General features: G+C 28.9%; 8 protein-coding genes and 2 long non-coding RNA genes across 19 annotated transcripts; 3 read left to right on the top strand and 7 right to left on the bottom strand.

Annotated features, from left to right (window-relative positions):
• The first annotated feature begins 2459 nt into the window (after positions 1-2459).
• On the top strand, positions 2460-20782 carry LOC145181564 (A disintegrin and metalloproteinase with thrombospondin motifs 6-like). Of its 7 annotated transcripts, none has more exons than XM_090100295.1 (31): positions 2460-3007; positions 3104-3143; positions 3270-3568; positions 5758-5980; positions 6110-6258; positions 6565-6651; positions 7265-7389; positions 7601-7644; positions 7769-7874; positions 8197-8331; positions 8414-8573; positions 8794-8889; positions 9034-9182; positions 9347-9410; positions 9519-9624; positions 10401-10528; positions 10778-10937; positions 12188-12388; positions 12680-12809; positions 12928-13132; positions 13289-13454; positions 14213-14351; positions 14705-14940; positions 16414-16588; positions 16819-17027; positions 17152-17259; positions 17342-17503; positions 17611-17811; positions 19001-19516; positions 19633-19785; positions 20034-20782. In XM_090100295.1, exons 1-31 carry the CDS (start codon positions 2975-2977, stop codon positions 20171-20173), a joined length of 4845 nt encoding a protein of 1614 aa, XP_089956421.1. In that variant the 5' UTR covers positions 2460-2974; the 3' UTR covers positions 20174-20782. The 7 variants fall into 7 exon arrangements, with proteins under 7 accessions (XP_089956421.1, XP_089956418.1, XP_089956422.1 ...); XM_090100292.1 differs by having other exon boundaries at positions 17611-18579; XM_090100296.1 differs by lacking the exon at positions 17611-17811.
• LOC149883405 (uncharacterized) lies at positions 15000-15924 on the bottom strand. Its single transcript, XM_090100299.1, has 2 exons — positions 15755-15924; positions 15000-15603 (listed from the first exon to the last, which is right to left on the bottom strand). The coding sequence occupies exons 1-2, from the start codon at positions 15801-15803 to the stop codon at positions 15269-15271; spliced, it is 384 nt and encodes a 127-aa protein (XP_089956425.1). The 5' UTR covers positions 15804-15924; the 3' UTR covers positions 15000-15268.
• Positions 20783-25430: 4648 nt separating the features above from the next.
• LOC145182122 (uncharacterized) lies at positions 25431-44259 on the top strand. Of its 2 annotated transcripts, XM_090099380.1 has the most exons (24): positions 25431-25510; positions 25737-25829; positions 29287-29517; positions 29949-30083; positions 30274-30402; positions 31030-31224; positions 32175-32408; positions 32626-32778; positions 32966-33139; positions 35413-35583; positions 35685-35865; positions 36029-36186; positions 36300-36581; positions 36773-37066; positions 38257-38556; positions 38663-38851; positions 38966-39079; positions 39159-39328; positions 40852-40934; positions 41545-41704; positions 41792-41858; positions 42048-42313; positions 42530-42683; positions 43866-44259. In XM_090099380.1, the coding sequence occupies exons 2-24, from the start codon at positions 25778-25780 to the stop codon at positions 44153-44155; spliced, it is 4182 nt and encodes a 1393-aa protein (XP_089955506.1). In that variant the 5' UTR covers positions 25431-25510; positions 25737-25777; the 3' UTR covers positions 44156-44259. The 2 variants fall into 2 exon arrangements, with proteins under 2 accessions (XP_089955506.1, XP_089955507.1); XM_090099381.1 differs by lacking the exons at positions 25431-25510; positions 25737-25829 and adding an exon at positions 28671-28766.
• On the bottom strand, positions 44153-54877 carry LOC145182124 (NADPH-dependent diflavin oxidoreductase 1-like). Of its 3 annotated transcripts, XM_090099384.1 has the most exons (17): positions 54593-54802; positions 53693-53786; positions 53028-53105; positions 52780-52877; positions 52278-52376; positions 50854-50955; positions 50447-50526; positions 49981-50101; positions 49220-49341; positions 48068-48240; positions 47459-47506; positions 47230-47337; positions 46929-47124; positions 45113-45172; positions 44825-44949; positions 44605-44699; positions 44153-44497 (listed from the first exon to the last, which is right to left on the bottom strand). In XM_090099384.1, the coding sequence occupies exons 3-17, from the start codon at positions 53031-53033 to the stop codon at positions 44353-44355; spliced, it is 1578 nt and encodes a 525-aa protein (XP_089955510.1). In that variant the 5' UTR covers positions 53034-53105; positions 53693-53786; positions 54593-54802; the 3' UTR covers positions 44153-44352. The 3 variants fall into 3 exon arrangements, 2 of the variants coding, with proteins under 2 accessions (XP_089955510.1, XP_089955509.1); XM_090099383.1 differs by lacking the exon at positions 53693-53786 and having other exon boundaries at positions 54593-54874; XR_016456100.1 differs by lacking the exons at positions 44153-44497; positions 44605-44699; positions 44825-44949; positions 45113-45172; positions 53693-53786 and adding an exon at positions 45961-46415 and having other exon boundaries at positions 46537-47124; positions 54593-54877.
• Positions 54878-56592: 1715 nt separating this feature from the next.
• Positions 56593-59255, bottom strand: LOC145181522 (large ribosomal subunit protein uL15-like). Its single transcript, XM_080056627.2, has 4 exons — positions 59139-59255; positions 58901-58964; positions 57033-57283; positions 56593-56735 (listed from the first exon to the last, which is right to left on the bottom strand). The coding sequence occupies exons 1-4, from the start codon at positions 59139-59141 to the stop codon at positions 56607-56609; spliced, it is 447 nt and encodes a 148-aa protein (XP_079912753.1). The 5' UTR covers positions 59142-59255; the 3' UTR covers positions 56593-56606.
• A 7678-nt stretch (positions 59256-66933) lies between these two features.
• LOC145181476 (uncharacterized) lies at positions 66934-68923 on the bottom strand. Its single transcript, XM_090100805.1, has 4 exons — positions 68749-68923; positions 68611-68638; positions 67868-68381; positions 66934-67618 (listed from the first exon to the last, which is right to left on the bottom strand). The coding sequence occupies exons 1-4, from the start codon at positions 68834-68836 to the stop codon at positions 67529-67531; spliced, it is 720 nt and encodes a 239-aa protein (XP_089956931.1). The 5' UTR covers positions 68837-68923; the 3' UTR covers positions 66934-67528.
• Positions 68924-71363: 2440 nt separating this feature from the next.
• LOC149883404 (uncharacterized) lies at positions 71364-73518 on the bottom strand. The gene is made up of 3 exons (XR_016456514.1): positions 73417-73518; positions 73144-73323; positions 71364-73010 (listed from the first exon to the last, which is right to left on the bottom strand). It is a non-coding gene; the product is annotated as an uncharacterized LOC149883404 (long non-coding RNA).
• Positions 73519-78103: 4585 nt separating this feature from the next.
• Positions 78104-79732, bottom strand: LOC149883403 (uncharacterized). Its single transcript, XR_016456502.1, has 3 exons — positions 79626-79732; positions 79315-79476; positions 78104-79191 (listed from the first exon to the last, which is right to left on the bottom strand). It is a non-coding gene; the product is annotated as an uncharacterized LOC149883403 (long non-coding RNA).
• A 3071-nt stretch (positions 79733-82803) lies between these two features.
• LOC149883402 (uncharacterized) lies at positions 82804-86020 on the top strand. Its single transcript, XM_090065681.1, has one exon. It carries the CDS (start codon positions 82963-82965, stop codon positions 85636-85638), a length of 2676 nt encoding a protein of 891 aa, XP_089921807.1. The 5' UTR covers positions 82804-82962; the 3' UTR covers positions 85639-86020.
• A 499-nt stretch (positions 86021-86519) lies between these two features.
• Positions 86520-107361, bottom strand: LOC145195262 (ATP-binding cassette sub-family A member 2-like). The gene is made up of 41 exons (XM_090099682.1): positions 107272-107361; positions 106569-106772; positions 105815-105908; positions 105601-105715; positions 105387-105517; positions 105090-105211; positions 104556-104885; positions 104046-104147; positions 103809-103871; positions 103311-103670; positions 102207-102973; positions 101472-101694; positions 100889-101227; positions 98220-98546; positions 97844-98085; positions 97421-97501; positions 95556-95752; positions 95233-95418; positions 94691-94920; positions 94418-94460; positions 94084-94276; positions 93082-93933; positions 92773-92878; positions 92473-92584; positions 91975-92035; positions 91718-91892; positions 91399-91514; positions 90535-90682; positions 90274-90397; positions 89926-90055; positions 89396-89516; positions 89100-89168; positions 88878-88984; positions 88640-88781; positions 88418-88552; positions 88212-88318; positions 87961-88053; positions 87738-87843; positions 87383-87523; positions 87030-87293; positions 86520-86946 (listed from the first exon to the last, which is right to left on the bottom strand). The coding sequence occupies exons 2-41, from the start codon at positions 106632-106634 to the stop codon at positions 86920-86922; spliced, it is 7347 nt and encodes a 2448-aa protein (XP_089955808.1). The 5' UTR covers positions 106635-106772; positions 107272-107361; the 3' UTR covers positions 86520-86919.
• Positions 107362-114687: the final 7326 nt, after the last annotated feature.

The following is a 114687-nucleotide window of genomic DNA, read 5'->3' as shown; positions in this document are numbered from 1 at the left end:
GAAATGATATACCCGTACGGTAAAAGATATTAGCAAGCTTTGTGTCGATATCATTTTTGAGCTCTTCATTAATTGGTGAATGTACACGCTGCGTCGGTGAATCAGACGTAGACGGAACTTGCTGAGAATCATTGATTAGATGTGACGATTCATAATTACGCTTTGAAAACAATCTTTTTTCCTCGACACTGGCGTTTGGACATGTTGATCTTTTATGCGCTGCAAGGCGTTCCTTCGACCATTGAGCAGTTTTATTGCATGCTAAACAAACCTCTGATTGATTGAAGCGCCAGAACGCTTCTCTCGATCAAGATTTGTCAAATAATTCGAAATTTTGATGTTTTCCATTTTAAATATTTTGAATGACGAAAATACACGAGTTCTTGATTCTAAATCACTTTAAGTTTTAGTAAGAAAAACTTACAAAAGCTTATATCGATTGATTATACGTAGCTCGAACCAAAAAAAAACAGGTAAGTAACGAAAAACTCGTAAAAAGTAGATAATTATGTAAAAATAATTTCAGACATTTGATTCAGATAATTTAAATTTTTCTTTTCCATTAAGGTGTCTGCGCAGACGTCGGCGCAGATATGCGCATATTTTCGTCTGCGCAGATCTGCGCAGACACTTTTTCCGAACCCAAGAATTAAGAGTGCAAATTGTATTCTTTAAACTACTTTGTAATGATGCTGGGCCCACGTGACACTCTTTAAAGTGAAGGGTCATACTTCACTGATAATGTTACAAGACAAGTCAAGAAAATTTTGCGCGTTCTGAAACCCAAAATAATGCAAGTTACTTTGATCCACTGGAGCTAAAATAGTAGAATTAGCTTTAAAAGAGGGGGAAAATCAGAAAACTAAATTTTTGATATAGAGCTATTCTATATAGAATATATGCGGTGATAATTTACAAATCATCTTCTACAAATTTTCCAAAAATTTTTTTCTTTTTTGGTTTTTAGTCAATGAACTCATTAAAAACATATACCAAAGATGTTTTGCATGTCAGCTCCTAGTGAGAAGAAAGTATTGCTAATGCTTTGAATCGTTTTTACGACATTGTAGATCAAAGCCAAGTTTCAATCTACTTGCTTATGAGAAAGATCGTTTAAAGAAGGATTGCTCCAACTAGGACTATTTTTATTAACTTGATTAATTTAAGAACACTTTAAATCAAAAAATGTAAAGTTTCTTAGACAAACTGTTTTAAAGATAAGAAGCGTCAATGTCAAAACTTTTGGTCAAATTCGTATGTCGTGGTTTACGAAAGGTCAGTTTTTAAGGTAACATTAAGTAATTTTAAGTCTATTTTTTCAAAAATATTTTCAAAAATTTTTTCTAAAACTTTGAAAAATTTAACTTGAAGTTCAAAGTTTTGACAATTTCTCCAAATATTTTGTTTAAAGCCACTAAATTTTAAATTTAAAGGAATTTAAAAAAATATTATATCGCCCATTTTTTGCTGATATCATCTCTAATCAAAATCTCAAACAATCTCATCCGCCTTCGTCCGCCTTTTTCCACCATATTGAATTTTATAATAAAGTACCTATGTCAATATACTATCCTGTATATGAAGCTATCTTCCAAGTCATTTCTCAATTTTAAAGCTGGCTGTCTCAAATCAGTTATCCACGTGATATTTTTTCTGACGTCTATAGCTTAAAACTTCTAATGATTAAAGGATCGCTTAGAAGGATTGCTTACAAGGATTTCACTATTTGTATTCAAACTGATGATACAAATCGAAGGGTCAAGTTCTACATGAGATTTTCGTTGTCGTTGAGCTTCGGGTACCTGAGTGATCATTTTACTCCCAAACAAAAACTTAAATAAAGATAATATTGTTACAAAAATTGATCCTCACGTTTAGTTTGTCAACTGCTTCATGATTTTATCTTATTATTGGTCCAAAATCTATAAAAATATAAGATGTCTATTGATTAGTTCACAAATTTTGCAAAACTTTGTTATACTCAGAAGTTTTTTTAAAACTCGATTCAAGCGAGTTGAGGTTCCTAATCCTTACAAATTAACTCTCAATCAAAAAGCAAGATTTTAACTCATTTACTTAATCATTTTTAGAAATGTTTGATGTATTGCGACGTGACAGATTGCATTTTAACTAGTCCATGAAATCAACATGATATGTTCACGTTTTAATTGATTTTCGATTCCAATAAGTTTATTTTAAAATGATAACACCTGAATTAAATGTAATTAATGTAAACATAAATATTTGCGCTAACTCTTAATAAAGCTAAAACGCTTCACTTCATAATCATTGGTTCGACACTCTTGAGCCTGCGTTTGCCCGCAGTTTCAACGAAAGTACTTACATTAAACGCAGCGGTTTCTATTCACCTTCCATTGTAATGAACAATCTCAAACATTTTAACTCGTTTGCTGCGGTTTTTCATTAATGCTTTAGGCATGGAAATGTTTTTATGCTCTATTGAAAATTTTATATAAATTCTGAAGTCTGTTTTTAAAATATTTTTAAAACTTGGATACCTCTGTTTTATTGATGAATAAAACCAGGACACGAGTTTTTAGATAATGATAATTAACCTGTATAATTAGTTAATTGATTGCAGAGCCCTGTTCGGTCAACCTGAGATGATTAGCTTAGCGTAGGCTAATGACTTGATTGCTTTTGGTTTATAAATAAATGAGAGTAAACAGCTATTAACCGCATTTGTATTAATAAATGAACACTTAAAAAAAATAAAGAAATAAAAGTACAGAATCGTTTTCGTTTCAGTACGTTTCTTATAGCGTGTTCCTACATTATTATCAAAGAGTTTCATCGCTTTACAGTTATTTTTGAAAAACTACTTCGAACGATAACGGCGTGGCTTTTAATGGCAGGCTACCGTAATCAAATCAGGCTTTGAATGAGGAACCTTGTTACTCGCCAAAAACTTTCAATCTACTAACGAAATTAAATATCGAAATATTCATGAACTATGCAACGATTGAAAATTAATCTACTGTGTCAAGTGAGGATTTGAAATTTAAAAGTAAAATAAAAAATCGTTACGCGCATGTTGTTTTTTTTAAAAAAAAAACCACATTAAACAATAACTTGTCTTTAGATTTTAGCAGCATATATTTTCGAGTGTTCAACCAATCAGAGTAAGTGCTATTTTTTGTGGGTTTTGAAATTAAAAATATTTCTGTTTAAGTATATATTTATTCATATCTGCACAAGATAAATATAAATGTATATGTTCTATGTACATTTATATATTATGTGCTTAGACTCTTTGGATGAAGTCGTTTATCCTAAAGTTTGGTACAAAGACTTTGAAAGAAGAACAAGAAGAAGTGCAGCGGACGAGGATAAATCAAAAGTGAATGTCCAGTTTAATGCTCTAGGAAGAAGTTTTCAAGCTCATCTACTGCTGAACAAAAGACTATTTTCCCCTAACTTTCACGTTGAAGTAGTGGGTGAGAATGGTCATTCAGAGAGTAGATACCAACCCGAAAACTGCTTTTACACTGGGAGATTAGACAAAGAAAACAACAGTTTGGTATCGCTAACAACTTGCAAAGGACTGGTAAAATAAATTATTGGAACTTTTTCTTTTTTAATTAGTTTGGTTTAAAAATGAAAAGTACGTGACCACGTAGTGGCATTTCAGGCACAGATCTAAGGGGTGGCCTTCATGGCAATGGCCACATAGTTTAAATTTAACCGCAGCCACTTTAGTTATGGGTTTTTTCGCTTAAGGAATATCCCTAAAAATCTAAATTTGTCTGCCATGGTTTACGGATTTTGGCAATAGAGATTCCTGCCATGGCCACAACAGTTCTTATTATACGTTACCGACGTTTTGTTCAATCAATGAATGCTGTGAAAAAAATATTAAAGTATCAATCTTTTATCGAAGTTTCAACCGTGAAAATAAAATTTGGCCACACAGTAACAAATTCCTGGATCCGCGACATTGCATACTATTTCTGCTGTCATAATAAATTGCTGATGAAAAAGAGCTTCACCATTAAAAATCATTCTTCGTTTGTGAAAAAAAACGCGCGCGATGCGCGGAAAAGTAGCGTTGTTTAGCGCAGCAGAAGTATGTTACCTGTTGTTACCTGATGATTTAAAAGGAAAACTAAATTTCTTTACAAATACTAAATTAATTATAAATACTAAATTAATTACAAATACTAAATTAATTATACCACCTTTTTCGTCAACCGCTGTCGTATAACTATTTTTCTGCGGTCGTATAATCGAAGCTTCGATTTCAAACTTATTAAAAATCGAAGCTTCAATTGCAAACTTATTAAAAAAACTATACATTTGATTTGACTCATTTAATACTAATTGCATTTTTCTACTTTTAAGTTTTATCATCTTTCAAAACTTGTTTGTTGAAAATATGTTTTTCTTTTTTTTTTTTTTTTTTTTTCTTTTAAGAACAAAAACATCAAATTTGGTTTAACATTGTAAAAATGAACTGGAATCACTTATTTTTATTAATACACAAAATTGCAGGTTCATTTAATTTTTTAATTCTATTGAATTATTCTCGTCTCTCTCCAATTATCGTAGTTATTTCGTTTGAAATTTTTCTAAAATGTTAAGAACCGCGCGATAAGTATCCGAAGTTCTTTAAAGGAGGTGGAATAATTTTAAAAGAAATATTGAATTCTTTTTTTATACAGTGTTACCTAGTATTAACAAAAATAGCAAGCAACTGAAGTGATATTTTAAAGAAAATCTCGCCTGGCTTCCATTCATGTTTCAGTGACCAGAATACATCCTTTTATTTTTTCTGAAGTTGCGTCCTTATATAAATAAAATGCGATTAAATTATTTCTAAATTTGGGTCCTTTTCTAAATTATTAAGTGTGATCAGTAAATCTGCTGCTGTGTTTCTCTTTATAATGTATAATTGTTCAAAATTTTTCTCTATATTTAATTAATCGGATGAATTCTCATTCACTTGTCAAGTTAAATTTCACTAAATAAATATTCGACGAAATTTTACAAATAAATATTTGACGAAAAACCTTTGAAAAATTGTGAAAAACTCTTACAGTTACATAATCACAAAATGTAAAAGTAAAGTGCACAACTTTGAAATAAACAAAAGTATAAATTAAGTTCCTACGATAGAAATTATGACCTAGTTTCATCTCTAAATTTTTAAATGAAATTGTTTTATCTTATAAAATATACATTTTAGATTTTTGATAACATAATCTGAAGACGTCCATTCTATCGATTCAGAAATTTATTTTAAATAGAACCTTTGATAAAAGCACAACAATGTTGCTTTTTAGATATATACCCTATTTTTACAAGCTAATTTCTTATAACTCGCTTTAGAAAAAAATTCCTCCCAAATCACGTTAAACTCTTTGGCGCCAAATCTAAATGCGAAACCAGATTTTGATTCTCAAAATGCAACTCAAAAATGAAAAAGTTAACCTCTGGCAAAAAATTTCCACCCTCAACTTTTGAGTTTAATTTAAATGTAAATTTATAGTTGAGTTTAACTTAAAAAAAAAAAGTACGTTTCTTGAAATTTTGAAAATATCTTTCAGTTTTAAAAAATAATTTACTAAAATAAAACAAAAGTATTCTAATGCATTATTCAAGCCAAGCCATACTCAAACATGACAGGCTCATAAAAAAAACCTTAACAGGTAAAAGACTAATTCACATTTAGATCACAAATACATTATGATAGTAGATATATTTTTATTACTACATGATAAAAAATGTTTTACTTAGAACGGAGTAATTCATACAAGCACAGGAAAGTTTACAATTGAACCGCTATTGTCGCATGAAGAAAGCAATTTATTTAACCAAGCTCACGTTGTGAAACGTTTGTCAGATGATCTTCATGATGAATCACATAAAAATGGGGATGAAGTTCTCAAAGATTTTTTTAAGTATTCTGAAAATGAGAAAGCTAATTCCACCAGATTCGACGGATTTTGTGGATTAGTAGGTATTATTTAAGCTCTAAAAACATTTAATAATGATAAAATAAAGTAAATTGTTTTACAATAAATGTATATTTTTTATTATAATAGTTGTGTAATTTTTACTATAATAGTTGTATACTTTTGCATTAAAGAGAAACCTCATGTGCGATGGGTTAGAAGTATTATGTCTGAAAAACTTGGTGAACAAACTATTGAAACAATGCTAACTGTGGATCAGAAGATGATGCAATATTATGGGCTTGATGCTGCCAGACAATATGCGCTCACACTGGCTAATATTGTAAGTTTATAAATATGTATAGTTAGCTGCTTAGGGGAGATTTCTTTGTTTCATTTCTAAGTCTCCTTTCTAATTACTTAAGTTAAAGTATGTTAAAAAAGACAACAATTTTTTCTAAATTACTGAAAAGGACACAGACTCTGCTAATTACTTAGGGTAATGGACCTCTATCTCTGGACACAGTATTAGTTGTGTCAATGTTATTGCAAATAACAATGTGCAAATGGTACATTAAAAAAACAACAACTATTTAGCAAAATAAAAAAGATTCTCAGAAGTGAGTTTATGTCCTTTTGCTTCTTTTAGGCACATGGTATTTTGAGAGATTCAACTATTGGACCAAACACAGTTAATTTAGTCATCATTAAACTACTCATTCTTACAGCTCCATTGGTATGATAGTTTTATCCTATATTTCATTTAGCAATATAAATTTTTGTTCTAGATTATAGACCTGGAAAGTACTTTCAGACAAATACCATGAAATATTTTTGAGTAATAGCACCTCTTGTAAGAGTAAAAGTTACTTGGTTCTACATTTTGGTGTGTGTATTATAAAGCAGGATTATAATTAATATTTGCATTGACTAAATTCCTTTTAGTTTTAATTTTATTGTTATAAAATAGTGAAACAAACTTTGTTCTAGATTTTTGTTAATTTTATTTTACTTTATATTTTCCTTCTGTTACTTCAAACTGTTGCTTCCAATCTAACACCATAACTGTTAATTTTTGGACATAGTGGTTACTATTTTTAAATACTTAATTTTCTAGAAAATTTTATTGCATTTAAAAAGTGATTTACCAATAGAAACTTATAACAGTTGTTAAAATTCTTATCTTTTATCACTGACAAGCTATATTGATGATCCTTGCTGAAAACCTGCCATGTTTTAGCTTTTTGTTCATTTTCTTAAGAACAGTAACTCATTTTGATGGATTTTATTTACAGTTGTTGAATTATAAGTATGATGGCTGTGCCTTTAATTTACTATTCATATCTAAGGATGACCTGAATATTAACCATCATGCTGCAAACACTCTGTTGTCTTTTGGCCGCTGGTCAGACAAAAGAAACTATGTAAATGCTGGTTACCCTGATCACTATGATTATGCTGTTCTTCTAACAAAGTATGTTTGCATAAGTTTATTTAAGTTCAGTTGTAAAAGGTACTTGTTTTGTTTTATTTATGCAATATTTGTCTGCAGTATTTATGAAAGACTTACAAAATATATATCATATGTATGAGATGATAAAAGTTGAATAGCTTTTCATAGCATTTAGCAAATATAACAAAGATAATCCTAAAAGATTTACAGAAGTTTAACTTTTACATTTAAGGCATGATATTTGTGTTGATATGAACCAACCATGCGAAACTAAAGGTAAAAACTTGTGTTAAAGTTTATTATTTAGCTCAGAAAATAAGTCAGTTTTTTTAAGATCAGTTCCCTTCTTTTTTAGCATAGTTTTTTTGAAAAGTGACTTAAGACTTTTAAAATCTTGTAGGTTTAACATTTGTTGGAGGCATGTGTGATCATACAAGGTCGGCAGCAGTCATTGAAGACAATGGTTTTGCTTCTGGATACACATTAGCGCATCAAACTGGCCATAGGTATTTATAGTTATGTATATAGTTTTCTATTCTTGTTATATATTTTAACTTCACTACAGTATCTTGCAAAAGTTATTTACTAAACAGCACAATGTTAAGTAATATTCTACCTTTCTGTATTAATATTTCCGGTCACAAAGAAATGTTGTTACATAATCACTAAAAATTTTTTGATAATTTGCTATTTTAATCTAATTTGTAGTCTTCCGCCAGAAAACACGAAAGTATAATAAATACTTTGTCATGTATGTAAGAGTTTCAAATAAAGTAAGTATGTAACATGCCTTCTTATCTCCACTAACTTTTGAGAAACTTTTTTCAGTCTTGGGATGGATCATGATGGCACAGGTAACACTTGTGATAGCAGTCATTATGTCATGTCTAAAGATGGTGGGCAAGGAGAAGATGCATTCCATTGGTCTCCTTGTAGTATTGACTACTTGCAGCAATTTCTCAGGTTATTTTAAAGCTATTTTTATTGTTCTGTATGTTAAACTTTTAATGTCTGTTATCTAGAGTGTGTTTTTGTTAATTTTTAGAAAGCCACAATCTCAATGCTTGGAAAATAATCCTCCCAGTTTCAAGTATGAAGATATTGAGATTTTTTCTAATCCTGGCACTGTTTATGATACTGATACTCAATGTCAATATGCTCTTGGTCCACAAGCAAAAGCTTGCACTACAGCAGAATTAGAGCAAGTAAATGAAAGTTTTGTTTTTAACCTTACTTTTTTCATAACAATTATCATCATCAAGACACACACACACACACACACACACACACACACACACACACACACACACACACACACACACACACACACACACACACACACACATGCATTTATGCATACATGCATACAAACATCCTCTTTTTTACCAAAGTAAATCTTTATAAAGTTAAAAGCTTCCTTTTAAGGTATGTCATGAGCTTTTATGCTACCATCCTAGTAATACATCATGCTTACAAATGAGCACTCCAGTATTAGATGGAACTGCTTGTGGTAGTAATCAGGTATTCAATTTGTTCTTAACTTAAAAGTTACAAGTTGTTTTAGAGTTACAAATATTTTAATTATGTTAATTACGTTATTATTATGTTAATTTTTCTCATCAGTACTTTTTTCTTTGGTTGTCTAAAATAATTAAATTTTTGCAGTGGTGCAAATCAGGTCAATGTGTGAATATTGGAATTGCATCTACTTTTATAGTAGATGGGGGCTGGACCCAATGGTCTGAATTTCAAGAGTGCTCAAGAAGTTGTGGGGGAGGGATTGCATACAGAGAGAGAAGATGTGAGGCACCAAGGTAAAAAGAAACTTAAAAAACACTTTTGATGTTGTAAATTGCTGTAAAAAACTTTTTATATTTTGTTAAAAGGTTTTTAATCTTTAAAAGTCTATAAATTTCTTTGAGGTAAAATTTTTTCAATACTTGTTTTTTTTTTTTTTGTTTTTTTGTTTTTTTTTTAGACCAATGAAAGGAGGAAAATACTGTGAAGGGGAAGCACGAATGTATGCAGTTTGTAACAAAGAAGTAAAGAAAATTATTTTAGCCATAATATTTGCTTAGTACACTTGATTTTTTAGCACATTAAAGTATTTTTCCTGTAAACATTTTTAATGAGCTTTGTTACAATTACAGCCATGTGCTAACGGCACTAACTATAGAAAGATTCAATGTGAAAACAAGGGTCAGACATATGTTGGCGATCAGAAGTACTCATGGACTTACAACAACATTATGCAAGGTACTTTTTTAGACTGCTAACTTTTTAGTTTTTTTAACAAGTGCAAATTCAATTCTGAAAAAAAATATTATACAAGCAAAAACTATTAAGAAATAACACTTGACCTTTTTAGCTGTTGTTTAAATTCATGGACCTTAATTTATATATACTGTCAACCAATCACAAAATCATTTTTAGTAAAGTGTATTAATGTCTTAAAGTTATTATTCAATATTTACTTTGAACCTGGTTAAGCTGCATTGGAATGTTAATAGATGCTCATGATGATGTTTTGCTCTAAAATGATTGTAGATGAAAGTTAAATTCACCATTCTAATAAAGATTTTATGTGTTGAACTGTGATTCCAAAAAGATTTTATTTGTTGAATGTGTTGAACTATTTCAGCTCAAGTCAATTAGTTTTTGTTATCATGTAAGAATTTATTTTTAGTAACCGTAGTAATGTTTTGTTTTTTTTTCTAAACTAAATTTTTAATTTTAAAAAAGTTAAATTTTGTTAACATAAAAATGATTTTTTGAGTTTTATTTTTAACCTTTTGTTAAGCATTGAGGGGTTTGCTTATTTGAATGTATTTAAAAAAACATCTTCTGATAAATTATTTGTAACAGTTAAAACAGGTTTATATTTTGGAAAAGTAATATTTAAGTTTTTTTTTTTAAAAATCCATGAATTTTAGGTTTAAATTCATTTTATTTTTTACCTCACTTTGGTATCCTTCTTTAGCTAAATTTTTTGTTATTTCTGTTGAGAAAACATAATAATGTGTTTTTTCTAGAATCCAGTTGTAATTTAAAATGTACATCAATTGATGGGGTGGTGAGCCAGGACTTTGGATTTGTTGTTGATGGTACTGAGTGTATTGCTTCAAATGTGTTTGGCAGATGTATACATGGAGAATGCAATGTAAGTTTCTATGCTTTCATACAAAATTTCAACAGCTCTTCCTTCAATGGCTTGTAAATTTGTAACAAGATTTAAAGTGGTTTGTTTTTAAACTCAAAATGTTTTTACTAACTGGCATATTAATATCATTTATTGAAATCTATATGGAGAATTATTAGCATCTTTACAAAAAACCTGTATATATAAGAGCTAAGTTAAATGCTAGTAAATATCAATCAATTATCTTTATGTTAAATATACTATCTTTAGGCTGTAGGTTGCGATATGTTGCTAGGTTCTACTAATATCATAGATCGTTGTGGTGTGTGTGGTGGTGATGGGAATCTATGCAAGGATATGATAAATCTCTCTGATAATCCTTTAGTTGTATCTAAAAGTATTCTAAACAAAGATATTTTGGAAGATGCAGGTAAAAGTTTAAAAACTCTTTTAATTAATTTTTTTAATGTTTTAACATTCAATCTATTTAGTGAGCTTTACTTAGAGTTTAATCTATTAATCACTATTATTATATTATATTTGTTAAATATTGAATTAAATCTTATTCTTAGTTTACTAGTATTATCAGGGTATATTGTCTGACATCTTGCATTTTTATAATTTTTTAGCCTTTTATTTGAGTGTCAATCTTCTACCCTAATACACCAAGTATATTTAGTGTTTTAAGCTTTTTCACTCAAAATTTTAACTAATCAGTTTCATTTCATGATTTATTACACTGCTTTAAAATCAGTGAAAGTTTATTTTAAATATTATTTTTCATCATTATCTTTTACAAAAACAAAGTAAAGGAAAAACAACTTTTTAAAATGTAAAACCTTTCTTGAGTCATCAAGTGCCATTCATCACATTATTCAGTGGTTTAAAGATAGGAATATCATTTATCTGTGGTCGGTGGTCAGGATGGTCACCAAATGCAAGTGAAAGTGTAGTTTGATGTTGATCAATGTACAAGAGTGGAAGCTTTCAAATGATGCTCACAGTTAGTCCATAAATTGTTTTTTAAAGGTACCAATCAAAAAACCAAGATTGGAAATTTAAATCCTTATTTTTCTGCAACTCTGTCAAGTTTTGGAGTTATTTGAGACAGCAAAGAGTAACATTTAGAGCAGCAAAAAAAAAAAAACATACATAGAGCACCTGCTGAAGAGAACATACCAAAAAAAATATTATAAATATTAAAAATTAAAAAAAAAAAATGGTTTATTTGGTAGACTTGTGCTATTATTCAACTTCATACAAGAATCAGGTTTCATTTGTGGTCCCAAGACCAAAACAGAAAGTTGTGATTAAGTCATGACTTGAGTTCCATCATGAACTTTTTTTGGCAAACAAATAACAAAGAACAGTCCACAGAAATTTTGCAGCAGTTAAAGATATCATCTACCAAGATATCCATAAATAATGATAAAAAAAAAAAAAAAGATGGCGTTACAAAAATAATGAGTAATTGCCATGCTTTGTCCTTTAGTTTTATTAGCAGTTTTTTCACTTTTACATGTTTAATTTTGTTTTTAAATGAATAAAAAGAATTAAATAAAACTTTTTTTATTTTATTAACTTTTTAAGGAGAAAAAAATAGATACAATAAAATATGGCTACTTTATCAATTTTATGAAAAGTAAATTCTAAAGTATTTTTTATAAAATAAATTTACAGGGAACAAAAACAGTTTAAATTTCCAACCTAAGTATTTACAACTGAAAGCAATCATGGATGAAATTGCAAAAAAGAAATGTGGTAATAACGAGGAATGTATCAAGAATCAGGTTATTTCAAGGAGAACTGTCATACAGTCACAAGAAAATACTTTTAAATGGGTTTCTAGGTCACTAGGCTGCAGTGTATCTTGTGGTACAGGTAAGTCGTTTTTGAAACTTTTGTTTTGTTTGTTGAATTGTTTAAAATTATTTTGATTGGTTAATTTGAAAAGGATTGAAACTTTTATCTTTAACCTTTTTCAAAATAACCAATCAAAACATTGTTTTCTAATCAAAACAAAGTTTTCACTTTAAATCTTTACTTAAAGTAAAGATTTAAAGTGAAAACTTTGAAAAAAAGAGTTTTTGCTTAAATTTCCTTTCAATATGATTATTTTTATGTATAATAACTGGTACAAACATTTCACTTGCATTTGGATTTCTAATGCAGGTACAGAAATATTCCAGCCAGAATGTCAAAGGTCTGATGATGGATCTGCTGTTTCAAATAATTTTTGTGACCAGGCTACTAAACCATCAATAGTTTTTAAAGCTTGTGGAAGTTCTGCTTGCCTCCCAAGGTTTTTTTTTTGTTTTTTCATCTTTCTGAATTAATTTATTTTAGATGTTATGCATCAAAATTTTTTGCAGAGTTTTCTTTTTTGGAAAAATTTTAAAATTGCAAATATGCATTCTTAGATGGTCTGAAGCTGCATGGAGTGACTGTACTAAGTCATGTGGAGGGGGGACAAAAGTTCGTACTGTTGACTGTTTGTTGAGAAAAGATAATGATGTTTATGTGCTACCAGCAACTGAGTGTAATAAAGCAGAGCGACCAAGACATCTTGAAACTTGTAATTTAATGCCATGCCCTCCTGAATGGTTTGCAGAGCCTTATGGTCCAGTAAGCAATCACTTTTGTTAATTCTGATGTTGATTTTTTTTTATTAAAAAATTATTTTAAAAATATAAAAGTTAAAATAGTCTTATAAAGTTGTAATACAGCCATTATTCATAACCATTATTTATAAGCTCTTTTAACAAATAAAATATTTAACAGTGCTCAACAGTATGTGGAAGAGGTTTACGAACCAGGAGCATAGTCTGTCGTTCTGCTAACAAACTTGAAAAAAAATGGATTGTTCATCCCAATGATGCTTGTTCAAACTTGACAGTTCCTGAAACAGAAATGATTTGCAATGCTCACAATCCATGTCCAGGGGATGGTAAATAAATTTGATCAGTTGAAAAAATATTTTACATTTTTTGAGCATAGCATTAGTTTAGCCTTTTTTTTAACTTTTTTTTGTATAATGTATCATATATAAGTAAAAATCAACAATTATTTCACATTCTACAAAATAAGATATAAAAAAAAAAATTGTATATTTTTTTATTCCTCTATAATTTATGATCACCATGTTGTTATCATTTCTGTTGATTTTTTCAACTCAAGAAAAAATCACAGAACACCATTCTGAGCTATTATGATAAATATATAAGAGATAGATAAGAGTGCACAATTTCATTTGAAGCATTTGATCCATTTTATTGCAAAGTTTGTTTTTGCTTTTTCTGTTGGACGCTTGATTATTATTATAAAGCTGAATGCCAGTCATTTTGTCAGCATTTCTGCAATATAAAATGTAATGAATTGTTAACAGCTCGCCAGTTCAAAACTGCATGATAACAATCAAATATTGTTGGCTAAGTTAATTATGTTTTTTTTATGTTGTACACAAGTGTTGACTAACACAAATTGTAATATTACATTTATAACATTATGATTTAGTATTATAATATCTTGTAATAACTATGTAATATAATATATTATAATATTACATAGTTATATGAAAGTGTTTGTATTGTGAATATAGCTGCCTAAAGTTTTTTTTCTTTAAATTTTTATCAAAAAAAAAAAATCTTTCTGTGTATAAGTTACATACAAGTAGTTGCAGTCTTTCAAGTATGAAATTTCTTTCAGGATCTTGTGGAGGTCGCTGGATAGAAAAAAGAGGTACTATTACAAGCCCTGGATTCCCTGGTTTGTATAGTAGTAACCAACAGTGTATGTATGAAATAAATGTTTCACCTGGAAAGATAATTGTTCTAAAGTTTCTGCTGTAAGTGTTCTTTAGATAAAAAAGTTTATGCATTTGTAATATTTAATATATTAATATATAAAAATATATATAACATATACAAAAGAATATATAATATTAGCAAATAATATAATATTGTATATTAACATGTAATGTACAGTAATATATGTAATATATATTATACACTAATATTTACAATATATTTTAACACTTATAATATATATTATATATATCTTTATGTTTTTTTTTTTTTCTTTTTTTATGATTAGAATTTAATTTAATTACAAATAAGTGTAAAATTACAGAATGAAAATTAAAAAGTAAGCGAGAATGCTCAGGAGACTTTTTTTTACAAGTTATTTTAAATTTTTTAGAATGGATATTGTGACCTCTTCATTGGTATGCAATAAAAATTTTCTAAGGATATTAGATGGTCGGTGTGAGGACCAAAGTAGGCCCTCTGTTGAATTTTGTGGCAAACAACTCCCTCCTGATTATATATCAACATCTGAAAATCTGTGTTTGAAATTTGTAAGTGACGTTGGAATGAGTGCACATGGGTTCATAGTTAACTACACTGAAGTGGACAATCACAGACCCCTTGTCACAGGTATTCACATTTTGAATGTGATATGTATTGTGATGTGGTCTGTTTTTTTTAATATTTTCCAAATATCTTCAAACAATTTCAATGTGTTCAATGTAAAATAATACAGAAATATAAAGTTATATTCTAATAAATTTACTATAAAGCATATATACGAAATAAAATGTATGCTCGCATAGCATTCTATTTTGAGAAACAAAAATGATCAACAAGTAAAAATTATCGATAGAAAAGATCTTCTGCATGGTGGAAATTCTTGGGAATAAAATTTATTTCGTAAATGTTAGAATGTGTTTGCAACCGTCACTCTCGAAACCAGCTGTCATGTAAATCATGACATTGCAAGAAATCTGAACAAACACGTTGTTATTACAAGCAATAACAATGAAAGGGATGACCTCGTTGCGTTAGATGGAGAACCGTCGTTGCATCTATCTGTGTCGCAACACTGTACAGAACATTTTGTCAAACCCGGGGAGCTGCATAGCGGCTTTTTTTCGCAGAAATCTTTTGAAAAGCAATCCCTTCTGTAATTTTCGAGCGATCCTTGTTTTGTGTACACGTAACCACACATTGTTTGATCGCCTTCGCACTGTACTTGAGTGTAATCGTTACAGTCATCCCATCTATTTTCGTCAACGCATTTCCAGCAACTGCTAGAACATCCTAAAAATGGCGAAGAGTAAAAAAAAATTCTTTGATCACTGAAAAACCTATTTTTTAAGAATTTTCTTTAGCTACTAAACAAAAGTAAATCATAAACTTGTATCAAGATATTAAAAATAAAAAATCTACAAGTATAAATATATAAATATACCAGCAAACTTCGCTGAAATCGTAAATATTGTAACAATAGCCAAATACATTTAAACGCTGCAAAAAAAATCGTTTAAAAATGAAGAAAAAAGTAAACACTATTTTAGAAGCGTTTTATTTGTTTTGTTGAGTCTACAAACCTACATATTCAAGTTTGTACATATATTTTAAATAAGTACTAATTCAACTTCAATGAAAGGAATGTATTTTAATTATTTATTACTCAAGAAAAGATTGGTTCTTTTAACTTATAAATTATAAAGTTTGTTCCTAAAATACCTAGCAATCATATTGAAAACAAATAATGAAATCTCTCCAATAAACGCTTCGGTTATTTATCAACGAACTACGTCTTTCCGAATATTAATAAAAATGGTAGACATTCATTACATAAATTTTTAGTTATATTTCCGTTGATTGGTCTCATAAACTTTTCGCCCGCCCCCCGCCCCGTTTTATATGTTAGCACTCAATTACTTTTTCATTCTATTACCACTACTTTGTTTAAAAAACTTGTTTAATGACGTAAAAAAGTTTAAAAAACTCGTTTGATGACGTAAAAAACGGCATTTAATAAAATCGCCCAAAATTCTGTTACCGTTAAGCATATTTGTAATGTTATCTGCACGAAATATAACCAGTAAATTTTCATTTTTTCAGACATCTGCGACATTAAAGACCAAGTCCTGACTGTGCCGTTAGGTGTACTGACTTCGCCAAATTATCCAAGAGAATATCCAACTAACGAAAACTGTCGCGTAACGTTTACGTCTCCAGATCAATCAAGTTATTTGCTAAAAATGTCTGTTTTTGACGTGGGCGTAAAAAGAAGAAGGTATTATACTGCTCATATATCTGTTCTTTACAGTTAGTTGTGTTTTAACATAAACTTTTTCAATTTAAAACGAGTTATCGTCATGTGATTTGAACTTTGTATCAACATAAAGTTTCCTATAGTCTTCAGAAATGTTTGCATCTTATCTTATTAATATCCACACTGTTGTGAAAAACAACAATCGACCTAAAAAAGATGATAAATTGGATTTTTGTTTTCTGAATTAATAGCGACTCAACGTGTAGAAATGATTACATTGAGCTCTTTTATGGTGAAAAGTCAGAGCAGGTTTGTGGTAAGACGTCTCAAACTATTCGCATTCCCTCCACAGAATTCACACTGAACTTTCATTCATCAGCGCGTAAATCTTTCGGCAAAGGTTTTGTGTTAACGTATGCTACTGAAAAATTCGCTTCGGAAAATGGGTTAGGTACTTCAGGTAATTTTTTTGATACTTTGTAGTTGTACTTATACATTATATTTTCTTTTCGATAATCGATCAAATGAAGTCAAAAAGGATTCATTTCTACATTGAATTTAAAGGTTTTTTAAAATTATTTCAGAACATTTCAAGGATTTTCCTGTTAAATTTCTGGAATTACAACAAAAGATTCCATCGGTGGATAACTTTAGTTTGTTTAAAATATCTTCACTTCCAACTTTTGTTCCAAGTGAGCATTTAAAAATTTATCTTACTTTTAAGGACAAAAAAACATAATTTTAAATGTCTGACGGTTTTATATTTTCTTAAAGATGTTGAGGTAAAGAAAAGTGTTAACCGCATGCACATCGAAGGCGAGCGTACCATTAAAGATGTTGAGGTAAAGAAAAATGTTAACCCCATGCACATCGAAGGCGAGCGTGCCATTAAAGACCCAAGTGAGCTCACTAAAGTGTTGCAAAGTCTCGCTACAAGTAAGTTCAAAAAAAAAAATTTAGTTTTTGTGTTTTAGTTTTTTATTTTGTTATTTTAATCTTCAACCCTTTAAGGTCTTCTTTTTAAAAATTAACTTATTATTTAGTCGGCTCGTCTAAATTTTCATATTCACATAATCAAAAACCAGCGAAACTGAACGATTGGTCTATGGTTGTCAAAAAATCTTCTATACCGCGACCTCCCGTAAGTGATAACGCAAGAATTTTGAACAGCGAAGATTTTTTAAGGTCTTCACCGATCATCACCTATCATTCACCCGTCATATCTTCACCTTTAAATAGCAAAGGTATTGACAGTGTCTCAAATGTTTTCTCTCCCCTGCCTTATGAAAATGACTTTAGTAACAGGATACCTTACATCTATAAACTGACAGATAGAAATAACGTACCAAACACATTGCCTTACATTTATTCACCGAGACGCAGTTTATTGGGATCAGTAAATACGTTTCCTATACCGACCATTCCTCCTCCTTATAATAACGGACCTTATTTGTCTAGCCAAGTTAATTTGGAGCAAAAGATATTTCCTGCAGCTAATTTTTTTTCTCAACCAACATTTCAAGCTAAAGGATTTTTACCGTATAATAAACAAAAATCTTACGACCCAAACGTGACCCCCTACTTCAACCAAGCAAACTACTACGCAAACCAGCCTTACTTCTTTAACAGGTTTTTTTCAAAACCTTCGATTTCGCTAAACAATTTTAAAAGTATTGTTCCCGTGATTTCTAATGACTATCGTCATCCTTCATCTTTCTCGAACTATGAGAATACAGTTGTTTCTAAAAGTTTTAAAGGGATCCCTCTTCACATCAGTAGTCGTAGTGCGCTTAGCGGTTTATCCAGCTTACAGACCTCTGTTCACAATAACGAAAACAATAGATTACATATGCCTCCGCTAGATCCAGGCAAAATTATCAATACAGCACGCAACTACAAACCGCAACTTGAAAGAAGTACGATACTGAAACCGGACAATCAACGACGCCCTAAATTTAGCTACACTACTGACTCTACGCTTAGTGACGATTTATCAATGTTTGGAGATAGAGGTACGCACTTTCTCTGACCAACGGTTTCTTTAAAATTGAGGTTTCAGTAAAATTAAAATGTTTAGAAAAAGGAGGATTCTCCACTCTCTGAAAATTCTCAAATTCTTGAATGTTTTCTGAAAGATCGATAAATGAATTTTATTTATCCTATTTTTTATTTATCCTATTTTTTTTTAATGCTTGATTTCATATCATTTGTAATTTACTCTGTCTTACTGTATTCTCTTGTTCCCTCCTTATTTTATCAATAAAAACTTCATTCTTTGTGATAAATGAAAAACTATTCAATAATATTTGATACGTTTTTCTTATTTCTTTTTTTACATATTATGTTTAAAAAGAACGCAGCGTTTATTTTTTTAATATTAATTTGATTAATGTTAATAATATATCAATTGTGTTTTTTTTTTTTTGCTTTTAGACTCAGCAGGTGTTGAAACCACTTACTTACCTATGTATGATGGAGAATTGGAGAAACGTACCTTGCATCCAACTGCCACTATCGGAGATAAACATATCAACAATAAACTTTGGACACCGGATAAATATAGCCAAAGAACGATACTTCCAGGTGGAGATATTCCGTTGTCTAAGCTTACACTAAGTGATGTGTTGAATATTGAAGCAAAAACCAACCGTCTCATTACTAAATTAGCGGCAAAAAATTCGATAACCCCCAACGATCTGAGTCTTTATAAAATTGTTAACAATAAAAATATTTTAGTGCGATTTCCATACAAAAGAGACGAATCGCAAAAGGTTGCCAATTTTGATCTGAGACGCATTAGTCTAATATCTCGCATCAACCAAAACAAAACAACTTTTAAAGTTACCGCTGCACCGGGTAAAAAAGCATTTGGAAAACAGTCAGCTAGCTATTCAGTGCAGGACATGTTAAACCAAACAAATGTTTCTCATAAAGACAAATCTCCTAATGGTACTTCTTTTTATACATTTTGTATATTTCAGTTTGTATTGGGTAAAGTTCGCTCTGTTAAACCTCTCCCTGTTATTCCTCTGTTAAAACTCAGTTATAACTGTAATTTGTTTTAGATGCAGGTATAATGAATAGCGTATTACATGAGCATGCACATGATTGGGAAAATTTGGGATATAAAGTACCTGCATCGAATTTACCAGTTGACTATAAAAGGCAGTATCAATCTCTTCCATTTCAATTTGAACCTTCAATTGGTATTTTTAATAGTAAGTGAACGGCTCTTTTTTTTTTTTTTAGTTTCTAGTTGTGAAAAATTTTTTCTTTTTTAGTTTTTTGTCGTGAAGAATTTTTTTTTTCTAAACAAACTTTTTGTTATCGCATTCTGAAAAAGCATTTTTTTTAAAAAAAATAATAGTAATAATAAAATGGTTTATCTTTCACTCTCAGTTTGACCAGTTTATGAATACAATGTAATACAATATTTTGAAATTCACCAATGAAATTAAAATTTCAGACAAATGCCCACCAAAAGAAACCATTTCCTGTCGAGCAGTTATATCTCATACATCGTGTAGCCATGACAATGAGTGCCTCGATCTAAGATTAGGATGCTGCCAAACTAGCTGTGTACAGCAGGAGTATATCTGCATTTAAAAGATATAAAATGACTAGCACCGAATTGTGTTGGTGGTTTGGAGTTTACTGCACTTGAAGTGCACTAAACGTGTTGCTTTACAATTCAATCGAGGTGTTGATAAATGCTAATTGAACTGAATTAGCTAAAAAACAGAAAATTCAATTTTGCTGACCAAAGCTATTTTAAAATTTTAATGGCTGGCCTCGTATTCGTCTAAATGGAACGACTAAAAATAGTTTATAAAATTTTTTGTAAATATGTAAAAAAAAGCATCTCAGTATTTCTAACTTTTAAAAATAAAAAACTTTTAACAATACAAAAGGTTTAAATTTTTTTTTTACAAAAAAAAAAATAATAAAGATAAAACTAAATTAATAAACTACTAGAAGAAAATTTAGACATTAAAGTTTAATATCTAGAAAATACGATTTAAACACGTGTTAATATTAAAATTGAGATTCAAATAAGTTAATATTTAAAAAAAATTGTAAATATAATAACAAAACTCATAACTTTTGTAATCTAACGTTTTTTTTCTTTTTCTTTTTTGTTTTTTTTATGATGTATTTGTAAATAAATGACACGAACGTCCCTTTGTAAAAGAAATAATAACAATATATACTATAGATACTTAGTTTTGTTTGTTCTTAAAGTAAAAATTTATTTGTAAATAATTCGATGATAAAAATTTTAATAGCATAAAGATATTTTTAACAAAAACCTTTTTTGTTTTTCAAATGAAAGGAGCCTCATGAAAAACTAATTTCGTGTTCTGGCGTCTTCTAATTTCAGCATATCAATTATGAAAATCGTTGTTTAAGATGTAGCCTGTAGGCTGCATCGTAATGAAATTGATGAAAAACGGATGAAATTTTCTAATTTAGAATCTAACTTACATAACTTTCCAGTGACAGAAAGGTGCGGGATTCAGTTTCTTTTTTCTTGGGGTGTTTATATGGGGGGGGGGGGGGGGGGTAAAGCGCTTAACGAAATATAACTCGTCAAACGCGTTAGATCTCGTTAAACATAACCGAAAGAAAAACGTTTTAGTTGTTTTTACATTTAAAGTGAGATCGCTTATTTTTGCCGAGATCTTCATGCGAAGTACTTGGGCGAGTAATTAAGCATCTACTTATCGTTTCATTTCCGTATCGTTATCATTCCGATTGGGAAAAAAAGTGTCATCGAAATGATAACGACAAAATATCGTTAAAAATTTTTTAACAGGTATTGTAGTTGGTTTAAATCTCGGTATATACCGGAACTCTCGTCATTCCGATAGCATTTTTTTTTCCAGTATCTTATCAGAATGATAGCGATGCGGAAAGGAAATAATACGCAGACGCTTATGAGTAACTTCATTCGTAAAAATTAGTAATAAAGAGGATAAATTTCATTTTTAGACAGTTACTGATAAATGAATTGGGAAGAATTCAAGACTTTAAAATCTGTGGTGGGTCAATGTGCAGCCCCCTCCACACCCAAAAAACTATAAAAAGGACATACTCTGCTTAAAATAACAACAAGTCATACAAATTGTGTTTTGCTTTATAATTAGAATAGTGAAACCATAATAATAATAATAATAATAATAATAATAATAATAATAATAATAATAATAATAATAATAATAATAATAATAATAATAATAATAATAATAATAATAGTAATAATAATAATAATAGTAGTAGTAATAATAATAATAATAATAATAATAATAATAATAATAATAATAATAATAATAATAATAATAATAATAATAATAAAATAACAAGATTACTTTGTAATAATTTTGATTTCTTTATTTCCAAGAACTCTGAATTTGTAAATTTGTAAATCTTTTGTTCAACATATTGGGGAGACTGCAATAAAAAAAATCTCTATTTTGATTGAACGTGAAAGTTTTTATAGAAGAGCAGTGTGTTATGGGATGGATTTTTCAAACATCGGCATCTTAATAATTATACGGCAACAAAATTGCCAACCCTTACCTGGCTGATACATGCATTATTTTAATTCACCAAGTAGTTCTTAGTTTCTGCTTGTAAAAACCCACACATTGACCAAAAACCTTTATTTGTTTTGTTGAATGAATAATTTTATTCGAAAATAAATATTTTTTAACCTGTTTAGTAAACCTTGTTTAAAGATAACAAAAGAAATGAATATTTGAAGAAATTCATCATCTACAAGTTATTGCTGGTCTCCCAGATATTTCGCGAGGTTAGTATTATTTTGTTCTATCTCCAATTTTAAAAGTTGGGAGAAAATGAGTTTTTAATTTTAGTAAGTAATAATTACCTTTAAAATACACTCTATTTTACAAATTTTTTTCTAAATAATTTGTTTAAACATAAATTGTTTAGAGATAAGTTATTATTTCTTTAAAAATTAAAGCTGAAATTTTAAATAATTTTCCCTCTAAGAAAAAAATCAAAAACTTTCTCCCAACGTTTACACTTGGAGAACAAAATAGTTCTAACCTCGCGATTTGTAAAATAAAAGAAGTAGTTCAGACTGAACTTGAGTCCAATATTTCTTCTATTCAAAATATTCTTTAATCCGGAATTTATGTTCCTTTGGCGGGTGGTATAATCAAAAAAATTGAAGTACAATAATTTGTTAACCTTTCAATTTGTCAGATGGAAAATTTTAAACCTTGGTTTCCGCAGTTTTTAACTTTTATCAATGCTCAAAGTGTGGTAAATCTGCAACGGAAACAAACCAGTTCTTTTTAATAGTTCAAAAACAAGCTCTGGAGGAAACCAGGTATTGTGTATCAACTTTGCATGTCTGAATGATTTTTATAGAATGCATACTCCACATCTATCAGGAACAAAAATTATGTGGTTGTTACACCGAACATTAACCTGAGTTTAAGAAAAGGTTGAGTTTAAGCCATTGACCAACTAAGAGTAGATGGAGCAGGTGTTTTTCGAAAACTTGTCTCAGCAAAATTAATGGAAGATGATCCAGATCTTATGAAAAGGCTTCTTGTTAACCTTACCACAATCTCATATGACAGTCGCTCTGTTGGGAAAATGAATTGCTCAATGTAGATTTGTTTCCATGGTATCCTATAGTCCCAGACACTTCATAAAATGTTGGTTCTAGGCCACAAAGTCCTTGAATGAGTTCAATTATGTTTTCTGAAGAGGCTCAAGAAGCTGCAAATAAAATCAGAAGTTTGCTTTGTGAGATTTTTACGAAGAAATTTAATCGAAAAAAAACAAACAACTAAGACCTTCATTTCATCAGCTGTTATGTACGTCTCACTCTTAATTCATAAAAAACAATGCTGTACGCATCATATAATTGGATCGGATAAAAGTAGAGCTATGAAATAACATTTTGAATGTTTCATTAGAATATATAATTATACACCGGATATGGCTTTTTCAATAAAATGTAAATGGAAAAAGCCGAGGGCAGTGGTGAGACACGCATAAATTTATTGCTAAGGAAAAAAAAGCCACTTTTTTTATTCAAAGTTTTCTTGCAGTAAAAATGCCACTTTCCTTTGTTTCAAAGTTTTCTTGATGTTTTATTACAATCTGTCTATAAAAGTCTTTTTCTTCATGAGGACCATTGTGTAGCACTAGTTTTAAAATAATAGCTCTCTTGATAATAAATAAATTTTTCAATGATGTGACGAGTTTTCTTTATTTTCAACAGCAAGTTTAAGTTTTGGTTTTTCTACCTACCGAAAAGTTGGTGGAAACAAGAAATTTTTTTGCAAAATAAAATTGTTCCTTTGAAGGTAGTGCATAAGTAAGTGGTCCAGAATTCTTATCGATGATGATGCAATAATAATTCTGTTTGAAATCTGCATTGAAAAAAAAATTTTTTCAACTACAAAATTTTTACTTTTTCGTTTATCTTGGAAGTATGTCTGCCTCGTTTTGAAGTATGACATCATTTCGAAAAAGAAAGTAATTTCCTTCCTATAACAGAAAGCTTTTTGTTGAAGCAAAAACTAAGTGAGGAATAAATAAATGAAGATTATATATATATATATATATATATATATATATATATATATATATATATATATATATATATATATATATATATATAAAGATAAAGAAGTGCATGCTAAATACTTTATTTAACGGAAGGGTTTCATGTTTTTTGTACAGCTTTTCGTTTATTGAAGGCAAAGAGAAGCTGATCAAAGTAATATATCAAAATACAAATTTTGCCCAGGATTGACAAATAATGATGCTAAAAGTATGCTGCAAAACATTCCATTCCATATATATATATATATATATATATATATATATATATATATATATATATATATATATATATATATATATATATATATATATATATATATATATATATATATATATATATATAGTCTATTGACAAGTAAAACTCACTGCAGCTAATTTGAGATAATCAAGTTTTAGTTAGTTTACTTTATTAAAAAATCCATTTATCGAGACATCAATGTGATATCTCTAGATAAAATACTACTATTTCGGATTGATTTACGCACTTAGTGACTTTTTCTTGCAATATGTTGTTAATATTTGGGCATCATAGTGTATAAAAGTCAGTTTCCCATAAAACTGTAATTAATGAGTTGTACTTGTCAACCGACGATATCAAAATCAAGAGTTTTTGTTGAATTTTTGAAATTTCTTTTTTTTAATAGAAATGTGGCTCTAAAAACAGCTATTTTTAAAATTTAAAAGTTATAGCCTTTACATAAAAGTTTAAAAAATTCTTCATTCCACATTTTACTGAAATTCCTAGAACACTTTTTTATCTTAAAGTTTCTTTTCTACACATCACTGGGAGTCAGCTAAGATGTTATGAAGACCGAAAATCTTTGTTGTTTAAACTAGCAAAAACGTTTTTTTCCTCCTTTAAACCAATACAAACGTTGTAATGTCTTTATTGGTTTTCCTTCAAACTCTGCGCTTACTTCATTTCAAATCACATATATTTTTAAAAATTTGAACAAATGAAAAACACCAGTTTCGTCAGAAACAAAATCGCTTCGGCGAAAAAAACTTCAACTGTTTCTCATTTTTTATCATGATATTGATCCATAGCTTTAGACTGATTGATAAGGATATCATTAAGAAGAACAATCTTTAACAATGTTCATATAAAAGTGTCAATGTAAATTTACGAAAATCAAAAAAATACATCGATCTTCCCATTTATAAATAAAAGATTTTTATAAAAGAGATAACCCATTTAATATACTAAATTATTTACGGTTACTGAGCAAACAAAGAGCGAATTAAACTTGCATAGTTTTTATTGATAGCAGCTATGAACATCCAAAAGATGCAGAGAAGGAACGTTATCGAATGATCTGCGAGAAGAAAAATGTATGTTGATATTTTTTGTTAAATTTTATGCCAAGCAACATAAAAACGGTTTTAAAGTTTAAAAATGCAGGAAGATTGATTTCTTCTGAAAATCCGCTTGGTTTATCCTCTTCTATTAATCTGCTTTATTAAATGGTCAAGCATATCCAAACACAACTTTAAAAAAAAATTAGTTACGAAAAAAACAAACTCGCTCAAACATAATTATGTAAATCTTGCTTTGTAGAAAGTTTGTGCAAAAGAAGGACGTTGTCAGGTCGTCAGGAAATGCGGAAGCAATTGATCCTGCTATATTATTTTCATCAGTACGTACAAACAGGTAAAATAAGCATAAAGTTTCGTGAGTTATCGTGAGGTAACAATCTGTTTTTTGTAGCATTTCAATTGGGCTTAATTTCAACCAATCAAATTGATTTGTCGATCTTTAAAAGTTTCGAGTAGTTCCATTATTTTTGTCAAAACTGGCTGCGTCATCAGCTAAAAACCCTTCCTTTTTTTTTTTTTTAAAGATGTTTAGCAACAGCATCCAGTACTTTTTGATTGGTTTATTGACCATGTTATTGTATTTAGGCGTCATCAAGAACAATTGAAGAGTCTTAATAACAAAGATTTTAAAAAGATAAACTAGGTTTTCTTGCCTCCATTAATTGTCAACTAATTATTAGATTTTCGTTTTTTTCTATTGCAACAACGTTAAGGGTTTGGTTGATGAAGGTGGTTGAAAAATCCATAATTTCTCTATTACTACTATTAGAGAGAAGAAATAAATAGAAAAAAGAAGAAATGAATAGCTACAAATTACAGCTCTCATATACCAAACTTATATACCATAAATTAATTTTTTTTTTTTTTTTTTGGATTTTTTCCGTCTTTATCATGCGAAAATAGTTAGACGAAAATGGTTCGGTTCTGAATACCCGCTGAGATATGACCCTAGATACACATTTTAGTTTATAAAATAATTGATGTAACACGCTTTCCATGCTGTATTCAAAATATCAAAAACATAAATTTAAATGATTTATTAGGTTTATATCTAGACATAATTTTGTTCGAGTTAAAATAAGACAAGTGTAGCTAAAAAATAAGATTAGTGTAGCTGTAAAATAAGATTAGTGTAGTTGAAAAAGGCTCACAGTACTTTAAACATTGTTAAAAGTGCAATTCATCACAATTATGATTACTACCTGCTGCATATAAACCGTTTTCTTAAAAGTGAATTCAAGAAATCATTGTGTAAATGATTTTTGCCTTTAATTATTTTTCCACCAAGATGAGAAAAAATTTCCTTTTTATTTTTAGCTGATTAACAGTAATAGTTAACAAAGTATGCGAATAATATCAGCAAAAGTCAACACAAAATTAAAGCAGCAGCGTATTGCACAGCAACTCATTACGCTGTTAGTGCCAAATGCATCATTTCACATGAATTATGAATTCGTCTAACCAAATGCAAGATTGCATATTATAAAAAGATTTCACAAAACTTGTGTAGTCAGGAAATGTGTCATGAACAATTATTCAGCTATCATTAGTTCTTCTGGATAATGATAATCTTCTCCTGATCTAAATTCTGTAAATCTGTGTTGCTGCTTTAAATTGATGAATTAGACAATGTGACAATCTAACAATGAAATTGACAGTCTAACTATATTTGATTTAATAAGAGGATTGTAAAATTAGAGTTTACAATATTTTTTTTACAAATACTTTTTGATGAAACTGAAATCTGCAACTTTTTCCAGATGTTTTAAAAAATTGTAAATAAATTTAGTTCAAAACCTGTACCTATCTAGTATGTTCTAATTTTTCCTTGTAGCCATTGTTATTACTTTTTTTAATGACTTCTAATTTCATTTAAATTTATTTATTAAAAAAATACACAGAATTATAATACTAAGGAATTAGTTAGCTATCATTTAACTAACAATTTTCATATTTTCACTGTGTAGTTACAAAAATTTAGTAAATCTCAAACTTTTATGTCAGCATATGTATTTACATATTTTAATCAAGTTGCTTAAGGAAAAAATTGTAGTTTTTTTTTTTTTATCTTGGAAGTACTTTTATCTTTTCCCACTCTAATGGACTTAACAATATGTAAAGAAAGTGTCTTTTATTTAGTTCTCCTGAAGCACTTTCTTTCATCATTTTCTCAATACAGTACTAGACTATTTAATCCTTGCAGATCACAGACAATGCAAAACAAACTTTGATAATTTATTATTAACACAATCTCCTTATGTAGTACTCATTAGGCCTTAAATGTTGAAACACTGACACATACACAAAGGTTTGTTTATTGCTTCAAAAATTTATTTATTGGTTTTGCTTTTTGTTTTAAAACTCTTGTATTGAAGTTTTTTATGCTTATTTCAAAGATATCATATTTTGATCAGAATAAAAGCATCTGCCAAAATTGAATTCAAAGTTTCCACTTTTTAAAGAAAGTTCCAAATTTTTTCATTAAAACAACAACAAAAAAGTTAAAAATACTACATTTTTCATTCCTTATCAAAACTAATTAAGGGAATTTTAATTTCGATTATATTTGTAATCATCTAAAACTTGAAAACTATTATTTAAAACTATTATTTGAAACTATTTCAAAAATTATGGTAAAAGTTTCTGTGGATTTCTTAGAGAAAAAAGGGGAAAAAAAATTAAAAAAAAACCTTGAGTTCTGTCAAGCATCGAAATTTAGTAGAAACTTGTAGTATATATACTAATGATAAAAGACCACACAATAATACTAACACTCAGTAACTTTCTCCTATAATTCTTATATGACAGCAAAAGTTAATATATATATATATATATATATATATATATATATATATATATATATATATATATATATTGTGCTGGTAAATTTCCTCTACTATCACAAGGAAGAAAAAGAAATTGTTAAACTCAGGTGTCAATATTGCCATATTATCCACTTTTATGTTCCTAGGAAAAACACTAGGATATCAACTATGCTAATCAAATATAGGATATCAACTATGCTAATCAAATATACTGCCAGAAAATAGCTGAAGTTGCATCATGTCTACAAATCATTAAAAAAAAGCTGTACAAAAAATTTCAAGTGATACAGCATGAAATTTAGTTGAGATTCAAATTTTGTTGATTAGAAAAGAATTTTTACTTTTAAAGAATTTGTTTTAATTAAAGGGAAGAAAAAATGGTTTACATTCAAATGATTTTACACCTACAGGCTGATATTGGGTCTCTGGATGTCCTCTGTCTACAAGTAATTATTTTAGCTCTTTAACAACTTTCATGTCCGCAGTTGACATTTGTTCAAATATTAGTTCCCTTAATTGTTTGCTCATTTGATTTCTAATTTCTTTTTCCATCAAAATGTACACATAAATTAATTCTCTATGCAATTCTCCATGAAGCTTCAGTCTATTCTCATCAGAATTCTTGAGAATATATTTATAGCCAGTATATCTATATATAGCCAATTGCGATGGTGAAGGAATAAAAACTCCTTTCACAGAAGGTTTAACAATTTTGGATATTACTTTGCTAGAAGTTTTAGATTTTGTCAAAGCAAGTTCTGTTACTAACCTATTTTTTGTAATTACAAAAACAGTAATTAGATGATTCGAAATCAGCACCAATTTATTTATCTATAAAAATGTGGAGCTAATTAAAAGTTAAAGAATTCATCAAAACAGTCTATACCTAATGTTTTTACTTGTGTATATTACCTACAAGATTAAATTTTTCTAACGGATATTTATTAAACATAAATTTTATTTCAGACACGCTGTTTTTCTTGAACAATGGTATTGCTCAGTGCATTCTTCCATCTCAAGGGATCCAAAGCAACCTCTTGTATGTATACCCTTTTTCTGAATTAGGAGATTGTTGTAAAAAAGCCTCTTTTGTGTCAATTGGAACAGGAATTTACATGGAAATATCCTCAAAGCTTTGTATTGATATTCCTAATACTATTAGTTCTTGGGATGGAATACAAGCCAAGTTAGGAGGAAGTAAGATTAAATCTATATTTTTAACTTAAGGTATATGAAATTAGTAGTAAGGATAGTGCTCATGATGATGATGATGATGATGATGATGATGATGATGATGATGATGATGATGATGATGATGATGATGATGATGATGATGATGATGATGATGATGATGATGATGATGATGATGATGATGATGATGATGATGATGATGATGATGATGATGATGATGATGATGATGATGATGGTGATAATGATGATGATGATGATGATGATGATGATGATGATGATGATGATGATGATGATGATGATGATGATGATGATGATGATGATGATCATCATCATCATCATCATCATCATCATCATCATCATCATCATCATCATCATCATCATCATTATCATCATCATCATCACTATCTTTCACTAGGGGAACTTATTTTTGTTTTCAGCTTGTTCTGGATCATTCTATATGACTGAAGGGCTTAAGATGAAAGTATATTCACAAGATTATTGTTTGTCTTACAATTCCAATTCTGAAGTGGTATTTAAAAGGTGTAAAGATGCATTTTCACCAATGGCATTTGGTGAGTAAATGAAACAATTTTCTTTTAATATTTTGGTCAAATCTTCACAATATTTTATAAAATTACTCTTTATTGCATATTCAGAATATATTTTTTACATTCAAAATCTAAAATCACATATTCTAATACCATAAATAAAAACATGATGATTTTTTTTTTTATTTGTAAAGAATTTAAGGAATATTTTTAGAAAAGTGCAATGTTGACCCTTTAAAAACTACAACAAATGCACCAACTACAACGCTGAGCAAAACTACTACTAAGGAAATAATAACCACTACCACAGCAACTCCAACAACATCAGCTTCAACTACCACAAGTAGGAGTTTAATAGTTAATTACACTTTAGCTTCATAGTTAGTTCCACTTTACATTCATAAATCAAAAAAATAAAAAAGCAAAAAAATAATGTATAACCCATTTTAGCAAAGCAATTAACACAACAACGTACAACATACTGCAATAACCAAACAATAACATACCATGTTGTTTATATTGTCTACAAAAAAACAAATGATAGATTACAAAAAACTTCCCAAAAAAACATCTCACAAACAAGATTTCTCATAAGGCTTCCACTTAACAACAATAATGTGTTAATTGCAAAATTATAATATATTTTAAGCTATAATATTACACTAATTGTAAAACTAGAAAGAACTAAACTAAGGTTAAAAGAAATAACTGAAATAAATGTAAGCAAAGTGTTACTGATTAAAATCAATACTAAAGTAAAATTCAAAGCAATCCAAAAAAAAAAACCATTTCTATCAGTTTTTTAAGAATTCACAAATTTCTTTTGAAACTTGGAGCAGCAAGGATTTTTAATACCTGCTTTTCTATAGTTCTGCATTTAAATGTCCTTGACAGCTCCAGGCTACAGATTTGCTCCACAATGTTTGAACTTGTATTGTTCTTAAGTAAAAAAAAATTTTTTTAATTGTAGCTGCTGTACCATGGAGCGAATGGAGTGAGTGTAGTGTTTTGTGTGGATTTGGAGTAAAAACAAGAACACGAATGATAACTGAAAATTGCTCAGAAAACTGTCATCTTAATGAAACTGCAGCATGTCATCCTGATTGTATAGGAACACAACTATCAAAGAATGGAGAATCATGTGATAAATATTGCACAAATATAGGTGATTTTTAAAAATCTTTAAGCAAGAAATTTCCTGAAAAATCCTTTTCCTGTTTATTACTTCAATGTTACTTTCATAACTGAAAATTACTTGTTTCCACTTTCCATAGCAACGTAGTTAGCAACTCTATTCTTACAACACCTTAACCTTGTGAGTTTTTATCTGGTGATCACCATTGGTTTTCTAAAGATTTCATAAGTTTACAATAATCTAATCTTTGGTTGGGTTTTACTTGAAGAAAAATAGAACTAATCTCACTCCATACTTTTATTTTTGACCTTCTGGATCCTGGACGATGTTGAATGCCACCTGCTATTTTAAATGTTTACAGAGTGTATCTGATATAATTCTTAGGGTTAATAATCTTGCTATACTCTGTTGCTGATCCTGGAGCAATCATCAAATCTTAATGAATCAAATATTAACTTCAAATGATTATTACCACTTATCTGCCACTTTGATACTTCTTTTATTGTTTTTTGACCCATTTCAATATTTCTTAACTTTCTAAATATATTCATTTTCAACTATTAATCATTGCTAATAAAATAGTTATGAATAGCAGTTGGTTTGAGTTTGATTATTTTCTACAGCAGCTTGTATAAAACTGTTCATGATGGCCAGTTTAGTCAAATTGATTTTTTTTCTTTTGCATATATGCAAGTATATGCGCATATATATATATATATATATATATATATATATATATATATATATATATATATATATATATATATATATATATATATATATGCAAGCATGGGAAATTAAAGGTGAAGATATTTTTTTCTTTAATTTATAATTAGGTTTTTGATAAATAAATTATTAGTATAATTGATAAGACCAAGTTTAGATTTGATTCCACAATACCAATAAACTTAAACTAAAACTATTTTTGTGGTATGCTTTTATTTCTTTAATGAGGATTTTTGATTGGTTAATAATAACAGGCTTCCTATGCAATCCAGTGATGGAAAGTCAAAACTGGTTTCAACTGTTCCAAGCTCTTAATATCACTTGTTCTAATAGCAATTTAAAAGAAAAACTATGGAGTAAAGAATGGCATCCCAGCTACATAGCTGAGAGTAAATCATGCATTGGTTACATAAACATGCCATCTTTTATAAACTGTTCTGCTGTAGCCCCTGCTGGAGAAAAACGAATTTGTGAATGTGATGAATCTTGTAAGTTTAATTAGTTCAATTTAACAATAAGAAGATTGGAAAAAAGTATTATTCTTTTTTAGAGATAAGTTTTTCTTAATACAAGAGAACTACTTTTTAATAATAAGATAAACACTGATAATTTAAAATGTTTTTTATTGGTTAACATCATGTGAAAGTAGTTTTTGAAAAATCTAACAGATAAGTAGTAATTAAGTAGTTTTAATATTTTATTCAGATGATATCGGATTTGGAGCATGGACTAGCTGGTCCAACTGCTCTAAATCTTGTGAAAGTGGGGTAAAAAATAGAACTCGATATTGTCTGTCTAAAGATCAGTGCTCAGGTCAAAGCTACCAAACAGAATTATGCAATACTTTTCCTTGCCCAAGTATGCTCTTTACATGCCATTTTCTTTTGTTTGGATAAATGAAGTGTTTTTATATAGATTAACATATTTTAGAAATATAATTGTCATTACATTTGGATTGATATAATTTTTTTTATGTTTTCTGTATTCTTGTTTCTATATTCTCTAATTATTTTTATTAATTTTTTTTTGAAATCCATAATATTAGTTAATGGAGGATACACTGAGTGGGGGAGCTGGACAACAAATTGCACAAAGGTTTGTGGAATGGGTGTCTTCACTAGATCTAGAACTTGTACTAACCCTGAACCTTTATATGGTGGTTTGCCATGTTATGGTTCAGCTGAAGACTTCATATTCTGCAATGTGCAAATGTGCCCAAGTAAGTTTTATGTGGCAATAAAATCTCAGAGAAACTTAAAATGTAAAACTTTTAAATGTTTTATTTACTTTTTGGGTTCAGTTCAGTTGTCATGTTGTAAAATTTAAAAAAAAAAAAAAAATGTAATAATTATGATATTTATAATAATTAGGATGCAAATGTTACCATAAAATCAGCATGCAATTCCAATTAATTAGGAGATGACCAAGATGTTAATTTCATGTAAAAAAAAAAAAAACTATTTGTTTGGTTCAACAGCTTAAATAATTATCTTACTTTTTAATATATGAATTATTTATCCGCTTAAATCATTAAACCCAGACTTTTAATAGTTACTTACAAATATAAAAAAAAAGGTGTTCAAAATAAATTATACCAATGCTAAAATGGATGAAAATGGAATGCTAAAAAAGGAGGAATTACAAAAGAAAAGTTAAAGAACTGCAGTTTTTTAAACTTGTTTTTGCTGTCATTGAAACTAAACTTAAAAAGTAGAAAATAAAAAAATTTATTTTAATAAAATAATATAGATAATATAGTAATTTTATCTATATTATTTTGATAAAATAAATATCCAAAATTTATTCTAATAAAATGATATAGATAATATAAGTATATTATCTATTTTATAACCATATATATATATATATATATATATATATATATATATATATATATATATATATATATATATATATATATATATATATATATATATATATATATATATATATATATATATATATATACACACACACACACACACGCACGCACAAAAATTTCATTAAGAAAAGCATTATAATATTAAAATTATTTTATTGGAGATATTTAACTTAAATTGAATTAAAAAAATAAGGGAAAGTCTAAGGATACATGCTGTAGAGAACATTCCTTATAGGCAAATTGCTGAGCTTTATGATGTGGCTAAATCAACAATTAGCGCACTTGTTAAGAGATATAGAGACCGTAAGACTTGAAAACAAGCATTGTTCAGGCAGGCCAAAGATAGCTACAGAACATCAAGACAGAATTTCAGTAAGACAACTAAAACTAAGTCCCCGTGAATGTGCTGTTTAATTAAATGGTATTTTGAGCAAGAATTATGGTTTTGAGTACAACAAAGTTACTACAAAACATCGCCTGCATCAGCTTATTTTGTTTAGTTGTCATCCTGCCAAGAAACCATGAATATTATAAAATAATCACCTAGAACAAATGAAATTTGCAAAAGGTTTTTTTGCATTGGACTTTAAAAGAATGATCAAAAGTCTTGTTCAGTGACAAAACAAAGTTTTGCATGTTTAGTAGTAATGATATCAAAAGCGTGAGACGTCCAAAAGGTGAAAGATTTACTCCTAAGTATCTATTGCCAGCAGTTGAACATGGTGGTGGCAATGTAATGGTTTGGGGATCTTTCACTTGTGATTCTATTGGTTCGCTTCATCACATCAAAGGCATGATGGATCAGAATGTGTATTTACATATAATCAAAATGTTATGCTGCCACATGGAAAAAACAAAATTGAAGGCTAAAAAACTGACCAATAAAAATGATTTATTCAAGATGCTTTGGATTGTTGGGCAAATATCCCAATAGATCTTCTTATCAACTTAGTTGACTCTATGCCTTGTGTTGTCAAGCAATATTAAAATCTAGAAGCTATCCAACAAAGTACTGATGTACTGTGATGAAAAAATGTGGAAGAATTAGAAATAACATCTCTTTTTTGAATTTTTTCATTTGCTTATAAACTTTTGCACAATTATGTTGTTAATAAAAGATTATTTCTTATGTTGTTAATAAAACATTTTCAATGAAAAGACAAAAAGTTATGATGAAAAAACTAAAAAAAAATAGCCTTTTATAAACTTTTGCATGCTACTGTGTTTATATATATATCATAAGATATTATATTATTCATATTTCTTTTTGAAAACTGATAAGGCTTCCGGTTTTATAAAGTATTTAATTAAGCAAATTTTATAGAAGTAAAAATGGTAGCTATAAACAAAGGAATAGTTCTAGCTGAACTTAAAGTCTTATAAAACACCTCACTTCTTTCCAAACAAACTCTTTAAAATGGAATTTGTCCAACATTTTTGGTAAATTTGTTTTTGTGGATGAATTTTCTTTACAATGTCTTCTGACTGTATTGCCAACATCTATTGCAGTCTAACCTGCAAACAGATTTATGATAACTTATTTTGTACTTTAAAAATCAGATGACTTTTTTTTATCTGTTGAATTAAGTTTAAGTTTCATCTTTTTCTAGTTGATGGCGGCTGGACAGAATGGACTGCATTTGATGATTGTAACAAACCATGCAATACAGGTTACCGAGTTCGTTATCGCTTTTGTGTAGAACCAAGACCCGATTATGGAGGTAAAGAATGTGAAGGAAATCCAACGGAGCAGATTGAATGCAATGTTTATGCATGCAGTGGTTTGTGTTTTGTCTCTGCTATATAAGTACTGTTAATTTTTTTTTTACTTACTTGTAATATTTTTTTTTATTGTTTTATATGTTATTTTTATTATTTTTAGATGTAATTGTATTGGTAAACCTGACCCTTCAAAATCAACCCTATAGTGAAGATTTAAAAGATCCAACTTCAAAGAAATTTACTGATTTGCAAACGCTATTGTTTCAAAGTTTACAGGAGCTCTACTCTTCTACACCCTACAAAGATTCAATACTTAGCGTTGTTCTTTTTCCTAATATTAGGTAAACTGGAAAGTTTAGATTTGAAAAATGCAGATTCTCTGAATGATTTAAAATAAGAATGATGAATAATAGTACTAATAGTAAGCAATAATAGCAATAAGATTAATAGTAATGATTAATATGAATAATAATGAAGTCAAAGCTGATGTTACTTTGATTTCAGAAAAGGATCTGAAAACAACACTCTGGATATGAGTATTGAGGTTAAATACAATGCAATTGATGAATTCCAGCTTCTAATACTTCAAGATGCCGTCAATTCAATGAAATCTATTTCCAAGATCAGTGTCTCACCTAAATATAATGCATCAGCTAATCATGGTAAATGAAAAATTTATTTGACAAAAGGTTTCAATACTGCAGTATTATATGTTTTTTTTGGCGCTTTACTATGCTATTAAACAATTTAAATTTAGTTGAATTGATTATTTTAGTACCTAATAAATACCCTTTAAATTTGGCGGCTTATAGTTTTTCTTACTCTACAATTAATGTCACATGGGATGCAATGTATTTTGAAGGAGGTTTTCTTAACTATTTGATCTTTTACAAAATTAAAAGTGAAAACAAGTATAATGTGAAGCCAGCCATTAGCACATGGAAAGAATTGATTGGCCTGCAGCCAGATACTTGGTACACAATACGCATTGCAATTGACACAAAAAATGGAAATGGTTTATTAAGTCCAATTGTAGAAGCAAAAACATTAGCAACAAGTACATATTAATTTTTTTACTGCTACTGGTTGATTGACGAGAAACTTGTTTTTCAAAAACATTTATAAAACTTGAGACAAATTACAAAAAGTTTCATTGGTTTATTTTTATGGCAGTTTTAATGCTCTTTTACATTCATTAATTCATACCTCTCATATAAATGCTTACTAACTCACAGTTTTCTTATTTAGAACCACTTATTGCTCCTCAGTTTCTTATCAACCAAGTAACTAGTGCATTTAGTATCTTTGTTTCTTGGTCAAGTGTCCCTTTAGCTTTATTTGGAGGCAACCCTGTTGGTTATAATATCAGGTTGAAGGGACTGCATGATGATAGTTTTACTGATTTTTATGTGGCATTTGAAATGCGGTACTTCAACTTAGTGAATTTGGAACCTTACCACTCATACATTATTGATGTATGTGCTATTAATTATGTTGGCCGTGGCCCTTGCTCAAGAGCATTGTTGACAACTGATATTGCAAGTAAGTACTGTCAGCAGTATTTTGATATTTTTTGATAGTAAAAATAACATAGTGAAGGAAAGCTGGCTAATGTAGAGTCCTTTGATTTTAAAAAGTTTGTTTGACAGATTATTTTAATTTTCCATATTTCTTAGAGATGCCTTGTAATTTTTTATTTAGTTTTATTTAGTGATTAATATTTAGTTTTAAATCAAGTTATAGATTTTTAAAATAATTATGTTTTAGTTCAGTTTTCCTAATCTTGATCTCCTAATATTATTCTAATCTGGATCTGGGTTCACATATGATATAAGTTTATGGTTTTAAAGAAGCATTGCATTTATTAATTTTGTTTGTTGTGCTATTTTTATTTTGGTCTCAATATCTTGATGTAAAAACTTAGAGGATTGTATAATATATAAATGTAGTGTGTAAAGGCTACCAACTTTAAATAAAAAGCAGAAAAAAAAAAGTGCATAAAAGATTGTAGGAACTTCTTATATAAATTGTTACAAATATTTTTCCGTAAAAGCTAGATAACTCACCCAACTAATTCCATAAATTTTTTCCTAGTTTCCTTGTTTGATTTAACCACACTCAAAACTTTACTGTTTTGGAACAACCATCAAGGTTAATTCCTGTATAAGGAAAATATTAGACTGCAGCTAAAAAATCATCCTGGTAGATGCAAAGTTGTTTGAAGAGTTATACTACAATGCTGCCAATGTTAACAACTGCAGGACAGCATCTTGTTAAACATTTTTAAGTAAATATGAACAGAATAAAAAATCATCATGATAAACTTGTTGCTTTGATGCTGCAATTGAAAATCTTTTTTAGTTTAGAAAATAAATACTTAAAATGGCTATTTAAAAATTATATGGATTTAAAGTTAAAAATAAAATAGAAAGCACAATGTATTAATATAAACATTTAAAACCTAAATAATAAATCTAGTAAATAATGTTATAATAAATTTAGATTAAATTTTATTTTAAATTTTTACCAAAACTTTGGAAAAACAAAAAAACTAAGTACAAAATCACAATAATTCATGTAGTACTAAAGTACAACATGAATTATTGTGACATTATCATTAGAAGACATTTTCTCTTTCTTATTTAGTAACATAATACTCCATTATATTACTGCAACCTTTTTTGGATTTAAACAATTAGATTTATATTTTTTTAAATTTTGATTTTTTAAAGCTCCCTCTCTTGCTCCATACATGATAATAAGTGATAAATGTTTGAATGGTGCTCAGATAAGTCTGGACTGGAGTGACATACCGGAAAAAAACATCTATGGAGAGCTTAAGGAATTCAAGTTATGTTACACAAAGGTTAAAACAGGAGACACTGATGTTATAGAAAAAGAAAAGTGTATAAATCTAGAACCCAATGTGCATGCTGTTAATTTAAATGCAGAGTATAGCTCTATGTACAAGATACAGATAGCTGCTGCAAATCAAAATGGTCTAGGGGTGTTCTCTCAGCCGTTATTTGCTAGTAAGTGGTTGATGTTTATTGTTAACAAGGATGTTTTGTAATTGTGTCCATGGTGTAACTTTTTATTAAAGAAAAGGAGGTTTTTAGTATGTTTTTCAATTTTTAGGAACTTGTCGATGCCCAGAAAAAGTCTATGCTAATTTTAATATCATGAAACCTTACATCTACCGAGACTCTGAAAATAATCTTGATGGAGCATTTCCTGCAATACTTGAGAGTATTATCAAAGGAGCTTGTGGTTTGTGCTGTGTGAATGGCAAAGTTACAGAAACTTCCCTAGATTGGATGACCAATGGTGCAAAAAAAATTACTTGATAATTTAAATATTTTATTTATGACTGTCATAAAGACTTGAAAACTATTTTTTAACTTAAGTTTTTAGATTATTAATAACTTTTTTTTACTTCAGGTAAGAAAGAACGTTCAGAAAAGAATTCAGCAGCTGAAGTTGCACGTGACATTGATCAAGTTACGTCCGTTAGTTTTCCTATACTTGCTGATAATTACATAGATAACATGTTTGGTAATTACATTTTTTGATTTTTTATGTGAAAAATCAAAATTTTTTCCTAAGAAAAAAAATAAAATTTTATATTTTATAGGAGGAAAGTTTGTGCCTTGTTTTAAACACCCTGGAAGTGTATTTATTGTTCGCAGAGATACTTATACTCAGCAGTTATTTGGTATGATTGGAAAACTTTTTAGTGTTTGGCCATTACTTCTAATTTTTACCTGCATGTTGATCCCCAGTGGCATGCTTCTCTGGTTTTTGGTAAGGTATTCATTAAAAGTAGATGATGACCATTAATTCTTCTGTAAAACCAAGTTTAGAATATTTATAGAATATTTATAAAATATTTACAGAATATTAATGACAATGTTATTAATATCTAAAATATTTATTTTAACTTAAAACTAAATGTTAACCATCATGCTTCTATTAATTAGGCAGGTTGATTTAATGTTTGGTTTTAAATATTTGTATGTTTAAATAATTATGTTTTTTATTTATTTATAACTTTATTTATTTATAAATATACTTCTACTTGATTACTACTTTTGAAAGAGTAATTTATGTAGATATGCTTAATTTTAATTACATTTTTTTTTTTTTTTTTTTTTCAAAACTAATTTTCGTAAATTTATTAGAGCTTAAATAATGAACGTTTTCTGTTGTGAAACTTCAGAGCGAAAAAGATATTAAGTTTTAATAATCAATTTTTACTTATTTTTACTTATTGACTCCTCTTTGTTAAATAATAGCATCACCCCCAATATTCATTCACTTTGTTTAGTTCATTTTATTTATTTATAAAGAACATTAAAATAACCAGTTTTGCTTTTATCTATTTTAATTCAATAAATATCACTTTGTAATGTTCCAGTTAAAAAAAATGAAAAAGACAGTTCTTCACTTAAAAATTTTTTTTAATTCTTCACAAATAATTTTAACTGAACTTTTTTTTTTATTGAGAATTTATTTTATATTAATTATTACTTAATTTATCATAAATTTTATTTATTATGTGTTTACTTTATTATATATCTAACTTACTATATACTTAATTTGTTAAATATTTAATTTATTTTATATTTAATTTATTGTATATTTAATTTATTTCATATTTAAGTTATTACATATTTAATTTATTCTATATTTTATTTATTACACATTTAATTTATTACATATTCAATTTATTGTATATTTAATTTATTACATTTAATTTATTATATATTTAGTTTTTTATATATTCAATTTATTATGTATTTAATTTATCATGTTAAAATCTGTTCAATAATTTACAAAATTTGCAAGATAACTTACAAAATTTAATTTCACAAAAAAATCTTTTCACAAATTCGAAAAATGTAATTTTATAAATATTATAGAAGGTAGCATCAGGTGCTGCGTGTTTTCAGTGAGCTTTGTCAGAACAATTATATTGGTTCACCCAATTAGCTTGTTTGTAGTTAGATTTGATTTGATTTGATTGGTTTTAAACAGTTAAACGGGATTTAAAATGAGATTTTTTAATGATTAACAGAAATGATGATCATAACAAAAAAAGTAAAGTAAGTTGAAAAAACTTTCAAAATTGATTAAAATGTTGTTTTTCAGTTGTTTTTTTTTCCTTTTTATTGATTTTGTTATCAAAATCTCTGGAAAAGGTTTTCAAATATCAATCTCAGCCAAAACAAGACACGCACCAAACTGACACGTTTTTTCGTATCTTTAACATTTGCTGTTATTATATTATTGATTTTCCATCGATTTTTTTTTCATACGATTTTAAGGATGGGAGGAAAAATTTACCAAGATGTTTCCAAGGTTCTTGCAATGGTGTATGGTTGGCATTTGTTACTTCGGCAACTTTAGGGTACGTCGTATTCTGCAGCACTGTAACTAGTTCAAAGAAATTTAACGAGTAAATGTGTAGTTTGGTGGGGTGTTAATTTAGGGGTATATGATATACAAAATTCAGGGGGTCTATGATGTAAAAATATTTTAATTTGACGTGTTTCTCATCATTTTAACAAGAAAAAGTTAAGTTTTTTAATGATTATTTAAATTTTGAATATTTTTCACATTTTTTCTCTAGTCCTTATTCACATTTTCTTAAAAAGTTACATGAAAAGAACTCTTTACTTAAGTCTATACCATATGAATCTAGTTTTTTAAATCTTCTTTTTAAATCTACAAATAAAGTTAGTAAAATAGATAATTCTCTATTTCTAACCAAATTTTAAAACTCTTTTAAAAACGTTTATAGTTTTTTATTCTAGAGAAATAAAAAAAAAAAAAAAAAAAAGGAAGACAGAGATCGAGGTGTATGTAAACAGAAAAATAGGCCATGATAAAATTGAATATATTTTAAAATACATATCTTTAGTCTAAGAGTGAATTCTTTAATTTAGCGAGTTCGTTCATTTTTTGTTTTTATTGCATCTAAAAAATTTGCTTCAAAAATTTTTGCTAATATTTTACAGGTATGGAGACTATACTGCGAGTACAGTAGCTGGGCGCATGATGATTATCTTCTGGTCGTTCTCGAGCCTTGTATGCACATCATTAATCGTCGGTGCAATATCAACTTTTTTAATGTCAACAAACGTAGCTATTGTGAGGACCTCGTTAAATGGTCTTAAAGTAAGTGGGCTGTTCATGAAGTATAAAACGAGGGGGGATCCCATTAGTCCTTTATAAAAATTTTGCTTTAAAAGTTTTTTCTTTTAGATATCTGTACTAGGAGCATCATACGAACAAAAACTTGGTCTGAAGAAAAATGCTGTAATACCAAAAGGTGAGCTTACTTTACCTTCTCTCGATATTAAAAGGGTTTTTAATGGTTGAGGGTCTCAAAAAATATGTTAGGCTCCTTTCTTGTATGGGACCTTTTCTTTTTAGGCACCTCTCTTGTATGTTAAGAAAACATGCTGTCTGATCTTTTTATGTTAAGAGAACATGTTTTTTTTTTGTTTTTTTTTCGTAGTTTACTCAACTGTGGAAGAAGTTTCGAGAGCTGTTGAAAATAGCGATGTGGACGGATTACTGATTGATTCCTCCACAGCTAGCTCGTTCAGTTCACTTTTCAACAAGAGCAACATGGTATATTCCCAAGTAATTAAAAATACCATGTATTACGGAATGGTGATTAGCGGTCCACTTAACAACGCAAATGACTTCTTTCTTAATTACGTCACTGAAAATCAGAAAGACATCTTATCTTTAGTTGCAAAATATGCGAAGATATTCGAGGTATGTTTGGTTTTCTTTTATGAAAATGAATTTTCTTCATCAATGCGAATACACTTCTTTCGGTTTTTTTGGAGAATTGGTACGTTTTTTTTAGGTAAATTGCTTATTCAGACTATAGACTTGTTTACATTCAGAATGCCCTTTATTTTTTATGTTTTATCTACTCTTTCCGATCTTAGCAAATAAATGAATTAATATTAATTTTTTTAATTTAAGGGAAAAGTTGAGAATATTAAAGCGTTCTCGATGTTTCAAGCAGACTCTCCAACGTTTGTGGATACTATATGGATTGGTTGTTCGATCCTCGGTGTTTTAATACTTTTAGGCACAATAGCCAATTTCACACTTTGCAAGGTTCTACATAAACCAGGTACGTTTCAAAATCAAATATTTTGACCAAATAGATAACCATCGAGATATTAAACAAAAATAGGATCTAATTGCCAGAAGCAGTGGGATAGCAAGTTGGAGCGTTTTTTTTTTTTTACTAAAATTAATGCACTGAAAAAAACGTGCTTCATTTGATTATAATTGGTTTAAATATCTTTTTATCGGTGAAATTAATTTTAAGATTTTTACTGAGATTAGAAATTATGTCAATTTAATTGGTGGAAAAAATTTAAAATAATTTTTTAAAGAGCTCTTAGCTGTTGTTAAATTGCCTTAAAGACGTTACCCCTCACTGTTTCCTCCTAAAAACAAATTCGAAACAAAAAATTTTCTATTTAACGATTGCTGAGCTGAGATTTTTACATAACTTGTAGTAGTTTTGCTGATCATTCGTTGACCACTTTCAAATCCCTTTCAAAAAATTGTTTATCTGATGTAAACCTCTGTATTACCTGCAATTTTACTTTCTTTAAAAAAAAAAAAAGCGAATAGATTCAAACAAAGGATCAATTAATTTCCTAGACCTTTTAGGTTGTTGCGGTAGCCAAAACCATGGCCTAGTTGGCTCATGCCTTAATCTTGTTCTAACAAGTATTGCATGTGATTTAATTACTTTTAGCGCTGAGGTCTTCAATTAGTAATGAAGTTAATGCGATAACTTTTCTCAAGTATGAAAAGGATTTTCTTATCACATGTGTATTTTATGACGTTAAATGCAAAGCAAATTTCTTAGCAAAATCAGGAATTTCGATTTAGGAATTACTACTACTATGTTTTGGTTGATTTAAAGCAGTTGGTAGCGCCGTTGGTGATTTCGGACTGTCACAAACAGGCTTTACACACAAACTCACACATTTACACACAAACTCACACATTTACACACAAACTCACACATTTACACACAAACTCACACATTTACACACAAACTCACACATTTACACACAAACTCACACATTTACACACAAACTCACACATTTACACACAAACTCACACATTTACACACATACTCACACATTTACACACAAACTCACACATTTACACACAAACTCACACATTTACACACAAACTCACACATTTACACACAAACTCGAACGTAAAGCTTTCTGCTAGATTGTCGCAATATTGTAGTGAGTTTATTGAAGTTAATTTTCATGTTTTATAGGCGTCTCTGGGGCGTATACATCAAAAGTCAAAGATCACGAAGAGCTGTTAGCAGTCTTAAGCGACTTCAAGGAACATTTCACTGAAGATATGGACGTGCTAGATAAAAAACACGCCTTCGAAAGGATCTTTTTTCCAATGCAAGGAAGTGAAAAATGGCAGAATAGTATTTCCTTGAGATACAAACGTGCAATGTTTCAGAGCACACATCATAAAACATTTTACGGACGGCACATTCGTCTCAAAGATGCAAAGCTTCTATATCTTAATCCAGAAAGTACATTTATCTAAAAATGTTGCCGGAAAAATCTTTACGAAAAGAAGGAAATTACATTGTGAAAAATTTTGCCCATAAAATTGATGTAATCAAAATGTTAATAAATTTTACTAAAGTATTTTTGATTTGTTTATTCCAATTTCAATAGGTTGCGTTATACGACAATTAACTTACGTAAAAATTGATTTGTTTAGTCAACTAAACCAATAGTCTATGACCATGTTTCACATTGGAACCTTCGCTTTGATTCTAGCATCTTAAAATAATTTTCCGCTTCGATGTTCGATAAATTTCCTTTGAGTTGGAAGATCGTTTTTAACGTATTTATGACGTCGTTTGGCATATTTTTTGAATTGCTGTAAATAAAGTAATAAATTAACTGATTATTATCTAATTTCCTGAATTTTTGGCGAAAATTTTGAGAAGAAAAAAGAGATACGTAAAAAAAAAGTTTTCAACTCACCCTGCAATATAAAAATAAGCTGTCTCTTTAGAAATAAGCCTCCATATTAGTTCTCCTTGTTCCATCATTTTATGTTGCACGTATATTTTCTCTGGCTAAATAAATTTAAATTGTAATTGCTATTAGTGATGACGACGACGACAACAACAACAAAAACGATATCATCATCATCATCGCCATCATATCGATCATTAAGATTAATATATAAAAAAAATCACACTTGGTCACGAGAGTAAGCAGTAAATATCTTCAGCCGAGAATTTCTACCCATTAAATGGTTCCATTCGTCGTTAAAATAATCATCGCCATGCTTATTACGGCAGCCGAAAAATAGAATTAGATCACCTGAAAAGAATACACCCATCAAAAATTTAAAAAAAGACAAAGAACGCAATGCCCTGCAAACGCACCAAACGCAACCATCGTTTAAAAACTTTTAAAGCGATTTAAAAAACAATTTAAACAAAATGGAAAAATCCTTAAAAATGATAACAAGTAAATAATATACTTGAAGCGTCTTTCAACATTTGCTCCTCTATGAATGAACGAAAAGGTGCAACTCCTGTTCCTAAGAAGAAATATGTAAAATAGAATTAAAGATTAGAATAAATTGCAGTGATATCGTAGTTTAAACCCGAGACATTACAAGACCTAAAAAAATTCGTCTTTTTTAAAAACGATACGATATGATACGAACAAAAAATAACGATGCTTTACAGTTACTTTTCCTCTTGTTTTAAAAGAAGTTTTTTACTTTTTCTTTAAAACAAGACTAAATAAGACTAAACAAGACTTTTTTCATACTTAGAATGAAACCAAACCATACGTAAGCAATACTTGTTAGAGGACAATGGGGGGGGGGGGGGGGAGTTGTATCAAAAGAGTTGGTAAGTGATTGTAAAACTTTGATTTTAACAAAGTGAAAAAAATTCAAATGGACCCCCTATTATATTTTAAATTATTTTTATTGAACTACGTAGCTCCACTTTAAAATAAAAAGAAGAAGATTAAAATAATTAAAATTAAGAACATAAAAAATGTTTTAAATCTTCCTAAAAACAACAACGCATCCATTGAAGTGTCATTTAGTGACATTTAATCGGATGACATCACTCACAACAATCCTTAAATATCATTTCTACCAAACTACTGTAAATTTACATTGATTTCGAGAAGAATTTTCAGGTTTCTGGAATAATTCACCACTGTTGTGAATTATTCCTCTCATCAATTATTTCCTCTTATCTTGGTTTATTTATCTTTATTTCTTTAACAAATCACTCCGAGACTCTTCTCGTTTTAGAGATTTATAAGACTTAATAATATAGTGGCATTTTGTTGCTGTACTTTTTGTGGTTTTCTTTTTTTTTGTGTCGTGAATTTGGTCGGTCCCTAAACATTATTAAAACAATTTTACAACAAGTTATTATTAATAGTAATACTTTTGTAATCCCTATAACGCAGTGAAACCTCATGTATAAAATGTGTGATATTCAGCCAGTTGTGCTTCTTTGACTGATTCACTTGTCTGTAAAAGTCCAAAAGGAGGCAAAAATATAAATAAAGGCAGAACATAATCAAAGCCAACAAAAAAAACAAATACAAACAGACAGCTATCAGCCCTTTTGTGTTTTCACAAGGAACCTTTTGGTATTATGGGTTACACACTGAATTCTTTTTGGTCCTTGCCCTGATTTCATACCTTTAAACTTTTCCAACAATAAGATGGATTATTTAATTTTTCATCTTGCATTGAAGTCTGAATCATTCTTTGCCATTTCACCATATATTCCACAAAAACACCTCAAATACTAAGTTAAAATTTACGTCAGTTCTCACTAAAAAAATAGCATACTATACTTTTAAACATCTGGCCGTAATTCTAAAAGATGGGCAGATTTTTACAATATCTGCTAACGTTGAAAGAAGAACTTTTAAATCTTAAGAAAGACACTTTACATTTTAATATTGTCTCTGACTTTATATGTGTAGATATGTGGCGGGTTATTTACAAAATATGACAACTTAATTTTTTTATCCTTATCTCATGAATGTCTTGAAGCATAAAAATATTTGCTTTTAGATTTAAAAGAATTTGCATTTTTACCATCTAACCTAAAAACATTGAAACCTCATGTTTGGAGCCTGTTTTGTGAAAAAAATCTGGGTAACTGTGCCATGGTTTCCACATCTTTTTAAAAAATTGTTTGGTTTTTTTGGTAATTTTTCCTCACTTTTTAAAATACTAGTTGGTTGTTTAGCAAGTCAACATTTTGAAAGAAAGGTAGAATATAAAAATAACGAACTTAATTTTAATTTAATACCTGGACCAACCATGATAACGGGACAATCGTGCTTTGGGAAAGTGATTGTACCAGGGGATATCCAAATATTAACTACTTGCTTGTTTTGAGGAATTAAAGATGCTAACCAATTAGAACACACACCTAGACGAGGTTTTTGCATTTTTGTTTTATATTTCACGACTGCCATTAGAATCTCAGCAGTTCCAGGTTTTGCCTGTAACAACAATCAAACACCAAATTTTTTCCTTTAAAAAAAAATTAAAAACTTAAAGAAGAAAAATATTTTAAAATGTGGGTTCAAGGAGGATACTACACTTACTTTAACTGAGGATGCAATAGAAAAAGCTCTAGGTTGCATAATAGGAAAAAGGTCTAACAAATATTCGATTCTAAGCATTGAACAAGCTACAGGAAAGTCCTGCAAAACCTAAAGCAAGAAATCAAAATTTTACAAATGGCATAAAATGAAATTATCTACTTGGAGCTATGTGATAGATTTTTGAAGCATTTCTTATTGAAAATTCGACACAGAAAAATATTACAAAAACCTCTATGTAATTTCTCTTTAGCCGATAGCAGTAGTCATAGAGATCCTCCTAAAACAAAGAGTTGTTGATTGGTTAAATGATTTTCAATCCAAAGAAGTCTTGCATTTGTTTTAAGTATGGAATCAATAGCCTGAACAATTTAATACTTATGCTCTGTTTATGCAATGACGAAGGGGAGGGGGGGTGGGGTGGGGGTGGGGTGGGGGTGGGGTTAAATTTGTGTACACTATTATTAAAGTTATAATATTTTTTACTCAGTAATAACAATGAAGGCAAGAAATAAAAGTAATAAATAAAAATAATAAATAAAAATAATAAAAATAATAAATAAAAATAATAAAAATAATAAATAAAAATAATAAATAAAAATAATAAAAATAATAAATAAAAATAATAAAAATAATAAATAAAAATAATAAAAATAATAAAAATAATAAGTAAAAATAATAAAAATAATAAGTAAAAATAATAAAAATAACAAAAATAATAAAAATAATAAATAAAAATAATTAAAAAAATAAATAAAAATAATAAAAACAGAGAATATATTTTAAAGAATTTTCAAAAATGACCACACTCTTTAATCAAAACATTAAAAAAATAAACAACCTGTCCTTCGGTCGAACAGAATTCTTTGAGTCTTTCCTTTTCCAATTCTGATGTTGTAAAAAAAGATAGCAATTGAAAAAAGTAACGCTTTGGAGTTGCTTGAATACACAGGTGGTTTAGGAACAAATCCATTAAACTACAACAGTGAGTAATCCCGTTGGGAAGTGCAGCACCTGATAAAATTACAAAAAGTTCAGATAAATAATTTAAAAAAAGTAAGTCAAAAGGAAAAATCACATTATTATACTGAAAAAAAAATGAATCAGCAATTTATTAAATAACCATTGTAATTATTAAATATTTGAATTCTTTTTTTAAAAAAAATATAATACTTAATATATAAAAATATAATTACTATAAAATATTAATATTATTGTAATTAAATATTATTATATATAATATAATATTATATAATAATAAAATATTGCAATTACTAAATATTGTAATTATTAAACAGCTATTGTGAAAAGAAAAGCTAAATATGAAAGTGAAGTGTTAGCACGGCTTGCAATTAGTCCCACAGGTAAGACTGTGGGACTAATTGCAAGCCGTGTTAACACTTCACTTTCATATTTATATCCAAGACTGGATCATTAATAAAGCAATCTGGTTATTCAGTGAGCAAAAATACAAAAAAAAAAGATTGAATTGAAAATGTTTTGACACTGTTCATATGTGAACATTATCCTGATAACAACTAAGTCTTTTGGCCTAACTTAGCTTCAGCTCATCATGCCGAAAACATGGTTGATTTGCTAGACAGTGAAAGTATCAATTATGTTCATAGGAAAGATAACCCTGCTAACTGTTCTGAGGTAAGACCTATTGAAAACTTTTTGTATTGCATAAAAGATTTAGTCTACAAGGGAAACAAGGAAGCAAAAAATATTTAAAAATTTATTTAGAAAAATCAAGTGCTTGAAAAAAGTCACTCCAGAGGTAGTACAACAGTTTGTAAGCTTGACTAAAAGAAAATTAAAAGCAGTTTGTCTTAAAGATTACCAGAAAAGAATCAATTAACAAAATTAAACGTACATTAATACAGCAAAATAAACTCTTAGCTAGACATTATTGTAACAAGAGATATATCCAAATCAACACCAAAACCCAAACTTTACGAATAAACATACTTGGTGAACACTTTATTTATACCTGAACTTCCTGGTGAAATTTTAACAAATGTTTCTGGTTTCCAAGACACTACTTCAAAGAAATGATGAACTACTTCATGAACATTGCAAGGTCTAATCATCAGGACATCGCCTGGTGTGTAGCTAAAAAATGGTTAAGAAATTTTAGATTAAATGCATCCATGTTGTAATTAATTTAAAATATAGCAATGTGAGCAATTACATATAGCAACAACTGCAAAACAAATTAACAGTTTACATGTTATAACTTGTACATGAGTAGGTGAGAGGAAAGGGGGGGGACTGTAGCTCCATATCAAGTTGTCACTTATACATGTTTTATACATTTACATGGATTTATGTAAGTACTAGGTTTTTACTTGAACTTTTATGTCGCAGTTTTACGTAAGTACAGATCACTCTGCCTAATATTATCAAATAGTTAAGCAGCTCTCTTTACTACAGTTTACTTTAAGCAGTTCTCTTACTTTCTTACTCTTGTAACTAGAACTTTTCCTTACAGTTGAGTTAGGTTTGATTATGCTTGGAACTATCATATTAATATTTCAATTGCAAAAGAATTTTATAGAACTTTAAATTAAAAAAAAAAAGATTTTAAAAAATCCAGATTTTACAGGAATTTTACAGGAATATCAAAAAGAACTTTACAACTTAAGATTCCATATTAAAATGTTAAACCTTACCAAAGAAATTTTAACCAAAAAATCATTTTTGTCTGTATTTATTAAATAAATTTTTTGGAAATTAAAAAATCATTATTACCATAAGTTTTTATCTTTCAAGTCAAAAGAAATTAGGCGAACATCTTGGAAGTGATCAGCTGTTGTTTTTCTTTCATTACAAAGTATATGTGTTTTTAAAGGGTTCCAGCGATCAACTGAAGCTATAATCAAAAGAAAGCTTTTCAAGAGAATAAAAACAATTTTAAAAAAATTAGTGTGAAAACAAATAAGTCATTGTAAATTATAAGTCATTGACTCCTTCATCAATAGAACCTAATTGCTTTAGAACTACTGACCTAAGATTAGTCTATCTCTTCCCTAGTTATTAGAGCTGTAACTGTAACTAGGTGCAACATCCCTGATAAATATTAAGCTTGCAGATGATGTTAGCTATTTTTCATAAATAACTACAACATTTTCTCTACATTACAGCTATTCTTTACATATATTCTTCAAATTTGAAAGTAATGAAAGGTACAATAGGACCATCAGAAAAAACAATCTACCTGAATTTTCTACCCTGCCACTATTGTCACATAAGTTACAGGCAGTACTAACCACTTCCACATTAAACTTTGGTGATGGTCTAAAGAAGACTTTCACAATATAAATTCGTTAAACTTTAAGAATTTTTACAATTTCATACAAGTGTATGTATGTATGTATGTATGTATGTATGTATGTATGTATGTATGTATGTATGTATGTATGTATGTATGTATGTATGTATGTATGTATGTATGTATGTATGTATGTATGTATGTATGTATGTATGTATGTATGTATGTATGTATGTATGTATGTATGTATGTATGTATGTATGTATGTGCATATATATGTATAAATTATTGTATATATACACATACATATTTGTGTGTGGGGATTATTTAAAGAATATTTAAATATTTCGTACAAACAATCATTTGAGATAATATCTTTGCCAACTTCTAATGGAAATAATTCCAATATTACATTCAACAAAGAATTTAGCCAAGGATCAATAACTGCATCTAAACTAAATGTAATCAAAGAATTATATTACAATAATAATTAAGAGTGTATTTTTAAGTTTAAGATAATTTTTGATAAAAATTGACAATTTTTAGAACATAACACTGCTAAGAAAATAGGTTTACTTTTAAGGGCCATATATTTATGTCTGCACAAAATTGATAAAATTTTAGCCTATCCTCAGATGTTTCAGAGATATTGATTGGGAGAAAAGGGGGAGGGGAATTACCTATGAAGATTTATGAACATATTGGGGGAGCAGGCATCATTGCTATTTAAATGCAAAAAAAAATTGAAATTTAAAATTCTGAAAAACATAAAAGCAGGAAAAAATGAAAATATTTACACTGCAAAAGATTCAATCTGAAAAAGAATTAATACTGTTAAGTATGGAACAAAAAAAAGTGATTTTTTTTGCTTTGTTAAGAAAATGTTAAGAAATATTCTTAAGAAAATCCTCAAGAAAAAAGAAGTATTAAGAATATACATAAGTAAAGAAAGTGACTTGTTGTTGGTAAGATAGGAGCAATAGTTTCCATACGAAAATAACACAAGAAATTACTAAAAAATTCAGTAGAAATTCTTAACGAAATGAAAATATGATTAATTCCATTGGAAATTCCATTCTTGTTTTTTTCGTTGTAAGTTGGTTTTCACTTTTTCTCATAAAATAAATTGTGATTTGAAATATCCTAAAAAAGGGGATGGGAAAAGTAACAAATATAAAGAGCCCTGCAAACTTTGATGAAATCATAGAATCTTCCAGCTCTTCATCACTTCTTACACAGTATTACTTTTTTAGATGTACCAAATGTGTCAAATCAAACTAATAAATACCTGCATCAAATCAAACCACTAAACCACTAAAAGTAAAATTAAAAAAAAGTAATATGATTTTTATTTTATTTCTGGTTCAAGTTGTAAGCATTGTAATAATATTTAGAGCGCACGTTGGAACAATAATACTTTTTTTTTTTTTTAATCACAAACAATAAGAAACAATTCCCTTAATTTCATGTAAAGGAAAAGTGATGTGGTAAGTTAATCTTAACTAAAGCTGAAAATTAGTTAATATTTATCTGTGTTTTACTGCATTGAGTCTCTTTGTAAAATACAATAATCAATATTAGGATTTAAATCTATTTTTTGTGCCTCCACTGTGCGATCTGGCAATCTGGAGGTAGGACCTCCACTCTACTCCTAAAAGCATCTGCAATTTGAGATAAAATTTTTAAAAATGAGATCAACTGAAATACTAATATAAGAATCCTTTTATCAACACTTAAGAATACCTCAAGATAACAACTATTGTGGATAAATTATTACCCTAATGAATGCTGATCATCTGCAAGCCCAATAGGTGTTAGGGATGTTGCACCTAGCTGCAGTAGCCTTCTGTAAAGTTTTTTTGCAATAAAATTGAACCTAATGTTAAAAGTTAATATCAATATTACTACTTCTTCTATTTATTATTATTATTATTATTATTATTATTATTATTATTATTATTATTATTATTATTATTATTATTATTATTATTATTATTATTATTATTATTATTATTATTATTATTATTATTATTACTATTATTATTATTATTATTATTATTATTATTATTATTATTATTATTATTATTATTATTATTATTATTATTATTATTATTATTATTATTATTATTATTATTATTATTATTATTATTATTATTATTATTATTAATAAGTTAATACAAACATCTTGTTACCTGTTAAATCAATTTACATATAATTCATTAAGAATTAATATAAATAAAAATTCTTTATCACTTTTAAAAAACTTGCTTTAAACTTACTTCAAGTATGATGAGTCACCAAGTCCCAAAACAGCTACATGTAATCCTTTCAATGAATCTTGAGGTAAATTTTTACGAAGTAAAAACATCCAAAATTTCTATCGAAACAAAAATGAGAAAAATTGCACACAAGAAAAAAGGTATTTTTTACAATTTATTCATAAACACATTCTTATGCATTACAAACTACGATATAAAATTTAACTGTTTTACTCATGTTTGTCAATTAACTGATAATCATACTTTACCTTCATATTGTCTGGAGGATCTCCATGACCAGTTGTAGATACAACAAATATAACAACTTTTTCTTCAATTAACTTGCTCTAAAATTGAAGAGAGGGAGTGCACTATGTACAGTGTTTGTTAAGTTAAGGTAATTAACATTTTAATCAAGCACAAGATTAGAATTAAAACCAAATTTTTGTCATCAGCTAAACATTAAATACTCTGAACTGAAAAATCTAAATCTCAACAAAGTGTAACTGTTCAAGAATAAAATTATAAAACCTGATTAATTTTAATTAGTAGAATGAAAATTAAAATGGATTACCAAGTAACAGTGCTTCTTTTTTAGTTAATTATTCAATTAAATGTAGATCAAGCCTTTTAAGTTCAAGAGGTTTCATGGTTGAACCACATATAAAACTGATTTCTTTACATTTAAATTGTATTACATTAACTTTTTTATTCTTTTAAGTAAACTTGACTTTTATATCCAATTATTTTATACTATTGCCTCATTCTATCTGGAAGTGAAAAATAATCAGAGTATGCTACATGTATACTTTTTTGCAATTTCTCTGGAATATGTATTCTCTTAATCCTGAATTCTCTAAGACCTGTATTTTCTGGAATACAACTAAAAAAATATTTGTGCAGTACCATAATATATAAACATAATAATGCCCACCTTAGATAAACTTTCTTTCCAGATTGATTGCCAAAATATGCAAAAAAGTACATTTTGTCTTATTTTCCCCTTAAATCCATAGATAAACAGCCATCTAAAATTAAGGGCAAGTGGAACTTTTAAAACATTTTTCAGATATTTCAGCCAAATTTTTTATTCATACTTTGACTTTTTTTTTAAAAGCAAATATCAGTACTTACAATTTCAAGCTTTTTATAAAAAATAGCTTTTAACTTAGTAAAAATTACTTAATAATAAGTTATATGATTATTCTTAACAAAGATAATTTATTATGGGGTTTCAAAGGTTTAGAGCAAAAATCTTAAAATGTAAAATATACAAATAATAAAAACACTTTTTATAAATAACATCCTATATTACATATAAGGAATATAAATGACCCAATTTTTATTATCACTATTTGTTAAAATGCAGATAAAATGTAAGTTTTCTTGAAAATCATTTTAACTATAAAATAATTTTCATAAATTGAATTTAAAATTTGAACAAGATTGTTTAATTTGTTACTTTATTATTATATTTATTCAAAACCAAATTTTTATATGGTAATTATGCTTAAAGAAGACTGTCCTCCCTAAAAGAAGAATAATTTAAAATGTTTTCCTATTAAATTATAATGAATAATAAGATTAGTCATCTAAATAAGATCACCATAAGTCATCTTATGACTTTTACCTAAAGAAATTATTATTGGTGATCATATTAAAGCACTCAATACATTTATGATTGTAATCAAAATATGAGAAAACACCATTTTAATTATATCTTATTTAAAAATTCATAAATATTTCCCCTAATTTCTTCATACAGTTATTTAGCGTTAAGAAAAACAACCTAGAAAACAAGTTACTTAAGAAGGGAAAATACAAAAAAACCTACAATGGGATAGTCGTCCAATGCTAACACAGGTGATAGAATATGCCTTCTTGATATTTCTCTACCTATTCTTTCAGCAATATCTTCAGCTGTACCTGTTTGAGATCCAAATAATACTGGGATGGATTCTCCTGATATTTTGTCACCATTTATTGTTAATTTATAACCGTTCGCCATTTTATGTTTTCACATGTGACTTTGATAAATAATTCCAAAAGGTCCTCATAAAAATATGTACCATCTACCCAAAATTTCATTGGGTTATACTTAATTTATTTTTAAAATGTTAACGATTTTCTTTATTGGACTGTGTTTTGGACAAGTTTTAGTAATAATTTAACTAAAAGACTGAGTGAATTTGGGTACTGCTTTTACAGAAATCCTATCCCCCTTCATTTATAGGAATGAAATTAAAAATGGAACTTAATTTTTAGAGGAATAGAAAAAAGAAATTAAGACGGAATTTGAAATTGTAGTGGAAAATCATGATGAAAATTAACTTAAAATAGACAGTAAGATATTTCTTTTAATGAAATTGAAAGTTGTAATTTAAAAGGAATAGAAACTAAAAACGAAACTTTCAATGGAATTAATCATATTTTCATTTCGTTAAGAATTTCCACAGAATTTTTTAGTAATTCCTTGTATTATTTCGGTGTGAAAACTTTTGCTCGTATCGAATGATATATATTAACTAGATGTCTAACATCACAAAAATTCTGTAAGAAAAAGTGAAGCAAGCGTTTAATGCCGGTAACCCCTTTATTTAGACTGACAATAATTCATTTTTGTTTTGCTTTTATTTACAATTGCGTCATTTCAGGCTGGCAAAAAATCTGCTTCACTGCGTAAGCGCATCTAGTTAATATATATCATTCCTCGTACCTTACCAACATGTTACTTTCTTTCCTTAGGTATATTCTTAATTCTTATGCATTAGCTTATTCTTATAACATTTCTTAAAATCAATCTTGATATTCTTACAATGACTTCAAACTTGTACTTAGAATTCAGCTACCATGTTATTGAGAAACTCGCACATTTATATTTCTTCTTAAAGTTGTCTTTTTACTGAGAAAATGATTTAGTAAATTTATCTGACCAAATTTAACACAGGAGGGAGGAATAAAAACAGATTTCAGACCGCCTAACAAATAAGTTTATATTTAAAAATGAACACAGGGATGATGATGCGCCCAACTTTTAATTTACGCTAAACAAAGCCAGAAGAGTTTTCATTCTTAGAAAGATCTTGGTACCTGTTTAAATCAGGCGAACTTGCCTTAATTTAATAGGGTCCAATCCAATTTCTTCTTGTGCCCTTACTTTAGAAAAAGTTTGAGTTTTGTAGATTTTGCTGTGGATCAAAAACAGGTATCAGAGGTAAATCCATGGATAAAGAATTTACCCTCGTTCTTTTTTTGAAAACTTCAGTATAAAAACAAACAAAAGAAAGGTAAAAACATAAAACGAGTATTTTCACATTACTTCATACAGAGTGATTCAGATCGATTACAAATGTTATAGATTTTGGAGATGTAGAAACTGAACGCATGTTCCCACCAATTGCATCCAGAGTGTAAAATCAGACTTGTCAGTGTAGCAGGTTTTGAGTTGAAATTTAAAGTATCAACTTTCTTTAGAAGTGGTGATCTTATTGAATTCTACACTCGGTAAATTGCTGACATCGGCATTACTGATTTCCATTCCTAATTAAACTGGTTAATATGCAATGGTAAGGGAATTAAAACTGGTTGAGAAAGGTGATATACTTGAAAAACCTGAAGTGATTAGCAGGTTTTGTGAATAATTTACCATTCATTGTAATCACGAGGGTTTTACACGATTCATTTAAATTAGTTTAATATAGGTACAAAATTAGTTAAAAAAAGAAAAAACGGGGAACTATTTGGAAATAATTTTCCCTATTTGGTTTAATTTTTCAAAGAGAAATCTGTCTATACCCGCAAATATTATACCAAGAACAAATGAAAAAACATGTATAGTTGATAAATTTTTATGCTGTAAGCACACATGTACCACCAACACTTTTTATCTTCTCTTCAGCCTTGCGACTGAAGAATTTAGCTTTAACAATCACAGGCTGTTTAGGAAGTATTCCTTTTCCAAGGACCTTGTAATAACCCTAGAACAAAAGAATTTATTTTAATAGCATTCTATCTAGAAATTATTTATATAAATAACTAATATCTGGACAAAATTTTTTACTGTGTAAACCAATTATCAAATTGATTATAATGATCAAGAATTTAGTAAATATATATATAAATCAGGTTAACACCTTGGTATTTACTTTGAAATAACTTAATTTATATAAAGAAAGCTGGCTTATACAGGGTAAAAGACTGAACTTTTGATCTCTGAAGCAGTATTAATTTAAGGAGAAAAAAGAAAAAAAGAAAAAAAAATTTGAGTTACTCACAGCTTGGACACAGTCAATAACAGGAACAGCACCATCCTTTTTTGCGGCATAGTTTACTCTAGTCTGTTCACTTACTAAAGTCCAGAGTTTATCTAAGTTCACTGCTGGTGAATGGAATTTATTTTGAGTTTTGTGGAAATATCGCATACCAACTTTACCAAAGAAACCAGGATGGTATTTATCCATCAAAATTCTGTGGTGATGCTGACCACCAGCCTTACCGCGACCACCAGGATGCTTTCTGTGTTTACCTAAATTAGTATGCAAAGTTAAAAAGACACAGTCATTATCAAACTTTTCAGAATTAGTTACAACTTTGATATAGTTGACAACTTTTATTTAAAATTTTAGTGTCAGTATTTATTTAAAACACCCTAACATGGTAATATGCCAGAAATATATATCCAAGCAATAACGAAGATAAGAACACTTGAAATATGTACCACAATAAAAAAAAATTCAAACCTTATAGCTTAGATACAGGTTTATTCTCTGAACAAATTTAGCTATACATTAGGGTTGTACATTGTACATGCCAATAACTAACTTTAACTATATCAACTATTTTATTTGTTTATTTTTATTGCCAAAAACAACATTTACCAAAAAACAATTAAACTGAGTTATTGAACAATTGAGGACATAAGTGGATGAAGGCGCTGTTGCAAAAATATAAAATTCCACTTTTTTACACAAATAAAAGTGTTAAGTAACGCTCTTTCACATGAACATAATGACACCGCACAAAAATGTACTAAAATACAATTTTTACAGTGGATGAAGGAGTTATGTTTTTATGTATAAATAAAAACATAACTCCTTCCAACTTACATCTGCGTTAAATCGTGTTATGGGTGAATTAATTATGTATTAATTCACCCATCACACGATTTAACACGGATGCAAGTGTTAAGGGACAGTTCCATATTGGTGTAACATAACACCTTCATCCACTTATGTCTTCAATTAGTTTTATAACTAAAAAAGATCTGCTTCTCTTTAAAACAAACTTCTTTTAGTTTTAAAAACTGTTATTATTCTGTAGAAATGTTTTAAGTAGTACTGAAAAATATCTTAAAAATAAGCAGTATTACCACTTATTCTTAAGTTCTTATCGAGATTTTAAAACTTGTTCTAAGCTTGTACTAACATTTAAAACATCTTTACAACTTTTACAGTAACAATTTGTGTAAGATATAAACAGCTACTGCCAAGTTAAGCTCAATTCTTATAAACATATCTCCACTAAGAATAGTCACCTGAGTATAGATTTGACATCAAATATATATTGATTACAAATTTTTTTTCATTTGAGGTCAATTCTAACCAAATAATATATTTATTTTTTATGATTCTTCAAGAAATTTGACTACAACAAAGCATTAATACTTTTAATAATAATCTATATTAATACTTTGATTTAAAAGTGGTAATAGCACATTATTTATCAAAATTGTGTTAATAATATTAGCAGATATTTGGCTGGAGTTCGTAAAGACTTTTGAAATTTATATTTTGATTTTCTCATGTTTAATTAGTGTATTTATACAATGTAAACTTTGTTAGGAAGAATTTTTAAAAAGAAATTTCTTAACAGTGATTTTACTAAAAACATAATATGCTATAGACCATTTTCAGAGTTAAAATATAAATTAGATGTTAAATGTACAAAGACAATATTTAAATCCATTATTATATAACTATAGTATATCAATCGTTTTTCAACCTAATGAGTTAAGCTAAATTTCGAAATTTATACGTCCTCAGAACAATGTGTCAACAATTTATTTCAGAGGATTGACAGATTTTAATTGCTCATCATAGGAGTAGGTAGTTAACAACCAAAAATAATGCTTAAAGCTGCGTACCGACTCGACCATGTCCAGCACTAACATGTCCTCTCTTCTTTCGGTTCTTCTTAAATCTGGTGGTCTAAAAAATTCAAATGCGCATAATTCAAAATCTAAACTAAAAACTACATGAATGGTTAATGCTTAAATAATATTCCAAGGAATACAACTATATTTCAAAATGAATTTCAGCTGCGATTCGCAGGATAATACGAGATTGCAAATGATGATTTCTTCATGGGTTTAGCACACTTACCATTTTTAAGAAATTAAAGGGTCGCTGCAGAGACTTCGGCGACTGATGAAAATATCGGTAAAGTTTACGGTACCGATTTGCCTTTGTTAGGTACGTAGCGTATTTAGTCACTGATCTCTATAATAACTGGATAGCGCAACTCCGAGCAAAACTTCTTATTTTTTGACGCCAAAATCGCCATATTGGAAAGCCCCAAAAATTTTAATCCCGTAAGCTTTAAGTTCTGTTTTTCGGCTTATCGCTTTATCGCTTTATCGCACATTTCAGATTTCATTGTTCTGGGGCTTTCCAATATGGCGATTTTGGCGTGAATTTTGATATTAGAGATGCGCTATCCAGTTATTATAGAGATCAGTGGTATTTAGTTCGTAGTGTAAAGTTCTCATCTAAATTCATTACTTTGCTTCAGCTTGTAATAGTTTCACGTTTTCTTGATTTAAGTAAATTAAAAAATCTATGAAATGTAAAAAATGTAAAAAATGTAAAAATGTATTGCTACAATTACTTTCTCTGCTTTCAGTTGAAGACCAAACATTTCCAAATTGACGATAGTTAATGATTTTTCGTTCTTTAGCGCATAAAAATTATGTGAAACTTTTCAAACTGACGTACACTAATGCTGAACAGTAGATATTTTTTCTGGCATTTGTAACACCATCTTTTGATGATGCAGCTTAAAACTTTAACCTAATTTTACGCTTTATACGCAACGCATATTTTAAACTTTTTCAAAACCAATGTCCAGAGTTGGTCTTTTTTAGGGATAACTTGTGGTTTCTAAGTTAGGTAGTGGTTTTGGATGAGGTTTTAATCTTAGATCAAGCGTGAAATGATCAGTAAGAACTCCTCCAAGTGCCATGGAACTTCAAATTGAACTGTTGCTCGTTTGACCATTGAAATCGAACTTTTTTTTTGCAGTTGCAGTTTTTCTTGTTGTTGCAGTTTTGGTTTTACATATTCTTCATTCTGTTTACATCTTCTTTCTGTTTCTATCTTCTTCTTTCTGTTTTCATAAAAGAATGTGCATAATCTGTATCCATACATTTGCGTGTCGTATTATTGCAAAAGGATTATCTGTCTTTGTTTTTGCCATTTCTCAAAATTTTGACCGAACTTTTTTAACTAAAAATAAATTTACATTATGTAAAAACTAAAATACATATAGATTAATGTTGCGAAGACTTGTTATAGATTTTTTTAAAAAATGCTACTTAAACAAGTTTAAATTGTTCAAAATTACTACTAATTTAAAAAATCCATAAACTTCTTCCTAGCCAGAATATTAATACCCTATTTATACTTTATTTTACCTCATTTATCTTCAGTATCACCAAGCTTTAGAGCGAACTTCACGGCTAAAAGAAAGGAACTTAATGTCTCAAAATTTCTGAATTACAAAAGTTTGGATTGGTGCTAGTCATTTGTAATGGTGGACTTTTTGAAGAGAAAAATACGAATAAATACTCAAGGAAGACGTTTCATTAAAACGTTTATATTTATGCCACAAAATTTGCACTTTTACACATTGAAAATAAATTTGCCATCCAATTCCTATTGCTCATTCAATTATTATATATTATTATTTTATTATATATTATATATTACTATATTGCTCATTCAATTATTTTGAAAGAGGCTTATGATAACTTAAAATATACTTTAGGCAAAGTTAAATCAATGATCATTGGTTTATCTGTACTGGTTTTAAAGTAGTCGCTATTCTTTGCGGTTTAAGCAGGCTATACAAATTTCGTTTGTTTAAAAGGGACAGTCGAGTTAAAGGAGAATATTACAGCAGAATAGAATGGCCGTAAAAAAAATTAATTACAAATTGGTGCTCTTAAAGTGTTAAGGTGAGCTTCCACTCATCCGTTTTAGCTACGGGAAAGGGATGGGAAAACTAATCACGTCAGCATGTGCAGTGAGTAATTTTCAAAGTTATATTATAAACTGCGCATGCTCACGTGATTAATTTTCCCATCCCTTTCCCTTTCCCGTAGCTAAAACGGATGAGTGGAAAACCATCTGTAACCGTGAGTCATTTGTGGCTAAGAAAACATCGTCATCACTTTATTTGAAATTAGCATTCATATAAAAATTTGTGAAAACCTTAGATCACAACTTGAAATAAAAATAACCTGGTTTTTTTGAAGTCTTTTAAAAAAAAAAAATTTTTTTTTATTTTTCAGTTTAAATAATTAGTCAGTGTTTCTGAAACTTTATGGTACAATCGCTATCTTTAAATAAATTTTATGTTAACCCCCTGCACATTGAAAAAATGTCATTTTTGTTTAACTTTGCGCGTCTGCTTTTGTCCAACCTCGCGCTCCAAGTTTTAAATAAGTTGATAAAAGTGAACACAATGCATTTCTTAATCAATATATATATATACAAATTACATGAACAAAACATGAAAAAACCGACTTCGCGTTGAGTATTACTAAACGTATTTGCTGGCTCTCTTAATTGCATCCGAGAAACAATAGATGCACAATATAAAAGATCTGTGTTATAGTGGCGTCTTTATGGTGCTTGCTGTAGTTAAGGGATTTGGTTTAAAGATAAGTTCAACCTTTCATAATTTGCTTAATAAAAAAAAAAGGTTGTAGATTTAAACGATCAAATAAAACTGCAATACTATATAAACTGTAATATTAGAAGTTCCAGCCCCAAATCTAAACAACACAGGTTTTGTATCGACATTTAGAAATAAATATGCCTGTTAACTACGCGTCACAAATTCGTGCGACGTTTATCAATAGGTAAGAAAATAATTGATTTGAAATTTTTTAAAGAATCTTCTTCTAAATTGAGGCGAGGTTGGATTACAAAGGGCCTTTTATATGTATATATATATATATATATATATATATATATATATATATATATATATATATATATATATATATATATATATATATATATATATATATATATATATTGTTAGAAACGTAATTTCAATGTCGAACAAACACAATAACCCCCGTATTTCGTAGAGAATTTTGTTTCCTCTAACCACCCCAAAAGACTCATCCAACTTTTATGAGGCGAAGTGAAAGAATAGCGATCAAACGTCTGGTAAGCCTGGATCATGCAGAAAATCTAAAATTATGTCTGTTCCTCTAAACTTTTCTCTTTTGCAGGAAAGTTTAGGGGAACTCTAGTTTATTTATTGATTTATTGTGTCTCTAACTATAAAAAGAACTAACTATTAACTTTAAAATATATTTAATTTTTAAACTTACAAACATATAATAAATTGTTTCAAAAAAAGCATATTTCAGAATATTAACAAAAAGTTATGCTAAAATTATGCAACACATGCAAGCTGTGAAAAAAAACAACAACATAGAACCTAAATCTCATCATTATACTTTTGACAATTCTTTGAAACTACGCCCTTTAACCAAGTTATTGGACAGTTCATACTCTAATACATTTATTCATTGAGTTATTAAGAGCTAAAAAAGATCCATCATCCTAACAGAAGACTCAGAATAGAAACAGAGTAGTAGCTTCATACAAAGCATTAGCTCTAATACTGTTTATATACAATGGGGTAGGCAGGATGTATAGACAGCCCAATTGTGATCTGTTAAATTCTTATCCTTAACATATATACTACTGGACTGAACTTAGTCTACATTCAGACTGACTCAGTACAAGCAATCAGTTGATGTGTTTGCAGTATGGTCTTTAAGGCCTAGTCGACGCTAATTAATTGTTTAAACAATCTTAGAGTATTCTGACTTGTCTATTATATTTGGAAAACAAACGGAGATAAATACCTTATGCGACCGTAAATTTCGTAAAAAATTCGTTTTTTAACAAAGTTAATGAAGAATGAAAACATGCAGTTGAACAAAAAACTTTATTTAGTAAGAAGTGTTAAGAATTACATTTACCAAATTTTTATTCAATATGTCCTCTCTCAGTATCACAACTATAAGTCAACTCCTGAATCTGAAACAGATAGTCTGAATATAATCTTTGGGCATCTTGTCTCACTCCTTCTTAATAGCAGCATTCAGGGATTTTAAACTGTTATGGGGATGTTGACGACCCCTTGACTCCACATACCCCAAGATTGAATAATCAAGAGGTGACAAATCTGGAGATGCAGCAGGCCATAACATTTTTGACCAGTGTTTTGGCAAGTTCTCCTGGAACCACCTCTGGGTCTTCTGAGATGTATGTGGAGGTGCTCCATCCTGCTAAAACACAACATTGTCATCTGAAAAATACTGGGCATCAATCAAGGGTTTGACATGGTTCTCCACAATTCGAATGTACTTATTGGTACCAACTTTCTGATCAGATTTTATGATAACCGGAAGAATTTTGAGGCCATCAGATGAAATGAGGCCAAACATCATGACTGAAGCCGCATGTTTGGCATTAAATGTATACTTTACGTGCTCTGGGACTGTCCGGACAGGTTAATGACTAACAAAACGATTGATTCTGCTGTTTGAGACAGAATCAATAGTAAACAATTTCTTATCAGAGAAGAGGATTGTCGTTTTTCTTTCTTTCAGGAGACTCAGAATTTTTTTTACCTTACAAATCTTATTCTTTTAACACTTGCAGAAATCTGGTGTTTCTTAATCCTGGCTCTTGACTTTGCCTTCAGATCTTTCCTGAACACATTTCTGATGGTGTGCTCACTGACTGATAGCTCTTTTCATTGACCGTGTTGGATTCCGAGAATTTCAATCTTAGACTGCGATGATCAAATGATGAGACCAAATTTACCTCTTCAAACCACTGCCAAACTTCCTCTGAACATGACCAATTTAAAAACGTTTAATCAAGTTTAAACAGTACTCAAAGGCTTTGCTTAGCATCTTAGCAATTTCTTTGGGCGTGGTGCCATTCATGGAAGATGTCAATGATGGGCTACTTTTACTACTTATCTTTTTATGCTTTTTTCATTTATTTTTATTTTCAAAGATTTTTGCGTCAACAATAACAAACTATGTGCTTAAAAATTACAACGGAACATTTACTTTGAATCACCAAGCTGATTAAGAAATTTGTGGTTGCATACGGTATCACAATAATTAGTTGAAAATGTGATTTATATCTGACATAAATTTATATTGAAAAAATATGATATATATATATATATATACATATATATATATATATATATATATATATATATATATATATATATATATATATATATATATATATAATGAATAAAACATGATTTGACTTTAATTCTTCGCAGATAGTGATTTATTGAGTCTCTGCTGCCCCAAAGATACAAAAAAACAAAGATGCTTGGTGAATCTCCAATCCAAAATAAAAACCAATCACCTTAAAGATTTAACACGCATCTTTCTTGTAGCAAACATAGATTATCTTTTGCAATAAAGTTTTAACTTTGCTGCAGTCTACTTGTTAGTGTACAGTTTATCAGACTGGTCTTGAAGGCGGTTGATTTCCATTGTGAAGTAGAACAGTTTTAATAGGCTAAAGTTTATCATGTGAATTCAATCCTATACACGATATCAGGATAGGCTAACTATTCATTGCTATTTATCTTCTTGTAACCCCAAACAACCGCTATGCAAAAGGAACACTCATTCAGATGGTTTGTTAGTTCTCTCCATATTTTGGCGAATAAAAATAGCATACTTTTCTTAGTGCCTCTTATCCATGCTCAAAATAGTCTTTTGCAACAGGCACAGATCACATGAGGAAGTTGGTAATACATTGTATCCCTTGAACCTGTAAATTTTGCTTAAGCAGGTCCAATTTACACCCATAAACGTAGCAGAAACAGTTCTCTAGTAATTTACAATATCTAGAAGTAAATATCACAGGTGGTTATAAAATATAACAAAAAGAAATAATAATTGTATCTATAATAAATTTTTTTAAAAAAAATAACAACACAAGAACAAATTAAAGTAACGTGAAATTAAACATCACCATGAAAACTGTCGAATCATGTAAAAAAACTTCGAAGAAGAATTCAATATTTTGATGACGTAATGAAAGTATTTATGTCAATGGTAAACACGAGGGAGTTGGAAAACAACCTACAGATTCTATTTCGAATGTAAACTACATGTAGCTTCTAAGTTTAGAAATCTAAGAGAATTATATTACTTAGGTCAAAAAACTTTGGCGTAAAGTTCACTTAGTAAAGAAATTTCATTCGCATTTTTGATAAAAGTTTTCATACGAAATACTTGGACAATCAACGTTTTAATCAACTCAGCTGTACAACGTCAAAACACAGTATCTGTATTTTTCATAACTTCATAATATGAAGTTTCAAGTGATAAGTATATATATATATATATATATATATATATATATATATATATATATATATATATATATATATAGTATGAAGTTAAGTTGGCGGCCCAACGTACTTTACAAAATCATTTTCATATCAAGTTATGAAAAATACAAATACTGTGTTTTGACGTTGTACAGCTGAACTGTTGTTTTCTGTATCGACTTTACAAAGCTCGAAAGCAGCTGTAAGCAACTATAAATTATAAAGAATAAAGGCTACTCAACAAAATATTGATGTTAGTTTTAAGCAACTAAAAGGCTATACAGTAATCGAGAATATATTTTCTTTTATCTTTTTTTTAATTCGTGACAAAATTTATTTGAACATTAGTTGATTGAAAAATGCTCGAATGAACAACGAGCGTGATGTTCGAAAAATAACGAGAATTAACGATATATCGTAAGTTAAGAATTGTATCAACAAGCATAAAAATTCTCTCGATTTTTTTTTAATCTTAATTCTGAAAAACTTGTTGACCGGTTTACGGTTTTCAAATCTACAATCGTACCAAGTTTTTTTTTCGGCGGATCAAAGTATTCACAATGAATTGAGAAAATTCAGTAACATTTTTATTTTTTACCGATGCTCATGCATTTATTAATGTTTCCAGTTGTTTTTAGAATTATCAGCCTATCGCTATCTGTCTTGTTATTTCCAAATCTTTTTCTTCGGAATGATAATAGAAATGATTTATTCAATTAAACTGTAATTGAGAGAAATACTTTGCATAGATTCCTTCGATTTAATATATATATATATATATATTTTTTTTTACACTAAATATCTAATCTTCTCTGTGACTAAGCAGTTGAAGCCAATTTCCTTTACTTTTCTGTTTGATCTGGTTTTAAAATAACATTAAAATTCTGCCATTGATTTATTGAAAAAAAAAAACGTCAATGGAGAATTTTGTGCAATATTCTAAAATGTTGAATAAAATATTCTAAAGTAAAATCTCATTTAATCTGATTTAGGAATTTTAATCTTGAACTGCGCATTAAAACTTGTCCATAAAAAATTAGATTGTCATTTTCGATAAATAAAGATAAAATTAGATTTTCTTAAAATAAAACGAAACTATTGCATAAATCTTTTTACTTAAGTTTATCTTCACCACCGCAATTTTTACATTTCCACTAAATATTCTTTCAACATTTTTCTTTGAGATTTTTCTTTGAGATTTTTCCCTAATAAATATTTTACGGCAAATGAATGAACAAAATGGCTGTCATGTAACTCTTTAAGATTTTCAAACTTACGTTCAATGGCAAACACAAACTATAGTGTAGGCAGACTCTATATCATCGGATGCAGATAAGATTTTATTGATTATCTGAGTCTCTGCTGTTCGTTGGAATACAGACCCAAAAGAACTCGTTTAATTATAAAACAGAACAAATCCCAACTAGATATGTATACAACTAATACATATCCATGATTTTGTCTTTTGGATCATAAAATGCTCAAAGAAAGTTTGCGAGTATTAAAAAATCTCTCGTATAACATAAAAGACTCCTCTCATAAATGTTATAAATATTTATTTACACTTTTTATTAGATTATACATCTGTCAGCTGATTCTTGAGATGATTGACACTTGATTCTTGAGATGATATTGATGACTTGTGTTTGATTACAAGAAAGAGTTTTTTAAAAAATTCGCAAATTTTCTTATAAAATCGTCAAAAAAGCACTCAAATATAATTTTACGTGCGAATAACTTGCCATCTTTCGAATTGCTACACGAACAAAAAGACGATGCTACCCTAAAGCTGTTGTTGAAATTCTGTTTTTAACTAACGGGCATTACGGGCTAACGCAAAATAAAATTCGTTAATTCATTTTTGTTGAAACTATTCGGTTTCAAATTAAGGCTCCAATTTTGAAAAATGTACGGGAACGAACCGTCAGAGATATTGCGTTGCTCTTCTATATATTTGGAAGTTCCCTTTCCATCTGACCCTTCAGTTCCAGCCCTGAATATCACACATCGATAAACAAGGTATGCAATTTTGAACGCTTTAACCAATTACTCGGGCGTTATTGTAAAATAACCGTTTCGATTATCGTTATTCCAAAATACCTTTACTGTTATCCTTCAACTTGCAGATTCGTAAATCGTCTTCCAGACGTTTTATTATTTCGATTAATTCTTCTTTCTAAAATGAAAAAAGAAAAAAAAAAAATTTTTTTTTTAAATTAAAAGTTTTGTTTCATTTTTAAAAAAATTTTTTTTACACATTAACTTTTTTTGTTTCTGATGATCGACAAAGGAAAATTTATTTTTATTTCTGTAAATTATTTTTATTTCTGTAATTTATTTTTATTTCTGTAATTATTTTTATTTCTGTAAATTATTTTTATTTCTGTAAATTATTTTTATTTCTGTAATTATTTTTAAAGAATACCGATTTCGATGAGAGAAATTCGTTTTGATCTGCGAGCGGCGCACTTTTGCTCAACTGACATTCAGATAAGCTGGGAGAAGTTGAAGTCTGTGGAGAATCTTCGCCATCAGATAAAATGTTACTTCTTATTTTCGAATTCTTTTTATTGGTTACGTAAACTTCGACGGTGTCGATAATTTTTCTGTTGGTAACGTGACATAAAATAGCATTGTAGCTAACGGCAGTGTCCATAGAGTAATTGTCAGTATTCGAAAAAACCTCTTCATCGCTGTTATAATCGCTTGTTGTATCGTCCTTGGCCAACTGAACGACAGAACTTTTTCGAGTTATGCATTTAGAATTAAAATGAGCTGACCTGTCAGTTTTTTTTTCTTTACCAGTTGGGCAACTGTCTAAAGAAGCGCTTCTTCCAATGCAATGGAGGCGTGCATTTAAGTGTCGATTATACTTGGGTAAAACATAAACTGAATTCTGAGAGGATTTGTCCGGTTTAGAATAAGTGGAAGAGAATTGCCTAAAAAAAACGATAACATGCGTCATATGCAAAGCCATATAGCTATTTTTCAAACAACAATTACTACTCGCGTATACTTGTGTGACCATGGGTAAAGAAGATATTTTTGTTTTTTCGAATTCTGAGAGATGGGAAAAGAAGCGTTGAACAAAATAAACGAAACAAAAACGAAATCCCGGTGTCTTTTGCGATACAAAATATAGACATAAAATGCTTTTAAAGAGATTACCTTGAATTATCTTGCAGCGACTCAATCACTAAAAGAAAAAAGAGAGAAAAACTTTTGATAAAAATCAAAGTCGTGAAAATTTTTTGGATAAAGGAAGTTAAAGAAGCGAATAAAAATTCATAACACAAGATCGTGTACCGTCACTTCGGAAACTCAATTCTTGAAACTTATACTGTACTTGGTTGACTTCGTCCCAGCAAATAGATTTTGGTGTTGCTTGAATCATATTTAAGTTCCCATAAAAAAATTTATTTTTATAATTGTTATGTTTTTTGCTAAATGGGAATTTAAAAAGTAAAAAATATATATACTATGTTATATATATATAATATATATACTATGTCGGTTAAAGGCAGAGGAAGTGGCAAACAGAGTGTCACACATTGGTTCACTGAGTCAGAAAAAACTTGATACAAAAAGAATTTAAGATATTTTCTCGAAATTTATATATTAAAAGTGTAAACTTTGAAATAAATGTTAAACCTTATAATTAAATGTTTGTTAACTGTGATTGTACTTTTAACATAGTTTTAGTATTTCAATCTTTTAAACAAAGAAAAAAGTTGAGATAAAAATTGAGATAAAAATTGAGATAAAAATTGAGATAAAAATTGAGACAAAAATTGAGATAAAAATTGAGATAAAAATTGAGATAAAAATTGAGACAAAAATTGAGATAAAAATTGAGATAAAAATTGAGATAAAAATTGAGATAAAAATTGAGATAAAAATTGAGATAAAAATTCCTAAATACCCGCAGCTACCAACTTCTTACACCACAAAATGTTTAAAGAGGAATGAAAATGAGACGATCCCAAATTTCCACAAAAACACAAGGCAAGCCCCACTCCCCCAATTTTTCAAATTTCTTTTAAGTAAAGTTTCTTCTGTTTGTCGTTTTTATTCAAATACAAAATTTTCTATTTTATTTTCACAAAAATGTTACAGCAGAAAAATTGACGAAAGACTTCATTAAAAACAACAAGAATGCAAAACAAGACAAAATGAATGAAATGCTTTTAAAACTGAAATTGAAATTAAACTAGAGATATTTAAGCAAAAAAATATTTTTACCCTCAAACCCCACCTAGCTATGTATAAACTTGTCAATTAATTTAAATTTACAAAACTCAACACACTAAAACGCTTTTAAAACGTCATATCTGAACTTTATAATAGGTTTGAACAACATTAGACGTCATACCGTTGTAAGACGTCATAATTCTTTTTAATGTCGTAGTGAACGAAATGAACTGATTTTATTGAAATGAAAATTTAGGTTCTCGCAATAATATACGCTACCAACTCGCTAACCTTTTTTTTTACAACGAAACAGTTGTGCAATTTAACTAAACAGCTAAAAGTATTTAGCTTTCAATATTTTTCTTCGTTCCGGTCACAAAAAACTCTTTTTGAAAGCATCGCAAAAAAAAAATTCAAAAATTATTTGGTAAATTATTTTATTAACTCTTTTATCATTAATGCAGGATTGTGAAAGACAAAATAAAAGATAAAAATGATTTTGTAAACGTTTTCATTCTTTTAAAGTTATTACCAACCCATGATGGTAATAACTTTAAAAGAATGAGAACGTTGACGTAGAGATTTCGTTGAAAGCTAAAAATTTTCAGAATCTTTTCATTTCATTTAATTCAAGAGAAACTTGCATGAATCCAGTTTCACTGAATTCACACAAGTTTAATTCCACTTAACTGGATACTTTATACTGAAGTTTCCAACAAAGCCATTCCAACGTCAAGAACAGCATTTGAAAAGTTGCTCACTCAGCGCAAAATATAAAAAAATTATCGCGATAATTATTTAAAACAATCAAGATGATCTTCACAAGAGCTCCACGTTGATCAAGATGATCTTCACAAGAGCTCCACGTTGATCAAGATGATCTTCACAAGAGCTCCACGTTAACTGAAACACCAAAGTGAGATTTCACAGATCGAAATATAATTTCAAGTGTATCTTGATCGAAATGAACCGAAATGCGAAATGAATTAATTAATGACGTATTTAATCATCCAATCAACGATGTTTAACGGAGACGCTTAAGGTGCAGTCTTCACTTTGCACTTAGAAAATTATACATTTTGTAGACAGATTATTTATCGGATGTGCATTTTGGCAAACAGGGCAAATAAATTTAAACAAAACTTCTAAACATACGAAATGTTGTGTTTATATATTCGAAATATGTTTTAAGCAGAGACATTTCAAACCCCACAGCTATGTCTTTTAGGTAAATAGATAATTCGATAAAAATAGCATTGTCCACTGCAGCAACGTGCGCATCGTCGCTTTAGCTGACGTGCGTATCGCTGCTGTTTGGTTGGTTTTAAGAACGACTCTCTGACGAGATGATATTGCAAAATAACGTCAAGGAACTAAATCATTACTTTCCTAAGTACGAAACACAAAATTTGTGGATTAAATTTTTTTTTCAAAGAGATTAGTAAGTTTGAAAACAACGAACAAAACAGCTGTATGTTCAAATCTCATCAAACATAAAATAACAAACATTCCAATACGTTGTTTTACGTTGTGCTTTAGTTCTCGAGTAATGGCGGAATCTTCAAAAAACAAATTACCCTAATTATGAGAAATACGAATGAATTTCATCAAGCAAGCAAAGCGATAAATTATAGAGAAAAAGTATTTAGCTTCGACACATGAAAATAGTGCGACGTTGACACAGGGCTATTCATACAGTGGCATGGGGTGGCAGCATACTTTAAAGAATGTTTTTTTTTTTGCGTTTTTTTTTTTTGCGTTTTTTGCAAACGAGTCATTATTTACATCACCCTTGGGTATTGTAGTGAAACCAGTTTAATAATGTATGCTTCAACACGTTATTGAAGTTGTCTCACCATTATACCCAAGTAGCTCTTGCTCTATTAAGACATCTTATTTTTATGGCTTAACCGTGTTTAACGGAAGCCGTTCAAGACGCAAACGTTTCTAAGCATGTTACCGAACTAAGTCGTTATCTTTCTTCGAATTAAAGAAGTCATAAAATAAAAATTTTACGCTGTTGGTATCGCTCTTATTAATGTAATGGGATGAACCAAAGCTGTTGTTAGAATCAGTTGTTTTTAAAAAAAATTTTTTTTTACCATTTTAACATTTGAAAGGTTTCGTCAAATCAGCATTTTTTTTTAGCGATCAGTTTAAAATTTTCCGTTTGCTAAACAAAATTATCTGAACGACGCAGAAGTAATAAAAGACGGTTGCAATTCTTTTGCAATGTTGCCGAAATTTCAATACGAACTTTTTTCTCAAATAAAACTCGTGCTGGTAAATAACCATGTTTTCCTATTTATAGCACGCCAATTTCACAAAAAAAAATTCTCTTCTCAAGTCCATGTCAAAAATTTGCATAAACTTAATTTACAAGTTTCGGTTTAACAGCTGATTTAATAGCAGGACCGCAAGATGTTTACGGTTTTTTTTACAATTTTTACTTTGAGAAAAAGTGAAAAAAATTAAAAATAATAAAATGAAACCAAGTAAGTTGTTTACAAAGATTACAAAAGTTTAAAACTTAAAGTCTAACTTATCAAGCTTATTGCCTGAATGATGTTAAGGTTTGTTTGCCCTGATTACCCTAGATGCACTTCCGACCGTTAATCTGTCTGCTTAAACCTCAAGGCAAATAAGTAAACCCATTATTGCGTAATTGTGTGCCGCTGCAACACAAATCTGCGCATTTTGTGAAAACCTTTGCCTGATGTTGTGCACATAATCTTTACATAAGTTTCTATTATTGTATCAAAGATGAGCCATTCGGAAAGATTACTCGCTGCTGTCGTCGTTTTTATGGTAACAAACACTTAAGAAAACTTTTTTAGAAAAGAGGAAACATTTCGAACGATTCTTCTTTATTTTTTTGAGATGATCCTTCAGACTTCAAACGAATATGAAATCAATCATTCGCTTCTATCTTTGTTCATAAATAAAATAATTTAACTTCACAGATACTTTAATTCTAACCTTCAAAATTTCGACTCAGACGAAAGTTTTGGAAACATTTTTCATTTTAAAGGATTAATGAAGATAAAAAAAAAATAATAATAAGACAGAGTTAAACCGAAAAAACTCCAAAATCATAGCAAATCAAAAAACTTGTAAATGTTCCAAGGATTACTTTTTTTCACAGCTTGATGGCCAACTTTTTTTCCTGTCGGCTAAACCTTTTCTTGTTTGTTAAAGCATCTCGTTTTCACAAACCTCGCTTTCACAAACTTCATTTGCTTGACCTCAGAGTGCTATTTCTTCAAATCAATGAGGTTCATACCAAATGCCGTCAATGAGGTTCATACCAAATGGTTAAATTACCGTTAAAGAAACCTCAGTTTTTACTACCTATGTTTAATCTCTTGCAAAGTTTTCTAAGATTATTTAATAAAAAATAATATTTATACCATTAATTATAATAATAATAATAATAATGATAAAGATAATAATAATTAAAAGCTGTAAACAGCTGCGAAAGTTTATAAGTAATAAAAGAACAAGACTTACGCTACTAATTCTCGCTGTCACGAACTCTTTTATTCGGAATCTACATTGTCCAGCATATATTTTGACTAAGCCTTAAGTTTGAGAAAGCTCCGGCTATTTACTTCAATAGTAAAAAATGAACACGGTTTTGATGCAGTATAAAATATTTCAAAATATTTCTATCCTGTGAAAATAACTTTTCTAAAGTAAAAAAGATTCTTAAAATATTCGCGAAGAAAAAACCTTTTATAAATTGGATTTCACTGCAAGAATTTAGCAAAATATCTTTTGTACCTCAGGGATGCTGATGTATTTAATTCTTTTTTTGAAGGATAAAGATTTTTTTTAAATATTTTTCTATTTTCCTACTCCAACGTATAATTTGATTAAAAGAATAAACCCCCTGATCTGAATTATTCATGGAGATACCTTTATATTTCTAAAGATTTAGCACGCATGCCGTGAAATATGCTCGCGTTTATTTACTATAATACAACAAATGGGATTTCCAATTATTTTTTGAGGTTGTTGTTTCTTGTGTTAAGTTGTCATGACAACTATTTCAGGATTAATTAAATTTCATCTTTTATATTTTTTATTTTTTTACATTTTTTTTGCATTTCCTTAGTTTGCCTTTATTATAAATCTTTAACCCGTATCACTATCTGAATTAACCAACCTTCAACTTGGAACTCAATCCGCTCGTAAAATTTCAGTCAGTAATTTTATCTAAATATATCGTCAACTATACATGCTATTTTTAAAATAAATCTTCTATTAATTTGAAGTTCTACAGATTCTACAGATCTGTGGTTCTGCAGATTGTAAAACGCAAAGACTCATTTTTTGATGTCATCGCTGAAAGGATTCACTTTCCAAAGTGTCTCACTCAAACATTTTGCAGTTGCTTAATAAGAAAAAATACAAACTAGCATTCAAATAAAAAGCCAAACCTGATTTTGATATTTTCTTGTCAGCAATAAAATTAAGATTAGATAAATAAATGGTAGCATTATGGAAAAAATATACTTGTAATAAAATATTCGCTTGCATCGAACTGCTCTTACACAATGCGCTTCGCTTCACTAAGTTAATTATTCACAAATATATGTGAGAGAATTCATTTCTCTTCCGATACAAATAATACGAAGCTTCTTTTTTCAAATAATTTTGACATCAATTATGCATGAATGTTAAAAATAAAAAATGGAGAGAAAAGGTGAAAAAAACACACACAAAAACAAAAAAAAAACAACTCGATTGTTCCCTTTAAGAGTTTGAAAGATTTTACCGTTTATAAGTAAAGTCTGCGAAAAAAGCACCTTATGTATTAGTACACCAAAAGTCAAAGTATAAGAAACTTGGTCAATCAAGTATAAGAAACTTGGTCAATCAAGTGTAAGAAGCCTATTTAACCAAAATGACTTCATATTTGATTTAAAGTTTTATTACTTCGTTAATAAAATAAAACAAAAAACAAAAAACGATGGAAGTCAAAAGGTTAATGAAAACCAGAGAAATGGAAAAGAAATTTTAATCTCCTCTCGCTTTCCCAGCTTTCCTTATTTTTAAGGTTTGCTATTAATACGCTAGCTTAACTTGTTTTTCTTTGAGAAAAAAACCGAATTCTTTCTATTCTATATTTAATACATGCAAAAACTCACATATAAAAAAAGGTCACTATTTCTATTGTGAACATTTATATTGTGTATCTATTGCGTTGTAATTTCTCACAGCTATGACATAAACGTATGAATTTCTTTGTATTTCTTGATTTTTTTCCGTCTAAAGCTTCTCACTAAAGTATTGTTTATTGCTTTTAGGATGTTTTGTTTTCAATCTCATGAACTTGATTATATATAACAAAATGATTTTTCTGTTGAACATAATTTAAGATTTGTTGTTGTTGTTCTTTTTTCATATTATGTTATATATTATACTTATTTTATATTATATTATATATTGCATTTTACCCAGATATAATCTGAAATGGCATTCACGTCATCAGCTGCCTTTCAAAACGTGTAGTAAATTGTTTACACAAGGTAACTAATAGCCCTTACCTTGTGTAAACAGTTTACTACACGTTTTAATTTCACTATTTTTGCAAAAAGCGTTCTGGCGGTGTTTTAGTTGTAGGAATTTCCAGTTGAAAGAAATTTTTGAAAAACTATTTTACAACTGGACTACATCAAATCGGTGATTTGATGCTGTGGTTAATTGAACTATGTCCTTAAAACAAGGCCATAACTCTGTACAGCTAAAATTACATTGAATAAAGCTAATTTTTAAAACTACTTCGACATTAAACAATTATCTGATACATTTCAAAGAAAAAAAGTGTGTAAAATGTTTTAGAAAAAGAATTTGTATTTGATAAAACATGAGCTGACAATCAAAGGTAACAGGTAAGCTTGCCAAATACTCCTATAAAAAAAAATATGGTGGTGCATTTAGCGAGCTATAAATAAGACTTCGTTTTCTAATTAAACGGATGTTTTAAGACACCAACAACCTCTAGGTAAAAAAAAAATCTCTTATGCAAATCAATTTTTTACGTTAGCTTGGCTTTAACAGACCTCATTCCCTGTGTTATTTCTCCAAAATATTAAAAAGAGAAATCTTATCTCGTCACATCATGACAGCTCACAAATAAAACGAGAATATGAAATCAATTATCACAGTGATATTTACAAACGCAACTTACGTAGACGTTTTTAAAGTTTGCCGTTGGTTCGTTAAAAAATCCACAAACACGTTTTCTCATTTAAGTTTACGGGTCAGTAGTTTAAAATGCGAATAATTTACAGCAATCTGTTTGCTTCAGATAAAAGCAGGCGGGTATGCTATACAATGTTTTCACTTATCTTAAGGATAGTTGGTAATTAAAGAGGTGGTGTCAAGATATACTTTTTTTAACTTTCACAGAATTTAATAAATTACAAAAAGATGAATAAACGATAAATATTTAAAAAAAAGTAAGAACTTTGCACGTGAACTTATCTAGAGTCTGTTACACATTGAGCAATTTTTCAAAAATTGCAAACAAAAAATGATTTCTTAAGTTGCTGTGCAACAAAATAAAAGTAAAAAAAACCCGAAATATTGGCCCGAAATTACTCAATATATGCAGTAACTGTGCTCCGTTATCGTGTCGATAAAATTTTTTTATATTTTGTTATCGGTCGATAAAATTCTTTGCATTTTTGTTAAAGATTTTGCCTTTGATAAAGTTTAATACCAGCCTTAGCTAAAATATTGTTTATATTGTGCCACAATTTAAATATAAAACCACCTACATGTGCAAAAACATGTCACCGAGTCATAGGTTGTGATACCCGGTAATTGAAAATGTTTACATCTTTTCATTATGTTTTTAATATACAGTTTCTATATGTTTTTAATGCACATTTTCTATATATTTTTAATACACATTTTCTACATGTTTTTAATAAACATTTTCTACATGTTTTTAATGTACATTTTCTATATGTTTTTAATGTAATTTTCTGTGTTTTTAATGTAATTTTCTACATGTTTTTAATGTACATTTTCTATATGTTTTTAATGTAATTTTCTATATGTTTTTAATGTACATTTTCTCTATGTTTTTTATGTAGTTTTTTATATATTTTAAATATAGATGCTTAAAATAAAAAATAAATCTTTGAAAGCAAGAAAAATTTTCAAAAAAAAACACTGTGATTTTCAAGGTTTATTTATAATACAGAGATATTTCTTTCAATGCTGACTTTGTAACACCTAAAGAGTTTCGGATTATAAACATTTTTCGGTTAATTAAAATAATGATACCAGATGATCTTCAACTAGTTAATGTCGACTAAAGAAAATGGGATTTATCCTAATCTCATTTGCTTATCTTTCTCGTTGATGAAATTCTTTTTCATTTCTCCTTCTCGATTCATATAGACGATTGCCCCTACCTCATATTTTCTACATTACGCGCATTTTTTCAAGCTCACTTAAAGAATATCTGAATGTCTTTCCTAAAGTGTAAAGTATGTTTATATTTCTTTTTCAAAATTTCATTTTTCTTCAAATGCATCTAAACTTTAGAGATTAACTTGGCATCGATTGCGTCACAATGAACACTTCGAAAGTATAACTTCACAATGTTTTTCGTTTTTTCTTTAAACAGAAAACAAAAGGCTTTTAAATCGGAAAACGCATTTAACTCACCAATTGTTTAATAAATAAACAGAATGTTACATGCTTTTAAGGATTTGATAAGATCATGTAATCATCTGGTCATTTAAGGATTGCGCAAGAATTGCGTTAGGATTTAAAGATTGGGCAAGATTGTGTTTATTAATCAGTGATGGAGCAAAAACGATAGTCAAACTTTAAATTATTTAATTAAATTATTAAACTGTAAAAGAAGTGAATATCATGAAGATGTAAAATAAAAATGTGTATCATTTTTAATGAGCGATTCGTTCAACAAATTTACATAATTTTAATCAATTAAACGTTTAGAAGATTTTTACGATTTTAAAAGATCTGTTCAACGAATTTAATAATATTACAGTTCAAGATACCACAATCGAGAGTGAAAAAGTTTAAGAAGGGCCAGTTTATTTATGCCAGTATTTTAATAATAACATTAATAATAATAATAATAATAATAATAATAATAATAATAATAATAATAATAATAATAATAATAATAATAATAATAATAATAATAATAATAATAATAATAATAATAATAATAATAATAATAATAATAATAATAATAATAATAATAATAATAATAATAATAATAATAATAATAATAATAATAATAATAATAATAATAATAATAATAATAACAATAATAATAATAATAATAATAATAATAATAATAATAATAATAATAATAATAATAACAATACTAATAATAATAATGATAATAATAATAACAATAATAACAATAGTAACAATAATAATACACTATAACATTATTACTAAAAATGCGTCTTTTTTTTTATTTATGATAATATTTGCTAAACTTTTATTTATTCCTTAAGCGACATCTTTTCGAATCATTGCTCCCAGAATTAAAAAATTAAATAATGAGTTCTTTGTTTAAATTTTCCTCGGATACTGTATCATAAAAAGTTTATCTGGTTCATCATACTACACTTTACTTTCTGAATCAATATTCATTACCGCAAGTGAATCTTTCAACAATTATTGATGATACCATTCAAGTGCATAATCAGCTCTCAATCAAAAAGCTGCACTCATAACCTAGCGCATAAACAAAAAACTGAACTCCTATTCTGCTGATGTGACCAAGAACATCCAAGCTTTTTAGCAGTTTTAACATGCTAAGGTATTTTTTTCGATCGCTTTCTTATATCGCTGATGCCAAAGTTTTAAGTTCAATGAATTTGTAATTGCACAAAAGATTTGGCTGAATTTTCTCTGCTTGTTTACATATTGTGCTGAATTCTTCATCAATAGTATTTCCAATCAATTCAAGAACATTTATACCGCTTCGAACTTTTCAACAGGCTGCTACAACATCTATTGATTGACCAGCTTTTTACTTTTAGAAACTAAAGAATGCAGTAACAGGTGTAAAGTAATCAATCCAATTAAAAACTCGAACTTTGTCAAAGTATTTATTTATTTTTTATTAGAAGTTGATTCTAACTTAGAATGTTAATTCATAAACATCAGTGAGCAAAATATAGAAAGAATTTAATTATGGATATGTGTGGTCAATCATTTCCAAGGCTTCGAAAATGAATGGGATGGTGTGGTAAAAATATTTATGCAATACCTCTTTCAGACCAACGCGTTTTACACTTATACCAATTCTTTTCGCTAAAGCATTTGAGGCTATGGTATTTTGCAATTTACTAACGATCAATTTAGATTTTGTAAACGATGCGTAACATATGCACTCCGGTCCTACTTTTCACTTTTCTTTTAAAATTAAGAAGCTGTTTTGGTTTATATAATGCGTACCTTTTGAAAATATTTCGAGGATATGAAGCACTTACTGACGAACAAGCAAACCTATTTTTTCTCTTTTAATTGCGATATTTTTTGAAGGATCTGAAAAAATGGAAATCAATCGTTAAATCCATAACACCTAGGAATATACATTTTGTGTACGTAAACATTTTTTTCATAAACCAGAAATGTAAATTTTTTAATCATGAAATTACAATAGCTTACTTTCCATACATTCCTTTTTCGAAAAGAACTCCAGTTGAAATATCAGGTTGAGTTACATTGTGTAGAAAATTCAAAAATTTTTGCTTTAGGACTGTGAAACAAATAGCAAAACTTTTCTTATTAGAAAAAACTTCAGTAGAGTGCTCAAAATTAGACCCGATCCTGGATAAAACAGGAACATGTTATGGCAAATAGAACACGTTATAACAAATAGAACATGTTATGGCAAATAGAACACGTTATGGCAAATAGAACATGTTATGGCAAATAGAACATGTTATGGCAAATATTGTGGAAAAACGATTACTTACCGAAAATATCCTGGTCAATGATTTGCAACGTTTTTTTTCAAAATTTTCATTCTTTTTATACTCCTTTCGTTTAACAAATTTTAACCTTTAAAAACAAGAAATAATTTGATAATGATAAAGTTATATAAAAATAGTAATGATAAATAAAAATAATGATAACGATTAAGATTTATATAAAATTAATAGTAATAATAAATAAAAATGATAATTATGATAAAGATAAACATTTTAGTGATCGAGATAATGATAATCAGAAAGTTTACCAAAGCTAAAGTGATTCAGATAAACGCTATTCGAAAAGAAAAATAAATAAGTTTAACCACGGATGTAAAGAGATGGACGTACAACTCATTGTTTTACATCAAAGAGGCCGCAGAAATCAGCGAGCCATAAGAGTTTCCGACAAACTTTAAATTTTCACTCGTCAACAAAAAAAATCTATTAAAATGGCTGCCCACAGTTTTAAAACAGAAACTCTGATCACGTGGTGTTAGTTTAAACTTTTTAAGCATTTGTTTAATAAGACTGTTCAGGATAAAGTAACTATTTCACACACTGATAAATTACTAAACTAATTACACCAAGCAGGCACGGATCCAGGAATTTGTAACTGTGTGGCCAAATTTTATTTTCACGGTTGAAAATTCGATAAAAAATCGATGTTTTAATATTTTTAAGATCCGTTGTGGCCATGGCAGGAATCTCAATAGCGAAAATCCGTAAATTACGGCAGACAAATTAAAACTTTTAGGGATCTTCTATAAGTCTGTCAATGATAAAATAGAACTGTAAGGATGTAAGGACTTAACAACGACTAAAAAAAGTATAGCGAAATATAAAAAAGTTTAAATAAATTTTTTTGTCAAGATCTAGTTTTATTCAATTCCTTGGTCCTTCATTCACCAGCCTTAATTTTGTGTATTTTTTTATTTTCTTTTCCGATATGTCGCCATTTTTTGCTTCGACTACTCTATATACTCCATAGTATATATTCCACTATGCATTATTTTTTAGTAGGTGTATTTTCTAATGGGCTTTTTTATAATTCATTTGATAAAGCAAAATCTTTTAAAATGTTGTTAAACTTATAATTATCTTGCAAAAGGCAGCCAGATATTTCATGTTTTCGCTTTTCATATTTCATATATTATTTCATTTGTCATAAATAGCCTATTTGTTTTCGTCAAATAAAACTTAGTTTATATATAGCTGATAAATCATGTTATGTTAATTTAAATATTTAGTTATTCTTGCGGTTTGTTATTTATCCTTAACTGCATATATTTCTGTTGTTAAACATAAAAATAGAAAATTTTATAATATTCATAAACTGGAAGTCTACACCTATATAGTAGATGGAGTAGTTCCTTGGACATTAAACAATTGTGCTTTAGGTAGCTAAAAACTAGTTGATATTTTGTATTATTTATTATATCTCTAGCTATACATGTACTAAAGAAGTAGAGTAAATGATCTCAATTTCTATATTACCATCAGCGTAATTTCTTAAAATATTAAGAATGTCTAGCTATATAAAATTTAGCTTAAAACTTGGTTCTATTGGTGTTATCTGGAATAACCACTGATCTCTATAATAACTGGATAGCGCATCTCTAATATCAAAATTCACGCCAAAATCGCCATATTGGAAAACCCCAGAACAATAAAATCTGATATGTGTGATAAAGCGATAAAGCGATAAGCCGAAAAACAGAACTTAAAGCTTACGGGATTAAAATTTTTGGGGCTTTCCAATATGGCGATTTTGGCGTCAAAAAATAAGAAGTTTTGCTCGGAGTTACGCTATCCAGTTATTATAGAGATCAGTGGGAATAACTAAAAGGAAGTTGATGTGACTGGTTAGGCGAGACCAAAAATTTTCGACGAATCCAACAGACTTAAATATAATTTAATTTCTATTGTTTAAAACAAAAGATTTGTAACAATGATTTGTAATAAAACAAAAGATTTGCAACGAGCATGGTTCGCAAAAAAAAAACGATGTCGTTGTACGTCCATCTCTTATACGTCCATGATTTAACTCATTCGAACAGGTAAAAAGTTGAGAGCAATTAAAAAAGACAAAAGAAACTTATTTGGGTAAACCGCGTGAATCTCTCATAGCAACGTTGTGGTATTAAAACACCTACCCATTGCGCATTTTTTTATGCTTCTTTTTCATTTGTGTTAATTAACGGCTTATTCAACATGAATCACATCCAATGATGTAAATTAACTAGATATCTAACTGGCGCTTCCGCAGTGAAGCAAATTTTTTGCCAGCCAGGTTTGTTTTGCCAGCCTGAAATGACGCAGTGATATGTTAAAGCAAAACAAATTATTGAATTAGTGTCAGTTTAAATAAAACGGCTACCGGTTCTAAAAACTTAAAAACTTCACTTTTTCTTACGGAATTTTTTGTGAAGTTAGACCACTGATTGTAATTTCGGAAAGTTCTAGAACATTTGATGACGTTAGGGATTTAATAGCTTTAATAGATTTACCAATAAGAATTGTAAATATGTGTTTGTGGTGATTTATGACGGTTTGTGGAAGGATATTTTGGGAAAAGCATGGGGTATATATAAAGGAGAAAATTTGTAAAAAGGGAGAGTTAGTTAGAAGAGAAAATTATTGCTATTTAGTGACTTGTTGATTGCGAGAAAAAACTACAAGCTAACCGGGCCATGGAACCAAGTATGAGATTGTTTGATATGTTTGAAACGTATGATGGCACTTCGGATGCTGCTGTTTGGATTCAACGAACAAAAGTGATTGCTGAAATTCAGAACTTAAAGCTTGAACTACTTTTTCCGATTCTTCTCAGAGAAGCTGCTTATGCAGTGTACGATGCTTTAACCGCGGAAGTCAAAAAAGATGTAGTGGAAGTCGAGCGTGTGTTATTAGCGGCGTTTTCTATAGATGCCTACACTGCATATGAACTATTCACAAAACAAAAATTATGTGACGAAGAAAAAGTTGACGTGTTTTTAGCTGATTTAAGACGATTAGCCTATCTAGCTAAATTATCAGAGGAGTCTGTGCGTTTGGCGTTTGTTGTGGGTTTGCCAGAAGTCTTATCATCAAGATTTCGAGCCGTAATGGACCCGATTGATAAAATGTTACCCAGAGTGAGAGCTGCTATGAACTGTTCAAATGTGATTGACAGTGATGCTGTTGGCGCTGTGTCTAGACGCCATGCTACAAAAACTGCGTTAGTGTGTTACAACTGTAAAGGTTTGAATCACATTGCAAAGAACTGTTCGCTTGCGAAGAGCTTGTCTCCGAAGACTGTTAGATGTTTTAAATGTGGTGAGGAAGGACACATTGCATCGAAATGCTGGAAGGTGCAGGGAAACGATTGCAGGAGCGAGGTATCTGCGCTACCTCGCTCCTGAACATCGGTGGAATGAGCGCATTATCTGTTATTCGTTTGAAAGTTAACGGTATGGTTGCGACAGCGTTAGTAGACACAGGGTGTTCGAAGACAATTTTGAATAAAAAATTCCTGCCCAGAAGTCAATGTAGGTACTCAAACTCTCAAAAGGTAGTAACGTTTGAAGGAAAGGTTCATCAGTGCACTGGGTCAGCGGTCGTGATTCTTGAGGTTGATGGCATTAAAGCACGTGATCAGGTTATTTTAGTGGATTTCCAACCGTTTGGAGTCGATATGATGCTTGGAATGAGTTCCATTAAGTTACTAGGAGGAGTATCCATCTCTCCTTTGGGAAAAGCGAAGTTCGGATTAAGTTACTGTGGAGCAACGGCTTTGAACAAGAACAAAGTCAAGAAAATCGAAATAAAAAAGAAAGATCATGAAGCAGTTTTTAATGGTGCTGAATGGAGAGTCAAATGGAAATGGAGAGATGGAGAAGGCCCCAACCGATTGTATAATAAAGTGGCACAGTACGGAATTCCACAATACGCTAGAGCAGACTATGAAAACGAACTACAGGAATGGATTGATCGGAAATGGCTGTTAGAGTACAACGAAAATGAATTGGGGCCGCCCAAAGGGCAGATTCCGTTAATGGCTGTCATTCAGAGAAACAAAGACAACAAAATCCGACCTGTTCTAGACTGGAGAGAAGCTAACGATTTAATTGAGGCATACACGAGAGATGCAGATGTGTGTGTCGAAAAGCTTAGAGAATGGAGAAGGATGGGTAACAAACCAGCAATCATCGATTTACGCAAGGCTTATCTTCAACTAAAAACTGATAAATCTCTTTGGCCGTTCCAAACAGTGGTGTTTCGAAATAAAAGGTATTGCTTGACACGACTTGGTTTCGGATTGAATGTTGCGCCAATGATCATGAAATCCGTTGTGAGTGCCGTCATTGATCAAGACGAATTAGTGAACAGGGGAACGTCCGCTTATGTAGACGACATTTTCGTAGACGAAAGTGTGGTGAGTCTTGATTATGTCAAGAGGCATTTTTTGAAATATGGTTTAGAGAGTAAAGATGGTGAGCAGATTGATGATAATGGAGTTCGTGTGTTAGGATTGTGTGTGCGCAAGGTTGGTAACAAACTGATGTGGTCCAGAGGGAATCGAGTTGATGCTATCTCGCAAAAGTTAACCAGGAGAGTTGTGTTTTCAATCTGTGGACAGTTGGTAGGACATTTACCCGTGTGTGGTTGGTTGCGAGTGATTTGTAGTCTCAGTTCTTTAGCGATTGGTGCTCTTATTCAAGTTGGGGAGACTACTGTGGAGGATGCAACATGGCTGCGAAAAGAAACGTCTGATGTTCATATAAACATGGCAGAACTAGACGCTGTGATACGGGGAATGAATATGGCTCTGATGTGGAAGCTGAAGAAAGTGACTGTTTTTACCGATTCCGTGACTGTGTACCACTGGGTTTCTGACGCCCTTACGGGAAAATCAAGGTTGAGATCAAAAGCGACGGGGGAAATGCTGATTCGAAGAAGACTGAGCGTGTTGCAACAACTAATTGAAGAATACGATGTTAGCGTCGAGGTGAAACTCATTCCTTCTAAAGATAATTTGGCCGACGCATTAACTAGAGTTCGCAGCAGATGGCTCAACAAACTGACTGTGCCAGAGTGTCGGAATAGTTGCATGGGAGTCGCAGCTACGAAGGCTGAAGCTATTTCCAATATACACAAAAGAACTGGACATTTTGGAGTGAATCGAACGTTAAATTTTGTTCGTAAAACAATTCCGACTGCTACTGAAAACGATGTTCGAAGTGTGATAAAAAATTGCGAACCATGTCAGTCAATAGATCCAGCGCCAATACGGTGGGAAAAAGGAAAATTGGATGTTAAAGGAAACTGGGAGAGATTGGCCATGGATATCACGCATTATGGCACTGACAAGTTTTTGAGTCTAATTGATTGTGGACCTTCAAAATACGCGTTGTGGCGACAATTATCGAGCTCATACGGAAGTGTTGCCATAGTCCGAATACTCCGTCTTGTTTTTTGTGAACGTGGAGCACCGTCTGAGATATTAACTGACAATGAGCCAACATTTAAGACTAAAGAGATAAGGAGTTTCCTTGGTAGTTGGGGAGTGCAAATTAGATATAGAGCCGCTTATTATCCTGAAGGAAATGGAATTGTGGAAAGAAACCACCGTACGATCAAGAGAATAGCAGAACGATCAAAAATGTCGATACCGGAAGCACTATATTGGTACAATGTCTCAGCCGACAAAAGTGGTGCAAGCCCGATGGGCAAAATATACAGCTACCCCATTGGTGTGAAAGGATTGAAAAAAGAGAATCTTCCTGCACGAAATGTCCTGAACGAGAGATTTCGAATTGGCGATAAAGTCTGGCTGAAACCACCAAATGCGAGGTGCCATACAAAGTGGCAACCAGCTACGGTAACTCGGAATGCGTTAAACCAAACCGTAGAAGTGAACGGCATTCCGCGTCATGTGAAACATGTTAGACCTCGAACTGATACTCAGCCCTACATTATCCCTGATGAGGAAGTAGAGATGAATGTTGAAACTGATCAAGTGGACGCTGAAAACTAAGGAGATCCAATTAAAGATGTATTAGAGACGAACGAGGAAAATATCGACGCTGAAGATAGACCCCAAGAAATCGACATGCTTTTGCGACGGAGTGGTCGGGAACGGCGCATGCCTTCGAAATACCTTGATTACTATTTGGATGATCCGTAAGGATCAAGGAGGAGTGTAATTTCGGAAAGTTCTAGAACATTTGATGACGTTAGGGATTTAATAGCTTTAATAGATTTACCAATAAGAATTGTAAATATGTGTTTGTGGTGATTTATGACGGTTTGTGGAAGGATATTTTGGGAAAAGCATGGGGTATATATAAAGGAGAAAATTTGTAAAAAGGGAGAGTTAGTTAGAAGAGAAAATTATTGCTATTTAGTGACTTGTTGATTGCGAGAAAAAAGTACACTGATCTCTATAATAACTGGATAGCGCATCTCTAATATCAAATTTGACGCCAAAATCGCCATATTGGAAAGCCCCAGAGCACTGAAATCTGATATGTGTATTTAAAGCATTAAGCCGAAAAACAGAACTTAAAGCTTACGGGATTTAAATTTTTGGGGCTTTCCAATATGGCGATTTTGGCGTCAAAAAATTAAAAGTTTTGCTCGGAGTTGCGCTATCCAGTTCATTATAGAGATCAGTGAGTTGGACATCTAGTTAATATATATCATTGATCACGTCTGATTCGTATTTTACATAATAGATCGTTATAAATATTTTGAGAAAGAGCAAGAAAGAGCAAGAAAGAGCAAGGGATACTCTTGAATAAAAGAGGTTCGATCCATCCGACACTCAGAGAGGGTTCTTTATTGAAAATTTTTTAGAAATTTTTAGCTTTTTAACGAAAATCCGGAATGCTCAATTTAGAGACCAAGAAGAAAGGATGCAAAAAAGTGTATATTTAGTTTTTTCTTTAAATAAGTTCTATGAAATGTTCCATGAAATTCAAGTTTTGAATTAAAAATGTTCCATGAAATTCAAGTTTTGAAATAAATTACAAAGAAATTAAATATTTAACCGTTAAGCACGTCGCGTAAAAAATATAAGATGGCCATGCCCCTCCTGTAACAGAAAAGTTAGAAAAACAATAAAATTCCGTAAAATATATAATTTACGGCTTCAACTATAAAAACTGGAATTTATAAAAATAAATTTTATCTAAAAATTTTGCTCTTTATTTTTTTTTTAATTTTTTTTTTAAATTGCAGTTGGCAACTAAACAAAGTTGAATTTAGAATTTAAAAAAAGTTGATGATGCTGCATCCAGATGATTACAGAACAAATTCACGTCATCTCAAAAGATAGGCGTCCCTAAAAAAAGGTGATTTCATTTAAACTTTCACTGTGTCAGACCTTTATAGAGAACATTAAAAAGAATACCAAAATATTCTTACAGATCCAGGAAGAAGAGAAACGGTATCCACTGCGGACAATATTATTTCATCCTCATTCTCTCCAATTATTCCTAATTCTTCGTCCATCGGCAACTGAACAAATCTTTCAAATTTCACGGGGCGACTTCTACCGAACGACGCCTTTATTTTTAACCAACTCGATTTTATAGTTTTTAATGCAGACTTTGGCGAGCTCAACGGTGTTGATGACGCGTTTGTTTGCGTAAATGCATCTTTCTGGTGCTTGGCGAAGTTGACAAAAACCTAAACAATATAAATAGAGAAAATCAGAACAAATTGGAAAAAAAGTTTGTAAAACATCTGAATAATATAAAGTAAATAAAAAAGTTTACATTGTCAAGTGACGTTTGACTAACTGAATAATCTTCTATGAGTAGATCTTCACACACTTCTTCTAATTTTTTGAAAATGTGCGAAAGTGTTATATTACTTGCCGAAGGTACCTGATATTGCGCAACGTTGTGATGAGTTTCCTAAAAAAATAAGCAAACTATAAAAATAAAACAAACAATAAAATCTACGGTCAATCTAAAAAAAACTAGCTATCTAAGCAAGTTATATTCCAGCAAGCAGATTACCCCAGAGTAACCTCGAGCATAACCTTTAGAAGAAAGAAAGAGTTGTAGAACACATTGACGAACAACAAAAATATTCGACAGAAAACAGGAGCAAAGTATACAAGCGCACCTTCATTACACAGTTTAAAAAATGTTCTTCCATGAATTTTTTAACAGGAAGCATATTTGATGGAGAGCCTTTCACTCTAACTACTATAATATATCCATCGCCAAATCTAAACAAAATACACTTTAAAAAAATATTTTTTTAAAATTTTTTTATACTTTAAGAATATTTTTTTAAACTATCAAAACCTGGCCAGGTATCATTTTAAGTAATCTATAACTAATACCTGCTTTTTATATGCTGCGTACTACCAATGCATTGGAATTGTCCGTTGACCATTATGGCAAGACGAGTGCATAACGCCTCGCATTCTTCCATGCTAGAATTTTAAAGGTATTGATAATAACTAAACAAACTTGAAGTCTGAAAACTAGTTTTATACAAACTTGAAGTCCGAAAACTAGTTTTATACAATTAGAACAGGTTCTATTTTGATGTGAGTGAAGGAGTTAAAGTAACAAATTTTTAAAAACTCGCCTATGTGAAGTGAGAACAACAGAGCGCGTTCCTTCGTGTATTATGCTAAGAATGATGTTCCAGAGGAATCGTCTTGCACCTGGATCCATTCCAGTCGTTGGCTCATCCTAGTAATCCAAATAAGAAAAAGATGAATACCATACAACAAAATGACAAACTTTTCTTGAAGAATTTAAACTACTTCTTACGATGAAAAAATTTCTTACCATGAAAACTAATGATGGATTTCCAATAAGTGCAATAGCTGTTGATAATTTTCGCTTATTCCCACCACTATATGTTTTTGAACGTTGTTTTGCAAAACGAGACAGTGCCATCTTTTTAATAAGCCACCCACATACCTTAGTAAGAGTAAAAAGACCAAAAAATTTAAAAAATGAGTTGCAAATCATTTTTTGGAAACGAAAACAAAATGTCAAGAATCTCACATTTTTTATTTCTAACTCTGGTATCCCTTTGAGTCTTGCATAGAAATACAAATGTTCTTCAGCTGTGAGATGGTCAAACAATGCATCAAACTGTGGGCAGTAACCGATTTTTGAATAAACATTTAGTAAGTTATGAATGACACTAAAAGACCAAGCATTTAAAAAGGTTGATGCATAATTTAAAAGCTGTGAACTGCTTTTTTATACAGAAAGAAAAGAAGAAGAGTTTAACTAATACCTATAATTTTCAACATATGCATCACCAGCAGTGATACTGGTATCTCCAGTGAGCATTTTGAAAGTGCTACTCTTACCAGCTCCATTTACACCAAGTAAACCGAAGCACTAAAACAATAATTTTTTTTTCAATAAGTCAGTCAGAGCAAAACAAGTTGAGCTTTATATAATGATTACCCAAATCAATACTAAAAAAATCAATCAACATTTTATATACACTTACCTCACCCTTAGCAACACCAAAGTAAAGTCTATTTACTGCTAAAAGTTTGCCTTGACTTGATTTGTACACCTGGAATCATGCAAATTAAAATAATAACATAAATTACATAACTGCAAGTATATAAATTGCATATGTATTTACTGTCTTATAAACATTAACTAGAAATGAAAATAAAATTATTATTTTCTAGTTAGGACTTTCTAGTTAGGACTACATTTTTGAGTTAGATAAAATTATATGAATGCAAAAAAAATATATACTTCTGCTAAAAAAACTTAACAATATATATTATGTACCTTTGCTAAATTCTCAACACGCAAAAGATCATTATCAGCACCACCGCTTATAACACGCTGCTTTTCAGAAGCTACATCGTAATCTTGTTTTTGTGGTTTATCATCTAATGACTTTGCAGCTCTATAAAAAACTTAAAGTTAAAATTTCATAATAACCAAAGTTAAAATATTGAAGCTTATAATACTTTAGAAAGAATATTTTAATAAATCTGCATAAATAGGATGCAATAATCTGTGTTAAGACAATCATCAAAAATTTTAAAAGCCTTTAGTTAAAAAAACAAAAATATTTATAAAGTGACTTGGCAGAAACACTTTTAAACAAATAAAATTCTAAATAAATATAGCTATTATTAAAAAATAATATATCAAAAGTTAGTACTACTTAGAAAAAATGATAAACATGAGCTAAGGAAAGGAGGTTTTTTTCTATTTCTGACCTCTTTACTAAGTAGTAATTTTAAAAGCTGGATATGATCTAAAACATTACCTTTTAAAAGATAAAAATATTGCTTTAAAATACAACCAACCTTCTTTTCATGCATTTATACTCTATAAACAGAGTAGCCGCAAAAAAAATAATTCCTTCTGTAAACATGTAAACTAAACTTCGAGTGACAATTTCCCATTCAAACGGAGACCGAATTTTTTCAAACTGACCTAAAAATAAAAAACCATATTAAAATTAAGTTCATTCTTAAAATTAAGTTCATTAATACAAAAAATAACCAAAACCTGGTTTTACTTTCATAACTAGTTACATGATATAGAAAAAAGAAGTATTTACAACCATGAACACCATAGAATGAAATATGGTATAGTCAAGTGATCTGAAAATACGATGATAAAACAATACTAAAAAAAAAAAATCAACATACCTATTTGAGCATTCACCATGTTCATCAGTTCATTGTAGGCAAGATCCATTAAACCACGGCCCAAACAATAATTTGGAAACACCAAAAAGATAACTTTGACAACTTCAAGTACAAGTGCCAGTTGCTAAACGCACCAAAAGAAAAAAAAAGTTAATAAAAAAAAAAAAATTTAAAAATATCTTGTTAAATAAACACATTCCACACATATTTCTCAAAAAGAAATTTTGTACAATCAATTTAAAGAACAAAACACATGCTCACATGATCATTAGGAAACAACTGTAAAATGGATGTTGTGACTAAGCATGTAATACCAAGAAATAAATTCAAAACAATCAAAACAACATATGCTGTACTGGCTTCATGAAAAACAAAGGATGCAGGATACATCATGGGTGTAATAGACCAACTAGAAAGAACAAGTAATGAATATATATATATACATACATACATACATACATACATACATACATACATACATACATACATACATACATATATATATATATATATATATATATATATATATATATATATATATATATATATATATGTATATATATATGAAGGGTGCAAAGGGAAAACCAGTGATGTCACATTTTCAGATTTTTCAATTTATTCACCCTACTATATAGCAAATATAATGCTGCATCATTGCAATTAAATAAATCATTAAAAAAAAAATTAACAGATAATACTAAACTTAAAACCTAAAAAAAAAATTATGAAGCTAAGCATAGCTTGTTCAAACTTTCTTTTCTTGTTTTCTCAAAATGAATAAATTTTGACATCACCGGTTTTCCCCTTGCACCCTTCATATATATATACATACATATATATATATATATATATATATATATACATATATATATATATATATATATATATATATATATATATATATATATATATATATATATATGTACATGTATATATATGTACATGTATATATATATATATACATATACATATACATATACATATATATATATATATATATATATATATATATATATATGTATATATACATATACATATATATACATATACATATATATACATATACATATATATATATATATATGTATATATATATATAAACAAAAATAATCAATTTCCACATACCCATAGCAAATGAATAATGCACAAACTGCTGGAAAATTTTTTCTTGAAGCATATGCTGGTACATTAAAAATATAAAAGATCACCATGCAAGCACCAGCAGGTATTAAGAATGTCAACTATAAAAAAAACAAACAAACAAAAAACATATTGGCTGTGTCTTTATTATGTTATATTAGGATTCGATAGTTGCATCATAATTTAGTTTATTTTAAAAAATTTCATATATAGTAAAAAATAATAAAACAATAACTAGCATAGTATTTAGTTTATAAAATGAACATTCAATAAGACTTTGAATGTTTTAAAAGACTTTTCTTACCATATCCCATAAGTAATTTGACAACCAATAAAGGACTGGATGTAGTCCACTAACATATTGAATATGCTTACTTTGGGTTTTTCGCTCCATGACAAGGAATACAACAAAACTTGCAGGTACAAATGACATTGCAATTATTACAAAGAGAGCAATAATAGCATCAGTACCTTGCTTTCTACACAAACACAAAAGTTAAGAAACTTAGAATTTAAAATTATGACAAAAAAAAACACGAGAAGCAAAGAAATGAATCTTACATAGAGTCCAAGTTAAGAACGTTTTGAGTTGAATTTAATGGGTGAGTGACAGCTGTTATACCTGTGCAATAAAACTGTTATATTAAGCTTAAAATTTTAATGTAAACAAATGTTACTATTAAATTAGTTTAAACATATATATTATAATTAAATTATGTATGATAGAATGAGTAGTGTAACAAAAAATATTAAGCACCAAATAATAAATGGTTCAACTACAAATATTTTTAAACAAAAAAATTTTTTAAATCAAAAAAATCAGAAAAACTTAAAACAATGAAAATCAAAAATTTAATTTTTTTTTTAAATTTGGGAAAAGAATAAAAAAAAAAAAAAAAAAAAGTTAAAAAGATAATTTAAGCAAACTTAATAAACAATAACTTTAATGAACAACTTATGTTTGTTTAAAATATTTCTTTAACATTTTAAACAATCATAATAAGAAAATTGCTAAACAATAAAATAACAAAATAATAACATGTAACATTAAAAACTAACCATAAGCAGCTGGATTTCCCATTTTTGGTGTTACATATGCACGAAGTATGGCATTATTCATAGCATTGATAAAAGTTGGCATAGCATGAAAGCCTTTGTTACTGAACCATACCTTAAATAAATAAGTATAAAATCATCACACTAGTATTTAATTTCTTTTTTTAACATTTTGCTTTTTAAATATATATATTTAACATATATATTTAAAATATATTGCAAATATTTATCCTTTTGTAGTTCAAAATTTGTAGACAAATGTAAACAATTTTTTTGTAACAATTAAAAATTATATCAACTTACACGTGCACTCTGACGAACAAACAATTTTCTAATATCTGCGTATTGAGATTCATCCAGCTTTTTTGTAACAATCCTTTGCAAATCACCAAACCCCAACGCCCCGTATCTTTCAAATATTAAAATCAAACAAGTTGACTTATTTCAATAAAAAAGGACTATAATTAATGTAATAGTTATAAGTAATATAATTATATAATTATTATATAATTAGTAACAGTAAAGAAAAGAAAAAAATATTAAGTTAAAAAAAAAAAGTAAAAAATACAAAGAAAAATAAAGACATTTTAAATGAAGGGAAAAAACACCTACCGCCTGCGTTTAAACAAATAGTTTGTATTTAACAAGTAGGTTTTGAAGTCTTGATCAGTAATATTTAACATAGTATCTTGAGCAACAGTTGTAAACATTTCAGGATTTCCTTCAATACCATTGTCACATTCAAAAACCCATTGAGGAATTTTACATCGACAGGTAGGTTGTGCTCCGTATTTTGGGAAGTAAGATCTTCTAATATTGTGAAAACCTTTATAAATTTTACTATAACAAAACTTATTAAAATACTTTTTCACATGTCTTTGTAAATATTCTATGTCTCCGAGGTGACTGGATTGTACATGATCTTTAAGAACACAATCTGCACCAAAGCCAGAAGGCAGTTTTAGAGTATTTTCTAGTTTGAATGAGAATTCTAAATCACCTTTTCTGCTATTACTAAAAGGAATGTAAAATGGAGGTGGGTGAAACATGGCAGAAGATAATACAAGAGGAGGGTAAGAATCTCCTTTAGGTTGAGCCAATGCTACAGACATTGCTATTGAAACAAAAATTCCAGGTAGAAGAATATGAGTAAGTAACCCTTGAATATTTCGTCGTGTGTGATGAAGACGCTTTAGCAATAGAGCATAAAATTGTTGCCACCGATGAAGAGTTTTGCTAACAATCCTTGAGCCAGATGCATTATATTTCCACTCATTTTTGTCATTTGTCAATGGTATGAGTTCTTTTTGTTTTATTTTGTTTATGCCAGCTCTTGATTGTTGGATATTACCAGAATGTAAAGCAAATGCAAGATCACTTGAAAGGGCTCGTCGATGACCACAATAATTTCCTGAAGGTGTACGTCGGTGAGCACAACTTCCATTGTGAACAAGCTTTGGTGAACTAAGCAAAAACACAACTTTACATCACAAAATTCTATTTTTGAATAATAAATAACATGAAACATTTTTAACATCAAACATCAAGCATATATAACATAAATATATAACACTAAACATATGTAACATCAAACATATTAATTTTATATTGTACCTAATGCTACTTGAATCTGATGAGTAAGAACGAACATGTGTTGATTTAGCTGAACCATTTTTTAAACCTTGTGTTTGGTTTTCTTTGAAAGATGACTCAGGGGTTCTCTCAGATTCTAATCTTTCATTGAGCATAAGATTTTTTGAATTTGAAAAATTTTTTTCAAAGTAAGTATCGACATTTGTTGTAAATTCTTTAAAAAAAAATGTTAAAAGAGAGAAATAAAATAAAATACAAAGGTTTCAAAATGGAATAAAAGTTGCAGAGATTGACATTCTTCAAACTTTTAGTTTTTTTAAAAATAAAAAATAAAAAATATAAAAACAAATGATACCATTCTCTCCTTGAACATTTGCTTCTGTAACTTTCAAGAATACCTGCAACAATTAATGCAATCTTTAACACTACATTAATAATGATAATGTAAAATTGATCTATCACACATTTTTCTAGAAAACAGCAATAACTAAGTTGCACAAAGAAAACTAATGCTAACTAACGATTAATTTTTCATGTTTAAATTTGATTTACTAAAAGACATTGGCAAAAACAATTTTTTAACTCTGGGTAAGAAAATTAGATATACTCATCTATAAAAAAAGTGTACCTCTTCAAGTGTAGTATCATGTAGGCCAAAGCTAGAGCATCCTAACTCCTCCTTTCTTTCCTCCAACCTTTTAATAAGCTTTTTGAGCCTTCCCTTTTTATCTTTACCTTTGTCAGGTAATATATAAGATACTTCATAAGCTGTCTCACAAAGCAGCTGTGCAGATGGAATAATACTCTTGATAAAAGATGTGATCTCTGTGACATTGTTATTAGATAACAAACCTCTGCCTAAATAAATGTGAAAATAGTAAAGATTTACTTTTAAGTGGTTAGTTACAGTAAATAAAAACAATATTACTTTTATTTAAGCAAATGTGTAATTGCTGCTTATCTCCATTTTTATCCTAATAACATTAAAAAGTAGTAAAAGAGCCCAACTTAATTTGATCACATTAAGTTTTGAACATTGGAAGAAAAAAAGACAAAAAGTAATTATTTTCCCAAACCTTTCTCTTTTTCTTTTCTTAGAAAAAATATTATATAATGTAAATAAAAAGCAAACAGTCAAAAAAAAAAAAGTCTGAATATATTTTGAACTACCATCAGATTGCATTGAAGAATTTTTCACTTCCTTGACAAGAGTAAGATGATAGCCATCACCAAACTTAGTTTTTAAAAATAATGAAGAGCCACAACAGCGCAATTTTCCATGAGAAATGATGGCTATGCGATCACCAAGTATGTCAGCTTCATCCATAAAATGGGTAGATAATAGTATTGTTCTATCTAAAATAATTACACTTTACAAATTTCTTATAGACAATCAACTCCATATAAAGGAATTTTAAAATGCAGGCTATGACAAAATTTGATGGAAAGAACCAAAAACTGATATACGATTAAAAAATAAAATAAATACTTACTATTTTTATATTTTTCAAGTAGTTCCCAAATAGCTCTCCGAGCATATGGATCAACTCCTGCGGTTGGTTCATCTAAGATCACTGTTTGTGAACCACCCACAAAAGCTATAGCAACAGAGAGTTTTCGCTTCATTCCACCTGATAACGTATTTACTTTGCTGCTACGTTTTTCAGGCATACTTATGTCTTTTAGAATCCTTTAAAATTAATTAAACTTTTTCATATTATAATTACAATTAAATAATTAACTAATATTTGTTAATTTATGCATTTAATATAATATTTATTATAATAATTTTTAAACTACAAGGTTGCGGCAGCAATTTGCAAACTTTTTAGAACATTTTTCAAAATGAACTTTTAAAGCACTAAAAAATTATATTTGTGGAATATTGATAAAAGAAAAGTTGAAGACAAATGCTTTTCCCTTAACATTCAATAAGGTCTTCTTTTTTTTTAATCACTACTTCAAGCCTAGAACAGAAGGAGTGGCAGGTGCTAATTACATAGTCCCTTAACATTGAGTTCCATTCACGAGTAAAAGATGACTTTAGTGAATTGACACTGGAGTGGGCCTTTTTGCAAGCCTTATTTCTCAACTGCGCTTTACAAATTGTAGTCAAGGGAATTCAGGTCAGGGTAGGATGGTGGCCGAAAATGTTTGGGCCAGAAATTAGCCATTTTGTCCGGAAGATATTGTTGGGTTTTTTTGGACTCATGACAGGATGCATTGTCCTGTTGAAAGATGTAATTGCCTCCTGGGAATGTCTTATTCAGCCATGGCACCACACAATATCTTAGCAAGCTGATACACACATCAAAGGTAACTTTATCTTTCTCTTTAATGTAGATTGGTGGACATTTCTGTCCAGTAGAAGCAATCATTTCTAGCATCATGACGGACTGAGTGTGGTTGGTATGACAAACAGGTGGTGCTCTGTCACCCTTCTGCTGATTCAGAAGCTTCTTTGATTGCCCCAATCTCAAAGTTTTTAGCTTTTTTGTTAAAAGTTGCCATATAGGTCAGGGCACACTGATTATTCAAAGTGTTTTTAAAGTTCTTCTAGCTGTCCTGTCATCAACATTGAACAGTTTTTTGTTGTCTTTCTGATGGACATAGTAGGATTCTTTCCAACATGCTTTTTAAGCTTTTCAGTGAACTTTTTATCAACTTTTTTGTTTACTGGAGAGAGCATTTGGGCTCTCTCAGAACTATCAGATTTTTTCACTTTGTAAAATGTAGTTTTAGTCATTCTATAAATTCAAATCACTTCACTTGCAGGCAAACCCACGTGAATCGAATTTAAAACATCAGTACTTTTGGCTTCCGTTGCATAACTTTTAACTAAAATGTTTTTTGTTTACAATTTTATTCAAACCTAAGACGTTCATTGAAAATTAACCAACAAAAACTGACTTAAAAAGTTTTTTATTTACATTATGAAACCTAGCCAAAAATTAGTCTGCTAACTGCTGCCGCATCCTGTAGTTAACCCATTCCACCACAACTTTTTTTACATATTTTGTTAATTAAAGCACTATTTAATTTTTACAAATTTTTATTTCAAAGAAACCTTAACACTAAATTATGAGTAATATTTACATGAATAAAATTGTTGACATTGATTTTTTATGCATAAAATGACCACGTAAAGACAGACAGTTTAGTGTTTCAATACCATAATGCAGTAGACCGGCGATTCACCGACTTTGTGTGTCAATGGGTTAAATAATTACAATTATTACATATTATACTTTACTCTTTGATTTCTAATTTATCCATTGATATAAAGAAATCTAAATTTAACAAATTTAATGAACAAAATTAAACAAAAAAAAAATGTATTAAATTAATAAAGCATTACTTATTGGTTTCCTCTTGAACATCTTCGTCTGGCATACCCTTTAAACGAGCATAAAACCATAGATGTTCTTCAACAGTCATTCTAGAAGAAACAATAATAGCTATAAATAAATGTTCATTCTAGAGGAAAAAATCATTTAAAAAAAAAGCCAAAAATAATCAAAATATTTACTAAAACAGGTGAAACACATATTAATATATTTTTATAACTATAAAAATCTTTATCACTATTTATACAGAAAAAATTGCAATAAAACAAACTACAATAAATCATAAATCAAAATAGTAAATGTAAAACACACTTAGTTAAAAAGTTTTTACAGCATGAGTTCTTAAATGAAAATAAGGCCTTAAGTTTTACCCTGGATTTTTTATTTCAAATTCAAATAAAAAAAAATTTCTTAAACAAAAGAAATGAACTAACTTATCATATAACACATTGTGCTGGGGGCACATTCCCAAACTAGTTCTAATTTTATCCATGTCAGTATGAATATCATTTCCATATATCAGAGCTGTTCCAGACGTTGGAGGGAATAATCCTGTAAGTAAAGACATAGTAGTTGTTTTTCCAGCACCATTATGACCAAGAAAAGATGTTATTTGCCCTTCATACAAGTTTAATGAGAGATGATCAATGGCTGCTGACATTCCCTTACCATATGTCTAAGATCAAATATGCTTAAACTTTTAAAAAAAATTTTTCTCATCACTTCATAGAAGTAATATTTTTATATCATTTTATCATTTTCATCAGTTAAATTTTAAAAATAATGTTCTTTATAGAAAATAAAATATACCTTAAACAAACTATCTATGACAACCCCAAGTTTTAAATGTGATGGCTCCTCTTCCATTGCAAGGAGGGCAGGTGTATTAGAAGATTCACCTAAGTTTTGTGTTGACTGAATACGCTTGTATGAATTGAAGTAACCAAACAGCTTAGAGTTTAATTTTACATTTGGACCCAACCAGTAAGAAAGTTGAAATGGAAAGTACCATGGACGAGGAATTCCATAAGTACCAGGATGAACAGCTTCAATATACCAGGCCAAAATTGCATAAAGAAAGATATCAACCACAAACATTAATATAACTTGACTGAGATTAAATGAATCATCTTCAGCCTTTAAAAAAAAAGATATATTAATGCCAAATGACTGAAAAAAAAAATTTTCATGTGTGTGCATGCGTGTCAGTATTTAAAATCAACATTAATGCTGTAATTCAAGGATTTAAAAGGATTGAGTTTGTGAAAAATTTGCAGAAACTTCTAGAAATGATCTGGAATATGAAACAAATGGAACTTAATAGATTTAGATTCATATTGGAAAAGTTTCTGGGACATGTTGTAATGTTTAATATTTATTTTCTTTCTATTAAAACTTTTTTTAACATTCATATATCAATACAGTGAATGCTATATTGACTACATTTTCATTTTGATATGATTTTAATAAGCTCTTTAACAATTTACTTATAACTTCAATACAGTGAATTAATAAATACAGTGAATGTTATTTTAATTAAACTTCAACAACTAGACCTTAATTTGCTTGACTTCTGCTGATTATTTTTATTATTTATTTTTTTACTTATTTTTTTAAATGTTTAAAAGTTTTTACCAGAACAAGCTGAAGATACCAGGATTTGTTTGACCTTCAACTTTGTAGATTCATATATGATACTGATAAACACAAAGAATTTTCAAAATGTTAAAAAACATCGTTTCGGATGACCACTTTTAAACAGTAGTTTTGCTCCTCTTCACTCCTTTTTATCTTTTTTTTTTATCTTTTAGCAAATGGAAAATAATGAAAATGTGAATCCAAAGTAATGTAAGAGATAATCACCACATGTTGGGTGTCACCTTGGTTGTTGAATCATGTTAAAGAGAAGAGAAACAAAATCCTCACTTCCTACTGAAACACACTGGACCATGAAAATATTTTAACTTAATTTTTAACTTTTTTTTTTTATAAAATTTTTAAAAAATGCAAACAATAAAAAAATAGACTGTGAAATTTGTAGATATAGAATTCAAGGAACTATTGCTGACATTATTTAAATTGTACGCAAAGTCTGCCCTATTTGATAGAGCCTTTTTGTATAATGAATCTATATTAAATATGTCATCAATAAATTGGTGGATATCTACAAATTTGTTGGATCAGATAATAATAAATACTGTTTGATTGTTAAATGTCAGTGCAGGAACAAAAAAGATTTTTTAGACTTTTGGATTAGCACATTTAAAACTAAGAAAGAAGATTGCAAATGTTGTCTTTCTACACTGGCTACTTAATGACAATTCTTCTTTATCAGATCTTAACAAGTTAGGGTAGCTCATTTAGATATATTTGCTGTATGAACTGGTGTATAAGTCAAGACTTTATGCTATTTAGAATGGGTCCAAATAGTCACCGCAACTTATACAGCACTTCATGATTTTTTTAGCTAAACTTTTCTATATCAAAGACAGCATATTGTTAAATTACTTACATAGATAGTTTAAATGCAACAAAATTTCTCTGGCAGAATACAATTAGCCATTTTTATTAATACCAATATCTATGTTGTAGCTAATAAATACAACTGAACTTTTAAATTGATTATGAAACATAAACCTGCACTTATACACTGATTATGAAGCATAAAGCTGCAATTTACAGTAAAAAAAAAAAAAGAAAAAAAAAGGGATTCTATACCTTGTGAAAATTTAATGTTAATTTTAAATAAAATTTTAAGTAATAATTCAGATTAAAAGTTACAAAATCAAAGCGCTCACTTTAATTCGTGTCAAGTTCACTTTGATTCGTGTCAAGTTCACTTTAATTTGTGTCATGTTCAAGCTTATGCTTTATATTCCTTTATAAAGGTAGCTAAAATATTAGCTACGCATTTTGTTTTGTATAAAATTTGGTTTTTACATTAAGAACTAGTATAACCCTATAAGAAAATTAATTATTCATGTTTTATTTAAAAATTAGAACACTCATATATAACTTTTTTGTGGTAACATGGTTTTTAACCTTGTCAGTTTACAAGACTCAGTCAAATTATAATTAATTTAGTTTTGAACAAAATTAAAAAAAAATTTTTTTTTGTTTAAATTGTCTTAAAGAATAACAAGTAGCTATAAGCCCAGTTATGTAATCATCTTTTATAAACTCACCCAATGCACGGTTAAAAAAAAAACTTTTTTAAATAAAAAAAAAAAGTTTTTTTTATTTTTGAACGTAACAAACACTATATTATTAATAAACAAATTTTATAAATTTTTAAATAAAAGAAGAAACAACTTCAGAACATATTTTAAAAACCCACTGCAGCATTTAAAACTAAATTAAAAAAAAAAAAAAAAAAAAGCAGATAAAGATTTACATTAAGAGATTAAGAATGCACAAAAGATTTCGAAAGATACACAAATGATCTTGAAAGATAGAAAAAAAAATTAACTAAAACTCACAGGACTAGTAGCAATATTGTTCCATTGAACACCTACACCATTCTGTTCAAAAAGTGCAAAATATCTTGCTCCTAATCCAAATGCTGTTGTAGAAAATAAACTAGCCAGTGATTTGTAACCTGCATCTATTTTTTGTGGATGGCTACCACCCTCTTGCACAGAAATAAAGACATATGGCATATATGTCACAAAGTAAATGATACCACCACATGCAGCAGCAATCTTTGCCTTTGAGAAGAAAATGCTGATTAGGAAACAAAAGTTGGTAGTTGCAAGAGCAGCGAGTGTTAAAAAAAGGAATACAATCACAGTATTGCTGTACTTCAGGATGCCACCAAACTATATTTAAAAAAAACTACTTTTTAGGTTTTAAAAAACCAATAATTTATCTGTTGGTCTGTAGAACTAACTAATATTTGAGAAGCTAAAATGTCCCTATGGAACACAACTATCATTTGAGTATAAAAAAACTTTTCAAAAAAAAGATAAAATGTATATTTGTATTAAACTTAAAACTATTTGAAATTACGTTTTTTTTTAAAAAGGAAAAAAAAAACAGAATCCATGAGCCTTATTTACTGACCTTTAAAACAACTGTCATTAAAATAACGATTGCCATCATTATTGTAACACTTGTTATAAACCAAGCAGTCCAGTGTACTGCATTACTTAAACCCATCATTTTCATAACTTCTTTTAAACGGTGTTCTTTCTCATAAACAATGCTTTGTGTGAGAATGGCCACAGTATAGATAAATGAAACCACAACACATAAAGGCATGATGTATTGCAGTACAAACATAAAGCTACAAGCACAATGAAGACAAGTATTAATGTTCAACATATAAATATAGTAAAACCAAAGTTAGAAATAACACTAAAATGCTAAACCAAAGTTAGAAATAATACATAGTTTTGACATTAAAAAAAATTCAATTTGGTACATCACTAAGAAAAAAATTTAGATTCCATACATAAATATAAAATACTCTTAATAGTATATGTATTTAGTAACTATGATATACTTTGATGAATTTCTTTTTATCTTTTAGTTAACAGAAATAATACTCTTAATTTTGAAAAAAGAAAGAAATTTATTGCTTATCGAAAGTAATTTTTATTAAAAGATTTAAGGAGAGCTTGAAGATGTATTGTTACATCTAAATTTTGTTTGATTCTAGATTGCATAGTGTTTTTTAATCAAAAACAGCACAACCTGAAAGAGTCAAAGCAAGCAATCCCCAAAATTTTCACAAGTTAAAGGCTACTTTAATGTAAACACAAGCATACAGTAAAATGAGTTTTAAACACAACTTACTTATCATCTAGATAGCACGGATAGGGCATCTCTTGGACATACAACCCAGGAGATACAATAGTTTGATTGGTCTGTACCTCTATGATTGCTCTTTCAATTTGATCTTGAAGCCATGCAAAACCATAGTAAAAGTAGTTTGACTGACCACCACGACCACCAGGAACCCAATATGGTGTACGAACTTTTTCAGTAGAGGGTAATATAAGACTATTCATTCTAATCCGATAAAACAAATGCTTTGGCAGACTTCCATCAAAATTGATATTTTCAAAGACAATAGCTGAAAGAATAGGTTTTTTGCCATTGCTGTTTGATGTAACATTATCAATATAGTTCAGCATCATTGTTTCATTTGGGAAACCATTAAACAGATCTAATTTCATTGGGTCCAAAATAGCAACCCAACCTTGAGCCATATAATCTACTAATCTCATTTGTTTTAACACTATATTATTTTGATCATTGGATAAAATAAAAGAATTAATAACTTGCTTAATAAGATCTTTGGAAGGGTTTAAGTATTTTCCCACAGTGTCATTTGATAACATGTGTTCTTGGACTTTTTGAGACGAAATATTGAACAGTTCAGACTCTCCATTGAAATAACTGTCATTCATCGATGGGAAATGATCGACAAATTTAATCAAATCTTTTAGGAAAATTTGTGTTTGATTTTGAGATAAAAAGGACTGGAAATCCTTAGACATAGACAGCCATTTCTTGGCTAACTCTTTGCTTGACTTCATAGTGGTAAGGATGCGTGCAGACTGAAACAAATTAAGATGTGCTAACTTTAAAACATTCACAAAAAAAAAAAATTTTGAATTTTTAAGTTAAAATTAAAATCTTAGACAAGATGTTAACTAATAGAATAGATTTTGAATCAAGGAAGTTTAAGTTAAAGTATAGTTCTTCTATTTAACAGTTCAGAAAGCAGCAAAAGGGCTGCTATGTTTTGTGGAATAATTACAACTGATGTTTATTTTTCTCTTACAATAGTTTTTGAAAAGCAAAATTAAGAGTGTCTTAAGTACCAGCATTACTGCCGTTCTCACACTAAGAGATAACTTTTTGATAAAAATACAAAGATAAATTTTTTAAAACCTTTGAGATTATTTTATCAGCATCAGTACCATTTGGTGAGTAAAGGATCATGGGATCATTTGTCATCATGTAAAGCATAACTTTCAAAGCTCGAGTAGAATCTCCTGACCCACTAAGCAAATCTGATAATGAATCATGTCTTCTATGCCTGGAATGGCCATCCTCCTCATAACCAACTTCAGGAGGAGTTCCACAAATTATTGGTGACATAACTGACCATAGATCATTCATGTTTTGTTCAGTTTGGTGTGAGCGAGATTCATTGACTCTACTTTCAATATTTGATAAGTTTAGTTGCATATCTTTTGCCAGCTTTGCAAGTTTTTTGAATGCATCCTCAATTTTGCTCATTTTTAAAAGCTATTAAAAGATTTTTTTTTTAAATTTACACAGCATCTGATCAACTTACTATTACTTAGATCATAAAGGTAATTTCATCTTAAGGGTTAAGAAAACTAAATTAATCAAATTAAAAACGAATTAAAATAAAAAAATTACATCGATTCTTATTTGAGCTGCCTTTTCATTGTAATTAACCATTGTAGAGGTGTTGATATTCAGCTAAAAAAAAAAAAGATTTAAGGTAATATTAACCATCTGAATGTTTTTGAGAAGCTGTTAAAAGATAATACAACAAAATGTTGATATTTAGAATAAATCAATTCAAAAACTTAATATTATTCAGAGTAGAAGTTTAAGATAAAAACTCATGAAATTTGTTTTAAAAAGTGTCACCATTTCACCAAGCTTTGTCCAGTTTAATGATAAATTTAACTCTTTTGATAATGTAGAAATTTGTTCCGTGCTCATGTTGCATAAGAATTTTTGAAATGAAACCTAAGTAATTTAAATACAATGGCTTTTATACTTTGATATAAAACACCTTCGTTAAGGGAACATACCTAACTATCTAGCTTTTTGTTCTTTTTTTGAACAACATAAAAATCTTGAAAATACTTGATATAAGTTTTCAACTAACCTTTTATTGTCCATGGGATCCATATGGATTCCATCACTTTATATGAGCTCAATGAAATTTTTATGTAAAATGTAAAATGGAGAAGAAAACAAGTGAAAAGAATTAATCCATGAAATCATTTTTTCTTTGATTTAAAGCAATCTAAAGTGATTTGATATAAAGTGATGGTACCCATATGGATCGAGTAGACAATAAAGGATTAATGATTCAAAAACACAGGTTACAAAAATATTATAACCCTAACATACATATATATAAATATTTACATTGTTACTCTCATGCCCAATATTAAACCAGTCATAAAATTCTGGAGAGCAAACAGACGATTGGATATTATTGACTGAAAAATACTGTGATTTAAAAAAATTATTTAACGCTTGTAGCTCTGGCATATTTGCAGATAATACAGGAACTTCTCCAATGTTAGGGATAAATTGCATTAAAGTAGGTCCATTTTGCAATAAAGTTGGATTAAATAATGCTTGAAACATCATAGCCTTTTTTAATGTATCATCAATTCTAAAGCTGCCATTTGCATAATCTTTTATAAAAAGGTCATATAGCTCATCATTTTTTTCAAGAAGGAAAATATATGCCTAAAAGACAAATAACAATCCTGTTCTGTTAGATACAAAATAACATTATAATAATTATTATATACATAGTATTTATTAGCTACTAATTATATTAGTTATTACAATATATTTAGTCTCAAAAAACAAGATCCTTCTAAAACACAAACTCAACAAACACTTTAAAATTTTTTAAAACAAATAATTCTTAAACTAAAATATCTTGACCTTAGAACCATTCAATTTTGCATTCATCAATTCAGCAACAAGATTTTCCGGCATGGATAAGTTTTTTATAAGAAACATTTCAAAGGAACTCTTGCTGTCAAACACATTAGCAAGTTGAAAATCTAAACATGTTAAAAATTAAATTGTATTTTTTTCTTTTTTTATTATTATTGTGATCAACACAATTTTATATTAGTATTTGATAAGCCAAAATAAAAAATAGGTTTTCATTGTGAAAAAATTAATTCTTAAATGCAAGATCATCACTACTATCTTCCACAAAAAAAATTGACAAACCTTTAATCTTCATGCTTAAAAAATCTGAATTAAACTGTAAAAAATCTTTTTCCAGTTCTTTAAAGTCGATTAATGCACTGAGCACTGGTGTATTTGACACATCTACGATATCAGAAAGTATCTGGTTGATGCTGTAAAAATAAGTTAAACATTCAAATGACAAAAGTAGTTTTTAGTAATCATTAAAACTACTACACCAAATTAGTTACAAAACCTGGCATTTGGATAGTATTTGTAACCATTACTGTCAATTTCACTACCACCTTTGCAAAATGATTGCAATAAGGGCACAATACCAGCTGAAGGGAGAGCATTAGGATACCATGAGTCTGAAATACAAAAAATCCTAAATGTTAAATTTTTTTAACCATGAGTTTTTCAAATTTACATATTTTCAAATCTTAACATGAACTATAAAAACACCATACCTCCTTTACTATTTGAAGGTTGTCTATGAATACGAATTGCCACAAGAATTAAGAACAGTATAAGAGGAACAATCAACTCAATACACAGAATAAACTAAGAAAAGAATAAAACTATAAATTTTTTTAATATATAATCAAAAAATAAAATTTTATAAACACATAAAGCAATATACATATATATATATATATATATATATATATATATATATATATATATATATATATATATATATATATATATATATATATATATATATATATATATATATATATATATATATATATATATATATATATATATATATATCAAAAGCAATTTCCTGTTTCTAATAATTCAAAATTTTTTTAAGGACTAGCTACAAAAAGCCAGTATCAATTACTTACTGGGCTGCTTTTTTTTTCTAGATACGCAATATTACTCAGCACAGGAAAAAATAACAGGTTTACATTGTTAATGCTATCTTGATTACCAAAATAAAAGTTTCCAGTTGCCAGAAGTTTCTTAAACATCTATATTTTTAGGATATATGCTGCTATAAATAATTACCTAGTACCTAATGGAAGCAATCTGACAAGTTGTATAAAAAGTAAATGCAGAACTTCACTAATATTGAGCATACCTTAAATATCAAACAATAACATATTTTTTTGCTTATTCTGTTAATATTTGAAGTAAATTAAAATAGTGAACTTGGAGGTTGATAATTTGAATGTCAAAAAAATAACAACCAACTTAATATTTTAAATTACTTACTGGTGTTCTTTTTTTCAGTGTATAGTTTTTCCAAAGAAGAAGTTTCAGTTGATGAAAGAACGCCATTTTAATTCATTTAAACATAATAAATGCTTGTTGTTATTTTCTCAGCAACAAACCAGCAATCAGCAACAACATACACAAGCAAAATGATAAACTATGTAGTTTGGCTTTCTGAGTATTTTTCTTTTTTTAAATAGTAAACTATATTTAAAATAGAAGTTAAAAAAAAAAAATAAAACAGAAAAAAACAAAAAATAAAAACTGCATAAATTTTATTTATTGATTATTCATAGTGTTGCATCTTAGATATAGTAAAGTATAACACAAATATAACCAACCTAGTTTAGATATATTAAAAAAACAAAACAACAATAAAAAAAAAAAAAAATTGGAATATTTTTTGAATCGAATGTAAAAATATTGCTTGAAATATTGCTTTTCAACTAAGAGATCAAATCTGAATTTTTGTTTCAAGATAGGTCAAACCAGTCTTGAAACAGAACGTAAAATTTGAATTACGATTTGGGTTACAAAGAAGACAAAATGAAAACTATAAGAGGGTCAACACTATATACAATTTTACTGACAAAAGATACAAAACTGATATAAATATTATGATTAGGTAAAAATAAGTATTAACCAGCCAGCGGTTTTGCATATAAATTTTTATTTGTATAAACCCATAAATAAACATACTTACAAATTTTCAGCCAGCATTAAAAGTTAAGTAAAAAAAGATAATTTTTTGTTTTGACGCAATAAAATTTTTATTGTTAAGCGTATATTATTTATTTTGGCAGCAAATCTTATCAGGGAAAAGTTAAAAAAGATACCTGAGAAGAAGTGTAGCTTTAAGATGAAGAGTTAGATTGTAAAGGCGTAAAAACAGAAATTTAATTCTTAACATGCTTAGGCACGTAATGAGTTATAATAGAAATTATTTTCAAATTAATCAGTAATAATTAATGAACACATTTTTTTGCTCAATTATACCTATAGTTATTTAGATATAATAAGACAAAGTAGTGTAAAGATATACTCATTTCGTAATTACAAAATGTCACGTTCGCGACTGTTAAAAATTTTACTCTTATTACTGAAGCATATCACTGTATACACATATACTGAAGAAAGAAGAAGTAAAGGAAAGTTTGTGTGGAAATTGAGGCTTTGGACAGGGCTGAACCCCCCCCCCCCCTCCTTATCACAATTGATGGTTGGATCATGACCCAACTTGGAACCCCGCCTCCACTCCTGACCCTAACGTTAAAAACTTTATTGAATAGTACAAAAGCATAATATCATTTCAATGCAAAGTTTCATACAAATCTTTTTCCAATTTATTTTGTAGTTTGAACCGTCAAAATTAGGAAAAATTTTTCTCAAATTTAATACGTAATCGAAATTTTGAGGATTACCTTTGTAAGACAGTGATTTTAATAAACGTTTTTTAAAGCATATAAAATCTAGATGATCATTTTTATTAAACGTTCATCTAATAAGACCAATTACTAATTAATTTACTTACAAGACATGTTAGAGTATTAGGGAGTGTTACGCCAACGGGATGTGTTAATTCAAAAGATCAATACAACTGAGGTTTAACTGACCAAGAAAATTTGTTTTTAGTTGACCTTGGGAACTTAATTTTAGCTGATCTAAAAAAAAATTAATTTTAGCTGATCTAGGAAACTTTATAGTTTAAAATATATTACTTCTATAACTAAACCTCACAACGAGCTTTTCATTCTATGCGAGTTGAATTGTTTTTACTGTTGTTTTTGTTATGTACGACTGTTTTGTTGTTAAAATTATTTTTTATATTATACGGAAAAAAAATTGGACAGCCTTATGTAACGCTGACTTTTTTTTACAAGCTGTTACTTTTTTAAAAAAGTATTAGAACTTTAAAATCCTAAAGGTAAAACAGCTGGGCTTAAGTTCAAGTTGGCCAGTTTTAATTTTGCGCCAGCCATGTCTTGTATTTTGCGCCAGCCATGTATTGTACTTTGCGCCAGCCATGTCTTGTATTTTGCGCCAGCCATGTCTTGTATTCCTGACCATAATTTGGTGTTTTTTATGACTTGCAGTACTACACCTAATATTTCTTACAATGTTTACAAAATGTACGAAATTGGTCATGAGATGTATTTTGATTTTTTAAGATTTCAGCATTGTTTTTTGTGGGTTTAAGTCATTTACGGCGTTATACTATATATTTTAATATCAAGTGGCCAGGAATTGGTGGTTTTACTCTATATTTGAATTTGCTATTTTATATTTAGAAGCTTTATGTATATTAGAATATACATATCAAAATTATATTTAATATGATTTACATAAAGCATATTAAAATGTATTAATACTTACAACATCAAAAAATTTAATAGATTTTTATTTTTATATATTGTATTAAGCAATATTAATGAAATATTAATTACATTTATAAACTGAAATCTGAAAAATAACATTTAACATATCTGTGTAAATATGAGTTCCTTTTAAAGCTGTGTAAATATGAGTTCGTTGACTTGGCCATTGATGATTTTAGCCGATTCGTATTATTGCGTTATTAGAGCAAGGAAGGATATTTATGGGATATATATATATATTACTGTTTTTTAATTATTTATAACGGAATAAAAAAAAAAAATGTTGCAGCTGCTCAACTCAGGTTTACTAAAAAAGTTTGTAACAAAAAAAAAGCAGTAGAAATCTTAAAAAGTGAACTGAAAAAGTAAAATGCTAATTGCTGATGTTAAAAATATAAAAGGGTTGCTTGGTAACAGAAGAAAATGGTTACTAACGATAAAAGTCACAAGTATAGCGATCTTTTTCAGCATTAGCTCACAACTCATGTGACTTAGGTTGCATTTTAACGCAGCGTACACAAACTTCACGTTTGTATCTATTTTATAGATAGCGAAGTCGCGCAAAAATTTTAAACCACCCTCTAAATTTTTCTAAGTTTTTTTATCACTTTCAAAGAAACTTCACTCTCTTAAAAAAATACCGTTGTTATCACGAGGTATTTTATTAAAGAAAAGAAAAACTTCAAACTTTTTTATAAATTTTATCACTTTAGATTTATCGCATTTATTATTAATTTTTTATTATTATTTATTCTGATAAAATTTTTTTGCAACTTCACATGAAAAACAAGTAAATAAAACCTCGATAACTAAAAATAAAAACCTCGAAAATAAAACCTCGATAACTCAAATCTGTCTTATATTCTTAAAATTAAAACCTCCATAACTCAAATCATTCAAAATCTAAATTGAAATTTTAATTTTTTTTTTTAATGGATTAAATCAGTTAGTGAAAGTTTTAAGCAAACTACCATTTGTATATTTTCCAAAAAACTTCATAAATTGTTTTGTATGGTATAGTAGCCCAGGTAATAGGCTCATGCTTACACTACTTGGTAGTGGTGCAGCCCACAGAAGGTCACAACTAAAGGTACTGCATTAACGAGTTAAAAATATTTCTTTTTTAAAAAAAGTTATTATTTACCTTTTGATGAGAAAGACAGCAATTCTATACCTGTACATTACACCAGTTGCTATTTATAAACTATACACACTTTAACTTTACACCAATCATTTGTAAACACTGTATAAAAGCGAGTAAAAAAAGGACTGTTTTTGCAATCTTTTCTAATAACTAACACAACAATACTCGCATACTCATACTAACCTGAAACTCATATCACCCTAATCAACCGCAACATAAAATTACATTACATTCAGCTCAACATTTATAAGAAGTGAAAAATAATTCAATAATGACGTCATTTTATGTGTAGCTTTAACTTTGCAATTAAAACATCTTTAATGCTTTTAAATAGTGTCGAACGGTGCATGTTTGTATAGAAAGTGTCGTAATAAAATAATAAACATGTTTTAATTGATTACCCAGGTAAACATCTTTCTCAATTAAATATAAGACAAAATGATTGTATATTACACAAGTAATGAGAACATTAACCTAATTGTAATGTAATTATTTACAAAAAAAAAAAAATAAAGATTTTTTAGAAATATGCTTAAGGAGAAAGATCACTATAAAATCAAATATAAAATTATAAAATCGGTAATGTAAAAAATAAAAAAAACTGAATCTACCATCAAATAATTTTTTAATAAAATGATATTATAAAATATTAATATAATATTATGAATATTAAATTAATATTATAAGTGTTAAAAAATATTTTTAACACTTATAATATTAATTTTTATAATTTTTAAACTCAAAGTTATAAAGAAAAAAAAGAAAAAAACAGCTACGCAACTAAATATATTGTAGCAATGTCTTAAAAAGTAAAGAAAAACATCACTTTTAAGGCCCTCTTACAGTAGAACAACATCATTTTTAAGGCCTTCTTACAGTAGAACAACATCATTTTTAAGGCCCTCTTACAGTAGAACAACATCATTTTTGATTTTAAAAAGTATACTTATACACCCTAAATAAATCTTTAATTTTTGAGTTGAATGATATTTGAGTATTTGAACTGAAATTTTTAAAGCAACGTCATTTGCGATCTCGGTTTGATGGGCAGCTTTGAAAAGCCCTCGAACAACACAGCTTATTTTGTTCATAATACCAATTACTGATATGAAATATCACATTACTAATATGTGATCTTGTAGCATCATCTTCAATATTGATGATATTGTTATAGCTGCAGAATATAGTTATGACTTCCTCAAAACCACTTTGAAAAATAATTCGTTTTTATAGTTGACGTCATTAGAAGTTACTGTATTTGCTAGAACTAAAATGAAATTTTAGTTCTAGCAAATACAGTAACTTCTGATGACGTCAATTTATTTAAAATTTACCTGACTTAATCTAATTAAGTTAAATTTATCGTCAGTATTTTTTCGGAATCAAAGGCTTTCAGGGCCTGGTTCATCATACCCTCTCTTGCTGTAATATTGACTTAAGAGTAATTGCTTGGATACAGTAAATGATCAATATAATTTTTACTATACTATTATACACTAAATTTATTTGTCATTTATTATTATTTATTTTCCTTTTAACTATCCACCTCAAAGTATTGAAATAATAAAACCTCAGAGCTTCATACTCCATGAGCAGCTTATCTATTAGTACTGCTCATGGAGTATGGCTGTAGATCAAGCAACACTATCAGAATATTTTTTTTCTGTTGCATCAGTTATTTAAACTAATTTTTATACACTTGTTAACGCTATTTTCAAGTTTGGACAAAGGAAAAAGAAAGAGTTTACCTTTTGGAGTCCCCATGGTTTGGTGAAAACCACTAAACCACATTAACAGCAGTTATTTTTTTCTTGTTAATACTACTGGTATTGGCCACAAAAAGACTCAAAAAAATATTTAATCCCCACAATTCTTCTGATGTTTTAGACCAATTCAAATTCCTGAAAAGATTTGAGTTCCAATTTTTAAAGGTTTGTTTTTGGCAAAAAAATGAGCACAAGATGCTTGATACAGAAACTGAAAAATTAACACCAAGTTTAGATTTCTCCTGTGATGTAAACATTTGAAGTTTTTTCAGTGTTATAATCAGATAGAACTGAATGACTTGCATGCATGATTTAAGGCTTTCTAAGCAATCAGCAAAACTGTCAGCCTCTCGATTAAAGGAAAAGAACCTTTTTGACAGCTTTACTATAGTTTCCTGCTTCAAACAACAGACCTTGGTTAACCTATTTTTTTTTTTTTTTTCAATTTATTTACTTTTTATCTTCATAAGATAAATTTCAGATCCCCTATAACAGTTAGGTGTTTCTGAGTTTAATACAACAGAATGGAGGCTGCTTGTTATTAGTTCAAAGTGAAACTTCAAATGCATTTTTTCGCATAATGGAAAAATTTTTGGTTCTGCCCCAATTTCCTCAAAAAAAAAAAAAAAAAAAGTTTCAAAAAAAGTTTATTTCTGAGAGACTGACCATGACATTAAAGGAGAAAACAGCGTGATTGTTGTTTGTTGTAAAAAATTTTCTTCGAAAATAAAAAAGAAGAAATCTTTGCAGATTTCGTTATTAGAATATTGAAAACCTTTTTTGATTTCAAAACGAGTATAAAATTTTATTTTATAAATGGAGATATGAGTAAAGAGCAAGAAGAGCGGTTCCACCAAAATCATTTGACAATGGGAAGATCGCTGCCAAGAACGTTGGGACAAACACATGATGGCAGACTATTGTTGGAGCATCAATCGAAAAAACTCAGGGAAAATTTTACAAATGAAAGAGTGTTATAAGCGAAAGTTACTTCCCGATTAAACGTTTATGATTAAAACGGTATCGTCTGCAATCCTTTTCAAAATTAAAATTTAGCGATTACGTAAGTAATCCTACTGAAGCATTTATTCTTTTGTTAATGATCTGTCTTTCTTTTTTTTTTTTTTTTTTCTTCATATTTCACGTTCCATTTTATGATTCCCTGTCAAAGATTGAGTTCATCTGACAATTTAACTCGATTAATCGTTTAACTCGATTTACTTTTAATCGTTTACTCTGAATCGTTATTAACTGATCTTGTATCAAAATAATATGTAATGAATTGCACAAACAAAATTGCAATTTTTTTTTCAAGACTTTCTTTACAAATTACTTTTTTAAATTTGTTTACAGCTGACCAAGAAATTAGTACTAAAAAAAGTTAAACAATTTGTAAAGTAACGTTTTAATTTCAATGATAAAAACCAGGTTGTGTAAATAAAAATTCGATTTAACTTTTCGAAAAACTTTTCGTTTTAAATAAAACGTTAACGCAAAAAATGGAAGGAGTATCAAAAATATTCTAATTCTCCCATAACATAACTTTGTATTTTTTAAAAATTTGTCAACATGATAAACATTTGATATAACAAATCATTTTTCAATTTCCTACAGGGTTCATTATTTTAAAAATAGCCACACAACATATTCTATCATCTCAATATATTTAAGTTCATGATCGCGAGGGTTTTTTGTATATTTGAGGTGTTTTGCGATTTTTTTCTGTCGGTTTGCATTAAATTGACGTAATTGAAATTAAAAAATATCCTTAAATAGGACATGATTATAGATCAAATGAGCTAGAACATTTGTAAAGTGTTTAAAGCTGATGATTAAAAGAAAACATGCTATTTTTACTCAAAATTGCTGTTACCCACTTATTAAGTAAAAGTACTCAAAAAAAATGAGATGCTGTGAGTTGTAGCTCTTTTTGTTCCATTTTCTCAATGAATTTTCTGTCTTTAAATGTCTTTGCAATAATTAAGATATATCCAGCACCAAACAAGGTCTAAATTAAAAAATAGAGTCCAAGAGCATGAGATTTCACAGGTCTGGAAATTATAGCTAATGCTAACATTTTAAATATACCGTAATTGGTAAACTTTTTTTGTATAAAGCTTTTATATAGATACTTAAACTATGTATATTCAAGACTGTATTGCGCAAATAAACGTGTTTTTTTCGCAATAAAATATCCAATGGTTTATTGCAGACCAGATATTTACCGGAAATATCTCGATTGTTTAAACTAATAACCGACTGACGGCAGTTTTTTGAAAAGCACCTTAACTACGCTGAGTAATCAGATATCGAAAGTTAATTTTTTGAGCGTTTTTGTACTAAAATGTCCTCTAGTATCACAAACAATATATTTTAAACATTTGCCAAAAATCCAAACTTGCACAAAAAAGAACTTGCAGATTTAATAAAAAATAAAGAAAGATATTAGGGCAACATTTCCGTTTATGCCTCTCCCGGACCAAGAAAACTACCGAGTAAGTTCTTCACCTATAAAATCAACTGAATCCATGAAAAGCTTTTAAGCCTTCTACATAATGTAATCGTTGTAAAATGTACCATTAAAAAGGAAATAACAATTTTTTGAATGTAACCTTCTTTTAAATTTGTGACTGAAACAATAATATAACATCGGAAATGGTAGTCAAAACCTCGTCATTGTGAACATGTGACTATTTCCCTGTATCAAGGTTCTAACTACATTTTCTTTTTTTTTTTTTATTGGAAGGGGAAGGGGAGAACGGAGGGGACGGGAGAAGGGGGTTTATTATTTTTCTATGAAGAGTGAAACATTTTTACTTTAAAAATAGTGATAC

Source organism: Hydra viridissima, unplaced genomic scaffold (genome assembly GCF_058129835.1).
Source record: "Hydra viridissima isolate aposymbiotic clone 2 unplaced genomic scaffold, HvirCarnegie_v1 scaffold_10, whole genome shotgun sequence".
Taxonomy (NCBI): Eukaryota; Metazoa; Cnidaria; class Hydrozoa; order Anthoathecata; family Hydridae; genus Hydra; species Hydra viridissima.
Note: the sequence above shows the minus strand (reverse complement) of the source record. Positions and strands in the feature narration are given on the sequence as shown.

What these genes read in the sequence shown, in the direction of transcription:
- LOC145181564 (XM_090100292.1), top strand. Translation starts at nt 2,975, where the DNA reads ATGCAACGATTGAAAATTAATCTACTGTGTCAA. An exon ending in AGATATTTTGGAAGATGCAG is followed by an intron (nt 10,938 to 12,187) that starts GTAAAAGTTTAA and finishes ATAAATTTACAG; the next exon opens with GGAACAAAAACAGTTTAAAT. An exon ending in GTTGCAAAGTCTCGCTACAA is followed by an intron (nt 17,504 to 17,610) that starts GTAAGTTCAAAA and finishes CTTATTATTTAG; the next exon opens with TCGGCTCGTCTAAATTTTCA.
- LOC149883405 (XM_090100299.1), bottom strand. Translation starts at nt 15,803, where the DNA reads ATGTATTTGGCTATTGTTACAATATTTACGATTTCAGCGAAGTTTGCT. An exon ending in GATTTCAGCGAAGTTTGCTG is followed by an intron (nt 15,604 to 15,754) that starts GTATATTTATAT and finishes CGCCATTTTTAG; the next exon opens with GATGTTCTAGCAGTTGCTGG.
- LOC145182122 (XM_090099380.1), top strand. Translation starts at nt 25,778, where the DNA reads ATGCGGAAGCAATTGATCCTGCTATATTATTTTCATCAGTACGTACAA. An exon ending in TAATGCATCAGCTAATCATG is followed by an intron (nt 36,187 to 36,299) that starts GTAAATGAAAAA and finishes TGATTATTTTAG; the next exon opens with TACCTAATAAATACCCTTTA. An exon ending in CAAGGTTCTACATAAACCAG is followed by an intron (nt 42,684 to 43,865) that starts GTACGTTTCAAA and finishes CATGTTTTATAG; the next exon opens with GCGTCTCTGGGGCGTATACA.
- LOC145182124 (XM_090099383.1), bottom strand. Translation starts at nt 54,766, where the DNA reads ATGGCGAACGGTTATAAATTAACAATAAATGGTGACAAAATATCAGGA. An exon ending in TGGCAGGGTAGAAAATTCAG is followed by an intron (nt 50,102 to 50,446) that starts GTAGATTGTTTT and finishes TTTTGATTATAG; the next exon opens with CTTCAGTTGATCGCTGGAAC. An exon ending in AATGTTGAAAGACGCTTCAA is followed by an intron (nt 44,950 to 45,112) that starts GTATATTATTTA and finishes TATTCTTTTCAG; the next exon opens with GTGATCTAATTCTATTTTTC.
- LOC145181522 (XM_080056627.2), bottom strand. An exon ending in TGCTGGACATGGTCGAGTCG is followed by an intron (nt 57,284 to 58,900) that starts GTACGCAGCTTT and finishes ATACTAATTTAG; the next exon opens with GTAAACACAGAAAGCATCCT. An exon ending in TTATTGACTGTGTCCAAGCT is followed by an intron (nt 56,736 to 57,032) that starts GTGAGTAACTCA and finishes CTTTTGTTCTAG; the next exon opens with GGTTATTACAAGGTCCTTGG.
- LOC145181476 (XM_090100805.1), bottom strand. Translation starts at nt 68,836, where the DNA reads ATGATTCAAGCAACACCAAAATCTATTTGCTGGGACGAAGTCAACCAA. An exon ending in ATTGAGTTTCCGAAGTGACG is followed by an intron (nt 68,639 to 68,748) that starts GTACACGATCTT and finishes TTTTTCTTTTAG; the next exon opens with TGATTGAGTCGCTGCAAGAT. An exon ending in AATTTCTCTCATCGAAATCG is followed by an intron (nt 67,619 to 67,867) that starts GTATTCTTTAAA and finishes TTTTCATTTTAG; the next exon opens with AAAGAAGAATTAATCGAAAT.
- LOC149883402 (XM_090065681.1), top strand. Translation starts at nt 82,963, where the DNA reads ATGCTGGAAGGTGCAGGGAAACGATTGCAGGAGCGAGGTATCTGCGCT.
- LOC145195262 (XM_090099682.1), bottom strand. Translation starts at nt 106,634, where the DNA reads ATGGCGTTCTTTCATCAACTGAAACTTCTTCTTTGGAAAAACTATACA. An exon ending in TTTAAGCATGAAGATTAAAG is followed by an intron (nt 105,212 to 105,386) that starts GTTTGTCAATTT and finishes TAACATGTTTAG; the next exon opens with ATTTTCAACTTGCTAATGTG. An exon ending in ATGATACTACACTTGAAGAG is followed by an intron (nt 94,461 to 94,690) that starts GTACACTTTTTT and finishes TAATTGTTGCAG; the next exon opens with GTATTCTTGAAAGTTACAGA.